This window comes from Biomphalaria glabrata, chromosome 9 (genome assembly GCF_947242115.1).
Source record: "Biomphalaria glabrata chromosome 9, xgBioGlab47.1, whole genome shotgun sequence".
Taxonomy (NCBI): domain Eukaryota; kingdom Metazoa; phylum Mollusca; class Gastropoda; family Planorbidae; genus Biomphalaria; species Biomphalaria glabrata.
The window spans coordinates 17,184,675-17,306,570 of record NC_074719.1 but is presented as its reverse complement, the minus strand read 5'-3'; the positions used below and the strand labels follow the sequence as shown (position 1 = coordinate 17,306,570).

General features: G+C 36.5%; 3 protein-coding genes across 5 annotated transcripts; 1 reads left to right on the top strand and 2 right to left on the bottom strand.

Moving 5' to 3' along the window:
- Positions 1-2,064: 2,064 nt before the first annotated feature.
- Positions 2,065-83,391, top strand: LOC129928043 (14 kDa phosphohistidine phosphatase-like). 3 transcript variants are annotated; one of them, XM_056040030.1, is made up of 4 exons: positions 2,065-2,469; positions 9,723-9,928; positions 57,839-57,963; positions 79,592-83,391. In XM_056040030.1, exons 2-4 carry the CDS (start codon positions 9,748-9,750, stop codon positions 79,685-79,687), a joined length of 402 nt encoding a protein of 133 aa, XP_055896005.1. In that variant the 5' UTR covers positions 2,065-2,469; positions 9,723-9,747; the 3' UTR covers positions 79,688-83,391. The 3 variants fall into 3 exon arrangements, with proteins under 3 accessions (XP_055896005.1, XP_055896006.1, XP_055896004.1); XM_056040031.1 differs by lacking the exon at positions 2,065-2,469 and adding an exon at positions 4,051-4,168; XM_056040029.1 differs by lacking the exon at positions 2,065-2,469 and adding an exon at positions 4,162-4,265.
- Positions 83,392-84,524: 1,133 nt separating this feature from the next.
- LOC106064712 (uncharacterized) lies at positions 84,525-87,925 on the bottom strand. The gene is made up of 2 exons (XM_056040028.1): positions 87,866-87,925; positions 84,525-85,986 (listed from the first exon to the last, which is right to left on the bottom strand). Exon 2 carries the CDS (start codon positions 85,972-85,974, stop codon positions 84,667-84,669), a length of 1,308 nt encoding a protein of 435 aa, XP_055896003.1. The 5' UTR covers positions 85,975-85,986; positions 87,866-87,925; the 3' UTR covers positions 84,525-84,666.
- Positions 87,926-91,186: 3,261 nt separating this feature from the next.
- On the bottom strand, positions 91,187-112,385 carry LOC106064713 (uncharacterized). Its single transcript, XM_056041260.1, has 9 exons — positions 112,294-112,385; positions 104,347-104,397; positions 103,837-103,987; positions 96,530-96,548; positions 95,687-95,811; positions 93,392-93,525; positions 92,972-93,107; positions 91,855-91,970; positions 91,187-91,478 (listed from the first exon to the last, which is right to left on the bottom strand). Exons 1-9 carry the CDS (start codon positions 112,383-112,385, stop codon positions 91,415-91,417), a joined length of 888 nt encoding a protein of 295 aa, XP_055897235.1. The 3' UTR covers positions 91,187-91,414.
- Positions 112,386-121,896: the final 9,511 nt, after the last annotated feature.

Below are 121,896 nucleotides of genomic sequence, written 5' to 3'. Positions count from 1 at the left end.
TTCGCATGAGGTTTGACCGTTTGCGGGACATGTTCTCCGACAAAATGAATTACGCATAAGAAGAGTTGCGATGAAATCCTAGTACAACTTGGCCCCACACATTCATGGAGGTCCTCAGAGCAGGTGGGAAGAGGCTTCAGACATTACCAGTGACATATTTTTGTGGAAACAGCTAGACGGCAAATGCGCCGAACTTCGCGGGAGGGTCTAAGTCAGTAAGAATATCACATTAGGTTTTTGAAATAAAACTTTTTAATAGCAAGATAATGCACTGTTCCCTAGACCCCCTTACTGGTAATGGCGGAGAATCTTTTTTCCACTAACTCATGGAAGAACCTATTCTAGGGCACAATAAACGTCTTCCGAAAGAATGAAGGGCCAGAATGTAATAAAGATTATGTACACACACACACACATAAATACATATAAATTTTTTTTTCGCGGGGGGGGGGGGGGGGTTAGGGGCGGAGGAAAAATTCTCCCCAACCCCCCCCCCCGAAAAAAAAATCCTGGCTACGCTTAGACGGTATCAAAGAGACTTTCAAATAAACTTATTTTTAGAGTAAAAGTTTTTTTTGTTGTTTATCTTAGAGACAGGATCGGACTGGTGTCAAAATCGGCCCGGGAATTTCTATACAATCCGGCCCACAAATTGTTTGCCACATGATGGGCATCCAATCATACATGTCTTCAAGAGCATTGTGTGAAGTTGAATAATATATCGAAAGAAGTAATTTTAAGCCATATGAATAAATTATTAGATAATAAGCTCTATTACTGCATGAATAAAGTATTAATGAATAAAGTATAACACTTGGAATTGAGAATCTCTTAATGTTAAAAAATTCCTGCTACCATATACATTAACATATACATGGTCTAGACATTCACATTCAAGGCATCTGAAGATCCTACATCAACGAACATATTGTTAAGGATTCAATTTCACTACTTGACATTTCGTTCTTATGCATATGGACTTCAATTTACAAACACAACTCTTCATCCTCCATTATTTTATATTATTTCACAAGGCCATGGGGGCACAGTGGTAGAGTGATTGAGCGCTTTATTTCCGAACCTGGGGTCCTAGGTTAAAAATCTCGGTGAAGACTCTAACGATTACCTGACTATAGTTGAGGAAAGTATATATATCATGGGCGCAGTCAGGAGGGGGGGGGTTCAAACCCCTACAGATGGCTTTTTTAAAAGTTTAAAACCCCTAAAGATGGTTTTGAGTTTAAAATTTCCCTTTTAGTGACAGATTTTTGTGGAAACAGCTTGACGGCAAATGCGCCGAACGGCGCGGGAGGGTCTAAGTCAGTAAGAATAGCACATTAGGTTTTGGAAAAAAAAATATTTAATAGCAGGAAAATGCATTGTAGAATCCTCAGAATATGCATTTTGTTGGCTTTCAATACCAGAAGTAGTGCTTGGTGGCGGGGCTCCGCCTCGCGCTGGGGGAGCTCACAGCGCTCCCCCAGACACCCTAGCTGACAATGGCGGTGAATCTACAATCTTTTCACTAACTCCAGGAATAACATATTCTAGGGCACAATAAACGTCTACCGAAAGAATGAAGGGTCAGAATGTAATAAAGATTAACTACACACACACACACACACACACACACACATACATACCATTTTTTTTTCGCCGGGGAGGGGGGCGGAAAAAATCCCCCCCCTGAAAAAAATACCTGGCTACGCCCATGCTAGATTGGATTGATCTAGGGACACACGTAGGACTTAATCATCTTTTTTTTTTTAAAGTTACGTCTGTATTTTATAAGATAAGATAAAGCAAAACAAAACATTACTAATAACTATATAATATTTTGTGCATGTATAATTTTTTCCCTTCCTCCTACCTTTCATCAAGGTGAGTAATAGTGATGAAAGTGGAGGGGAGGTGTTATTATCAGCGGGCCTCGTCGTGCGCTGAGTAGCTTGATGAGTACGTACCTATTCCACCGCATCATGCCTCTCCCCCCCCCCTAAGTTTCCTCAAGTCTGATGAAGGGGTGACTGGGGTAAGTAATGCGTCCTCATTTGTTTCTAGCCAGGTATTTCCAACTCGACTAGCCTATAACTCACGCGGGCTGCGAAACTGCGTGACTGGACGGTATAGTTTCTAGAATCGAACTAAATCAAATTCTCTGGATTATGTGCGTAAAATTAAAAAAAAAATCATTCAGGTGTAAATAGAACAGCACATTGGGCCTACACTACATATCATAATTGCATCTGTACAATTCTTGAAGGAAAAAGGTGCATGCATTTTATTGGACAACTTACTGTATTTTTCACCAGGAACGCTCACTGCACGTGATTTGAATTTATCGATAGCAATTCGTTTGTTCCTCATCCACCCCGTTTGAATTCAGGTAGAGGAGTGGAGCACCAGAGTTGTTTTTCTTCTCTTTTTGTTTACGTGCTTGGATATTTGTAAGCCAAGAATTTGTTTCAGGTATGTTAACGGAAGAGGATTTAGAATCTAGGACATTTCATTCAATCATATAAATCATATTAACTATGTCTGTCTATAGACTCTATATCTATCTAGATCTAAAATTTATTTTCCCAATATTTGAATATAGGCCTACTAAAGTCTTTATGTAGCGAATATCCTGGTCTATCTTATATATTTTTTAGTTTTTTTTTTTTTTAATGGGTTCAGTGTATTTTATTAACTTGTATTAACCTAGAATTCTAGATCTAGCTCTTGATTTATCTTTTATTCAATACTAATCCTATAAGTACTGACCATAGAAATATACTCTAGGTAGATCTATAGATCCATATTCTATATTAAGAAACACAACTAATACAACTAATAGGACTAATTGATGATTTCTCAAAAGGTTTAGATAATAGTGAACAAATAGATGCTATCTTACTAGATTTTTCTAAGGCTTTTGACAAAGTTCACCACCATAGTTTGCTTAAAAAATTAAAATATTTCGGCATTAATGGTCCACTGCATCAGTGGATCAAAGACTTTCTGATAGGGAGAGAACAAACTGTAATAATAAATGGCTCTAAATCAACACCGATAACAGTAAACTCAGGTGTACCTCAAGGAACAGTCTTGGGTCCTTTACTATTTTTAATTTACATAAATGATTTACCAAATTGCATTACTTCAGGAACAAAAGTCAGATTATTTGCAGACGATTGCATAATATATAGAACAATAAAAACAACACAAGACACAGATATTTTACAAAGAGAATTAGATGAATTACAGAAATGGGAATCAAATTGGAGCATGTCTTTCCACCCAGAAAAATGTCAGTTGTTAAGAGTAACAAAAAAACTAAAACAAATTAATTCCACTTATCTTATTCATGGCAAACCAGTAACACAGACTAAAAACGCAAAATACCTAGGTGTTATAATAAATGAAAAACTGTCATGGAATCCACATATTGATGAAACTACAAAAAAATCAAACAAAGCATTAGGATTTATTAAAAGAAATTTCTATAAATCAAATAAGAACATAAAACTAAAATGTTATTTAACCTTGGTTAGGCCAATAATAGAATATGCATCCTCTGTTTGGGACCCCTCAACTCAAGAAAACATTAAGAAACTAGAACAGACACAAAATAGAGCAGTGCGATTCATAACAAACGAATATTCACATTTGACTAGAGTAACACCTTTAGTAAAATCACTAAATTTAGAAAGCCTTCAGGACAGAAGGCTCAAAAGTAAAGTAGCAATCATACATAAAACACTGAACCATAATCTTCAAATACAAAAACAAAATTTAATAAAATACTCTGAAAGACACAAAGATAAAAGCACATTCCTCGTCCCATATGCTAGGACAAATTTGTACAAATACTCCTTCTTTCCTAGTGCTATTAGAGCATGGAATGGGTTGCCTGAGCTAGCCAGGAAAACCAGTGACTTGGCAGAATTTAAGTCATTGGTTGATATGCATGACTGAATGCATGACGCGTAGGACGTAATCATCTTCTTTTTTGAAGTAACGTCTGTATTATATAAGATAAGATAAGATAAGATTTTGTCCAAAGATAAAAAGAGATCTAAGACCATGAAACTAGACTGTACGTGTCTTTAAGAAATGTCATAATAATTGACTAAACATTCAGTATAGACTCGAAGTTGTACATTAAAGTAAACTTACTGGGCAGGTGAGTGTAAACCTGTTCATGTTGTTTTTATTTTTATACAAAAGTTAATGTTGAAGCTTCGTTACATATCTAGATTTAGATCTGTAGAAGTGTACAAGTAAGTAATATAAGACACGTCTAATAGTCTAAATGACTATAGATAATAGATATATATATAGATTATATTTATAGTCTAAATGACTATGACTATAGATCTAGATCTAGATAATAGATATAATATAATATTAATTATAATTTATATTAGACTAGAATTGACTAGATCTAGATCTAGATCTATAATATTTAAATATTATTAATATTATTATATAGTCTATACTAATCTAATAGTGTAGATTCACTGTAGATCATTATATTTTTTATAGATCTAGATCTACTCTTGGTAGTTGCACCAAAAAATTTAAATTGATCCTATACCAACAAATTTGAACAAATGTATAATACAATCAAGAATGAAAGAGGATGAAAAATGCTTTCCAACAACACCAAATTTATTATGCTATGATTTATGCTATGATTTAAAAAAAAATTAAGTTTGTCCGAAGCGTCCTGACATCCTATGGACTTTATTATTATTTATTATTATTATTATATAGATCTAGAATCTAGAGAGAAATAAAAAAAAAAAAAGTGTTCTGAAGCAAATTTTTTTTTAATGTGAATATTTCAAAAACTATCGTGAACACATAGACAAAAGTATATATCAAATTGTACAGTTTTAAAGGAGGAATTTTAATTTATAAGTGGCAAATCAAAATGAAATTAAAATTTTAAAATATCATTAGTAAATTACGAAAAAAATAAAATTCTAGTACCTGAAAAAAGTGTGCTAAGTTTTAAAATATCATTGACTCGTTTAATCATAATAAATTTGGTAAAACTTTACATCGAAGGACCCTAGTTTTTCAGGTCAATTATTTGGCAGCTGTCTATCCGCACGTATGATGACGTACTGACATGACCTCACCTGCTCGCGCGCAGAGCGCGCCCGGTCACTGCCCCCTCTCTCTCTCTCCTCTTTTAGTACGTTAAATCGTAGATCTATGTAATATAGATTTAGATTTTTTTGTACAAATTATTCTTGGAATAACTATTAATGTTGAGGTGGTATTTTATGTTTTTAATTGGGGAATTTTAATTAATATATTATTAATTAATTATAGACCTACGTATCTTTGCTAAAAAAATAATATTATAAATCTAATCGTGTGTTAACTGTTTTTTTTATTTTAAATACGTTTTGAAATACATTTTTTTCTGCCCTCGTTTTTTTTTTAGAGTATGTAATCTTATTTTTCTACTTTAAAAATAGGCTATAGGCTATACTAATACTAGATTATACTAGATCTAGATCTAGTACTAACTTTTACTAGTCTAGAAGAGTTGCTTCTTCTTCTCTACAAGTTCTTCTTCCCTAGTTAGTGATAGTGACAGTTAGTGCTATTAGAATTAGAGCATGGAATGGGTTGCCTGATTCAGCCAGGAAAACCAGAATGCTGTCAGGTGTGTTTTGTTCGGGTTCATTTAGGGTATATGATATACGATCCCGGGCTCCCCATCTGAATGCTGGTTATTAACTTCCTGTTGGGGTTGTAATTTAGCCATGGCTCGTCTGCCTGGGCACCCCTAACAATCTAACAATCAATTTATGAAATGAGTATCAAAAGAACGAATAATGCAAATAGTTACGTATACTAGTGAATAACGAGATTGCATAGATTTATAACAAAACAAAGGTTTAATGAAGTAATGATATGATGAGGCAAAATGAAGAATAAATATTGGTAGCATTTACAAAGGCAATTACAAGTTATACAATCTATTCAAAAGAACTATAGCACACCTTATTCTCAGTGCTGCAGTCAATCAGGGCTCACAACGCCCAAACCCCAACGCCATGGTCAATAATCAAATACCAAAACAAAGCCTACAAATCAGACTTGACTCTGGCAGAGTCCCAAGCCTGCGTCCCTAAACAAGAAAAATATGCATTCCTTGAGATCGCCATTCACAAGATCATAGGACCAACGAATTTAGAGCTACACCACGAAGACTAAAGTAAAATAAACTAACTTACCCACTGGGGAAGAAAACACCAAAGAAAACTCCAACAAAAGATCCGCCATCAGCACAACAACAACAGGTGCACAAAAAAGACATCATACAAGAAGCAACCCTAGATGCGCACGACATTCTCTAGCAAATTTTCCTCCCTGTAAGCATGCTCCAGGTAGAAAACTTAATTAAGATAATCAAATAAAATATAATATATATATATTTATATATATTCTAAAACATGTTGATTTACTGAAATAGCCCTTTAGCACATCAACTGGTTGAATACTCACTAGGTCACAGTACCAAACAAGGAATCCTTCTCACATGCACCTTTCATTCTTCATCCAGCTAGTACTTTTTTTTATCTTGGTGTTAAGTGTGTGTTATTTGTGAATAGTCTTACTTAAAAATATAAAGACCTACCCAAGATGCCTCTTAAAAGTTCTGCGCCAAGTGCAGACAGTGAAAGTAAAAAGTATACTTACTGTATGTACCAACTCTTTTTGTAATGTAATACAAAGGTTATTAAAGTAAATGAAAATTGTTATTTAGGAGTTTTAAGTGTTCAGGGAAGTCCTGTGATACTGTTTATATCCAAAAATAGTGTACGTAGATATATATATATATATATATATATATATATATATATAATAACAAAATATATTAATATGAAATTAAATAATGCATCTCTACTTTGTGGAAACTTTACTTTCGGGGGCGATCTTGGAATGTGACCCCACAAAAGTCATAGAAACACAATTCTTACTTTTTTTTCAAGTACAGTTTCATCATCAACCACATGTATGTCACAAATGTTCACAAGAACATGTGTATAATTTACATAACATTTTCTATTCACCATTTTAACAAATAACAATCATTTAGAGATATAATTATTGGAAAAAGATTAACAAAATGTTAATTTTCCCTTCTTGACTGTCTTTGATGACTATCTCAGCAGTGGTCGAAACTTGTAACATGGAAAAAACATAGTTCTTGATCAACCCTATTTACATTTTGGTGGTGAAAGATAACCAGGACTATGAAATGTTTTAGCTGGTGCATAATCATGAATAAAAATTTCACTAAGCCTGGACATACTCTGTTTACATTGAAGCCAAAAAAATGACATTGGCATACTAGGGAACTTTGACCCATGGATGGTGGCTACGTGGTGGCAGAGTCAGAGTGGTAAAACGCTTCACTTCTGAACCAGAGGTCCCGGTTCAAATCCTGTTAAAGACTGGGATTTTTAATTTCGGGTGCTTCTGAGTCCACCCAGCTCTAATGGGTACTTGACATTAGTTGAGGAAAAGTAAAGGCGGTTGGTTGTTATGGTGGTCACATGACACCCTTGTTAACCGTGGGCCACAGAAACTTTACATTATCTGCCCCATAGATCACAAGGACTGAAAGGGGAACTATACTTTACTTTTCTTTTTTACCTTCTGTAAAACTCTTATTGATTAATGAACAAAGACACTACATGTATCAGAAGTGTAAAAAATGGTGTATATGCAATACCTGTCAGGAAGGTTTTGTTCCCGGGCTCATCTAGGGTATGATGTACTTTGCCGGGCTCCCCACCTAAACAGTGTTTATTAACTTTCTACCGGGGTTGTAATTTAGCCTTGGCTCGTCTGCCTGGGCACCCCTAACAGTCTAGCAATCAATTTATGCAATGAATATCCAGGAACGAATAAACCAAATATTAACGTATACTAGTGAATAACAATATTGCATATAACAACAAAGGTTTAATGGGTTAATGATATGATGAGGCCTACATTATGAATAAATATCAATAGCATTTACAAGGCAAGTACAAATTACATTCAAAGGAACTATAGCACACCTTAATCTCAGTGTCATAGTCGATCAGGGCTCACAACGCCCCACCCCAACGCCATGGGCAATAGTCAAATACCTAGCCTACAACTCCAGCAGAGTCCCAAGCCTGCATCCCTAGATAAGAAAAATACGCACACCTTTGAGACCGCCATTTGCACGATTATAAAAGAAACGATTTTAGATCTACGACATTCAGAAGGCAGTAAAATAAACTAACTTACCCAATACTGGGGAAAGAAAACCACACGAGAACTCCATCTCAAGGCAAAACAAGAGAACTCCATCTCAAGGCAAAACAAGAGAGCAATGACACCAATAAAGCGCATCCTTAGAAACTAAAACTAACAAAACCTTATGGTGCACAAAAGAAAATACCAAGCAAGATGCGCAGTATTCAGTATAGTTGAAAAATTGTTAAATTTTGAAAAAATTAGATTTATGAAAAGAAAAAAAAAGAAAAATCTGTGACTTGTAATGTTTGACAGCCATAATTAGTTCATCTTTATTTTTGAGCATTGTGTAAAGCCATTAAGAAGTGACCATTTGGATATGATTATCTCATACACATAAATGACATGACATGATCAACAAGGGAGGCCATATATTTCAATGTTGTTATTTTTTTCTCCAGTGCATTTTTTCCATGAATATTTTGAATCCAGGCTGAAAAAAATTTATTATAGATAAAAAAAAAAATGTCTGAACTGATGAAATAACATTAAGGATGATGGGTTTTCATAAACTTTAAATCTAATATTATGCAATCGGTACGCGTTTCAGACTAAGACTGATGTATTGATCGTCATGGAACTTAATTGTGATTACAAGGACTCTTTACTCAAAAAAAAATAAAATAAAAAAAACAAAAAAAAACAACTTTTGTATAAATAGAACAGACACAACATAGAGAGCTCATTAGACGTCTTAATCCTTTTCATGTTTCCTAGTCAACGAGTAGTGATGATCGAGCTCTGATACATGAAGAACAACATTATTTACATCATATTGATCTCCCTTGTCTATATTGATTTTTTATTTACTTTTTAAAGTTGAAAGTTAATATGTACTGTTAGCTTACACATTTAATGTTTATTTTGCATTTCAAAAATTGAGACAATAGACTAGATCCTTTTCTAGCTGTTTACATGATGAAGCAAGGGGAGCAACATAAGAAACAATTTCAATTTGTGAATCTAGTCATGCATTTTAATAAGAGACTTAAGCTCTACCAAGTTTTGCTGTCAGATTCAGGCAACCCATTCCATGCTCTAATTTCACTAGGGGGGAAGGATTACTTGTTAAAATATGTCTAAGCATATTGAAGAAAAAAATGTGCCATTATCTTTGTATTTTTTTTTTTAAATTAATTTACAGGGATGTGTTTTTGTATATTTGTCAGTAGAATGAATGAAACAGAAAGTTGTAGGAATGTTATTTTCAGTTTAAGATGTTTTCTTGAATATAGATTTAACTTATAAGGTTATGTTTACAATATGTAAATTAATCTAAAAGTAAATGATATGGTTGAAAAATAAATGCAATTTTACAAGGATTGTTTCAACTTAGAATGATAATATAGCTGTTTATGTTTCTTTACTAGATGATTCTGAACAAGCACTAGTATAGTGTATACATTTTTTTTCTGCAGAGCATTACATAAGATAAACCTCAAAATGGCATCGTCTCAAATGGCTTCTGCAACATCCTTTAAAAATCCAAAACTTATTTCAATACCTGATGTAGAAATTGACAAACATGGAAAGTTTAAATACATTTTAGTCAAAGTGCATGATCCAGACATGGACAGGGAGTTTAAACACATTGTTAGAGGCTCAGCAAAGGCAGCGTATCATGGTGAGTACCACATTCTGTTTGTTTTATAACCTGCTCCTGTCAGGGAAAGGTGACAGTGTTTTGTTTTTTCCAAATTTTCTTTAGCATTGCATCATGTTGGGCTGCGTAGAAATTTAATGTTCTTTTTAAGATCAAATTCTTCTGCTTATTCCAATATTTATGGTGATAATAAAGTTAAAGACATGCTTTTAAAAAAAATTTGTAAAGTCCCACAGCTTGAATGTTAGTTTGAAGTTGTCTCTCTGAAAGGATGACCACAGGGTGGATTTGTTGGCGAGTGTTTGCATTTTGGAGTCTTTTTTTTCTTTTTAATTACTACCTTCAGCATCTCAGACCTCCATATGTAAAGATACTTAAATGTAAGCTTATATGTCATAATGTCCTTTTCTGAGGCAAAAAGTTAATTGCAGAGTTTTCTTAATAGACTATTGAAATTAAGCAGTTTCTAGCAGCCATTGTTTATTTGCTTTTTTTTTCTCCTGCTACTTCCAGACACTCTTTGTGGATTTTGTTTCAACTTGTGCCCCAAAAAGAGCTGATTTCCTTAGACGAAATGTCTACATGCATATTTGTTATTTATAGTTATAATAAATCAAACAAATTTGAATGCTTAGGCTGACTTATCAAGCAAAAATGAAGAGAATTGACAATCAATAATGTTGCAATAGTATTCAACAATTCTCTTTGAAAATAAAACGGTATTGAACTATTAAATGAACTCATTTAAATGGTCTAGTAATTTAATTCACTATGCTGATTATTTTTGTCTAGTGAATTTTAAACCTTTTGTAAAAAAAAAGAAAATAATGATCTTCAATGAAAAGTTAATGTTACACTAAAAAACTTCATTAAGAAAGGGAGCAAGCTCATGAAATATTTGATGGTTATCAATCTCAGTTGGTCCCATGTCCCCACTAGTCTGTAGGAAACCAAAACCATACAACTAGAAGTATTAGTTCAGCACTAGAGCAGTCAAGAAATAAGAGTAGTACTATGTTCATATTCAAACACAATTTTCAGTAGTTGATATTCCTTGATTTTAATACCTTCGTTTAAGAATAAAAAAACAGATTAAAAAAAAAATGTAACAATCTTGAACAAGTCTTTTTTCTTAATTCCTTCTGTGATATTTTAGGAGTTTGTTTGGTGGTATGTAATTTGTTTTGGTCCTGCCAATGTGCAGCTGAGTTATCTGGAATACTGGGTTATTGAGTTCTGAGGATTCAAGATTTATGTGGATTCTTTTTACTTTATCATACTCATGGTCAGTTATTTGTGGCTTACAACAGTTTATTGTTAGTTAATATTGTGTGTGTATTCAGTTTAAAACATGGTGCAACTCAGTTCAGTAAGTGTTTTTTCCTAAGTTTGTTTCTGTATTTTTTTAAAACCAACTGTAAAATTGATAAAAATTTTTGCTTTGCTCACAGTTGAAAGAAAACATTAAAATTGATGATTTGTTGATTGTTTTTCTCCATGTTTGAAATATAATTTTATAGATGAGAATTTGTACAGTGTTTTTTTCTCCTGGCTATCAGGCTTATTTCTTGTCTTGCTTTCTAGCCCATATTTCCTATACCATTCTTGGTGGAGAGGTTTCATTTCTTGTCTTGCATTCTAGCCCATATTTCCTATACCATTATTGGTGGAGAGGTTTCATTTCTTGTCTTGCTTTCTAGCCCATATTTCCTATACCATTCTTGGTGGAGAGGTTTCATTTCTTGTCTTGCATTCTAGCCCATATTTCCTATACCATTATTGGTGGAGAGGTTTCATTTCTTGTCTTGCTTTCTAGCCCATATTTCCTATACCATTCTTGGTGGAGAGGTTTCATTTCTTGTCTTGCATTCTAGCCCATATTTCCTATACCATTCTTGGTGGAGAGGTTTCATTTCTTGTCTTGCATTCTAGCCCATATTTCCTATACCATTCTTGGTGGAGAGGTTTCATTTCTTTAACTGTAAGATATGTAAAAAAAAAGTATCATTAATGTCACTTTTAAATCAAACAGCAAATTAAAAATGACAACCTTCTGATGTTCAAATTATAATTCTTGGATTGATAGGCATACACTTTTTATACTGCCACATCTCTAAAATTTATTTTATAACCTAATATTAAATCTGTCAGTATTTTAGAGAAATATAGGCAAGAAAAGTTGTGTGTTTGTGAGTGTGTGTGCTTTTAAAGTGCATTCCCATAAACTAAATATATATATATATATATATATATATATATATATATATATATATATATATATATATATATATAAAAGGTCATATTTTTCTAAAAATTTATTTCTTAACATAAAAAAATGGAGAAAAAAAGAACACATCATGCGCAATATTATTTTATTAAATTCCTGAGGAGACTGTTAGTTTACCTTTAATTTTTTAATTTGAAAATATATTGACTAAATCTGAAAGACATTTATTTTTAAAATTCTGCAAAGCCTTCATTTTGTTTTTACATTTCATAGAAGAGTTTGTGATAATATTTTGTGAACGTCCATCTTTTGTTCCATCATTGTGAACTGTGTGGAGTTATTTGATCTAGTGTCTAGACATACCATAGAAAATGTCAAATCTACACTGTTTGTTTATATTTGATTCAAACTTTTTGTTCCCCTTTCTCCTCCAGACAAACAGAACTCTGAAACATCTTTCTCTTGTTTTTTTTTCTTCTTTCTTGTTCTATGTTTATGTATTCTATTTTTTGTTTGTTAAACTGTGAATTCTTTCCTATTTGTTGTTGTCTATTGAGAGCCATTCTTTGTCTAGAATGCAAAGTCTTCTTTGTTCTGCTCTTGGCTACACATTATGCTTACTTAGACTAAAGATGCCCTACAATTCAAACACATTGTTTATAAAATATCAAGAAACAGCTATTTTACAGCTCACTGGCTCTTTAAACCAAACAGCCTCATTCTAATGTTAAAACATTGTGTGTGTATGTTTGTGTGTGTGTGTTTGCTCCTGCAGCTTCCATTTCCTGTTTTAAGAAAGCCAAATTATCGAGTAACATAATCCGAGCTCAGGAAGTCCATTTGGCTAAATGTGTGTTTATGTGATAAGATTGTCATGTTGTAATGGAACACAACTGAGGAGTTTACCTTTTATTTGATGGACCTCTTTGTTTATCAGATGTAGACTCCTCCCCCCACCTCTTTAAAAACAAACATAATCTAGATGATAGTTGTGTTTGTGTGCAGACTATAGTAACATTAATTTTACATTTATATCTTATTTCAATATGCGAGAAAATCTTTTTTTTTTAAATTAAATAGTTTATTTTATTTACATCATCTATATTATGCCCAATTCTTGTATTGTTTTTTTTTTGTCTCTACAGTCTAAAGCATGTTGTCTCTCGCAAGAGAATGTCCCGCCAGTTTTGATTCACTCTTAGTTGTCTATATAGAATGTCCCACCAGTTTTGATTCACTCCTGGTTGTCTCTCTCAAGAGAATGTCCCACCAGTTTTGATTCACTCCTAGTTGTCTCTCTCAAGAGAATGTCCCACCAGTTTTGATTCACTCCTAGTTGTCTCTCTCAAGAGAATGTCCCACCAGTTTTAATTCACTCCTAGTTGTCTCTCTCAAGAGAGAGTCCCACCAGTTTTAATTCACTCCTAGTTGTCTCTCTCAAGAGAATGTCCCACCAGTTTTGATTCACTCCTAGTTGTCTCTCTCAAGTGAATGTCCCACCAGTTTTAATTCACTCCTAGTTGTCTCTCTCAAGAGAATGTCCCACCAGTTTTGATTCACTCCTAGTTGTCTCTCTCAAGAGAATGTCCCACCAGTTTTGATTCACTCCTAGTTGTCTATATAGAATGTCCACCAGTTTTGATTCACTCCTAGTTGTCCATATAGAATGTCCCACCAGTTTTGATTCACTCCTAGTTGTCTATATAGAATGTCCCACCAGTTTTGATTCACTTCTAGTTGTCTCTCTCAAGAGAATGTCCCACCAGTTTTGATTCACTCCTTTTTGTTTCTGTCAAGAGAATGTCCCACCAGTTTTGATTCACTCCTAGTTGTCTCTCTCAAGAGAATGTCCCACAAGTTTTGATTCACTCCTATTTGTTTCTGTCAAGAGATTGTCCAGTTTTTACACACCCCTAATTTTTTGTTCAAGACTTTTCTGTTGTTCCAGTAGTTTTGCTGTCAAATGTATTTCATTATTCTTTACATTCTACCTAAATGTACAGACATTTTATTCAATCTACATTCTACTTATAAAGACATTTAGAACAAAACTTTATTTTTTTAAGTTCCTTCAAACCACAACAAAATGAATGTACAGTAATAGGATATAGAGTAACGAATAGGCCAAACAAGCGTGGCCACTATTTTGTTCAAGTCAATTCTGCACTAGACTCCTAATCTAATATGTACAACTGATGTATTCTGAAGTGGAAGATGCATACAACTGAACCTTGTTTTCAAATGAAAAACGTAAGATCGCAAAGCTGTTACAGCACTAACCCTAATACAGTGGTTTAAAAAAAAAAACACTTGAAGAGAACCAATCAAATTTTCTGGGGGGAAAAAAAGGGGTGTGGGTGGGAAGTTTTTTTTCTGACTCTGATCGTGAAGACGTGAAGAGCGAAAGGTTGTTTTTTTTTTTATGAGGAGGGGGGGGGGTCTGTTAATGGTTGTACAAAAAAACAACAACAAAAAAAAACAACAACATAATGTTTGTAAAAACATTTCCCAATGTTTATCTACACTGTAGTCGCCAATTTCCAATCAAACATCACCCATGCTTGGGTGGGTTCCGTGGGGCCAAGTTTCTCTTAGGTCACTTCTGACAGATAATTCAGAACACAAAAAGTTTCTTCTAGGTCACTTCTGACAGATAATTCAGAACACAAAAAGTTTCTCTTACGTCACTTCTGACAGATAATTCAGAACACAAAAAGTTTCTCTTAGGTCACTTCTGACAGATAATTCAGAACACAAAAAGTTTCTCTTACATCACTTCTGGCAGATAATTCAGAACACAAAAAGTTTCTCTTACATCACTTCTGGCAGATAATTCAGAACACAAAAAGTTTCTCTTAGGTCACTTCTGACAGATAATTCAGAACACAAAAAGTTTCTCTTAGGTCACTTCTGGCAGATAATTCAGAACACAAAAAGTTTCTCTTAGGTCACTTCTGACAGATAATTCAGAACACAAAAAAGTTTCTCTTAGGTCACTTCTGACAGATAATTCAGAACACAAAAAAGTTTCTCTTACATCACTTCTGGCAGATAATTCAGAACACAAAAAAGTTTCTCTTACATCACTTCTGACAGATAATTCAGAACACAAAAAGTTTCTCTTACATCACTTCTGGCAGATAATTCAGAACACAAAAAGTTTCTCTTACATCACTTCTGGCAGATAATTCAGAACACAAAAAGTTTCTCTTAGGTCACTTCTGACAGATAATTCAGAACACAAAAAAGTTTCTCTTAGGTCACTTCTGACAGATAATTCAGAACACAAAAAAGTTTCTCTTAGGTCACTTCTGACAGATAATTCAGAACACAAAAAAGTTTCTCTTACATCACTTCTGACAGATAATTCAGAACACAAAAAGTTTCTCTTAGGTCACTTCTGACAGATAATTCAGAACACAAAAAAGTTTCTCTTAGGTCACTTCTGACAGATAATTCAGAACACAAAAAAGTTTCTCTTACATCACTTCTGACAGATAATTCAGAACACAAAAGTTTCTCTTACATCACTTCTGGCAGATAATTCAGAACACAAAAAAGTTTCTCTTAGGTCACTTCTGACAGATAATTCAGAACACAAAAAAGTTTCTCTTAGGTCACTTCTGACAGATAATTCAGAACACAAAAAAGTTTCTCTTACATCACTTCTGACAGATAATTCAGAACACAAAAAAGTTTCTCTTACATCACTTCTGACAGATAATTCAGAACACAAAAAAGTTTCTCTTACATCACTTCTGACAGATAATTCAGAACACAAAAAGTCCAAGGGAACACGTTGTAACATTATTTTCTATGGTATTTGTATTTAGTTATTTGTAGGTACTGTTACTTGGCTGTGTGTGTGTATAAAACAGCGCTTTCACAAATCTAAGGCTAGGCCAATGTCTACGACTCCTCTATAGTACATGTATAAACCGTGGTTTGCTAGCGCTATAGATTCCAACCAACGTTTGTCGAGTCTTGTGTTTGAGGTCGACGATGTCTTTTATTTGGTGTGATTTCGTTCAAGGTCCTTTGATGTTTTTTTTTTTTTTAAGGTGGGTGGGTGGGGCTGGTATGTTTTGCTTGCCACGTCACTTTCAGCAGACATTTAAGCCTAACCAGTTGGATGGCAAGCACTGTTGAAGTGTACACTTCTTTTGCTGCAGACATTCCACACACACACACACCTCTGTCGGTCCTACTCGGACCCCTCAGCACCTTGATAGACGTCTTTGAGCGCACCGCTTGCCAGCGTTCCTATGACAAAAGTAACACCTTAGAACACAGACATTCAACTGTGTGTGTGTGTGTGTGTGATGACTTTCTTCCAAGTCTTGTTCTTCAGAAGCACCATTCTTACCTTATTCATGCCACATGGGCTGTACTGGAGGGAGAGCATTCTTTGTTTTTTGTTTGGTATTAGTGTTCCCCGTTTGCTCGCATATCTTCAGAACTCTAGTCTGTATGTCTTGGGAACACAAATAGGGAGACTAGACTGTAAGTATTAGACACAATATGGACTCCCACGTACAGAAACACTGGAGATAGACACACTTGAAGTAGGTTCCTTCCTATTATGAGATAGACACACTTGAAGTAGGTTCCTTCCTATTATGAGATAGACACACTTGAAGTAGGTTCCTTCCTATTATGAGATAGACACACTTGAAGTAGGTTCCTTCCTATTATGAGATAGACACATTTGAAGTAGATTCCTTCCTATTATGAGATAGACACACTTGAAGTAGGTTCCTTCCTATTATGAGATAGACACACTTGAAGTAGATTCCTTCCTATTATGAGATAGACACACTTGAAGTAGGTTCCTTCCTATTATGAGATAGACACACTTGAAGTAGGTTCCTTCCTATTCTGAGATAGACACACTTGAAGTAGGTTCCTTCCTATTATGAGATAGACACACTTGAAGTAGGTTCCTTCCTATTATGAGATAGAAACACTTGAAGTAGATTCCTTCCTATTATGAGATAGACACACTTGAAGTAGGTTCCTTCCTATTATGAGATAGACACACTTGAAGTAGGTTCCTTCCTATTATGAGATAGACACACTTGAAGTAGATTCCTTCCTATTATGAGATAGACACACTTGAAGTAGGTTCCTTCCTATTATGAGATAGACACACTTGAAGTAGATTCCTTCCTATTATGAGATAGACACACTTGAAGTAGATTCCTTCCTATTATGAGATAGACACACTTGAAGTAGGTTCCTTCCTATTATGAGATAGACACACTTGAAGTAGATTCCTTCCTATTATGAGATAGACACACTTGAAGTAGATTCCTTCCTATTATGAGATAGACACACTTGAAGTAGATTCCTTCCTATTATGAGATAGACACACTTGAAGTAGATTCCTTCCTATTATGAGATAGACACACTTGAAGTAGGTTCCTTCCTATTATGAGATATACACACTTGAAGTAGATTCCTTCCTATTATGAGATAGACACACTTGAAGTAGATTCCTTCCTATTATGAGATATACACACTTGAAGTAGATTCCTTCCTATTATGAGATAGACACACTTGAAGTAGATTCCTTCCTATTATGAGATAGACACACTTGAAGTAGATTCCTTCCTATTATGAGATAGACACACTTGAAGTAGATTCCTTCCTATTATGAGATAGACACACTTGAAGTAGGTTCCTTCCTATTATGAGATATACACACTTGAAGTAGATTCCTTCCTATTATGAGATAGACACACTTGAAGTAGATTCCTTCCTATTATGAGATAGACACACTTGAAGTAGATTCCTTCCTATTATGAGATAGACACACTTGAAGTAGGTTCCTTCCTATTATGAGATAGACACACTTGAAGTAGATTCCTTCCTATTATGAGATAGACACACTTGAAGTAGATTCCTTCCTATTATGAGATAGACACACTTGAAGTAGATTCCTTCCTATTATGAGATAGACACACTTGAAGTAGATTCCTTCCTATTATGAGATAGACACACTTGAAGTAGATTCCTTCCTATTATGAGATAGACACACTTGAAGTAGATTCCTTCCTATTATGAGATAGACACACTTGAAGTAGGTTCCTTCCTATTATGAGATAGACACACTTGAAGTAGATTCCTTCCTATTATGAGATAGACACACTTGAAGTAGATTCCTTCCTATTATGAGATAGACACACTTGAAGTAGATTCCTTCCTATTATGAGATAGACACACTTGAAGTAGATTCCTTCCTATTATGAGATAGACACACTTGAAGTAGATTCCTTCCTATTATGAGATAGACACACTTGAAGTAGATTCCTTCCTATTATGAGATAGACACACTTGAAGTAGATTCCTTCCTATTATGAGATAGACACACTTGAAGTAGATTCCTTCCTATTATGAGATAGACACACTTGAAGTAGGTTCCTTCCTATTATGAGATAGACACACTTGAAGTAGGTTCCTTCCTATTATGAGATAGACACACTTGAAGTAGGTTCCTTCCTATTATGAGATAGACACACTTGAAGTAGGTTCCTTCCTATTATGAGATAGACACACTTGAAGTAGGTTCCTTCCTATTATGAGATAGAAACACTTGAAGTAGATTCCTTCCTATTATGAGATAGACACACTTGAAGTAGGTTCCTTCCTATTATGAGATAGACACACTTGAAGTAGGTTCCTTCCTATTATGAGATAGACACACTTGAAGTAGATTCCTTCCTATTATGAGATAGACACACTTGAAGTAGGTTCCTTCCTATTATGAGATAGACACACTTGAAGTAGATTCCTTCCTATTATGAGATAGACACACTTGAAGTAGATTCCTTCCTATTATGAGATAGACACACTTGAAGTAGGTTCCTTCCTATTATGAGATAGACACACTTGAAGTAGGTTCCTTCCTATTATGAGATAGACACACTTGAAGTAGATTCCTTCCTATTATGAGATAGACACACTTGAAGTAGATTCCTTCCTATTATGAGATAGACACACTTGAAGTAGATTCCTTCCTATTATGAGATAGACACACTTGAAGTAGATTCCTTCCTATTATGAGATAGACACACTTGAAGTAGGTTCCTTCCTATTATGAGATATACACACTTGAAGTAGGTTCCTTCCTATTATGAGATAGACACACTTGAAGTAGATTCCTTCCTATTATGAGATATACACACTTGAAGTAGATTCCTTCCTATTATGAGATAGACACACTTGAAGTAGATTCCTTCCTATTATGAGATAGACACACTTGAAGTAGATTCCTTCCTATTATGAGATAGACACACTTGAAGTAGATTCCTTCCTATTATGAGATAGACACACTTGAAGTAGGTTCCTTCCTATTATGAGATATACACACTTGAAGTAGATTCCTTCCTATTATGAGATAGACACACTTGAAGTAGATTCCTTCCTATTATGAGATAGACACACTTGAAGTAGATTCCTTCCTATTATGAGATAGACACACTTGAAGTAGGTTCCTTCCTATTATGAGATAGACACACTTGAAGTAGATTCCTTCCTATTATGAGATAGACACACTTGAAGTAGATTCCTTCCTATTATGAGATAGACACACTTGAAGTAGATTCCTTCCTATTATGAGATAGACACACTTGAAGTAGATTCCTTTCTATTATGAGATAGACACACTTGAAGTAGATTCCTTCCTATTATGAGATAGACACACTTGAAGTAGATTCCTTCCTATTATGAGATAGACACACTTGAAGTAGGTTCCTTCCTATTATGAGATAGACACACTTGAAGTAGATTCCTTCCTATTATGAGATAGACACACTTGAAGTAGATTCCTTCCTATTATGAGATAGACACACTTGAAGTAGATTCCTTCCTATTATGAGATAGACACACTTGAAGTAGATTCCTTCCTATTATGAGATAGACACACTTGAAGTAGGTTCCTTCCTATTATGAGATAGACACACTTGAAGTAGGTTCCTTCCTATTATGAGATAGACACACTTGAAGTAGGTTCCTTCCTATTATGAGATAGACACACTTGAAGTAGATTCCTTCCTATGATCTCATATACGTTTACTAAATATATCTTTGGAGAAAAACGAGCTCTTCCGCTCCAATCATTTTCATTCTTAACTAAAAAGATTATAGAAATAAAAAATCACTCTTTGGGTCAGGATTTTGTCATTTTTACCATCACAAAAGAGATAGAAGACACCGATAGCAAAGACAGACACAAACACTCTTTTGTTTCCCTGGCAATCAAATCATTTAATAGAAACAATCTGATATAAACTTTTCCATTGTAAATTATGAATGAGTCTGGTGTGAATGTACATTTAGGTTTTTCTTTAGTTATAATGTTTTGTTTGGTGTAATGCACAAATTGTAAGACAAATTTCCTTACGGACAATAAAGATGATGATCATTATTATTATTATTTAAAAACATCTTCACACAATTTCTTTCTACCGTGCGAACATTTAATTTTTTTTAAAGTTGTACTAACTAGTAAGGTTATTATCGCTGTACGCATAGGAGACCACTATAACAATAATAATACCACTGTAATAATAATAATGATTTAATTCATATAGCGCTGTTGACGATTATTATTCTATCCTGCTCGAATATTTGATTTTCTTCATTTTTTTTTTCAAAGCAAAATTTCGTCTCAAGGCGCTGTGAAAACATAACAAGCATTAACAAAGGAGTTTTTTAAAAAAGGGCAAAGTGCTCTCAGTTTCAACTAGAACTAGGATTGAATTTCTCACCAGGTTTAGACGGAGTACAAGCGAAATATATACAAAAAAATACTTTAAAAAATCTTACTTAAGGAAAAGAGCTGCACATTTACAGCAGATTTCTCAATACTATAAGATTTATTCCCCCTTTTCTGAATCAGAAAAAAAATGCCACCATTTTATTAATTAATTGGTATTTTACAAAGCTTATATCAATTCACTCTGACTGGTAAAAGTTTGTACACGTTATTTCTCCGACACCCAATCTCGGATCAAGCGGAAATTTCGCACAATTATTTCTTCTACCTGCCAACACAAGAATTAATAAAAAAAAAATAAAAAATTAGTGAATTAACTATTGGTAATTAATTATTTTGTTTGATATCTCAAACAAGGGAAAGAAATTGTACTCTACTGATAAGGTGGTATAAGTTGAATTAGTCCTCTTAATTGTTTGTAAAAGGAAACGTTTGTAAATAACTATGTAACCACTATCACCAATAGCTCCGTGGCCCAATGGTCATCGTATTGGATTGAGGAGACAGGAAGTCTTAGCCCCCACGCGTTCAAGTTCAGGCCGCTCACTAGTTAAACAATGAATACATTTAAACAGCGATCATCCAGATAGTCAGAAAGCTAAAAGCATGAAATTGCGCCAAACAAAAGCGGTAAAAATATGTATTGAAAGTGTATTTATATGTACAGTTAAAGTGTTAACGCTTTAGTTTAGAAAGGGTTTTGTACTTTTAGTACATATTTATATCAGATAAAGTATATTTTACATCTAGCCAATCACAGTAAACATTAATGGTATCAGTATTTCAGTTTAAGTATTGCTAATCTAGATCTATTGTACATTTAATTACGTAACAGATCCAGACTTATTTATGCAACTACACTTACTTTAAGTTTTGTTCAGTGGCGTAACTAAGGGGGGGGGATGGGGGGGGGGAGAATTTTAAAATCCCCCCGGGCCCCCACCTAGAGGGGGCCCCCAAATGGGTGTCCGAAATTTATTTGTACATACATAAATTAATATATTTGATTGACAAATAGTGTCAACGGGTGTCCTTTTTTAAATCAACATTTATGTATTAAATTTATCACAAAGACTAAACCTGGATGTTTTAGAAATATTTTTGCCGCACAGATCAGCTTTTCAATATTACAATATATTTCCCATTTTAAACTTTGTTGTCACGAATAAAACTGCATGATATACAGCGAATTCCAGGTATCTTGTTACCTTTACTAATAATATATCTAAATGGCGAGTATTATATGGCTACACTAATTAACCTTGAAGCAAAATTTACAGAATCGAGTATAACTAAAAGTTATTCTTTACAATGCCAAAATTATCCATTATTCGGGTTTGGCGTCTATAATTTCAGAATTAAACTTCACACTCGAGTTATTACCCCTTTATTCATCTTTCCTCAATCCAATGGAAACTCTCTCTTTTTATTTACATCTAATGATCTAATCCTTTTGCTTTCGCACAAAACATAAACAAAAAATAATGACGTAATATCATATAATATTAATACATCCTTCCTATTGAAGTTTTTATCACACCTTTTAAAGTTCTTAAGAGTGATACCTACTAGCATGGCCGGCCCTAGCATTTGCGGGGCCCTATGCGAAACGGATCGCGCGGGGCATAGTCTGGGTAGGGATAAGCATAATGTCAAAATAAATTTTTATCAAATGAAAGCTCGCAGCCTCGCAATGCCACTTTTTATTTATTGGCACCCCAAAACGTCAATTTCGTCTATTCTTCAGGAGATTTGAATAAATTTTTTAAAAAGTTCAGGACTTTATCGTATATTTTGCCCTTTCATGAGATTTCCTGGAGGCCCTGAAAAATCAGGAGGTCGCGAAAACCCTGTTATTTTATATACGTTATAATTGTTTAATTTAATAATGTACACTTGGAATTAGCGCGGGGCCTATGAAAGCGCTGCGCCCACTGCGACCGTCACTGTCTACTAGGAACTTTAACAATTCGTCCACTTCTGGTTGTCTTGACTGAACAAGTTCTCTAGACGTTGGTCTATAACTGTCTGTTTCGTTTGTAGCAACAGTTTGCAGTTCACTGTCTTCATCGGTATCATAGTACCCAGAGATGTCTTCATCGAAACTCTTATTTAAAAAGCGTTGATTTCTTCTGTATGTTTTTCCATCGTTTGTCTTTATGATGTAAGATCTGGGTGCTGAATTTTTTTTAATGACAACTGCTTTCTGCCATGTTTGACCTAGACGAACTCTCCGACAGAATAATCTTTAGGTAGTGTTGCTTTTGCATCGTATTTCACTTAGCTTTTCATCTGTCGTTCGTTGAGTAATGTCTCTGCATTTTCAGCTACCAATGGTTTCAATAGTTTGTGATCAGTTGGAATGATTCCCTGAGTCTTCTACTCGTCAGCAGTTGTGATGGTGAATACGGCAGTCCACTTATCGGAGTATTTCTATACTCGAGCATAACGAGATATGGATCTTTCCCACTTTTGTATACTCTGAATCCTTTTGCTTTCGCACAAAACATAAACAACCAACAATGACGTAATGCCATATAATATTAGCACAGAATCTTCTTCATGCAGTGGAAAATTACGAATTTTTTGCCTATCTTGAATTCTGGTCAAAGCTCCTGTGCCCAATTAATATAGTTCGGAAGAAACTACAAAAGTCTGGACTGCATGTACGGGAATCTGCTAAAGAAATTAGTACCCTTTCATGCTTTCTGCAAAATGATGAGAAACTGACAAAAACCCAATCCATCGAAAAATCAAAAGAAGGTAGTGAATACTATGGATTCCCTGTAATCAAAACAACCATATGAAAGAAAAGACTTGATGGGAAGTTGAGTTCTAATGTAGGACTGTCAATACAACTGCAATTCAAACGTGTTGCGACAGAAGTGCTGGACAGATTTCATATGGACATGAAGGGCAGATTCCAAAGGCTGGAAAGAAAATGGATACCTTTGGGTTTCTTCTTGAACCAAGACACCTGTTAGAAGACACGCTTGTGACAAACCGTGCTACTTTTCCTGTTTGTATGATGAAACAAATGGAAAATCGCTTTTTCAATGATGTCATTGATGCACGAGCACTTTTCATCAACAAACAGTAATACAATCACCAATAGACATATTGAGGAAACAGGCTTCATATGGGAATTACGTGTGCTCAGACTTTGCAACCTCCTCCGAATACCGCTAACTCAGGCCACTTCCATTACGTCATGTGAGACATCATTCTCTAAGCTCAAGCTCATCAAAAAGTATCTCATGAGCACAATGAAGCAAGAAAGGCTTATCATGGTTTTAATGTCAGTGAAGTCACAAATACTAGAAAGTATCGATGTAGTTGATGTTACAGATTTCTTTGCTGCACAGAATGCAGGACGTGAAGCGATATCAATTTAGATTTGTCACTTGTGCATTATTTAACTAATAAACAACGGTATTATTCATTAAAAGAGTCTTGATGATTACTTTTTGTTAAGTTTACTGATATACTGAACCAATTTGATTTGAGGCTTATATATTTTTGCGTACATTATCTCATGTCATATGTCGAATGTCAAAATGCAAGGGGCCCCCAAAGAGGTCAATCCCCCCGGGCCCCCAAATCCCTAGTTACGCCCCTGGTTTTGTTTATATATATTTAGTATTGGATTGATTCATGTGTTGCTGGGAACGATCAATAATTGTGCAAAGTTGATCTCGAGAATAGTGGAAGTGGGAGAAATAACGTGTACAAAATGTGCACCAGACAGACAGACAGACGGGGCGAGTTGATAAAGCTTTGTAATAATATTTAAAACAGTTTTTGAAAGTTCTTGACTGTAGTGAAGCATGTGCTATGCGCGCAGCGAGTTTCAAATCTTTGCTCCATGCACTGAGCCAGCAAACTCTAGAAGGAACAGTGTGACTCAAGTGCAAGACTCTCTAATGGACAGATGGAGTGATCAGTTCTCTAAGCAATAGTCAATGTTTTGACCTCAGATAAAAGATATGTAGATCTATATATTGTTTTCATAGCTATACCAACTCCCCAGGCTTGTGTTATTTTAAAAAAATGCCCTTAGGAAGTGATAGTGCAGCCTGTTTAGATTGCCTTGTTGTAATAGGCGGTTGAAACGTACACATATTAGGGTGTTACTGATGTATCAGTTTGGTGAGAGAAACAGATGTCTTCTCAGCCATGTTGGTAAACTTCTCAATCGCCGTTTCATTTTTTTTTTTTAAAACCCCACCTCCTCTCTCGTTGACCCGTTTCGAATAATAAATCCTCCTCTCATTCTCCTGTCCTTAATCCTACTCATCAGTAGGTTGGATCAAGCCTTGTTTAGACGGAAACATATTCAGATAGACGGCTTAAAAGTCTGATAAATGACGAAAAATAAAATAGTATGTGTGTGTGTTTCCAAGCTAGCATTTGTTTTGTGTTATATTTCTGAAATGTGCATGTTCGCTTCATCCCCTTTTTCTAAAAAAAAAAAAAATACCGGAAACAGGTTTAAATCTGAATGTAATCTTATAAATGTAAGTGTTTAAGAAGTTTCCTGTTGGCTCTGCACTTAGTTTGAATGCTTGTGTGAAGTGCTACCAGCTACACTCTTGGCTACTAGTCTGGCGAAATGGATTTGACTGTTTGTTGCGTAGAAGTTCAAGGTATGAGCGCATTTAAAGTGGATTTAGGGTCTCTCCCAAGCCTTGCGAGCTCTGACTGGTTACATAGTTTCACTTTATAAACTAGAACTCAGGGACGGATTAACCTATAGGCAACACAGGCTAGAGCTTATGATCCAAAGAACTATCCATACTAACTTAGGGCCTTTTGAAATCCAAATACGGCACTGAACATGGTAACCACTGGGCGTTGTCCTGGATACAAAGTAAGGTCGTTAAATCTCGACCATGCAATGCACGAACTCCTCACTTGCTCATTAGACTTTAGACCAATGAAAGGGGAAAAATAGTTATCTAAGCAAAAACGTCTGGCTGCTATTTATATAGCGAACCTTATGGTTTATAATTGGAGCTTTTACGATGTGCGTCAACTGTATGTCCGTTTATCATATGTCCTTCTGTCGGTATGACCATCTGTCAAAAATGCTGCGATCCCCTATTCCCCTTACCACGTTGAAGGTAGCTGCCCCCCCCCTTCTGCTTACGTAACCTCAACGTCCCCCGTGCAAAACACTCAAGCAATCTCAACAGTCAGGCTGGAGCCCATCTTGGGGGCGCTGAGTTGAAGGTTCACCTCTGCCTGAGTGTGGGCTAGTGCAAGCGTGTGGGTGAGTCTGGTTGTGCCGGGGTGGTGGTGGTGGTGGGGGAAGGGAGGTGTAATTCAAGGTGTAAAGTACAAGCTTGTAGAGTCCACCTGCAATTAGCTCCTGTCTAGCGCCATAATCGTTACAAGCTTGTCGGAATCGGGAGTTTGAAATAATAAAACCTTTTTTTTTGGGGGGAATGTTTATTTAAAAGCAAAGATAAGTTACAATTGTTTGTGGGACCTGTTGGTGCCTTACCAGATACCACACGCAAGGTATTCTAGATGAGATGATGTCTTGTTTGTACCATTTGTATCACTCTGTCTGGTACACATTTTGTACAGTTCTCCCACTTCCCAGTATTGGATCAAGGTTATACTTTGCACAATTAGTCATTGCCTTGAACAAAACAGGAATCAGTTGAAAAATAGAACAATTATTATTTTATCAACTAGTCGTAATTAATTAATTTTGCTTTTATATATATATATATATATATATATATATATATAAAGAGGTTAAGGGGAGATTAACGTTGTGTAGACAAAAGACGCGTTGGACGTAATCATCTTCTTTTTTGAAGTAACGTCTGTATTATATAAGATAAGATTTCCTAGCTAAGGGGATAATAAAAGCCATGTGTAGAGAATTGCACCATTAGAATGGAACGAAAGCTAGAGTCCAATATAAAACAAATGTTAGTGTAAAGATTATGTCTAAGACTGTATGTTGATGTATAGATTCTCTTTTCACTGAACTATTGAATACATAAAATGAGAAACTTTTGTTGTTATATTTTTTAAAAAACTTTCATTCACTACATGCAATGAGAAACAATAACTCTCAATGTATAAAGAACTTGTACACGTTATTACTTTTCAATAATATATATATATTTAAAAAATTACTTTTCAAAACGTGTCGCGAGAAACTCAACCCTTTAGATTTTATGTCTTGTAACTGAGCAGCATGAACATCCTTGCTGCCTGCAGGGAATGGGGTTCGAATCTTACTCTAAAAAAAGTGTTGGGAATTTTAAGATTAGATTTAACTCGAGCTGAGTTGTCTTTACTAGCTATAGACAATACCTATACTTACCCTCTCCTTTCATTTTACATTAAGAGCTTAATGTTCTGAGCTAGCTAAAGTAGAGGCGAGCTAGAGACAAATTTGTTTTGGTAAAAATGATCCAAGAAAACTAATGGCCAGATGTAGCAACTAGATATGTAGACGGCACACAATTGCCTAGACAACTAAAGGCTGGATGCAAGTGCCTAATAACAAGAAAATAATGACAATTCTGGAGTGTACTTTTATTTTTCAGACCAAACTTAGGCCACGTTAGGGTTAGATGCTTGAGAAGTTTTGTAGATATACAACATAGATCTTAGGGTTAGGGTTAGATGCTTGAGAGGTTTTGTAGATATACACCATGATCTTAGCAATTAGTAATTTTGACTAAATATCAGATCGTGACTAAAAAGAACTGGTGAATGCTTAGCAGAGCTTCAAAAGAAGATATCCTCTGATGCTGTAGAAGTTTCTTTGACTGCGACCAACTGTATATCATCCTTGTATGTGGTCAACACGACACTGTTTTCTTTCTTATTTATTCTTATTTATTAGACATACATGAACTGAGATTATTATTCAAAGCAGCTCAGAATAATGTTTCCCTTTATCGACAGTGGCCGAGCTGTCTCAAGAGCTAGTGCATAGCTTGGGTAGATCTACTTGTATTCGCTTTTTGTGAGCAGAATCATAGCTTCCACTATTCATCTCTATTACTTTGGTTAAGTTTGTCTTGGTGTTCTTGGTCTTGCAATAACTTAGAATATAGTGACATGACCAGGTTTTATGTGTTGGTCCCTGTGCGAAATATTGGAAGCCCAAAGAAATAGTCACGTAAAGACGTTCTGTAGCAGACTACCGGCCATGTACTTCAAAGACATATTGTTTCACCTCCAAGTTTGTATTGCTAGTATTAGCCTGATCTCTATCCAATACAACATCAGTAATAGATCTGTTCTATATAATATTAGCCTGATCTCTATCCAATACAACATCAGTAATAGATCTGTTCTATATAATATTAGCCTGATCTCTATCCAATACAACATCAGTAATAGATCTGTTCTATATAATATTAGCCTGAGCTGTATCCAATACAGCATCGGTAATATAACACTGTTTAATATTCCATTCAACTGGTTGTGACGGCTACAGTTCATATCAGTCACACCAATGTTCCTTTTTTTAAGACGAAGAATCCTAGTTTAACGAATGTATAGATTAGTAGAGATCTACTAGACTTTATAAATTTCCAGTAATAGTCCTTTAGATCTAGACATAGAGGAAGATGCGCAAAAAAGGTTCCTGAACATTAATGTATTAAACACTTGAATGAATAATAACTACATGCGGAAATACCCAAAGACGTATAGTCCGTTCAAAATAAACATTTTCTCTTTTTCTAGTACTTTGAAAAATTATAATGGTCAAACTAGAGTTTTCTCAATATGGTCAACGAGCTACTAATTCTTTCCCAACAATATACAGCAATTGTCAAATTTCTAGGAAACTCATTAAAGCCGTTTTCGATATCTGTGTCCAGGTTTTTTGAGCCCACCCACCAAGCTCTATGAAGTTTTGAGTTCAATAGAAGTGTAATGAACAAGCTCAAAGTTGCTATGAACAATTTCGAACTTTCTTAAAAGCTCATAATTTTTTTTTTCACAAAATTTATATATATATATATATGTATATTTATTATATTTTTATATCTAAATATGTCAGTTTGTATGAGTTAGTAAAGTTGTTTCCTGTGTATATAGGAACAGTTTTTGTCTCACAAGGAACAAACATCTACCACAGAACACTGCGCTAGAACTTTGTCCTTTTATATGTGCGTCGGTCTCGCTCAATTTGTGTGTGTGTGTGGGGGGGGGATTATAGTTCATTGTATAGGTGTGATTGGAGGACTGGCTCAATTTAGGATACATTTTTATTTTATTTTTAGAATTGGATGTTCTTGTAAGAAGTAAAGTGCATCGCTGGTAATGGTTGGCTTACTGAGTACAATGTCCGTGATCTTAGCCCTGCTCAAGGATTGGTGTTCCTGAGTCACATTTACGTCACTATTTCTTTTAGTAATGCTCAGCTTGCTTTCTAGTGCTTCTGTTCGAATTGGTTTCATCACTAAGCATCACATTGGTCTTAACTATGGCACGAGTAACTTTATTGATTAAAAAAAAAAAATAAAACGGCATCGATTCCACGATGCCAACGAGAGCACAGTTGTTATCGAACTCGAGCAAAAAGGATCTGGAATCGTCCATCGCTTCCTACCGGAAGGAAGTCCATAGAGCAGGGGGAGGAGGACAGCTCGTGTCAGTTCAAGTGAACAGATCGGGTTCACAAAAAGCGCTTTGCATATGCGTTTGTTATTCGGTACCTAGTGGCCAGTATCGACGTGGTCTTCGCAGATAGCATTGAATCTGTACCACCGGATCTTGTTCTGACATCTTTAAGTAGAGTATATTTCATTATGCAGCTTCATGACGAGTCGAGTTGGTCTTCACTACTCCAGACGTAGTCTATCCATTCACTACTTGGTGTATTTATCTCTCCACACCAAAGTGACATCACGTTTTCCTATTTACCTTTGTATCACTTTCTTTGTCCGACAAACTTCAAGCAGTGGAAGAATTCAAAGAGCGTCAAACAGGCAATACCAGCTAGATGTCCGACATGCTACCTTTGAGATTCTTTTCATCTGACCTTAGAGATTTATACAAATCTCTGGGTCAATCTCATGTCAGTTTTTTGTTTTTTTTCATTGGAAATGTTGGATTCCAGTTTTCTCAGAAATTTGACAACTTGCCAAGAATGTTCTCATGTTGTCTAAAACTTTTTTTTTCTTTTATTTGAAAACTGTATTAGGTTACACGATTCAATGCATAGAAGCCAACCTGCACTTTGATTTCTTTTATATATTAAATATTGTTCTCAGCTTCGTTCATTACCAATGCAAAAGTAGAATTGGTCCCTTGTATTCCTACCTAGCCCCTTGCGTTAGTTTTGTGAAGGCTTGTTCGAAGTTTCCTTTCCAGTGAAACGAAACTGTTACGGACCTGCGACCTAGTGCTTCGGTTATAGGATGCAAGTCGTTTGTTTCTTTAAGGTGCGTTTACCCTGAGTTATTAGTGTCTGCCTTATTTTTTTTTCCTGCCCGACAATCGTGTCAGAACCGACATGTCAGGAGAGGAATTCCTCGTCTTGATGGTAATAGTAACTGCCTATTGGCTAGGTTACATATGTGCATATCCCATGAATCCTAAATGAGACACTTGTGGCCTATTGTTTTCGCCACACTGGCTATAGAAGTCATTCAACATATCAACGTTTCCTTCTTGGCAGACACTAAACATCGAGTTCAACCCATAATCACTGTTTTAATCCACTGTAGACATAGTGTAGTGTTCAGTTACATTTGCTGTAGAACAGTGATGCCCAAAATACGGCCCGCGGGCCAGATCCGGCCCGCGGTGTGGTTTTATCCGGCCCGCCGAAACGTCTGCACAAAGTGTAAAATTTATCTTTACCCATGTTAGGGTCCTGACTTTTTCTCTGATGAATTGGTACCACGCCATTTAAAATGTGTAGGTTTATGAAATGAGAGAGCCGAAGAAACTACAAGTTGACTCTGAATTTAGAATCATACCAGGAAAATTGAATGGATCTTTAATTATTTTTGTTTTGGAACATGATAATAATCCAACATATTTGTTTTGTAAATTGTAGCTGTTTTAAAACTAACAACATATATACGGCTTTATAAAACAAATATAACGGCATTCTTGGTTTGAGCCGCGAATAAAAGATTGTTAAACTAAGGCTAGAAATTGGAGGATCGATGGGAATATTTACCAAAAAGAGACAAGAAAATGAGTCGTTGGTAAAGCTAGCTACAATGTTGCTCACATTTTAAGAGATAAATGAAGCCAGTTAATATCCTATTAATTAATGCAAGTATTAGATCCGCTGGTTTCTAATACAATTCTTTTAGGTCAATTTCATTTCGTTTATGTGGCCCGCGACACGAGTGACGGAAATAAAAATGGCCCACAGGTCGAATTAGGCTGAGCATCACTGCTGTAGAAGATTATGTTCCTTTCTTTGAACAAACAAATATATTCCTACGTTTTTGTTTTTAGTAAGTTTCATTTACATTTTGCAAAAAGAATATTTGTATAGAAGAAAAAAACAGCCAATAAAAGTACGCACAAACTTCGTTGATATTATTATTATAATTTTAACCTGTACCTTTTCCTTCCAATACTATTGAATAAGTCAGGTTTTGTTACTTCACGGTGGAGTCTATTTTTCACAAATCTGAACTAAGCTGAACTTTTTTTTTGAGGTATTTCTTATTTCTCAATAATGGGATAGAAATATAAAGCTCTAGAGTGCTTCCTATTTATCTTGTTCAACAATGGAGATCTTTCAACTTTGGGCTCAGCTTTGACTCAAGACTTGCTAAGTATTTCTCTTTGATTCTACCCTGGCATAAAGAGAGGACATTGAAGTGAAATGCTTCATGGATGTGTTGCTCATTCAGAAAGAGAACATAGTGATTCGGATTGCTCGATATTGCGTGGCTTAAAGCGTCACGTAGCAACAAGCTTGTCACAGTGTCATAGTCAATCTTAATTAACTCCCCCAAACAGTCTACATTCCTTCAGTTACCGATATTTTCTTTTGGTCATTTGAAAAAAAAAAAAATTATGAATCTCATATCCTATCTTATGAAATACAGACGTTACTTCAAAAAAGAAGATAATTACGTTCTACTCGGGTTCCTAGGTCAATTATGTCATGAATGTTAACGGCTTCAATTCTGCCAAGCCATTGTTTTTTTTTTTGGCTGATTCAGGCAACCCATTCCATGCCCTAATAGGTTTTGTTTTTGTATCTGAAGATTATGGTTCAGTGTTTTATGTATAATTGCTACTTTTCTTTTAAGTCTTCTATCCTGAAGACTTTCTAAATTTAGTGATTTAACTAAAGGTGTTACTCTAGTCAAATGTGAATATATTGTTATGAATCTCACTTCTCTATTTTGTGTCTGTTCCAGTTTCTTAATGTTTTCTTGAGTTGAGGGGTCCTAAACAGAGGATGCATATTCTATTATTGGCCTAACCAAGGTTAAATAACATTTTAGTTTTATGTGCTTATTTGATGTATAGAAATTTCTTTTAATAAACCCTAATGCTTTGTTAGATTTTTTAAAATAGTTTTATCAATATGGGGATTCCATGACAGTTTTTCAATTATTATAACACCTAGGTATTTTGCGTTTTTAGTCTGTGTTACTGGTTTACCATGAATAAGATAATAATAATTTATTTATAAAGCGCTGTTAACAAACAAAATGTAGGCTCAAGGCGCTGTAACAACATTACAAACATAAACACGACTGCCAAAATAACAGTTAATCTAAAAAAGTTTTAAACAAGTAGGTCTTAATGTTCTTCTTAAAAGTGGTATAGCATGTTGTCTGTCTGAGATCAATGGGGAGTGAGTTCCAAACCTTTGGTCCGTGAACTGAAAAAGCACGCAGACCGTAGCTTTTGAGGGAGAAACGTGGCACTACTAAAAGCGTTGAGTCCATTGAGCGCAGGGTTCTCTGGGGGACATATGGAGTAATCAGTTCGCTAAGGTACAAGGGCATCTCATTGTTATATATACACTGATGACAAAGATAAGCGGTTTTATTTGTTTTAGTTATATTGTTACTCTTAATAATTGCCATTTTTTTCTAGATATCTCCAATTTGATTATTATTTCTGTAATTCATCTAATTATCTTTGTAAAATTTCTTTATCTTGTGTTTTTTTATTGTTATATATATATATATATATATATATATATATATATATATATATATATATATATATATATATATATATATATATATATATATATATATATATATATACTAGACATATGTTACCCGCGACCCGCGGGTCTTTATTTGCGCATTACTGTCGATATAGTCACTGAGAGAGTTTTGTAAACAATTAAACGAAATAATAATGTAATAAGTAAAGCGAATGTGTCAATGTAAAAATAGCTAATAGGCTTAAATCCAATTTTTTTTTAAATTAAAACATTTGCTTTTGAATAATCTAGTGGATTGGATTTAGATGTATGTTAAACGTAGCTAATGATCCTTTCACGTTATTTCTCTTTCGCTACGAAAATAAAATTAGTTTTGCGAAAATGGTTTACCCGAAGTCGATACATTCTTATCTATTAAAAACGAAAAGAGCGATAGCTTTGTTAAATGAGTGGGATTATAAAGTGAACAATTAAACGAAATAATTTTTAGTACGCGATTCATGAATGAATATAGATCTAGGCCTTTAACTCGGCTTCGCAGCTTTCGTAAACGAATGTAGCTTTAGAAAACCAAATTTGAATGTATATTTGATCAAAATATGAAATGAATGGACTTTAATTATTATGTTTATGTGTTAAAGTATAAAACTATCTGTGCGAAGAGAAGTTTTATCATCTTAGAGTTGAATTAGAGTTTTAGATCTAGGGATGGGATTATAAAGTAAACAATTAAACGAATTAATATTTAGTACGCGATTCATTACTGACTTGTCTAATGAAAGAATGTTCGTCAGGAAATCTGTAATCACAGATATAAGGAACTAATTAATGTAAAAAATGCTTTTGAAACACAAAATTGAAGGTTAATTTTATTATATAATGAAATCAATGGATCTTCTGTTGTCTTTTCATGTGTCAAAGTAAAAAACTATCTGCGCAAAGTGTATTTCTTAAAATTAGATCTAGGTCTAAATCCTTTCTATCTTTTCTCATGTCAACATTGTAGACATGGCCTAGATCCATAAAATACTATAGCTGTAATAGAGTCGGACAACTTTATTTTTTTTGAGGGTCTTACATTTGTTTTAGGGCTACAATACATTCACTAAGGTCTAAGTTGGTACCCAAGGAACATTCCTGCCTAGTTTTATCAAGATTGGTCAAGCGGTTTTGATGTCTATAAGTAACATACATACATACATACATACATACATACTCCTCACATTCTACTTTATAATATAGATATTATGCAATCGTCTGCGAATAATCTGACTTTTGTTCCTGAACTAATGCAATTTGGTAAATCATTTATGTCAATTAAAAATAGTAGTGGACCCAAAACTGTTCCTTGAGGTTCACCTGAGCTTACTATTATTGGCGTTGATTTAGAGCCATTTATTATTACAGTTTGTTCTCTCCCTATCAGATAATCCTGAATGCACAACTTCATTGAAGCAGTTTACCTTTCATTAATGCTCCCCCCTCTCCCAGACTTTTTAATAGTAGGTTACTTTGATATGAATATTCACAGTTCTATTTTGATTCGCGGTATGCTTAAGGCAAATACTTTCGACATAACCCCGGATTATTATTTAACTTCTTCTAAGAGAACACTTAGAATGAAACTGTCCTTCATTGATCAACTCTAAGCTAGCTAGCAATGATTAGAGCGGAGTTGTAGATCTAGTGTTCACTTTATTCTCACTTGAGCCTGTGCCATGAATACAGCACTTCAGGCGACATCGACATAGATTATATGCCACAAACATTTGCTCATTGCCGTTGGGAAACAATCTCCTTGTGTTCAAAACATTTCTTGATCTATTATTTATTCTTCTTTACCTACTTGGTGTGAGTGTGTGGGTGTTACCCCATGTATTCGCTACGTTGATTTTGAAAAGATTGAAACAGTTTTACATGTAAACTTGATGTAATAGAAGCTGCACTGACAGGGAAGTCCCTGATTTACACGCTACTTCCATCTGACTTATCTGCCTTGTCTGGTCAAGTCATCTGCTGAGCGCTGGCCATCTGCTACGAAGTGCATGACGTATTATCCCCCCTTCTTACTATTTTATCATCTGCGTAAACTTACAGCCTAATCTCTTTTATGCCTTGTAAGTTAAGTCTCGCTCATGCACATTCCAGGGCACACACACACACACACGCACCTTGTCTATACCCCCTCCCAGTACATACACCCACACAGACACATGTTTGATCTATTCCAACGCTATGCAACATTTATGAAAAATATTTATATAAAATCTGTGCATGTTTATTATTCCCAAGCGGCTGAGAAATATGATCATGCATATTTTTATTTTTATTTTTCATGAGTCAGGCTGGTACATTGGTTTGGATACACGGTCTTATGGTTGTAACTGCAGACAGCTAGTCCAACTAAACTTGACTAAGCCGTTGTGGGTATATTAATTTCTTAATGTCGAGCTTCACTAAAAGTTGAACAAACTTATTTTTAAACAAAAATGAACGTCACTTTTATCCACTGGTCTATACAGAGCTTTCCACTTCACTGGAGATGTAGGCAAACACAAAAGGAAATAATGTGATCCAATTCCAACAAAATACAGCCTCAGTATCAACTCGACACGTCTTGCCGTCACTCATCTCTAATTTGTAGTACCCCACCCCCTCCCATTTATAACCTCAACTACGATGGACCTACCCGTGATTACCTCAGAATCTAGTCAGCTACTACAGATTTCCAGCCCCAACGTTTGACTCGTGGTTACACCAGAAACACGCACACACACACACTCCATACTAATTGGTATCTCTCTTATCTCACAAAACGCAAGAGGAAAGTTTGAGTACTAGTTCAAAGATAACAAAAACTAGAATGCAAACAGAGATATTCGGGTTGATGTAGTTGTGCTATTTGTACATTTCAAGTAATGTTCCTTTTATCACTTTCCAGTGTTGCTAACGCTGTAGCTAATTGGCACTTTATTTCCACCATGAATCTTGTCACAATGCCACTGGGGCCTTTTCTTTTCATTCAGTTATCACGGACTGAACAACAGATCAATAGGCACCTACTGACCAAGTTGGACGTTTAGCATAAACATTGAGTGTGTGTGTGTTAGAGAGGGAGAGGGAGTGAGAGAGAGAGAGAGAGAGAGATTTTTTTTTACGCTTTTTGAGCAAATAAAAAAAAAAAACAACTACTAAAAAACAAGCATAACTGTTTTTTTTTTTTTTCCATTTTGCTGTTGATTCCGTTTTCTATGTTTTATTGGGCTTTCTAATTACGTTTTCTAGGTTTTGTTGGCTTTTTTGTACTGCTTTCTGCATGTAGTATTAGTCAATAGCGCCACTGTTTAGGTCAGTGGTTCCAAACTTTTTTTTGGCTCGTAGACCCTTTGCCATGTATTTTCAGTATTTGATAGACCCCTTACTTAGCTAACATAGCAGTTTGCTGATTCATGAACTTCAAATGTGTTTTTACTGATTTCTAAACTTATAATGCAAAGACTGAAAAACTAATAAAAACCACATGTAAATTCCGTTTGAAAATTAAATTTTTAGCATCCAAAAACTTCGAAACATGTCAAAAATGAAAAATATAAATCTTGTCAAACAAAAGCTTTTCGACAACCGTCGTGCTTCAGTGAGAAACGTCTTGTCTTTTTCTCAACACATTTGAGCAAGTAATCGCTTGTTTTGACCAGTTGCTTTGGTTAACTGCGTTGAGAACTAATAACAGTTATTCCTGCAATCTACCACAGTAGGACTCAACCATGAAAGGTGCTCCCTTAGTTGCTACTGATATTATAATTGCAGAAACGAAACATTAAATATTGATTCGTCTTTAGTGTCATCTAGCCTGTGAGCCTTAGTTTGTGTATTACTAATCTAGTGGATTGGATTTAGATCTATGTCAAACTTGGCTGATGTTCCTTTCGGTTTATTTCTTTCACCACGAAAATAAAAGTAGATTGCGAAAACGGATTTACCCGAATTGTTTAAAAAGTTTATTTCTTTAATAGAGATAAATTTAGCATTTTTTTTATTTTTGCCCTCCCCCCTCCTTTTGTCGGAGGAACATTAAACATACATTACGGTCTCCGCCATGATCTAAGGAACATTTATGCCAAGTTTTATCAAGATTGGTCAAACGGTTTTGATTTCTATGCGGGACATACACATACATACACCCTACTTTCTGCTTTATATATTAGAATAATTAGATTAACAGATTTCGAAAAAAAAAATTTTTTCTTGCATTTTGTGATCCAGACTAAAACATATGCCAATAAAAACTGATTCATTACCCGGCAACCAGGTATATAAAAAATGTTTGCAAATAATTACATAAGAGGCTCTCAAAATGATAATTCATTTCATCAGTACGCATTTGAACTGCTTTGTTACTTTCTTTATTAAAATATCAGATGTAGGTTACTGTACACAATTTTTTTAAAATTCTTCAACAGCTGGCAAAATCATTTTTTTTTTCGCCTATAGAGAGATGTTTTCCAAATAATTAAAAGCTGTTTTAATCACTTACAAACCATCATCTTCTCTTATTGATGTCAAAGTAAAGATCTTGTCCGCTGTAGGTCTTTTCTCAACTTAATCATTCAGTGTTCAAAACTATTTTAAAATCTTAATTCATTTTATCAGTGTGGTATCGTCTCAAAAGATCCTGCCACTTAATTGGTTTCCTAGTTTATTTAAGTAAAACTTTGTTACATAGGCAATATATGTTCAACAAGGAGAGAAGCCAAATTAAATAAAAATGATGTTACTGTCTTTGTTTCGTAATAATAATCTGACATTTAAATATTAGTTACTTGTAAATAAATTAAGCTATTTAAATGGGGTATACAAATTTAAAATAATTTTTCATTCGGATAAAAGTATTAAAAGTTAATGGCTTATATAAGATATAAATAATTTATATTTGTATGATATAATTGTTATAGCCATTATGTGAAATAAAAATTAAATGAGATCCGTTTTCGTGGACCCCCATTTACATGTCATAGACCCCCAATTCTTTTTTTCACTGACGTAGACCCCTAGGGGTCTATACAGATCACTTTGGGAATCACTGATGCATGCACACGTTGCTAACCTGTTTGAAATGGTTGGCTTTGGCGTTATGTTTTTGTTTGTGTGCGTGTCTAGCAATGAAATGATCAGCACTGACTGGAAAATAATAAACTTTAAAAATCCTTGAATTAATTAAAACCAGTCGTACCGACCTATTGATTTGATGTGATATGACTTGATCTACATCCTCTCAGTCACTAATGTAGCTGACTTGATCAAGTGATTTCCCTTTGATGTGCAGATCAGATCGTGGCACACATGTCACGATGTCACGACTGATATCTGTGTGTCTTGTTTGTTTAGTCAGGCCTTCATTTCATGACTTGAACATATGATACCCATTTCTAGATCTAGATAGTACTATTTGTTTTAGATGCCACAGAATGGATCATGTTTAGAACTCAGAAACTAAAGGCTGCATTGTAAATCCGATTTGAACATCATTTTTATCACGGAACCAACAAGGTTATAGAGTTCATCTGGACCATCGCCGTAGCGTTGTTTTTAACCCTGTAACACATTTTTTTAGTTCAATAATTGTATTACCCATCTATCTATCCCAGTAGCGCTACACCACATGGAAGGCTCTGGCCTGCTTCAACACATCCCTCCATTTAGATTTCTCCTCGGCCTTTCGTCTCCACGCCCTAGCCCCAATGCAAAACAAAAAATCGTGTCTTTTCCAGGCCTAGGTCGTTTTCCATTGAGATCTGTCCGGGTTTTCTTGTGTGTAGAAGCTTTTGTAACAGTATTTTTTTTTTATATGACAGGGTTGTTAGCCCTGCGCACAACCATCTGGGGGGCTGCCCCTTTCAGCTCTCTGGATAGCTGCCTTTATCTTCGGGTAAGGTGCCCTAGTCTTTGTGGATCCCTCCACTTCCTGCAAGGCAGCAGGTTTGATTTTGGTTGAGCCCCGGGTATTTAATTTCCCCGGTACCCACCATATCTGGAGGGCAAATCCCCTATCATCACCTGGGGAAGCGCTCGATGGGAGATCCACACAAGAATATTTGTAGCATACAGTATAGAATATTTGTAGCATACAGTATAGAATATTTGTAGCATACAGTATAGAATATTTGTAGCATACAGTATAGAATATTTGTAGCATACAGTTTAAAATATAGAAGAAAGTCGTGATTGTCGTGTTTTGTCAAATGGCTAAGTTCGAAACTGATTTCCAGACAGAGACATTCAAGTAAAAACGTTCATCTCGTTTCTTTGGCTACAAATCTAAATATTGTTTAGTCCTGTAACATAGGAGTAGATCAACTATGTGTTTGTTACTAAAAACTTGCTAAGCATTCTTATTAGTTATTACATTATTATGGAAAACATGAGTTTCTAGTTATTTGCTGGCACTGACAGGTGCGAGATTCCTGACAGGGAAACATTTCAACAATACCCTTCACAATTTGACTGGTCAAGGGAAATCTTAGGGCGTGTATTTCCGGCTTGATCTAGGCGTGGGGGGTCAGTTGTCGCATGGTTTAACAAGGTTAGTGTTATTTCATTTCAAGTCTATAGTCGCTGAATGAATGTCCAAGCGCCAAGCTATAGTGTGTTAAGATGGTCGCAGTGAGATGCCAGAAACTATTGTTGTTTTTCTCTTGTTTTATCAGTTTAGAAACATAGACTGGTGGAAGTTTGGTTTGTGCTTTAGCTTTTGCTTTGACTCAACGTTGATATCAGACATTCAGCAAATCCAGTGTTTCTCAAATCTTCACCAGTGATGGACCAAACTAATTTACTTTCCCCACCCTACATCCATTAGCAAGAAGGGTGTGAGGGTGTAAGCGTCCAACATTTTCAGAACAGTTGACCAGGACCTTGAGCCAGGTCCTTTCTGTAGTCATCCCAAGATACATCCCAAAGTCTTGTTGACCTGTTATTTCTTCCCGCCAACTCTGACCATAGACCGCTCCCTGACGAGCACTCTACTGAGGATTGGAAATGCTCATCTGTTAAGACTTCCATTGTCTGACAGGCCACGCCCAGCAGCTGCTGTATATAAATACAGCCACCTCGTACCGAACAGGGAGTGGGTAAGAAACACTTAAATCATGTCAACAATTATATTTCGAATTAACGCCCTTGTGTGTCGTTTCCAGCCACATGTATTCATTAGGTTTTAAATCTTTTGAAACAAAAAAGTAATTACTTTGTATAGGCGACTTCAGTGGTGAATATTTTCTCAAAGCTACCACGCAAGGATACCTAGATCTGTGTTGTATTAATGAAGCGCTCTACGTTGAGCCAAGTACTAATGCTAATGTAATGAAAGATGCTACCCAGCTGGGTCTTTCACTCTATATTTTAGGTGTATTCCGTATTTAGTTGAAGAAAACAACATTAGAATCATTTGTTAACTCAATCGGTGTTCGTACCATCCACGTCTTGAACACAGACACTTTCGTTAGACATGTCTAAAAGTTCATTTAAAGTACAAAACATCAAACATACTTTTTAAAAAAACAAAGCTTGTATTAAGCGTACTTGTATCAATTCGTTTGGATCAGTCATGTAATTAAATTTGTAATAGGTCTAGACTAACAATAAAAAAAGCATTTTTAAAAATAAAAAAGGGAACGATATGAATTTGAATTTGTGAGCTTAAGCTTTGTCAGGCCAACGCGGTAACCACTCTGCTAGCGAAGAGTCTATGAACATGGAAGATTGTATAATTATCTACTGTTTCTATTTCATGTTTTGTGTTCACGACATATAATGGGGACCAATTCATCTTATACCACCAATTAGTCAATTACTATTTCTTTTCCTTGTTTGAGATACCAAAGTATTTATTACCAATAATTAGTTAACTAGTTGCTTTTTTTTAAATTGATTCTTGTGTTGTCAGGTAAAAGAAATAATTGTGCAAAATTTCAGTTTGATTGGGTGTCGGAGAAAAAAACGTGTACAAACTTTTGGCCAGACACACAGGCAGACAGAGTGAGTTGATATAAGCTTTGTAAAAAGGGAAGTGGTTAAGAGCATTACATTGTAAGGTGTAATATTTGAATTAAAGAAGATGAAATGCTCAGCCTTTAATTTAGTATGCGATTTGTATAGCGAGCTTGCTTGACAGCCAAAAACTGCTTGGCTTCTTAAGGGTTCTTTCTAATTAGTTTTACTTTCATCACTACCTTTGCTTGTTATACGGAATGTTCGTGAAACGTTTGACTATTAGTTAGCTGGCTGACTCAGGCACCATGTTACTTCGAGATAGGCCGAGCTGAGGCTTTACAGGCCAGCTTCGTTGTTATGTTATCTGCAGTAACCCCCTTCGCCAGAGCCCGCACATGGCCGACAACACTCCAAGATGGTATGAACTGAGCCTATAGAAGAGATTGGGTCTGGATTTGTTGTCAATTGTCTAGACAGACTAGTGAATGTGATTGCTGTTTATTCTAATCTCGCATACACACTCACTCACACACGCCCGCATACCCACGTGCGGCGCTAGTCACTGCGCAGTACTCCTTCAGTGACTGGCCTCCACGCCAGTGTTTGTACCGACTCACTTTTTTTTTTATACATATATTTACTTTCTGCTCTCTACATCCGTGTGTGCGCGCGTGCTCACAGGTGTGCGAGATACGGCTTGCACGGGCTGTAAGGAGCAAACATTTAATTATGATCCCTTTTTACCAATGTATTGAACATATGAACCTCATATCATCTGGTAAATGTACAATTTACTCAGCTTCATTCTATGGCATTTAGTGTAACAGTCTGTTGCTACAGTTGTTGCTGCATTTCCCCCAACACACTTGTCGAAACATATTTAGTTCATCAAAGATTCCCAGTGTTTGCTGTTTTTTTACCGTGTCCAGAAAACATTCCGTGTATAATAGTAGAAGAAAATGAAACTATTGCGTTAACAATAACCAACGTCGGAGCGAGTAACAGCTGTCATTTACGTTGTTCTGTTACATCGTTTAGATTCTTTACTTTTCCCACTAAAACTTAGAATACAAAGACCCCATTAAAATCCAAACTGAATGTCTTTGTTAGTCCAGCGGTTTGGTGGTCCTAAATGATTTAATATAGATCACTGTATAGTGTAGTCCTGGGCACAGATATGAGGATCATTGGCCTAGTGCAGTGTTTCCCAAACTGTGTTCCGCGGAACCCTAGTGTTCCGCGAGGCCTGAATAGGTGTTCCACGAACTGCTGGAATAATGAACTAGTAGTCCACCAAGTGAATTAAAGTCTCTAAAAAATAGGTAAAGTGTTCCGCTAAATACTCAGAAAGTGCGAAGTGTTCCGTTGAGGAAAAAGTTTGGGAAACACTGGCCTAGTGTAATCCAAGTCATTCTAATTTTGTGTCAACAATAAATCATCTGTAATGTGTTATTCTTGCAGATAAATGCGTTGAATCTTTATTTATGCCATGCACCAGCTGCTACATTCAAACGGGCATGTATTGGACTCTTAGAGCTGGTCAACAGCAAGGCGTTTGTCTTCGCCAGGGGTGTCGACGGGGATAGGTTTTAAAGGCATGTATCTCATATAGCCTACGCCTACTAAGTTCAGCACCTGAGCTGTTCGTGTTGTTTAGACGGATATTATTTAACCAGCTTTTCTTCTAGATGAACGTCCCGAGACATGACGTTAAACTGCGCTCCTCTTTCCTTAGCACTTTTGGAGCTCAAAAACGCCCTACTTCTTTTCTATCATTGTGTCTGCCTCCTCTTTTCCTAAGTCTGCCTTCATTGATCATCACACTGTCTCCTTAACTTTAAATTCTCACTACGTCCTAGACCAGTCCGTTTGCCGTGGACTGCGACGGGTAAGGGGGGATAAAGAGATCCTGGTGTTTGAGTGGTGGCTATCTGAGGATAAACCACAACAACACAATACTTTGGCTCCAAGTTCCCCTAGACCTGAGACCCAGATGGCCCGCTCTGGGTCAACCGGCTGGTCATGCCGAGCTACCAGCATAGGTCGTCGACCTATGCTGGAGGGCGGTGGCTGGAGGGTCAATCAGGGAGCTGCTGTATCGGACACATGTCCGATGTAGCAGCTGACTGAGTATAGCACCTGTGTAGCCCTGGCGGGCTCATTCTGGACATCCGAATGGCCCGTCCCCTTGTTGGACTCGATGGCGGGTGGGGAGCACAGGTGCCGAATTAACCAAAATATATATGGACCAAAAAACACACACAAAACTACTTGCCCCAGACCTATGTCTGGGCAAGAAACGACGAATTGACGATAAAAAAGAGGAGGTCCCAAAAAGCTGTGCCACCTGGCCATCATTTCTGGTGGTTAGATGCACAGAGGAGGGAAAAAGCCTGACCAAGTTGAGCCCTTTTATTATCTATAAGGGACTCAAGTCAGTAGTGGGAGAGCCCAAGAGTGTGTCTAAGCTACACAAAACAATGGAACTCCTTGTAGAAGTAGACAGCAAGACACACTCTGATGGGCTTTTAAGATGCAGAAGACTCTGTGATCTCCAAGTGGAAGTCATGCCACACAAGAGTCTGAACACCAGCAGAGGTGTAATCAGCTCTAGGGACCTACTGGAATGTTCCGAGAAGGAAATAGTGGAGGGCATTGAAGGAGTCACCCATGCCCGGCGCATTACCAGGCGCAGGGAGGGTGAGGAGGTCAAAACCGCCACTATTATCCTCACATTCGGAACTAGGACACCGCCAGAGTATGTGAAGGCAGGATACCTACGAGTTCCAGTGAGGCCCTACATACCTAACCCCATGAGGTGCTTCAAGTGCCAGGGTTATGGACACGGCGCGGCAGTCTGTAAGAGGAACACTGTGTGTGCCAGATGTGCTGGAGAGGGTCATGAGGACAAGGGCTGCACAGCCCAGTTCAAATGCCCAAACTGTCAAGCTGGCCACTCAGCCTACTCCAAGGACTGCCCTGTGTGGAAACAGGAGGTTGCCGTGCAGGAGTACAAGGCAAGAAACGGATGTACCTTTAGCCAGGCGAAATCGGCTGTACTGGCCCTACCCAAGGGCCAATTCGGCTTGACAAAGACCTACGCCCAGGCTGTTGCTAAGAAAGGAAGATCCATAGCCACACAGACGGACACATTGACCCCACCACCCCCTCCTCCTCCCCCAACTCAGAAGAAAACACCGCCAAAGAACACACCTCTGAAGAAACAAGAAAGCCCTGTTGTCATGCTAAAGAACAGGTTCTCTGTGCTCGCTGATGAGAGCATGGAGACTGAGCAGCATGTCAAAACCAATACTCCGGGAGAACCCGGAGACATCATGTCTGACACAGGTTCTCCTCAGAGAACCCAGCCAGACACCCCAACCTCTACTGAGTTAGAGGTTGACCAACTCCCTAAGGGGAGAAATCAAAGCGGAGAGGATGCCCGAGGTGAGAGAGGAGGAAATAACCTCCGCTCTAACCAGAGGGATCTCCCCTCTCCAGAGAGAAAGACTTCCCCCAAAAGGGGGTTGTCCTCCTCTCCATCCAAACCCAAGAATAAAAATACCAAGGTCACTGGAATAAAGGGAAACCCCCCCCCCCGGGGGCCTCCCAAGGCCAAATAGCTCCAAGTAGGTCATCTAGAATAAGCCATGGATTCCAGAATTGTACAGTGGAATTGTAGAGGCCTCAAGGCCAATTACGAGGAAATGCAGCTACTGATGGACTCTGAGACTCCTGTAGCTGTCTGCTTACAGGAAACATTTCTAAAAGATTGCATCAGCTTCCGAAGCTACCGTGCTTACACCAAGAATGTTGAGGATGCAGAGAGAGCATCAGGTGGAGTCTGTATCCTTGTGAAGGATAGCATCCCCCATGAGAGGGTAGAACTACAGACCACACTACAGGCCGTAGCAGCTAGGATAACCCTTCACAAGGTTATCACTTGCTGCAGCCTGTATCTACCACCAGGCGCTCCATTAAACCGAACAGACATGGAGGACCTATTGAAACAACTCCCCCGGCCTTATTTAATCCTTGGGGATTTCAATGCCCATAACACCATGTGGGGATCCAACAATACCGACACAAGAGGTCGTATGCTGGAGGATATCTTCCTCCAACATGATTTATGCATACTTAATGATGCATCACCGACCTACTTGCACCCAGGAACTGGATCATTCACATGCATTGACCTCACCGTATGCGTCCCCGGACTTCTGGACGATTTTAAATGGTCAGTTAGCAATGATCTACGGGGAAGTGATCACTTCCCAATCATCATTACTAACAATCTCCCTTCATTGGGACGACCTCAGCGGTGGAAACTGAATAAGGCCGATTGGGAACAATTCCAAAAAAGATGCTCTGAGGATATCACAGAAAATATCCTCCATGAACAGAACCCAGCTGATACCTTTGCTAGCAAGCTACTAAGTATAGCCAGGAAAGTTGTACCCCTAACCTCTGCAAATCCAAAACGGCCTAGCAAACCATGGTTTGATACAGCTTGCAAAAGTGCTATTGGTGATAGGAAAAAACGACTGGCTGCACTTATAAAGAATCCTTCCCAGGAAAACCTAAAGCTATTCAGGATAGCTAGAGCAAAGGCTAGACAAACCATACGGTCAGCCAAAAGGAATTCCTGGAGAAGTTTTGTCGGCAGTCTGGATGCCAAAACTTCTGCTAGAGCGGTTTGGAAGGCAGTAAGGCGAATCAAAGGGAAAGAATCAAATGCAATAGGGCATTTGAAAAACCAAGGACGAACTGTCACGTCCCCCAGAGAAATAGCTGACTGCCTTGCATCCTCAATAGCAGAAAAATCATCCACTGCACACTACACGCCAGAGTTCCAAAAAGTCAAAACCAGGGAGGAAAGACACCCCATTGATTTCAGGTCAGAGAACAATGAAGACTACAACAAACCGTTCTCGCTTGAGGAACTGAGGGAATCGCTGGACAAGTCACATGACACAGCGCCTGGAGAAGACGAAATCCATTACCAGTTCCTCAAGCACCTTCCCGAACCCTCATTGGCAGTCCTGCTAGGGGTCTATAACTGTGTGTGGCAAACAGGCGCTTTCCCAAACAGCTGGAGGAAAGCCACAGTTATACCGATACCTAAACCGGGAAGAGACGGCTCTGACCCAGCTAACTATCGACCAATAGCACTAACAAGCTGCATCTGCAAAACCATGGAAAGAATGATTAACAGTAGGCTGGTCTGGTACCTGGAAAGGAATAAAGTGATCTCAAACTACCAGTGCGGATTCCGGCAGGGGCGGACAACAACTGACCACCTGGTAAGGCTGGAAGCTTATATTAGAAATGCATTACTCAGAAGAGAACATCTAGTAGCTGTATTCTTCGATATAGAAAAGGCCTATGACACAACCTGGAAACATGGCATTCTACGTGACCTGGCGCTTATGGGGCTTAAGGGACACCTCCCCCGTTTTGTGGAGGAATTCCTGAAAGATCGAAAATTTCAGGTTCGAGTGGGCAACTCCGCTTCTGACACTCATGACCAGGAAATGGGTGTACCCCAGGGCAGCATTCTGTCAGTCACCCTGTTCAACATTAAAATAAATAGCATCATAAATGCGCTGTCCCCTGGCATAGAGTGCTCTTTGTATGTTGATGACTTTGTCATTCTTACTTATGGGAAAAACATGAACACCTTAGAAAGGAAATTACAGTTATGTTTAAACAAAATTCAGGGTTGGGCAAACTATAATGGTTTCAAATTCTCAGACTCCAAAACAGTTAGTATGCATTTTTGTAATTTAAGGGGACTCCACCCAGACCCTGAACTATTTATACACAAAAAGAAGATCCCTGTCGTGAAAACTACAAAATTTTTAGGCCTCACCTTAGATTCCAAATTTAATTTTCTCCCCCACATTAAGGAACTTAAGAAGAAATGCCAAAAGTCATTAAACATACTAAGAGTACTCAGCCATACGGACTGGGGAGCTGACAGAGATACCTTGCTGCTGCTCTATCGGAGTCTAATTCGATCCAAGCTAGACTACGGATCCATAATATATGGAGCAGCAAGGAAGTCGTACCTAAAAATACTGGAACCAATACAAAATGCTGCCCTGCGTCTCTGTCTCGGCGCGTTTCGTACATCACCTATCCCAAGTCTCCATGTGGAGGCTGGAGAACTCCCCATGGATATAAGAATGAAAAAGCTTGCAATACAGTATATAGTCAAGCTAAAATCCAACCCCACGAACCCTGCTTTTGACTCCATATTTAACCCCACAGAGGTAGAATTATACAATCGAAGGCCTAACGTCATACAGCCGCTGGGCCTTCGAATGAGAGAACCCATCCAAAATTTAACCCCACCCATTGACCAAATCTCTAAAATAGAAACCCCTCAGAATCCTCCTTGGCTAATGAATAAACCCAAATTAAATTTATCCCTCCTTAATTTCAAAAAAGAAAATACAGACCCAAGCATACTACAAGTCCACTTTAGGGAACTGCAGGAGAGCTACGGAGATTGTGGCACCATCTACACAGACGGATCCAAAATGGAGGGAAAGGTCGCGTGTGCCTGCTCCTTTCGGAACAAAACAATCTCCCGTAGACTCCCCGATGGCTGCTCCATCTTTACGGCCGAATTGCACGCAATATTGCTTGCACTTATGGCCGTAAAGGCATCAGAAAGGAGGAAATTTATAATCTGCTCCGACTCCAAATCTGCATTGCAAGCTTTGGGGCAGATGAAGACTGACATCCCATTGGTACATAAGAGCCTGAAGCTGTTGGACCTAATAACAGCCGACCGTAGGGATGTCACCTTCATCTGGGTCCCCTCCCATGTTGGCATTGAGGGAAACGAAGCCGCAGACAGAGAAGCAAAGAGAGCCCTAAATCATGCGGTGTCAGGAACCCAAATCCCCTACTCGGACCTGAGACAAAGTATTGCCTCTGCCACCTATCGAGAGTGGCAGAACCGATGGGAGGCTGAGACTCACAGTAAACTCAGGCAGATTGTGGCGGATGTCAGGTGGCGGCCCACATCTAAGGGTCTGACAAGGCGTGGTAGCACAACCATGTCCAGACTTAGGATTGGCCACACCTACATCACGCACTCTTTTGTACTGAAGAGAGAGGAGCCCCCACTTTGCGAGTACTGTGACTCTCGCCTCACCGTGGAACATATCCTCGTTGATTGCCCCAGATACCAGGATGTCAGGGCGAAACATTTTAGAGCCACTAATCTAAAAACACTATTTAATAATGTCGACCCTGGGAAGGTACTGGGCTTTATTCGGGAAGTGGGGCTATCTACGAAGATGTGATTTCTGAATTTGTGAACATGCACTATTTACATTAGATTTTTACCAAATATTTAAATTTTTACTACCTTTACTATTTTAACTGTGAATAGACCTTAATTTTAATTATATTACTGTATAGAATCTGGCCCTTGCTGTTTAGAGAGAGAGTAGTCCTTAAGGGACTGCAGGCACGACATGGCCTAAATTGTGCCGATGTGCCTCAAATCAACAAATCAAATCAAATCTTCTAGATGACGGGTTTAATGCTTTTCTTACTAGTAGTTTTTACAAAGCTTATATCAACTCACTCTGTCTTTCTGTCTAATAAAAAAGAGTAAAAGTGATTCCTCCCACACCTATTCTCGGATCAAGTTGAAACTTCACAAACTTATTCATCGGCAAAGACAAGACATGAATCAATAAAAAAAAAGTAAACAATTACTCCACTAATTACTGGCAATGAAATATTTTGTTTGATACCAAAAAGGGAAACTAATCCTTCAGCATTTACATATATGGCTAAATTGGTTGGGTTGGATCCCTTAAATAATTCTTAACGCTATCTCTCCTTCACGCATTCTCGATCAATTTGATGATTTAAATAATTATTTATTGCAGCTAAAATATGAATCATTTTTTTAAATACCCAATTGTCAATTAATTATAGGTAATTATTTTGTTTGATATCAAATAAGGAAAATAACCTGTACATTATTGATATAGTTTTAAGGGCGGAGTTCTTCCCCTTTAGATAATTTTTTTTTTAAAGGATTTTTTATATACAATTATTTTTCAAGCTACATGGATGTATTTTGATTTTAAGAGTGGCCATCTAGCATTTAATGTGACTAGTGAAAGGTTGAACACAGCGAGTGCTTCCTAACCACGTTTTTGAACTTCACGTGATCCTTTGTTTAAACTTTTTTTCACCCATTTTGTAATACATCATGTTCTGTCAGTTGCAAACAGTGTATTGCAATATTTCAATAAATTATCAAAATTAGAAGGGATGTGTCGTTATGTCAGTTGCAAACAGTGCACTGCAATATGTGGGGGGAAGTGTCGTTATGTCAGTTGCAAACATTGCACTGCAATATGTGTGGGGGGGGAGTGTCGTTATGTCAGTTGCAAACATTGCACTGCAATATGTGGGGGGGGGGGAAGTGTCGTTTTGTCAGTTGCAAACATTGCACTGCAATATGTGTGTGTGGGGGGTTGAAGTGTCGTTATGTCAGTTGCAAACATTGCACTGCAATATGTGGGGGGGGGGAAGTGTCGTTATGTCAGTTGCAAACAGTGCACTGCAATATGTGGGGAGGAAGTGTCGTTATGTCAGTTGTAAACAGTGCACTGCAATATGTGTGTGTGTGGGGGGGGAAGTGTCATTATGTCAGTTGCAAACAGTGCACTGCAATATGTGGGGGGGGGGAAGTGTCGTTATGTCAGTTGCAAACAGTGCACTGCAATATGTGGGGGGGGGGGAGTGTCGTTATGTCAGTTGCAAACAGTGCACTGCAATATGTGGGGGGAAGTGTCGTTATGTCAGTTGCAAACATTGCACTGCAATATGTGGGGGGGGGGGGAAGTGTCGTTATGTCAGTTGCAAACAGTGCACTGCAATATGTGGGGGAGGGGGGAAGTGTCGTTATGTCAGTTGCAAACAGTGCACTACAATATGTGGGGGGAAGTGTCGTTATGTCAGTTGCAAACAGTGCACTGCAATATGTGGGGGGAAGTGTCGTTATGTCAGTTGCAAACAGTGCACTGCAATATGTGGGGGGAAGTGTCGTTATGTCAGTTGCAAACAGTGCACTGCAATATGTGGGGAGGAAGTGTCGTTATGTCAGTTGCAAACAGTGCACTGCAATATTTAAATACATTATAAAAATTGAAAAAGTGTGTGTGGGGTGAGGGGTAAATGAATTCAATGGACAGGAAATCAATATAGGCCAGTTTGGATCGAATCACGTAGCCTGTTGATCAGTATGTGTACGAGCTTTTCAGAACAATGAGTTTATAAATGTGTTTTAATTCTAGAGAATCCGCACCTTGAACTTTTCCAATCTCCCCTGTACCCGACCTCCAAGCTTTTCAAACTGCAAGCCTCATCCGGTGGTGGTGCCTGGCCTGTGTTTAGACTTACCTGGACGGCTCAGGTATACACCAGGAGCTAGACCGTCCCGCGTCTTATCTCGGCATCGCCCAGATGGAAAAACAAGATGGAGGCTGTGGGGGTTTGAACATGCTGGATGGTGAACACCCTAACTAGTGCTTGGAATGCACGTCGGAAGCGTGACTCTGAATACAAACAAGGGGATGAACTCTTCGGTCCGATGACTCTCTAATAGGCCCTCGTTGCGTAGTAGTTTAAATTAAGCCCACGAACTGTTGTCCTGATTGATCAACGTAAACATTGATGCCTTTGTTCGGTATGATGTGTACTGCACAAGATAAAGGAATGAGATTATCGGCTGTTTTATGATGACTGATTAAAGGAATCGCTTTATTATGAACTAGTCGACCGGCGGCCTAGCATATGCCGCTATTTTGCAGGTCCGGCCTTAGGCCACTGAAACCTATGCGACCGCAGTTGACCCCGCACTTTCATAGGACCCGCGCTAATTCAAAGTGTACAAATTATTAAATTAAACCATTTATAACTTAAAACAGATTTCCCGCGCCCTTCTGTCGATTTATCTGGAGCTCCTGGAAATCCCCCGAAATTGCAAAATATACGAAAAGTCCTTAAAATATACTGAAATATATAGACAAAAATTGTCATTTCGGGGTTTCATTCAATATGGAAAACATTTAGTCCTACGCGCGATAAATAAAAACGGCATTATGCATTAGCCGTAATTGTGTAATCTGATGAAAGAAGCTTCTCGCGGCTTAAACTAATGAACAATTACTTGAGGTCAACAATTCTCAAAGATAGATTGAAACATTTGGTAATTCTTGCTATTGAGCGTGATCTATGTAGGAAACAGAATTATTATGATATACTGTATAACTTTGCTACTCGCAAGGCTCGTAAAGTAATTCTGTACGTAGTAAAGAATGAATAAAGTGCATAGACGAATTTATTTTCTAATACAAACTCTTAAATTTCCCTTGCTATCCGCTTTCCTACCCAAACTTGGCCCCGCGAAGTCCGTTTCGCATAGGGCCGTACAATGGTTCAATTCGGCCCTGCTATTTAGTGACGGTGAATATGCATAGTAGATTACTTGTTCTCTTCCATGACTTCTTGGTCACAATGGTTAGATCCTGCCCTGCTATTTAGTGACGGTGAATATGCATAGTAGATTACTTGTTCTCTTCCATGACTTCTTGGTCACAATGGTTAGATCCGGCCCTGCTATTTAGTGTCGGTGAATATGCATAGTAGATTATTTGTTCTCTTCCATGTCTTCTTGGTCACAATGGTTAAGTCCGGCGCTGCTATTTAGTGTTTGTTAAATGTATTACATGTTTTGTATATTCCTTCAGAGTTTAAGATAGTTTACTTCCTAGTCCAAACCTCCCACAGGACGAAGGGTGATGGGAGCGGGCAGGGTTTGACAGTCCAGCGCGCAAACCGCATGATCTGGTAGCCATCCGTAGCGAAGGGAGAAAAATAATTCCCCCCCCCTATTTTTTTTAAGTGAGGTAGAAATTATATATGAGAGGGAGAGTTGTTATTATATATATATAGATTATATGTGGTTTGAGTTTGTCGTTAAAGTGGTGAAACAGATCGTATTTTGAACGTATTATCTTCAATAGTGAGCTAGGAGAAATTGAGTGCAGTTACTAACTACTGGAGAGTAACTGGCAGGCTGAAATTTATTGAAGTCATAATTGTTTTTTAGTCATGACACAAAGTAAACTAATTTTATTTATAGAGTTTTAGAATTGAAAACAGAAATGTCGGTATGTCACTATCTCCCCTTCCCCTCAAACACAATGTTCCACTGTTCCTGAGATTCCCAGAATACAAAGCAACTTTTCTTTTTTTCGTTTTTGTTTTTTCTTTTGTTTGAAATGAAGTATTGGCTTACTTAGTGTTACTCGATGAAGTATTGGCTTACTCAGTGTTACTCGATGGAGTATTTAGAAAATACAAGCCTGCGCACACACATTCACACTCACTCAGACAATAAACACACATTCGCGAAATATGTAATCTATTACAAACTACAGATCTTATAATTACTTTTTAAAGCAAGAAATTCGTCTCAGATTATCAAAGTGTACACACTCTCTTGTATCACAATTGATTTCATAGATGGTAATACTTTTATCTCTTTCGTTACTAGAAATTTCCAAGATAAATTTCGTTTCCTGATCATTTCTAGACTACACTTTTCAAGATCCTCTTGTCTGCGCGTCAACCTTTGTTTCTCTGGGGATTATCTCCCCTCCATACTTGGAGACATTGTTTACAGTATCCTCCATGTTGACGGAATTCAATGATTCATTGCGTCAGACTTTAAAGGCCCCTGACCTTTGAATCGCTTTCTCTGCAGTCTTTTTTTTTTTGTTGTTGTTCTCTTTAGTCCCTGCCTCTTACCATTGCTTCCCTTACTGGCATGCAGAGAAGGTCAGATCACTTGTAACAGATGAACGATTTGTTGGCCTGGAGGCGAGATGGGAAAGTGGGATAATGACATTTAAATGTTAGCGCTTCTTTAAGGGCTCCTTCGCTTCCCTAACATCTGAACATCTTCTGACACTAGATGTTATGATTAGGTAGAGACAGAACGTCTTGCTTCTTTTGTCTTCACAGGCATTGTTTTGTTTTGTTTTGTTTTTTCCTTGTCGCCGGCCGAATTTCAAATGAGCTCATCAAAGAAAGAGTCTTGAAAAAAGTTAATTGTGTTCGAAACTGCCACTTTGTCTTATATTCTCTTTGATTTGGTTGGTTTGGCTGTTGAGACAATAAAGAATGTATGTAGTAACTTGTTCAATAGTATACTTTGGAGAGTTAAAATATTACTAACTATGCTTGTTGGTTGGTTTTCTTCTCTCTTCTGTTTCTACTGCGCTTCTCCACCAAAATGTTGGGCCTGACACTCGTTGTGGATGGAACTTGTACCGCAATGAGCTCAGTCAGACCACGCAATACCACACATGCATTCGTTCATACGATTGAGATCCGCTTGTTCACAAATTAATTTAGTTAGCTCTATTTTAGCTCTTTTGTTGCACACACATTGTGTTGGCTGACAGCTCTATGTTGAGTTTATTAGTATTCTATAAGGTGTTTAACTTTCACACTCCTAATGAGAAGTGCTATTTGGAATTCTTGTTATCAATCAGCTATCCTTGAAATAATAGTTTTCATTTTTGTTAAAAGTATTTTTTACTAGAAACATATTTGAAAAAAAACAAAGTTTTAAAAGGGTATGCCCCTACCCAAACACTGTTTGCTGTCCAACCCATCTCTAACCAAGCTTGTAGTCTACTATCTAGGTCAGTTGGCATCAGAAACTTATCATTCACTATCGTTTCTGATGAACCTTGACACGTCTTGATTGGACATTCGCACCTTATTATAAAGGGTACTGTAAATTGATTCCTTGAGCCACATTTAAACTCTCACACACGTGAAATGTTGGTCATGTTATGAGGGTTTATCGTTGGTTTTCCCAAGCCTTAGTGAGCGCTTCAAGTGACCTGCTTTTTTATGAGTTGACTGCAAGTTTCATAATGAACTTCTTGGCACATCTGCTTCAAATGTTTCTTTTGAGCCGCCTCTCTACATGGCAATAAGAATGGCGTCTAGCCTTATTATCTAATTTGTTCCAACATCCGCTTCCTGTCGTAAATTTGTGCATCCCGCCATGTTGCTGAGCCTCCCCCCCCCACCCCCTTTCTGTGGAATGAACAATTGTGTCAGTGAAATAGGCGCATCTGGCCGGGCTTGTTGCGTCATAGTGCATGCCTTGTCGCATTATACCATGCTGTAACTGTTGAGCGGTTTTATTGGTCTCGGGATGATGGCCCGATCCTCCGAGATGTTGTCTTGTGTTACTTGGACGAATGTGAACTTGTTACATTGGGTCAATACACTTTTGTCTTGCTATGACTGATGTTGATGAGTTACCGGGAGGGGGGGGGGCATGTTATGTTTTACTGTTAGTACAGCTCCTTAGTGATTGGCTTAGTGTGTCATCTTCTTTTTTTTTATTATTTAAATAGATGTAATGGTGTATGGCTGGTTAGTTTCGCTTTTCTATTATCCTTAGTATTTATTTCGATTGCACTACTCTGGTACAACTTTTGCGACCACAGTCTAAACCAGTGGTTCCCAAACTTGTTTGTCTCGTAGACCCCTTGCCATGTTTTTAAGTTTTCGGTAGACCCCCCAGCATTTTTTTTTAAATTCATTAACTTCAGATGTGCTTTTCTCACTGATTACTATGCGATATATATTTATTGATGACATTCAAAGCAAAATAAAATTTAATATGCATTACAAGAAGTAACTAAACAACAACAACCAAAAAAAAAAGCCTATTGGTGGGCCGCTTTGATAATAAAATGTCAATCTTGGGCTTCAATTTAGTTCGGGTTAACATTCTATCTTCTCGATTAGATGATGTCTGACTGATTTAAATTTGGAAAGTAAGAAAATGTATCCTTGTCATTGTATGCTTCATTAATTTAATCCTCACATGAAACACTGAGAATATGCCTTCGTGTTGATCAAATTTAGGTTATCACATTGTAGCTGCAAGTTAACCTCATTCAATTTATGAAACAAGTTTGTGAAATAGACTATGTCCGATTCCCTTTGAATGTCTGTGTTTTAAAATAGGATCTTAGCAACCAAGAACTCAGAAAAAATAGTGTCAAAGATAAGCCTTTCGAAAACTATCATACTTCAGTGTGAAGGAGCAATTGATCAAAATTTCAGGCAAAAAGCAATTCTTTATGAATTTCTGATTCATAACAAAAATATAATAATACCACTACATTATCAGGCAAGGTTAACTAGTCCAGCTTTTAAAAAAAGTAAATCGTAATAACCATTCATTGTCCAAAACTCATTTCACCATTATACCTTTGAACTGTATTGTTGCTTAGAGGAATTTTTAATGATATCAGATATAGGATTGTGTAAAACAGATTGTAAAACCTCTTCAATGGTTGGCAAAGTCAATATGTTGCTTACAGTGTGCAGTTTTTTAGAGTTTGATATAAGCCTAAGTAAATATATTGTAAGACGCTCACAAACCTATTCCCTCATATGATGTTTAATCAACATTTTTCTACTGTGGCTTAATTCTGAATTTAAAAATTTTCAAAAGTATTTCAAATCTTAAATAAATCTATTTTATTTCATGTTGACTTTTCTCGATGTTCCAGCTTCGATGGTTTCATAGCGACATAGCTTTAAACTTTGTTACATTAAAATAAAGAACAAATGCAATAGTTGTTCAACAAAGAAAGAATGAAGCCAAATTTTTAATAACCAACAATTTACGGTCAACATTTTATTTTATAGACTCGGCCATGTAAATTATTACTTTCATGTAGACACAATTAAGGTATTTAAAATAATACGTTAAAATTTTTAAATTAAAAAAAAAATCATTCCACTAACAGGGTTGAAATTCAAAGGATTAACTATGGTACAAATCATGTGTGAACGAGTCAATTTCATGAATGGTCATGCTTCAATGAGACCCGCCTTCGTAGACCCCCATTAACAGGCCATAGACCCCCAATTTATTTTTTCACTTCCGTAGACCCCTTGGAAGTCCTCGTAGACCCCTGGGGGTCTATATAGACCACTTTGGGAATCACTGGTCTAAACCTTTAGAAAGATGGTTGCAATTATGGTGCGACATCAGTCGGATTCTTTTGTACTGTAGTTGTAACTATATTTTGATGCGGAGGATTAATCACAACTAACATGAGAACCTTATTAATAAGCCGTAGCACGCACAGCTGAGGATGATTAATTACGTGGTAGCAATCAGAAGAATGGATAATTACGTCATAGCATGCAAAGTCAAGGACGATCATTTACGTCATAATTTTCAAAGCCCAGTCTGAACGATGACGTCATAGCACGTTCAGTAGGTGATGATTAGAAATGAAAGCATGTCAAATCGATGATGATTGATGGCGCCCCATATTGTATTATCTTATTATTGCCATACATATTGAGTGGGCGATTAGTTCCCCACCCCTCCCTCTCTTTTTCTCACTTTCCTGGAGTGTTCTTTCATGCTACATATCATAGATCTGCACCAACCATTGAAACCAAAAAAAAAAAAAAGAACTAATGAAAAAACATACATTCGTATTAATCATTATTATCATTTATTCCACTCACTATTACAAAACAATAAAAGTTAAATATAGACTGGCGTGCTTTTGAATGACTATAATGACGTCAGTTGTTCCCATTGCTTTATGGTCAACCTAATAGAAATCATTTCTTACAAAGCTTATATCACTCTGTCTGATTGCTAATGTCATCACAGTTGTTTCTCCCATTTGCAATTTTCAGATCAAGTTGAAACTTTGTATAAGTATTTATTATACCTGATAAAACACGAATCAATACAAAAAAAATAACAAATTAGTCAATCAATTATTAGTGATTAATTTTTTTTGTATGGAAATAAGTGCAATTAATGCTACTCAATGAGAGATGTGGATGTATATATGGATTTTGTCCCCTCGGTACGTTTTTTCTCTCACTTCCCATTCGAGGATCAACTTAAAGTTTTGCGTAATTATTCACAGTCGATGACTATACGAATCGATCCAAAAATTAACGAATTACTTTATCCATTAGTACTAATTAATTAATTTTATTTAATGTAGGAGAAAAGTAGCTGAATTGCAGCAATTAGCTGTTCTTTCCCTTAGATAAGCTTTGTTTTTAAAAAGTAACCTTTTTTTTTTTTGTTTTTTTTTTGTATTGCTTGTTATGAGATTAGGAGTAGTGGAATGAAATCATTACAAAATAACGTTTGAAAACATCTACCTATAATCTTGTCCCTTTGTACTGCACTAGGATATGTAACAAAATAGATTTCTTAAGTCCTTCTGCTTTGTCACGCACGATGATTCACCTTTCCTTAACTTCCGAATTGGAAGACATTCGCTTTTTTTTTTTTTATGTGTGCAAATCTGACACTGTCAGCTTTTGAATCCTGCAACGAATGAAGATAGATTATCACAATGACGCCACGTTAAGAGCTACAATGACATGCAGAAAACATTGAATAAATATCAAAACAATTTGAAGACACCGATAATATAACATGTTTGTCACGGTATGACATCAAGTCATTACGACAATTTAGCGTCCGTTGGACGAAGATCATGTACTAGTTGTTTCAATGATTCCCTTCATGTTAAGCAAGAATGACCCTCCCCTATTGGTCATCCATGTGCCTCCTGCTTTTTACATTGACCTTACCCTTTGACAAGTCTGATATCATTTTATTGTATTCTGTGTGTTTGTGTGTCTTCACAGCTGACATCTACGATCAGGTTGTGGCTCAGATAGAAGAGAAAGGTCTGGACTGTGAGATACTCGGCGGCGGTCGAATAGAGCACGAGCCGGCCAAAAAGTCTATCAAGATTTATGGTTATTCACAGGTAAGACCTTTCAATGAACCCTTAGGTCCACATCCCCATTAAACAAATACTACTTACAGATACAGGCACTAACATCTCTTATCATTACACAGATACACACTACTGACATCTCTTATCATTACACAAACACTACTAACATCTCTATCATTACATAGATACAGGCACTAACATCTCTTATCATTACACAGATACACACTACTGACATCTCTTATCATTACACAGATACACACTACTAACATCTCTATAATTACACAGATACACACTACTGACATCTCTTATCATTACACAGATACACACTACTAACATCTCTATAATTACACAGATACACACTACTGACATCTCTTATCATTACACAGATACACACTACTGACATCTCTTATCATTACACAGATACACACTACTGACATCTCTTATCATTACACAGATACACCCTACTGACATCTCTTATCATTACACAGATACACACTACTGACATCTCTTATCATTACACAGATACACACTACTAACATCTCTATCATTACACAAACACTACTAACATCTCTATCATTACACAAACACTACTTACATCTCTATCATTACACAGATACACACTACTAACATCTCTATCATTACACAGATACACACTACTAACATCTCTATCATTACACAAACACTACTAACATCTCTATCATTACACAAACACTACTAACATCTCTATCATTACACAAACACTACTAACATCTCTGTCATTACACAAACACTACTAACATCTCTCCTCTTAGAAACATGCATCTCTCCACACACACACATACTACTGACTTCTCTCTCTACACACACACACACACACACTACTCACTTCTCTCGTCTTTTACACATTATTGTCATATCTCTTCTTATATACACACACTACTCAAATTTCACTCCACACACACACCTTACTCACCTCTCCACACACACTACTCACATCTCTATCTCTCCACACACATACTACTTACATCTCTTATCTCTCCACACACACATTACTCACATCTCTATCTCTCCACACACTCACACTACTCACTCACTACTACCATAAACACCCGCCGTTGATGTTTTTCAAACGATGTACTTTAATGCGTGTCATCGTCTCCAGAGTGGCGTAGAAATTTGTTGAATAAACTTCATGCTAGCAGGAGGGAGGTGGGGAGGTTGAAGGTGTAGTACGTGTGTACCTGTGTATTTCCAGCATTCATTCATCTTTCTTGACGAGGGGGCGGAGCTGTTCCAGAAAATAATGCCTCTCTCTCTCGTTCTCTCTCTCATTCCCTCCCTTCTCTCTGTCTCATTTCCTGTCAGAAATATTCCCCACTTTCTCTCTTTCATTTCCATTCTCGCTCTCTTTCATTTCCATTCTCGCTCTCTTTCATTTCCATTCTCGCTCTCTTTCATTTCCATTCTCGCTTTCTTTCATTCTCTGTCTTTTCTCTCCTCTCAGTCTCTCGTTCTGTCCGTCATTTTGAATTCCTCTTTCTCTCATTCTTATCCCCCGTCTCTCTTTTCACCTCTTAAATCTCAGCACATTCAACAGTGAAAGATGTAAATCAAACCAACAATCACTAATCGCTTTCTTAAAACCAAGTGAAAACCAGATCATGGTATGAGATTCCTGGCTAGTTTTTCCTTGATGTTTCAACTTCTCAAAGTTATTGATACGGCTAAGACATTCGATCCACATTCACTTAACATTCATCATACGTCTACCTGAGGTAGAATTCACAAGACTTGCATCTGTTTTTTCTCTTCCTTAGGATTGCTTGCCCTTACTAACAATTTAAATTTTGATTTGTTTTGTTGTTTAGCTCCCACACCCACCCCTTTTCAACGAAAAGCTGATTTTGTGTTGTAGTTATCAGGTTAAGATCTCGGAAACTAAACGTGCTTTTGGAAAATGTTTGTGTGCTTTCCTTTATTTGTGCCTAAAATCGATTTTATGTGTGCTTTTTGTGGTACTTTAAAAGGTTTCCTCTATTTTTTTAAATATTTTTTATTAAATTAAATAATTATTGGTATGCAAATATGCGAACGATATTTTTAAACAAAATTTTTAAAAACAAAACAAGAGTATTGCTGCACACACATAAGGATGTGATACTCTGTAGGCAATTCTGATGGAAAGGCAATACACGATCCTAAAATGGGTATTAGAGCAATGGTTGAAATCCTTGACAAAATCTGACCATCCCATTGCTATCTGAATACATATGTGTTTCACAGAAGGAGACGAGCCGAGGTAGAGATGTAAAGAGCGCAATGCAGAATGGGATACACTTTGAATCAAACATGTTACACTAAATAGTGGTACCTGTTAGTGCAATTACTGCTGATGGTCTTCAAACAGCAACCCCCCCCCCCTCCCCCCTTTTTTTTGGTTTAAAAGAAACTATTCAGGAACTATGTACTTACATATTATTTTAACCTGTAGCCTTCATAACTTGTTTTTTTATGCCACAAGTCTCTATTTAATACATAGGTTTTGTAGTTTCTCATTTCGGAAACTTTATTCTTTCGACCTACTTGCTATTTACTATCATTTTTGTTGAATTACTCGCGCCTAGAGACCCAGTCCCACTTGGTTACTCGCACTCTCTGTGCTGAACCAACAGGTAGCAAGTGCTAGGACAATTCCAACAATTTATAACAAGCCGATACAAATAATAATGGAGTTCTATGTGATGGTTACAATGGCTTTGATTTGTCTTCATATTTTCAACAGTTACCAGAGATCTTCCTGTTTTCATAAGACTCGAGGACCCAATATTCAGATTGCCTCTTTACGAAATACAAAGCTTCAAAGTTATAGTGATGTTCAAAATAGGGCAGCGGGCCGGACGTGGTTTCATTCGACCCGCTAAAACGTTGGTACAAAGTATAGAAAAATGTATCTTTACCAACGTTAGGGCTCTGACTTTTTCTCTGATGTAATGGTACCATGACAACTAAAGTCTGTAGGTTTATACAATGGGAGAGACGAAGAAACTAAAAATGGACTCGAATTTAGAATCTACGAGGTAAAGTGAATCGATCAATACTTTTTTTTTTTTGTGGAACATGATCATAAACCAACATATTTTTTTGTACAGTGTGTCTATTTTAAGCACAACTGCATATAAACGAATTATAAAACATTGACTGCGAATTAAAGACAATAAAACTACGCCTGTAGGACCGATGGGAATATTTACCAACAATGTTGCTCACATTTTAAGTAGAGCAATGAAACCAGTTTCCGACGCTTAAAAAATATAAACTTCCAATATCCCATTAAACAATGTAAGTACTAGATGTAAAAGTTTCTAATAAACTTGCTTTAGACCAATTTCATTTCGTTTTGTAAATTTTCGGTCGTGTCCCGCGACACGAGTGTCGGAAATTAAAATGGCCCACTGGTCGAATCAGGTTGGGCATCACTGGACTAAACAGATTGATGGACATCGAATTATGCTCTTCAATCAACCACTTTTTCTTCTGGATTAGAATCTTCAAGGCCTTCTTTATTTGTTCATATACTCACTCTCGCGGAACGTAAGATTCGTGTAGATTGACAGAGGGCTAACTAATGTTGTCACACTTCAAAATATCTTACTTTAAAGATGTAGGATCCATTCACTTTTACCCCCTCCCTTTTCTCCAGCTCGTTCTGTCAAACATACTTCCAGTCTTTCTGTCTTTCTATTCCTTTTATTCCTCCTCTCCTTTTTTTTTCTTCTTCAAAAACTTTTTTTTTTTTACTTTTTTCTTTTTCTTTTTTTCTTTTTTTTATTTCTTCCTTTTTTTTTGTTTTAAACTACAAAGCTACATAAATGTTACATTTCTGAAACTCATTTTTCTTGTCTACACTCACCACCACTAACAAAGAATCAAACATAAACAAACAACTATCTATTTCCTTTTGTTTAATCGCCCCCCCCCCCTTCAGATTTCATTGTGTTTGCAACGTTGTTGTTTTTTTTTTTGTCCATGAAGTCCAGCGTGTCATGTCTTCAACGTCCCAGTAACAATGCTGCAAGAGATAGGTGAAGGCTAAACGTACACTTTACAGATTTTATACTTGGTCACAGACAACAACAACACAAGATAATAAACACAGTTTTTGAAACAGAAACTTCCTAGGCGACCCCAAGTGGTCGGCCTGTGTCTGATGTTTGGTAAGCATTGCGATAATTTCAGCACAACTATCAAAAAGCCCTGAACCTATCAACAAGCACAATCCTACTTTCCTCTTTACAAAACTCCTGAACCTATCAACAAGCACAATCCTACTTTCCTCTTTACAAAACTCCTGAACCTATCAACAAGCACAATCCTACTTTCCTCTTTACAAAACTCCTGAACCTATCAACAAGCACAATCCTACTTTCCCCTTTACAAAACTCCTGAACCTATCAACAAGCGCAATCCTACTTTCCCCTTTACAAAATTATTCCTTAGAAGTTAGCTTGCCTCTCAGACTCTGTTTGAATCTCCCCAAAAGACTGTACCGCTAACATGTCCCGCCCCTTCTACGTACAGTTTCGATTGTCAGCCACAAAGTCACGTTTTGAAAATGTTCTTCAAAGCTCCTACAGTCACGTTTTGAAAATGTTCTTCAAAGCTCCTACAGTCTCGTTCTGAAAATGTTCTTCAAAGCTCCTACAGTCTCGTTCTGAAAATGTTCTTCAAAGCTCCTACAGTCTCGTTATGAAAATGTTCTTCAAAGCTCCTACAGTATCGTTCTGGAAATACTAATAGTATTGTTAATATCAGTTGCTGTTGTTGTTTGACTCACATCCTGGTTTCAATGAACATTTCATGAGTAGTTGTGTTGGGGATGTATATACTCACATCCTGGTTTCAATGAACATTTCATGAGTAATTGTGTTGGGGATGTATATACTCACATCCTGGTTTCAATGAACATTTCATGAGTAATTGAGTTGGGGATGTATATACTCACATCCTGGTTTCAATGAACATTTCATGAGTAATTGTGTTGGGGATGTATATACTCACATCCTGGTTTCAATGAACATTTCATGAGTAATTGAGTTGGAGATGTATATACTCACACATCGCTACATACAATGTTGATGTGTGGAGATCACGTGTGAAGGAAGCAGTGCTGGAAATTGTCGGGCGCGCGTGCTGAGGTTAGCTCGTGCTCCTTCTGTCATAAAGTCGGTCAGCTTGACACCTCATCAAGGTAGTTTGTCCTGCTGGGGTGGGGGGTGAGCCAGGAAACACCTTACAGGGCGCTGCACTCATCAAATCAGTTCATTTTTTTTTCTCAACCCCCCCCCCCCCCAATTTTTTGTTTTTACCTCTGACCTGATAACTTACATACTCATACAGACACACAGACACCTAAATTGCCAAGTGTCAAAAGTTACTGATCAGTGTCAGACAGATGGTGAGTTTGGGGAAAGGAATTGATAGGAGAGTCCTGTCTGGTAGTTCTGCAGGAATAAGAAATAAATGGCACATGCTTGCACATGCATGAAGTTAGTGCGCTACCTGTCTCTCTCTTTTTTCCAAAACCTTGTTTTTGTTTTGTTTTGGGATAACATGCACATCTTATTTGGAACTGTTTTTTTTCTTCTTCTGTTGTAATGGTATTTAATGTGAAAATATGTTGTTGTTTTTTTCTTTCGAGAAATTTTTTTTTTGTTTGTTAAAGAAGGACATTAATAGAATGGTGATCCATTTCAATCACATACAAATGATGATCTAACAATGATTCATTGTGAGCTGATCTAAACAGTGAGTCACTGTGAGTTCATTTCAGAATGTTTCACATGAAGTGAATCATGAACTCTAGACTAACCTCCACCGATATACGACCTAAAAGCCCTTGGTAAAACAAACTAGTGCATTTCCGTTCCACCGACGTTGATATATGCTATATATATTTAAAGTATCAAGAAAAAAGTGAATGTTGAACCTAGGTCGTCCCGCAATATCTTGCACTGTGCTCTGTCAGTTCTTCTGAGGAAAACTTATTGTATTCAAAATATTGATACACATTTTAATTCTAAAGTAATGCCTTATTTCTTGTACTTGGCAATGATATGAATTTAACTTGAGTTCCATTCTAGTGTCTCCATGTGATCAGTAAGTACTATTAGGTGTTTTAATTTTAATTAATGATCTATAATCTAGATCTTTACCTCTATTGGTGCAGTCTTCTTCCTATTTTAAAAAGTATATCCAACTCTAGTAAAGTTAAGCGCCCCCCCCTAACCCGCTCTAATTGCTTGACCATTTTGTTTGTAAGATTATTGTTACGTTCTTGTCTTTGAGTCTCTCTTTAGAGCATTGTCTATTTGTACAAAGCTCACATTAACTCACTCCGTCTGTCTGCCTGACAGGATTTCGTTTTTACACCATCTCTCTCCCACTTCCCATTCTCGAATAGAGTTGAAATTTTGCACAATTATTCATTGCCCATGACAACACATGAATCAATAAAAAAAAGTTACCAATTAGTTAATTAATCAGTGGTAATTAATTAATTGTGTTTTTTGTAATAGCAAAGAGAAAATAAATCTTGCAATATTGAGAGATATAGCAGTAATTGAACAGTTCTTTCTCTTATATAAGCTTTTTTAAAATTTAAAAAAAAAATTTCTAATGATCTATTCTATTCTTATGTCTTGGGTAGTTCACAAAATGCCATTTTCAAGTAGGACACCAACGTGGATTTAGTGTAACCTCTGGGATTGTGTTTATATGCCCTTAACATTTCTGGAGTACAGGGAAGTATTCCGATCCAGGTGCGTAGCCTTTGACACCTGTTTGACAAGTTATCAGAACAAAAAAAAAGGGATGGGGGAGAGAGAAGGAATCTGCACATCAACAAGCTCGTCTGCTGACATCCCCAAGGCTTCCAGATGTCATGGCTTTCAATGAGACCTGATATTTGTTCAGCACCTTGCTGCGACTGATTGAACCTTGCTAGATAATACAATTGTTCTCTCTAGGTTTACTTACGTTGAAATAAAACGTTACTGCTACACTACTGCATGGCCACCATAAAATTTACATTAATAAAAAGTATTTATTGTGCCAGCGTTGGTAATTATGGGGAAACTAGAAAGAGTCGCCCTCAAATTTTAGCTTGCTATTGAGAAAGATTACCCGCTCCCCCGATGAAGTTGTTCTCCTTTAGGAAGACTTAACCTTAGAATTTAATGGACGGGCCTGCCATTGAAAGAGGCTCTAAGACAAAAGACAGAGAGGAATGGAGAAAGAAGGTAGACAAATCTTGCATGATGCCCCGACGCTTCAACAGACTAAGATATAGGTAAAGGTAAAAAAAAAACACTTCAGACTGCACTATGTTGACAGAGGTGTCAGAAAAGCAAGCTAGCCATGTCATCATCCCTGAAAGCAAAACCAGCAAAACTGAGAAAAAAACAACAACTGGTTCTTGTGACACCCTAAGGAGGCGTCACCTTTACCTGTAATGCATTTTGGTGGGAATGATTTTCCCAAATAAGGCACGACAGCTAAAAAAAAACATCCATCAAGACCCTTTGTTAAGAAAATAAATATTAAGGCCTTCAATTTTATATATCATTTTACCAACCCTCGTCACTAAAATAAGACTAATGCACCTTTTGGTCATGGCCACATTCTTGTAAGCTTGCGAATCTTAGACGCTAACTGAAGAACTAGAGAGTATGATTCTTGCAATGGAATTGAGATGCTTAAAAGGATACCAGTTATCACCCAAAAAGTCCGCGTACAAATGAGGAAATTCGAAACAGGATCACAATGGCAATAGCTCCCTCCCCCTCCCGATGATCTGCTAACTCTTGTCAAAATAACGTTACCTTACTAAATCTTTATGGCCACATCACAAGGTCCTCAGGGCTTGCAAAGACCTTCCTTCAAGGAAAAGAAGAGACAGGCAGAGATGGGAAGACAACATAAAGGAATGGACAATGAAAGAGTTTCTATTTGATTCACAAGAGGAACAGAGAAAGTCAGTTGACAGTTCACGTGGATGCCCCGACGGTGAAGGTGCGATACTAGCAATGTTTCAATACACTTCGTAGAGTGAATTTCACAACATTTGTCCAATTCTGTGGCCTCCAGTTTACTACAGTAACTCTTCCTATTTGAGAAGACCTTCAGACTCTTGCGAAAAGCAGGTCCTTGGGATAAATGTAGGAACCCAATATATAACAGCTTAAACACTAGGCCTAATTGCCTTTCTTGACTAGATACTTAATGACGGCAATGACATCGTAGTCTATTTTTATCAAAGTACTAGAACATTTGTTTACCTTATAAAATGATGTATTTATGAATTAAATAAGTCATCATTTGTGTAGATCTGATTGGAATGTCTTTTATGCTCAGTCAAAGAACAACGGGACACTTCCATACGCCTAGTGACTAACTAGTAATGTAGATGTTTCTGTAGCGCCTCATGATAAACGGAGGCTCTGAGCCTTCTTGTTTTCTTACCTTTCTTTGTTTGTGCTCCAGGTGTGAACATTTCACCTGACTGAAAACTCCTGCACTGGCCCAGTAGATAGAATACTGTTTCCTGTCTACCAGGAAACAGGAACGGGGAAGAATACATTTCCTCCCAAGGTTCCCAACATTGCGAAAACAAAAACTGTCTATAAATTGAAATCGGATTTGCACATTTCCTAAACAAAACTTGTGGCTACAACATCTTTATTTGCTCCACGGGATTTGTTTTTAGCTAGAGATGAGAACGATCTTAAAGTTAAACAAAAAAAAAAGTTGATGTTTATGTCATAAAATAACGCCAGTTGCAGGTCTAAACAAAAAAGTCAACGCGATAAAATCTCAGTGTCTGAAGATAGTTAGCTGTTGGCATGTAGATGCAGATAGATCACATTTTGAAGCTTTCAAAGATGTCCATATCAAAGAGAACATTTCCTATCGATCTTGATCATCTTTGTTTGAAAATATTTCTTTGAGATATTCAATGTATTGTTCGATGCTGTCTACTTTGCCCTGCATTGGACAGAATGAATTTTTAAAATTGGTTTGTGTTGATTCCTCTAGAAACGCCCATACAAAAGATAATTTTCAGTTCAATTTTTTATTCCGTCTCCAATCCCAATCTATGCTTAGTCTGTTGAACTGTTGCGACACCATACAAAATATGTTGACTGTCTTTCTCCATTCATCTCTGTTTTTTTGTCTTGGATAGAATTTCTTTCATTTGCTTTCTCTGTCTGCCCCTTTCTCTTTTTCCTGGTACTGTTCCCTGATGGAAGGGCTTTGAGGACTTTGTGATATGGCCATAGAGTTTTAGTTTGCGTTTTTGACAGTAGTTAGCAGGTCATCGTGGGGTCCTATTGCATTTGCTGTATTAATCACGTTTTTAATCTTTTTTATTTGTGATGCGGTCTGTGTAAGTGATACTCTAGATCTGCAGTCAGCGCCCAAGATTGTGGCCGTTACCAATATGCGCATCAGTCTGATTTTTAGTGTCCAGGGCTATACCTTCCAGATTGTTTTTAGTCTCACATTTTTAGAATATTGGTTTTTGCAGTTGATTATTATTATTATAATTATTGTTAATTATAATAAATCCCCACTGAGATGTATCTACCTATTTCAGGCAATAGTGAGTCCAAAACGAATGTTTGTCTCGTTGCTTTATTAATGTTTTAGTTTAGGTTTTAGCTAGGTTTCTTTTTTCTTCCCATCTCGTTGTATTTGCATTCTGAGAATCCTGTTTCTGCGAGTGATAGAGTTTTGAAAAGCTTCTTTGAATGTTTAATTAGAAGACACTTGTGTGTCTCAAGATTGCTGAATAGTGTTCACTATGACATTATAATGCTCCTAGCATGTCTCAGAAGAACTAGACAATGATAGTCGCTCTCAAACAGAACGGACTGGGTATCTAAATCGGCCCGGGCATTACCATATAAACCGGCCCACAAATGGCATGTCATATATATTCGGTGTGTGTGGGGGGGAATTTTCACCCCACTACACAATTTATATATATACATATATATATACATATATATATATATATATATATATATATATATATATATATATATATTAGTGTGTGTAGGTTCTATATGTAATTAATCTTCATTACATTCTGATCTTTCGGTCTTTCAAAGGTTTTTCTACCCTAGAATACTCTCTTCCTATAATTTGTGGAAAGACAGTACACCGTCAAAGAGCAGCTAGTTAGTCCGGGGGAGCGCTGTGAGCTCACCCCAGTGGGGTCCGGGACGAAGCCCCGGAACCACGCATTATTTTCGTTATTTTAAGCTTTAAAAAATTAATATTCTGAGGTATCTACAGTGCAATTAGCCTGCTACTCTTCCGCTAAAAAAATTCAAAAACCAAATCTGCTATTCAATGGAGTCCATCGACTGGTAGAAAATGGTAAAAATGCTTTAGTTTTTGTATTGGAGGGGGAAGGGAAACCACAAAAACCCTTTTGGCTAAGCTCATGAAATTTGGAAACTGTAGTTTTCTTACGTTGGCTGAGGCAAGTGATTGTTTGAAGACCCTCCCCTCCCGGCTACGGCCATGTGTTATAGTATAGGTGTAAGCCTAATTCTCTACAAAATATATAAAGTTTGATAACGCATCGAAAACTGAATGTATGCATTCGTAGGATTACATAATGTATTCTATTTAAACATGTTCGTAGTCTGAAAACTATAAAAAATACAATAGCCGCCTAATGAGTTTGAAGCTTTTTGGTATTACATATAGATTACAGACGTTTCTTCAAAAAATAAGATTGTTACGTCTTACGCATTTCATGTGTCAATCTAGTCATGCATATTGATCTGTGACTTAACATATGCTAAATCATTGGTTTTCCTGGCTGACTCAGGCAACCCATTCCATTAAAAGATAAGAGAAAGAAGAACGGTTAGAGAGGCACTTACTTAATGTAAAAAGCTGTTGCTTCCTCCTAGTACATTCTCAAAAACGCGATTTGTGTATGAATATACCATGACCCATTATTTAAAATATAAATCTCCTTTCATTAAATATCGGATGTGACAGCGCTATATAAATTATTGTAATAATTTTCATCATTAATGACTTCATACTAAACATAAGTTTCCGATTAGTTATAATAGGATAAAAATTGATTGAGATGTAGATTTATTTTTTAATTAAATATTTTTTTTGTAAGCCTTAAGTGTAGTATTTTTAGATCTACGTTATTAAAAATAAACAAAAATAAAGTAACTTTTTCTTTTAAAATCGCAGAAAGTAAAGCTTTATACCCATATTGAGCTGGGAATATATTGGGCGGTTTGCAATTTCGCGGCTGTGTGTATGTGTTAAAGTTAATTTCTATTAAGTATTGTTAAAGAGCTAATTGTCTTTTTTTTTTCTGCATTATATCAATGTTATCTAACTTTACCTATCTCAATCCCTCTTTTTGGTTAAATTTCATTGGAACCATTAAAAGACGGGGGAGGGAAGGAGCAAAAAAAAAAATGGGAGTGCCATCAAAGGCCCATGCCGACCAGCAAAATTATTAGGCCAAATACAGCCTCGAAGACATCAAAGCAGTCCATGCCGCTCGTGCATAGCAGAAAGTACGGTCCAACGTTTTACAAATGATAATAGGTACAGTGTATAGTGTATTTTTTTTTATATTCTTGTTGAATTTCAAGCAAAATTAATTGTAATAAGAATTTTAAAAAAATAACAACAAGAAAACGTTTTCGGGCATTTGTATCTTGCTGCTTTCAATTTTTTTTAAAAGTTGTCTGCATTGAAATTTTTTTCTTTGGTCGCTACCAGACCGGGCCATTTGGTACCGGCCCACCGGGCATTTGCCCGTTTGCCCATATAGCCAGTCCGCCCCTGCTCTAAACGTTGTTGTCGAGGTGTCTGTCGCTTAACTTGGACGTCGTGCGGGGATGCTTCATTGCAATTTACACAAACTTATTTTACAAAAAAAGCGTATTTACTGTTACCTTGTTTAAAGACCAACCTTGGTTGCCGCTGATCTAAGATCTAATTATTTCTTTATAATGAAAACGGAAAAAGGGGGGGGGGGCTCGAAACGTTTCTTGTGACCAATTTCCTTGTATACACTGATGATGAGTACATTAAACCTGCTTACCCAACCACCCAGCACCCTCTCGCTTTCATATCTTAAGTAGGGTTTTATTGGGGTAAAAAGAAAAGATAACTCCGCCAGCGGTCGTTGAGTGAAGCTATTTAGGTAAAGTTGTCGTCCCTGTCAGTAAATACATCTTCACCCTATGGCCCAGAAGAGCTGACGTTTTTTTTTCTCTCTCCTTCCATTTTTTTATGTAGTTAACGCAGTGCCTCCACTAATTGATTCTTAATTAGAACTTGCCTCGAGGGCGTGCCTAAGACTAGAGAGGAGGAGGAGGCTGCGATGAAGTGGAGTTGTTTTATAGGAATTCAACAAAGATGATTACTGAGCAGGCTAAGCCAGGTGGAGAGAGAGAGAGAGAGAGAAAAACTTGAGGTGAATAGAATTTAGTACACTAGGGGCTTGGATGTGAGTTTGATGCGAAGAGTGTTTTGTCTTAGAGTGAGTACGAAACCAATCTGACCATTGGTCTTGCTTGTCTAGTCGCTTCTAAACCGCAAAAAGAATGGACAAATGCTGGTTGAATGCAAACATTTTGGCCACACACCTGCGCGTCTACTTGACCTGTACACTGCATGGTATCCAAATGAAGCCACTTTTGTGTAATAAAAGTCGATCTGAATTTTAAAATGTATATTTGTGTGTATGTGTGTGTCTGCATTCCTTAGCAAGATGAATCAACATTCCACACTTTTATCTTCACACTGGGGGATATTCCTTCTTCCTTTGTAACTGGATGTACAGACTGTACACAGTGAACGTACACAATGAATGAACACAACGTATATATGCTCAGGATGTATTTAAACAATACAATGTACAGCAGTGGCCACAATGTACACATCTCGTGTTGTTCTGCTGAGCGAAGAGCTGGTCTAGGTGTAGTCGATAAGTTTTTAATGGTTCCACAAAAGTGTTCAAGTGTTATAATTTTGTGATTTTTTTTTCTTCACTTTTTTTTTCAATAATGGAGGATTAATTGACCTAGGAGATATGCTTAGGACACATCTGTGGTGGCTATTGTAATGCAACCCAAACCCTCTTGAATTGAACATGGCATCTGAAAAGAAAAACATGACCATACCAGTATTATGTGTTGGCATATGTACAGTATTTATACTAACTGAGAACAGCTACATATGTACCAGTATTTATACTAACTGAGAACAGCTACATATGTACCAGTATTTATACTAACTGAGAACAGCTACATATGTACCAGTATTTATACTAACTGAGAACAGCTACATATGTACCAGTATTTATACTAACTGAGAACAGCTACATATGTACCAGTATTTATACTGACTGAGAACAGCTACATATGTACCAGTATTTATACTAACTGAGAACAGCTACATATGTACCAGTATTTATACTGACTGACAACAGCTACATATGTACCAGTATTTATACTAACTGAGAACAGCTACATATGTACCAGTATTTATACTAACTGAGAACAGCTACATATGTACCAGTATTTATACTGACTGAGAACAGCTACATATGTACCAGTATTTATACTAACTGAGAACAGCTACATATGTACCAGTATTTATACTAACTGAGAACAGCTACATATGTACCAGTATTTATACTGACTGAGAACAGCTACATATGTACCAGTATTTATCTTATCTTATCTTATATAATACAGACGTTACTTCAAAAAAGAAGATGATTACGTCCTACGCGTCATGCATTTAGTCATGCATATTAACCAATGACTTAAATTCTGCCAAGTCACTGGTTTTCCTGGCTAGCTCAGGCAACCCATTCCATGCTCTAATAGCACTAGGGAAGAAGGAGTATTTGTACAAATTTGTCCTAGCATATGGGACGAGGAATGTGCCTTTATCTTTGTGTCTTTCAGAGTATTTTATTAAATTTTGTTTTTGTATTTGAAGATTATGGTTCAGTGTTTTATGTATGATTGCTACTTTACTGTTGAGCCTTCTGTCCTGAAGGCTTTCTAAATTTAGTGATTTTACTAAAGGTGTTACTCTAGTCAAATGTGAATATTCGTTTGTTATGAATCGCACTGCTCTATTTTGTGTCTGTTCTAGTTTCTTAATGTTTTCTTGAGTTGAGGGGTCCCAGACGGAGGATGCATATTCTATTATTGGCCTAACCAAAGTTAAATAACATTTTAGTTTTATGTTCTTATTTGATTTATAGAAATTTCTTTTAATAAATCCTAATGCTTTGTTTGATTTTTTTGTAGTTTCATCAATATGTGGATTCCATGACAGTTTTTCATTTATTATAACACCTAGGTATTTTGCGTTTTTAGTCTGTGTTACTGGTTTGCCATGAATAAGATAAGTGGAATTAATTTGTTTTAGTTTTTTTGTTACTCTTAACAACTGACATTTTTCTGGGTGGAAAGACATGCTCCAATTTGATTCCCATTTCTGTAATTCATCTAATTCTCTTTGTAAAATATCTGTGTCTTGTGTTGTTTTTATTGTTCTATATATTATGCAATCGTCTGCAAATAATCTGACTTTTGTTCCTGAACTAATGCAATTTGGTAAATCATTTATGTAAATTAAAAATAGTAGTGGACCCAAGGCTGTTCCTTGAGGTACACCTGAGTTTACTGTTATCGGTGTTGATTTAGAGCCATTTATTATTACAGTTTGTTCTCTCCCTATCAGAAAGTCCTTAATCCACTGATGCAGTGGACCATTAATGCCGAAATATTTTAATTTTTTAAGCAAACTATGGTGGTGAACTTTGTCAAAAGCCTTAGAAAAATCTAGTAAGATAGCATCTATTTGTTCACTATTATCTAAACCTTTTGAAAAATCATCAATTAGTCCTATTAGTTGTGTTTCACATGATCTATATTTCCTAAAGCCATGTTGGTATGGTGTGAGGACATTTTGTTTGTCTAAGTGGTTTATGATGTTGCTACATATTATGTGTTCTAGGATTTTACATGTGATGCTGGTAAGTGATACTGGTCTGTAGTTTCCTGGGTCAGATTTTTCTCCTTTTTTAAATAGGGGGGTGACATTAGCTTCTTTCCAGTCCTTTGGTACTCTGCCCTGGTTAAGTGAAGCCTGAAAGAGTATTTTGAACACTGGGGCTAACTCATTACTTAGTTCTTTGAGTAATCTAGCTGGAATACCATCAGGTCCAGAAGCTTTATTTGGTTTGGTGTTGGCTAATAGTTTTTGAATTCCATTTTCTTGTACTACTATATCTTATTTATACTAACTGAGAACAGCTAGCACTATCATCGCTCCTCGTGGTGTGGTGCCTTCAGTGATAGTTTCAGGCTACGAGGTAGAGAGAAAGTCAGAAAACAAAGAAAACCCTTGGACTCTCCAGCCATCTTCGAATACCTCGAAAAAAAATGTGCTTATTTATAGCACAAAGAAAGAGTTTTATATACAAAATATATTTAGTCAAGTAAATGAGTCCTACTTAGAATACTATCAATACTGCATGTAGGTTGAACCATAACGCATAGATTGCACTAGTTCTGGGTGTTACTATATGTGTGTGTGTGTGTCGTCTTACACTTTGGGTTTAGTTGACTACGTCGTATTTCAACGAGATGAATTTGTCATGAATGACGTGCCCAAGTCAACAGGTAGCCGGCATTGCGAGATACATGAAAAGAATGTCTTATCTATTGCATTCTCTCTCTCTCTCTCTCTCTCTCTCTCCACTTATTCTCCCTCTTTCTTTTCAAAACCAATGCAACATATGTTTGAGATAGTTGGTTATCATCCCGAGATTACACTGGAATGCACAGATCTGCGGGGGTGGGGTTGGGGGAGGGGAGGGTTAGAGGTGCTCTCAAAGACAGCAGTGTAATTATTCTCATCTGTGGCTTGAAAAAGTGAGACCCCTTTAAAGTGGATCGAGCAACATTTTGATTGGTCATTGATGGAATTCACGTGTGCTTATTGTCTAATAGTTCCACCATGATCTATTTATAGTGATCTTACTTTGTACCCCAATCCTTGCAAGCCAATTTAAAATTTTGTTTGGCTTTATCAAAGAAGTCTTCTCTCAATCCGAGGAGAGATTCCACAGACCAATAGAATTCTTGGGTTTGGTGTCAGATTATGTTGTTGCTTTTGAAGCAGTTGTTGGTTTGATGCCTTTTCAAGATCATTCTTTGAAGTAGATCGTTGTTTTTTTTAATTTTTTTTTTAACCAGGCTCTTATTAATCTAAGAGATAGAGTACAGGGAAAATAATTTGTGTGTTCTTCTTAGAAAAGAATGTTAGGAATGATCTAAAAGAGGTGATTATGTTTACTAATAACATAATGAAACACATTAATGAAAGTGGTCATTACACTTTGCAGAAGATAAAACGAAACGAATGTTTTTCTCTGTCTGTTAGTTTAAATTATTCAGAAACAGAAATGTTCTTATGCATCTGGCAATAAGCTCTGATTTTTTAAAAATAAAAAATGGTCTTATTATCATTGAGTAAAAGAACAATTTCTGTTCATCTTTGATCCAATAAGAAATAGTGTGCATGCTTCAGTTTCAAACATTTAATACATTGCTTGAAATTTTTGTCTTTGATTTTCTCCACTGAAAACTTTGTTTCTTTTTTAACCCAGTGCGAATAAGTAACTTAACACCACCGCCACCCTTTCCCCCCAAAGAAAAGCGCTCACACGCACACACAGCCCCCAGACTGAAGTAAGAAAATGTTTATGTTTGCTGGTTCTTTGAACTATGAAATCCCTCGACTCCCGGGAGAACAATCTGAAGAAGTCACTGTGTTTTTCCTAAGGTCCCATCTCTCTGAGAGAGGAAGATCTCCATGCCTTACCCTGGACGGTGAACACTGAAAAGGGATACATCCTTTGTTCTCGTTGAATACTAAACAATCATTACTAGCGCTCAGGCAGCAAGAAAGTTGGATTGGAATGAAGGAAGCTTTTTTTTTTTTACAAAGCTTATTTCAACTCACTTTGTCTGTCTGGCTAAAAGTCTGTACACGTTATTTCTCTGACACCGAATCTCGGATCAAGCTGAAATTGTGCAGTTATATCTTTTACCTGACAACACAAGAATCAATTTTAAAAATTAACAAATTTTTAAAATTTATATTGGTAATAAATTATTTTGTTTGGTATCTCAAACAAGGGAAAGAAATTGTACTTGACTGAAGTGGTGGTATAAGCTGAATTATTTCCCATTATAGGTCGAAATAGAAACAATAGATAACTATACAATCTTCCATGCTCATAGGCTCTTCGCTACGGCTTGAAAAAACTGAGAAGGCTTAAGCCCACAAGTTCGAATTCTGGCCATTCTTTTTTTTTAAATAGATTTAAAAAGTGATCACGCAAATACCCCGTCCTTCCTCCCCTTACCCTTTTCCAACCCGTCCAGACAAGTGACAGGATCATAGCGTAGAGAGAAAGCTATTAGCATGAAATTTCGCTAAACAAAAACAATTGGTAAAAACTGTTTCTAATCGCACAGATTTATTGTTGTTAGTCTAGATCTATTACAAATGTAATGACATGACTGATCCAAACTAATTGATATACTTAATGTACCGGTAAGTTTTATTTTTCTTTAAAGTATTTTTTTAAAATTTTGCTTGTTTCCCTTCTTGTTTCTCCACGGAATGAGCTTCAGTGTTTCTCATAATGTTGGTAGAAGTCCATTTTTGGGTGGTGGGTGGGGTGATGTTTGGTCTGCTCAATATAATCTCACTCCCCCCCCCCCTCTCCATTATATTGGTCATTAAATAATTTGTTTCTTGGTGTTATTACTGTGATCTCAAAAGGATAAGACAAGGTTCAACTAGCTGTGAGCTAAATGTAAACAAAATCAACCGTCCATCGAGCCCCAGTTGTTGGTGATTACTTTAGATAGGAGGGTAAAAATGGGGGCTGGGATGGGAATGCGTTGCCTCACTTAGCCAGTTTTAATCAAAATTCAGAACAGCACAGGAACCAGCGGTGATCAACTTTCATCTGACGTCTCTCTTCTGTCAGGTCTGTGTCATGGACATCTTTCAGAAGCGGAACTTTCGTCTCAGATGATGAATTAGAAAGTACAACTTTTAGAGAGAAGATAACCGAAATGGTCTTTATGGGCAAGTTTGAGGCCAGACCCAAACAGTTCTATACCTTGAACCTGAGGCCTATCTAGAACCTCTTTCCTGATCTCATACTGCTGTTAGTGTTGCTTTTTTCACTGTTTTTTTTTTCCTGACGATTTTTTTTTCTTTCTCCAGTTTTTTTTTTGTTCTTATCTATTTCAACACAAGCCACTCCCTCTCTCTCTCTGTCTCTCTCTCTGTGAACAAGGCATAGCTGTAGTTTATTTCCTAGCCAGAATTACCTTTAGCCCTGAAGATCTGATGGTGAAACAATGCTTAGAATTCATTCACACCTCTTTATCTTTCTTTACCTCTCCCCTCCCCTCACGGCCCACATTTTTTCTCCCATTCTTTTTACATTGTATCTCTTCACACCTACTTGCATCAGCAGAGAAGTTTACAAACTATAAAATAAAGTAATGCATTGACACTCGGGAAGAGAAAGTCTCTATTTCATTATTCCCCTACGAAGCTCACTCTTAACTAGTATCTCTATGGCACTGGCGGATCCAGGGGGGGGGGGCGGTAGGGGCGATCGCCCCCCCCCCCCCACTCGGCCGACCCCCCCCCCCCCCCAAAGGGGGGGGGCGTACGAATTTTAGTATAGATTTCACACAATTTGTATACGAATTTATTACTTATGTTAATAATATATACTAATTATTTATATTTCAACCTATTTTTAGATTATTTCGCTCCCCCCCTTCTAGTATTTTGGCCGATTTGGTAGGGTCGGGAGGGGGCGATGGCATCAATCCGCCCCCCCCCCCACCATAAACTTTTGAGTGGGGGGGGCGGTCCTATTTATTTCTAGAAATCACAGCTTGGTAACAGAATCAATTAAATATCTATATGATTAAAACTTTTTATTGGTATTCCAAATGAACTTTATATTATGTCGTTCATCTTTGGCCGATTGGAAGGGGAGGAGCGAATACCTCTACTGCCCTTCCAATCTAAACCCTTTGAGTGGGGGGGGGGGGCGGTCCTACTTTTATGGAGAAATCATAGTATGTGTACAAAATTAGTCGAATATCTATATAATATAAAGAGGTGGAAGTGCGATACATGCAATCACCACCACCCCCATCGGACAAACCAATACTTTTTCTTTTTGTATAGTAAGAAATTACAAAATTTAAAAAATCTGTCACAAATATAATTTATATATGCTATAAAGTAAATTCTTATATCGAGTCGCCCAACCCTTATTCTTTAATGCAAAATGAAATCAATAGCAGAAATTATAAAAAGGAGCGAGGATTAATCGTTTTCATTTTACCGCCCTTGCCCTTTCCAGACATAGTTTGTGTAATTTCACATGAATTTATCATAACTATTTTAAGAAAGACTTTGCTTTGGAAAAGTTATAATTCAAACGAAATTTTTTAATATAACAGTCACGGTTGAGATGAGTTCAAAAGCCAGATAATCTTTTCCTAGTCGACTTTTCCAACCTTTACTCTATCTCATATTTTTCTAGTTAAATAAATTTAGGACTATAACTCACAATTTATGCTTGAATTCTATTGAATATTATTAATCGAATTTTTTTTCGGCAACGATACTCAAAGCCTTAATCTAAATATGTGGGGTATCTTATCTTTTCAAAGAACAAATCAGTTGTATTTCCAATGTATTAAGGGACTATAAATTCATAATAGAATATTTTTCCACATTATTGAAAAGGTCCTTTATAATAGAATGAATAATGAGCTGTAGGTCAGGAGAATCCGTTACTGCAGTGAAGAATGCAGGAAAACGCTTTTGGCGTCGGGGCTTCGCCCCAAACCCCCTATAAATAATGAGCTGTAGATGTCAGGAGAATGCGTTTCTGCAGTGAAAAGTGCAAGAAAACGCTTTTGGCGTCGGGGCGTAGCCCCGAACCCCCTATAAATAATGAGCTGTAGATGTCAGGAGAATGCGTTTCTGCAGTGAAAAATGCAGGAAAACGCTTTTGGCGTCGGGGCTTCGCCCCAAACCCCCTATAAATAATGAGCTGTAGATGTCAGGAGAATGCGTTTCTGCAGTGAAAAGTGCAAGAAAACGCTTTTGGCGTCGGGGCGTAGCCCCGAACCCCCTATAAATAATGAGCTGTAGATGTCAGGAGAATGCGTTTCTGCCGTGAAAAGTGCAAGAAAACGCTTTTGGCGTCGGGGCGTAGCCCCAAACCCCACTGAGGAAGCTTACAGTGCTCTACCAGACCCCCAAGCTTGCAAGAGAAAGGCCTCAACATGACTGTTGAGAAACAGTCTTATATTATTCTCATATATGGAATATATACATATACATATATATATATATATATATATATATATATATATATATATATATATATATGCTGTACGCACGTTTATGCATAGGGTTAGGGTTTACTGGGCGTTAGGGTTAGGGTTTGGAAAAAAATCGCCCCCCCCCCCCACTCCAAAGTTCTGGATCCGCCAGTGCTCTATGGACTAGAAAGACGTAGAAAAAATTCCATTATGGGAACTGAGATCATTTCAGCATTTTAAGTCGTATTTCCACCTTTAAGTTACAAAAAGAGTCCTAACCCTAACCTATTAATATCTGCTTCACAATGATATTCATAAATTTTGTGATTAAGAAAATTATATACATATAGTTGTTATGATTGTTTAAAACATATAGTAATGATTATTTAAAAATATATTTGTTATGATTATTTGAAACATATAGTTGTTATGATTATGTGAATCATAGTTGTTATGATTATGTGAAACATATAGTTGTTTTGATTATTTAAGACATGTAGTAGCAATGACTATTTGAAACATAGTTGAAAACTAAACTTATACTCTTACTTTAATAACATCCTTGAGGAAAGAAAGGGGGTGGGAATTCTTGAGAGATAATGTATCATAAACCATACATGTTTACCTACATCTCACTGCTCAAATCATACCTTTTCAAAATAACATGAAAAATATATATAGTTTTCTTTTTAATCAGATGTTCCACTATAACCATAATTTGGGTCATAATATATAGCTGTTGAGATTAGGCAGATATGACCAAGATATTTTGGTAGTTTAGAAATCAGTTCTAATAGGTTTGTGATTAGTAGAGCAGATATCAGATTCACCCTATTTGACTGGTACATCATTCCTCTTCTAATTGTAGCTCTTTCCCTCTCGTTTACTAGTCCATGCAAATTTCAATCAAATAGTTTTTTACCTCCCTTGTATGAGAGACTTAATACTACCTACCATCATCCTACCACACCAACAGTTTTTTTTTTCTTGAAATATTGTTAGTACATTTCCATCATCTTTAACTGCCAGTATAGTTTATAAAGCATAATGATCAGCTAGTGTTGTAACTTGCCATCACATTTTTTCTTCAAAAAAAAATCTTTAAATAAAAATTTTCATACAATTTTTCCTTTGTTTCTTTTTCATGTTAGCAATATGGCCAGGCTGACCATTCCATCACTCACTCTCTGCTGCTGAGGAAATACAAGGACTATGACCAGATTACATGGAGCAATGAAGGTTACTAGACCTGGCTGTGGGGTGCTTGGAAGGACTAGGGGGCGCTTCTGTTATGTGGGTCATCCAGTATGGTTGTTGATGCGATAGACTTGATGGTCGAGTGCTGGTCACACACGTTTGGACATAGGACAGTAGGAGCAGCTGGCTCTGTGATTGAGGATGGTCCAGAAACTACGTCTCTATCCAAGTTGTATGTTGTCTTGTTACTGGTTGGAATGTCTGATTGTTACGTCATTTGTTATATTGTTTCTTTTTGATGAATCCAATTTTTTTATTAGCCTACAATGACCTTAGATACACTACTTCCTTATAAACCTATTGAATAATAATGTTTAACTATTTAAAAAAAAACACTTTTTTCCCAATTAATTAATTTTATTTATTGGCGCATCTTACAAAGACCTCCTTTAATTGTATTTAGGCTGAAATCAGCTTGCCTTATTTTTTTTTATTAATTAGTTATATTTTTTTAAAGTACATGTAATTGTTAGGCTAATTAATCTCATGGTCTCTGGCAGCATAGAATTAGTTGTTGTTTTTTTTCTCTAAGAAAACCCCAATCTAAATTTCTTTCTTGGCAATAAAAAATGCTAAATATCTTTTGTTGTTGTTGTTGCTTTGAACATAATGAGAAACAAATGTGTAGTCTGTTGAAAAGGAAATAGATTCTAATTGTTCAATTTGCTTAGACGTTCAGTTGGCAGATGTAAAATTGTTATTCATTATCTTCATGGTGTACCTGATTAGTTCAATTTACTGCTTCTTGTTGTCTGGAGCAGGAGGCTTGATTTTCTATTTGTATCTATTCAAGTAGTAAATGTGTGCATTTATATATTAGTGGCATTAGTAACAGGTATACTAGACTGTGTTTTTTCTTTGTGAAATTAGATTTATATTTTTTTCCATGTCAGATTTTTTGGTCATACAAGCTTATGCGGTTTCTACCAGTGTATCTTATAAGGAATATGAAAGGATGGTTAAAATTATTGGAATATCATAATACTACCAAACATTAACATAATTGCTAAGCAGATATATCAGCAAGTCTTTGTTTATGCATTTCCTGTAATTTTAATGATGAATTATTAAATGTAAGTATTTTTTGTGAGATAAATAAGAAGCCATTGGATATAATTCTTTCATGCTATATTGAAAAAAAATATTTTTAAATAATAAAAAGAAAGTTTTTAAATAATAATAAAAAAAAAGGTTTTATTATTTTTATTTTTTTCTTTCCCTACAAATCATCCTGTATTATTAGAATAAATAGAATAGATTTGATAAACATGATCATTTAGAGCCTTTTAACTTCAATATAAATTTAAACTATCAGATGGCAGGATTACCACATTACCTGTAGACTATCTATGGGTCCACTTAGGTGTCAGCGGAAAAAATATACTCACATCTCTGTGTATCCTTTATCATGAAAAGTGACAGTTAATGACATAAATTGGGAGAGGGGGGAGTTATCTTTTTAATGAAACACCAAAAGCAAATAATTATTTATGTATTAACACAAACATTTCTGAATTTAAAAACTGCTCTTACTCTGTCAGTTTCATTTGAAGTGATACATGTAGGTGTGACAAGGCCCCAGTTAGCTACTCTTGTATATTTTTATTTGTAACTTTAGTAAATGCTGTAAAAAATTAACATATCTTAGGCTAGAAAAGAGAATTGGTCTAAGATATTTTGTATTAAAGATATTTGGATGTGAGATTCCATAGCTTGACTCTGCACAGCTCTGAATGCCCGATTAACAGCAAGACAAACAGGTCATGTTGTTGCTTCTAGAAATGCTGATTTTATTCTCGGTTTAATACTTTTTGCATACCTAGCCTTGCATTACATATTATATACCACACTCATTACTTGTCTTTGTTTAAATAGAACTCACCCACCCCCCTTTGCCAAAAAAATAATTGTTAAAAGCACACTTCCACTTTAACCATTGAATTAGAAAGCAGTTATTTTCCTTGAAGACCAAGTTAATATCAAATTCAGCTGAGATTTAATCATTAGATAATTGTTGATGTCTGTGAAATACATGGCTCTAATATGACTTTTATGTGCCTTTTAGTCATGTATTATACACCTTTCATATTCAAGTTGTGGGTTTGGTATCAAGTGATGAAACAAATATTTAAAATGTAGGGGTAAACAGGTGCTTGACCTAATTAAAGGGTTCCCTTTCAATAATGTGTAATTTAAAAAATGCCAAAAACACCTTTTTAATAATATTGTGCATAAGGTGTAATGCTTTGTCCCTTCACCTACCTTGAAAGGTCTGTTAGTTCAATTTCACTCCCTGATAAACTCTCTTCTCCTTTGTGTTGTGCTGATTTAGCTGGTATTGTATTGGTGACTTCAATTAGTATTACAGTTGCCTCAGTATTGAATGAAATTTGATTAGAAAAACCATGTTCACTTGTACTTTTATTATTTTCAAGATGATAGTCTCCAATAAAATATTTGTTGACTAGTTGTAAAGTTTTTGAGTTTCATGTGTTCTTTGTTTTATTTGTCTCCATTCTAGTCTTGGGTTGGAATCCTGGTAAAGACAGGGATTTAGAATTTCAGGTTTTCTAAGGAAGCTCCTGAAACATACACTCACATCAGTAACTGACATACACTGAGTTAAGGTGGTTAGTCACTGTGCTGTCAATCTTGTTAACCTTTAGGCCTCAGTAATAGATGAGCTTTACATCGTCTGCTCCATAAATTGCAAGGTTTGAAGGAGGTACTTTAATTTTGAACTTACTGCTGTACTATGATCTTATCTTGGTGTCCCATATATGTGTAGCTCTAGCTCTAGACTGTGCCTTTGTATTCTGGCTTTATTGATCACTTAAATACTGCCTTGTTGGTGAGAATTTAGACCAGGGACTGATCACTATTTAATGTAGTGTTGATGACTGTATAAATATTTCTGTACATACGCACAAAGATTCTGTTAGTTTATAGTTTGTATTTACAACTTTTTTTTTTTTTTTCCTCCTCTACTGGTGGTAGATCTTTGAATTACTTGTTTATTAAACACTGAGGCTTGTAGTTCATGAGATTTATTAGTGACATCAAATAGAATATCAGTGTCCTTTGTTGTTATTTTCTGATCAAATGTCCATTCTCATTATATTGAATATCTTAAGACCTAGATTCAAATTGATTGAGCTGGAGTATTTGGTACTGTACATGTAAAATACAGCTTAGTAGGATAATGTTCCATTTTATATCAATAGAACAGGGGAAGTAATCATGGACCTGTTCCACAGAGCAAGGGAAGTAATCTTTGACCTGCTCCTTTGCTAATTTGACTTTCATCTTAATTTTATCATTCTATTCCCCTTTTACCTGTAAGAGAAAATTTGGGTACCATTGCTGACTCTTTGATAACTAAGTTCTGATACTAACCTGGACCTAGGTATGCATTATTTAATATTAGTGTTAATTTTGTACTTTATATGCTGAAGTCCAACTTTTGTTTTTTTTTAAGACCAGTATTTAATCATGTTCATATCTGGAACTGTTACGGTAGCCTCTGTCATTGTGTTCTTATGCAGGTTCATTTTATTGTGTCATTTTTGTTATCTCAAGTAAGTACTTATGTTTTAATAGTTTATTTTGAGTACAAACTCTAATATTTAAATAGAAAAAAAAATTTGGATTTTGTCATTAGTGATATTACAATAAAAACATAATCAAATAAACACAAATTGTTGAGATCTTTCTTTGTGAGTCCAGAAACATTTTCTTGTTATTGTATTATCAGTACTCTTGCTGTTGTCTGTCTGCTGTTGTTTGTTAACTCAAGCTGGTGGTGGATTTGACTTCATGTTAACAGGACTAGGAAATGTTTCAGACTAGGAGATTGTGTGAAATGCTGAGAGCTACATGATAAACTTCAATTTATAATTACAGAAAGTTATTCACTTTGCAATGAGCTCTTGAAAATACAGCTTAGAATTATTAAGTCAGTTCTACTGCTTTTGTTAATATTTTAATAATGTAGTAGGTGTTCCCCTTAAAAAGGTTTTTTTTTTTATTATTTTGATGCCCATGAGTTACCTGGTATTCTAAGTGTAAAATTTGCTTCTGTCAAGAAGTAGATATGTAGTGAAGAAATAGAAGCCCTTGCAACTCACAAAAACAGCCTATATACATTCGTCTTATTTGTAGAGCAAACGGACGTTCAATTCAAGGGATATAATTCAATTAATTTCAAGAATGAAAAGTACTAGCTTGATTGTGTTTCTTGGTGAACATAACCTTACAAAATCTAATGTTACACTAGAGATAAAGGCAACATTAAATATTTACTTATTTGTATCCCTAATAAAATGGATCCATAGATTATCTAGATATGTAATAGTGGCTATGTTACACACTTAAAGAGTTCTCCCTTATTTGTAACAGTCATTAAAGACAAAAGTAAAAAAAAATCTAAAGTAGTAATATGCATTAATAAAACAAAATACATTTACTGCTACAGGAAAGTTCGACTGTAACTAAAATAAACCAAAAACATATGAATACTTAGCCTTCTGGACCAGCTACATTATGAGAGGGTCAGCCACAAATAGAACAGACTTAGGCTACAGTTAACGCCTTTACAGCTTGACGGTTTCGAAAGTCTTCAATGTCCTGTTGGTGTCCTGCTCTCAAAGCTCTGTCTATGCTAAAAGTACCAAATGATTTTCGCAGGAAATACAGGCAAGTCTCTTTTTATATTCCCACCCCATTTTGTAACAACGATCAATAAGCATAACATAAACAGCTCAAGATAGTGAAAAGAATCTCATTTCCTATGAAACACAAATATAGGACAACTCTTACAAATATATATATCAGGTAATAAAATGCTTTATTCACTATCGATATAACATTGTAATAACAAAAGAAAGGAAGGAATGTTGAATGAAACGAGTCTCAAAGTTTTTTGGTGAGAACCTTGGATAAAGAGATTGAGTCCCTGACCTCTGTTTGGCTAAACTCGTTCTTCGTAATAGCACAGCAGTAAGTGGACATCGTTGATCTGACCGTCTGGATGCCAGTCATTGTCATAGGCATCAGCATTAGTGGTGTCCGTGTCGAAGACCATGAGCTCGGGAGTGACCTTCATGCCCACCACATCCTGGCATGTGCCCTTGAATCTGTATAAGTAGAAGGGGCGGGCTTTCGGGAGGTAGACGGGGTGGAAAGGGTCGCTGTCGTTGCGGCAGCAGTAAAATATTTTGGCAATAGCTGCTGTATAGGTGCCGTCAGGAATAGCTCCTGTGGTGGCACCCGCGGAGCCGGTTCTTTCTTCGTTCCACTGGATTGATCCGGTTTCGAATCCAGTCGGGCATTTATCTCCCTTGCGGTTGATACAGTAAGATCCTTTCGGCCAAGCCGCTCCTGGGGAGAGAGTGGTTGAAACACAGAAGTGTTGATACATGAAGTTGTTCGTTCCGGCCCTTTCAAGGACAGGAGCCAAAAGATGGGAATTTGTTGAAACCTGGTCGTAATTCCGGTCAGTCGACTCAGTGTGAATCTTGACTAAGCCTGTTGTCCAGATGGCTCCAACGTTGTTCGGGCATCCTGCTTGAGGCGATAGAAGAGCATACGTGCCTTCAGGCCAGTACTGGAGGACTCCGGTCTCCATCAGCCTGTTGACATCCTCTCTCAGCGCAGACAGCTCTCCCCTCAACGTGTTCTCCAGGATGTCATTGTTGCTGGCCTCTTCCCTCCTCAGGTTGTTCAGCAGCGTCTGGAAGTTGCTTTCGGAAGCCGCCACCCTGGCATCGCAGTAGCTCTTCATTTCTTCCTTCTCCCTGATCAACAGTTCCAGCACGTCGTTGGCTGTGACGTTCGTCTCCAGGATGGACACGATGGGCGACTTCTCCGTGATGATGTCTTGGGTGATCGAGAAGCCGATTACGTCACACCGATAGTGACCATAGAGATCAGGTGTGGCCACGGGCCATAGAATCTCGACGAACGAATCATCAAGGGTCTTGATTGCACCGGACACAACGACGCCGGAATTCAGGCCGGAGGTGTGGACGTTGTTCTCGTTGTCTCGTATCTCCGCCACCACAGAGAAAGGCTCCGTCGTTTTCTGGTGCAAGATGCGGATCATTGTGATCTTCTCAAGAGAACTTAAAGAGCTCTCTCCCCAGTAGCTGCAAGTGACTGTCACATTATGGGTAATGCCTGTTTCTACTCTTGTAGGGTTGATGGTCACCAAGAATGAGGCCTCAATGGCGGCAAAACAACTAAAAGAGGACAGCAAGAATGTAAACTTTCTCGACATGTTTCTGGTCCACTGAAATCAAGAAAACATAAACAAATATAGAATACCGTATTTTTGTAAAACAGAATTCTGTCCTTATAACATTATAGAGCAATTATTTTCATCTTAAAAGTTAATATATGCTAGATTTTTTAAAAAATATAAATATTTTCTAATCCTCTAGCTAAATTTTTTCTTTCTGCTTTGAAATATTATAACGGTCAAAGTAAAATTTTCCCAATGTGGCCAACGAGATAGTAATTCTTTTCCTTACGATATAGATTAACTGTTAATTTGTTTTGTTCTTGTTATATTGTTATCAATTCTTTCTTATTATCTACAAGACTTTATGGAACTTAACCGTTTAGTTTGAAAACTGGATGACTAAAAATTGCTTATTTGTCAGTGAATGTTGTTTATCCTGAGATAAAAGGAAAATTAGTTATCTTTTGTACAGAAAAATAAAAACATTGAATTCCCTAAAATATACCTATATCTTTAATAGTGGGAAGTAGAGAACTCTGAAATAAGATACTACATTAAGGTTCGTGAGGCGCTTCAATGACATTAGCTAGACTTTCTAGGGAGATTTCAATAGTTTGTGTGTTTGGAGATTCATAGCAATCAATAGCAAAAAATAATACTTTTCAAAGTCAATGCTTATCTAAGGGAAAGAACCACTAATTACTGTCATTAGCTGAAAATTACAGAGTTTAGCTTTCTTTCTGCTATATAAAACAAAATTAATTAATTAGTAATAAATTATTAATCCATTGGTTAATTTTTGGATTGATTCGCATATTGTCATCAACTAAGAATAAGAGAATGGGAGGGGGAAGAAAAAACGTGTCTAATCGTAATAAGGGGATTAAATTCATATATTTTCTCCGCATTTCTCATTAAGTAGCATTTATTCCCCTTATTTCGATATCAAAATAATTAATCACCAACAATTAATTAACTAATTGGATACTTTTTTAAATTGATTCATGTCTTGTCAGGTTCAATATATTTTGTACACATTTTTAACTTGAGGAGAGAATAGGAAATGGGAGAAAAAAACATGTTCAAACTTTTTACCAGACTGACAGACAGAGTTGATATAAGCTTTGTTAAAATACATTTTAACGTCCTAAAAAACGCATTTAAAAGTGTATGGGTTTGTGGATGAATCAAAACAGGACGGCATTACTAATTGCGGGGGCCAATTTAATGAATGCTTGTGAGGTCCCTCTTCTAAATTTGTTTACAATTAAAAAAAACTGTTACTATTAATTTGGTCATTATATCAGCATTTATTATAAAACGTGCATAGGAAGCAACTCAAATGCAATTTGCTCCAGTGGATTAATTAATGTTACTTCAATCGTATGATAAACTAAGTATATTAACCCTTTAAGTCCTACATCTTTAAAAGCCTGTGACAAGAGCCATGATGTGCTCAATGTAAATTGCGGGGCTCCTATCAGGTGAGGGGCCCAATTTGGAGCAATCGGTCATACCAGCCTAACGTCAGCCTTGGAACAAAAAGGTGACATTCGTCTGATACATGCTCCAATTGCTCGGTACAGCTTGCTGCAAAAGTTGATGATGTTTCAGACTAAAATCAACTGTTAGAGCCCAGCACCTTACCTGGTAATCCTCTGAAACCTTGAGTCACACTGTACAGTGAAATTATAATAAGACACAAGAACTTGTCATTAACAGCAGGTAGATTTTTAACAAAATACGTGGGAGAAAGGTAATTAATGGATTACCATTCTAATAACACGTTTATACGACCTTACTTTCAGTAGAAGGGGAAAAAAACACGATTATGATATATCAGTATTTAATCTAGCCAAAAAACACCAGTTTAAATACTACATAATGACATACAACTTTGTATTAAAAGAATATTCAGTATTTTTACATGATAACAACTTCTCTGATAAGCCAGAAGTTGAAGTGCAGCGCTATCTTGGCGAGTGTACACATTAGATTAGTAGAACTAATCTAGACACACTAAAGTAGCAATAATACATAAAACACTAAATCATAACTTACAAAACCCAAACTGATAAACTGTGTCTGTATATTGGCGGGGCGATGTATTTATTCTTAAACATTCCTAGCTAATCAAACAAAATTAAAAGTTATTGAATTTTAAATGTAGCCCCTCTCCATCATAGTAGATCCAGATCCAATAATACCAGACATTCATGTTGTGTTTTGTTAATTTAAATTTGAATCTAATAATTAAATATAGAGCTACATGGAAACCTAAGCCGACGCTCGGATATAAAAATATAAATGTAAACAGCGAACAGATTATGATCTACACCCAGAACTATATATACTAAATCTAGACTGGACATGGAGACTTTTTAACACTACAAAAATGACGTGAAATTTTTTTTAGAAGTTGGATCAAGGCGTTGTTTTGTATAGTAGTTGAAAGAAGTAAAGTTGTTTTGTTTTTTTTTCAACCCTAACCTATGTAGCATATAATTTAATTTTTAGATCTAGATCTAGCAAATGAACATGAAAAAATAAGAGTACTCTCGTCTCATAATTATTATTTTGCAGTTTTTAGATACATAATCAACCCGCCGCTGGTCGAAATTCATTTCCGTAACACTGCAGGCTAAAACAAGAACTAAGCCCTTCTTATGTAGTGTAGATCAACAACCAATGCAATGGACTAAACATTGACACATTATCACGCAATGACTTTGGAAGGTCCAAAGGATTCATCTGTGACCTTCTTCAGACTCAAGTTTTATCTTCTCTCCTTCAACCTTTTATCTCTCCAGATATTTGATTATCACTGAGTGGTTAATAACTGTGTGAGTGTGTGTTTGTTTGTGTGTGTGTGTGACTGTGTAAAAAAAAAACCAGGCTGGAGTGGGGTAGTGAATAATAAACAACATAATGAACATATTTAGTAGATTTCTCTTTTCATTGGTTATTCATCATCTTAAATTCCGGGTTTTAGTTACCTTATTCACCACCACCAAATAAAATTGTACTATATGCATCAATGTTCCTTTTCAATCATCCCGATGTGCTATCATTATAAATATTCTTTATAAATCATCTTTTTTTTAAAAATATGTTATACCCATATTTTAGTTTTTAAAAAAAGGATATTTTTGACTTTGTGGAAGGTAAAGTCCTGGGTAGACGCACTACCGTCAATCGGGGGTTGCATGTCTATATTACGAAACGCTCCAAGCGGACACTTCTTAAGTACGACAATGTTGCCAACCCTAAGATTGAAAGTTTTGTCATTAAAAATGTGGGGGGGGGGGGGGGAAAATACAAAAACGTACAAGCTTCTAACCCATCGAAATTTGATTGTTTTTTACAAATCTCTGTGGGAAAGGACTCTCTTGTAGAGGTCCCAGGGGCATAAACCCCAACTGTCCTCCCTTATATCTGGCCCTGCTGACCAGGGCGACGTACTGCACTTAAGAAATACTCACAAGATCTACTACTTACTACTTAAATATATCATGTCATATGAAACACGCGCCAAGGTTGCCAAAGAAATGTAAACAAGTGATTTTTGTATACACTGGCTTCTGGTAGCTTTGAGTTTCCACACAGAAGTGTAAATAATGTAGGGGAGATAATCCATTTTCGGTACAGAAGATTCAGCAACTCACGTTTTTCAACGGAGCTTGTATTAATGATCTAATCAGTTCATTAGGTCTATAAGTTTCAAATTTAATGTTTAGTCTACTACTTCTGTGTGTTTATTATTGAATTAAAATTTCATTATGTGTTATTAAATGAAGTTCAATTTTCGTGATTTCAACTTGGGAAATTAATTTTTTTTGAATTTTTTTTTTTTAAAGTTATTTTGTTTTTTTATCACTAGTACATTTTTAGGCATACAAATGGATAGCCGCTAGGGTCATCAGAGTTAACTTTTGAACACAAGACATTTCAAATACCGAAAACCATTAGAACACCATTTCTACTTTTCTAGTACGTGCAAGATGGACTACCTAATTACATCGACCATACAGCCTTGGAAGAGACAATAATTTGACCGCTTTATTGTTAGAAGAGGTCATTGAATTGCCCATGAAAGATGGGAAGTGACCAGATTTACACGCATTGATTTACCAACCAAACCAGTCAAGTAACAAGAAATAATAGTGCTATCTTTGACCTTTGTTCTATCTACATAACGCAGAGATAACAAACATTTTATCAAAGAAAAATTAGATTGTAATAAAAAAATTGACCAAAGATTTGTGGACAATTATTTCTGGCCCTTTGGTCCTCAGATTTATGGAGATAATTTTAAGATATACTTAAAAAAGTAAACAAGATGAATAGCTAAATGCGTCTGAGGCCACCATATATCTAATAATGAGGCATCCGTTGTAATTACTTGTAATACAGGCACAATGCCTTCTCTTTCTCTTTCAGCCTCTTTCTTCTTGTCTCTTATTAAAACTAGTCAATAGCTACTGCGACTATAAAATTATGGTTTGAAAAGAAATGTGTCTTTGGCTGTTCACGTTCTTGACACACAGACACTGATAACAGTTTATCCCCTTGAAACGATTTTATTCACATGTAACATAGCATCACATTCATTGCATTAAATTCCTTACAATGACAGTTTCTTTAGCGAGCGCGATGGCTGAGTGGTTCAAGCGCTTGGCTTTCGAACATGTGATCCTGTGTTCGAATTTCGGTGAAGGCTGGGATTTTGAATTCCGAGACTTTTAGAACGCCCCTGAGTCCATCCAACTTTAATATGGGAAAGTAAAGGCGGTTGGTCGTTGTGCTGACCACATAAAACCCTGCTTATTAACCGTTGGCCAAAGAAACAAATGACCTTAACATCATCTGCCCTATACATCGCAAAGTCTGAAAGGCGCGGTGGCTGAGTGGTAAAGTACTTGGCTTCCAAATTGGGTTTCCGGGTTCGAAGACTGGGATTTTTAATTTCGGTATCTTTGTGTGCCTTTGAGTCCACCAAACTGTACAAGGTACCTGACATTAATAGGGGTAAGGAAAAGCGGTTGGTCGTTGTTCTGGCCACATTGCACCCTCATTAACCGTTGACCAAAGAAACAGACGACCCTTCCATCATCTGCCCTATAGATCGCTAGGTCTGAAGAGAGAGTTTTACTGTTTCTTTACTTGATATCTAACTCTCAACACAAACCCAACTATGGTGTTTACGTTTAGCTATAAAAATTATTGAAAAACCAAAACAAAACAAAAAAAAATGTATGATGTTTTAATGAATAGTGTAGAGATAATGAACTAAAAAAAAGTGCTATATCTTGAATTGTAGAAACTCAAATTTGGATTTGACTTTTTAAAATTGAAACAATTTTATGTCCAAAACAAACAAATACTGCATTTTCTGCTCTTCAAATAATTGTAATTCCATTGATTCAGCACACAGTTGGTTGTTCTTGTAAGCTCCAGCCACTCAAGTCTTCATGAGTTAATCATCACACGGGTCTTTGAAATCTTCGACACCCTCGAGCATGGACGGCAATAAAGGAAATCTAGAGATCAGAAAAACAAAACAACAAAGATAAAAAAAATGTAAGCATTAAAACGTATGAGGAATAAAAGATATCTAAATATTTGTTTCACATGCGTCCCTGAAACTCCCTTTCAGTAGAGCCACAAGGCCCCCTGTCATAGCGTGAAACAGAGAATTGGATCTTTAAAAGAGGACTCAACCTAACCGATACAAAAGGATGTGGCCAGAGCTATCTATCTATCTATCTATCTATCTATCTATCTATCTATCTATCTATCTATCTATCTATCTATCTATCTATCTGTCTGTCTGTATGTATATAGATTTAGATGCTTTTATACAGAGATACATCTAGATTATGAAAGAATGAGAGAGTAAAGGGAATGTATTTATACCTTTTCCTTTTGAAAATATAGACTGGTTTACTCTTTGTTATATCGGGTTGAGGGTTTTTGTATGAAATGTAGCTGGTTAGATCGCATGTCCAGGTTGCCAGGTAGGTAGGTAACAGCTGAAGAAGAAACGAGCATTGAATTTTCGGTATTGTTATAAAAAAAATCAATTCATGAATACAATGCTAAGAAGTATTTGAAAGACAAATGTGACAATAAAGTTTGGGAATTCAATAGCATCCTATGGCATTCCCTTTATAAAACATGTACTTCTAATATAAAAACATGTAAACATTTCAAAATGTCATTACACCACTAACAGGAGAAGGGGCATAGGCTAGTAACTGGCGCCTTAACCAGTAAGCTTCGGGCAGGAAGGGCTCGTTAGTCATGGTTGGCTACCCATCTAGGAGAAGGAAAACTCTGAATTCAAACCTTGCAGCTATACCCAATCATGGGAAAGGCTTCGGGAGTCTACCCTGAGGAAAAATCAGGAGCTGGCGACCCTAAGGCAGTTTGCAGCACCCAGTGCTACACTCTGGTAGAACCTGCTTCGGGAGTCAACCCTGAGGAAAAATCAGGAGCTGTACTGAATAGTGGCGGTTACAGTATAGGAATATGAGACAAGCTCCCCGCAGTCAGCACTGTTCTCGGCCACTTATAGCGAGTGGACCCAGGACCGGGGACGGTGCGCTGTGTACACGGCACGGCCCGGTCTGGCCCATTCAACCGATATGGCCGCCTACCGTTGGGTGCCCTCAGACAGGACAGGGGTGAAGAGCCCCATGTCCAGGCCTGGTGGTTGGATAAAAGCCTTTCTAACCATCAACGGGATAATGGCGCCTACGGCGCCGACGCTCTACTGGACTTCATCGAAGGTAGAACCTGCGACGCCGCTGACCCCAAACTGTATCGGCACTGCCGTTCCTTTGGATACATCAGCTAGGTGGAGAGGGGGGAACTGATGTGTGGGCGACATCGTTCCGACCACAGCTAACGCCCAGGCATTCATCTCATTTCCATGAGATGATCCATAGTCGCTTAGCGACTGAAGGAGACCATATCATTACACCAGAGCACTAAATATCAACGGCGTGTATCTCTGAACGTCTGGTCTTACGTCATTATTGATGTCGTCACACTCGGGCCAATTCATCATGTAGATGTCTTCAATCTCTGCGATGGTTATCTCACAATTGGGAAGTGTTGAGTAGTCCGACAGTTGTAGACGTTGAAATAAACTCACGTCGATGGGACTGAAATTGGACAGTAAAAAGTTATTTACAAAAACAAATGAAATGGATTGTCTACTTATTTATGATTTTGGCATAACGCTGCTAATGTTTATAATTTTTAAAGAATAAACCCTAACCAATAGCCAACTTTTATATCAAATTATTGCGGGTCAACAGCATTTGTCTTGAAAAAAAAATGGCGAGAAATCTGGAAACTATTTACTACGTAAGGAACAAGGAAATTGTATGCTCGTTCAATTTCAAAATGTAGACCTTTTTTTTTTTAAAAAAAGTAGAAAACCAACCCATTTAAATCATCCGAGCCTGTAAAGTTGTAGAACATGACGCCAATGTAGCCATCAGGACGTTCTCTCAGCACAAGTATTTGCCTGGTTGGAATTGGGAATCCTTCGTCATCCTCCATGTAAAATGTGAGACTCTAAAATCCAAACACAAAATGTCAACGTTAGCTTTAGAAAGATATTAAAACCAATGAATATTCACATTTGATTTGAGTAGCACCATTAGTAGCATCACTAAACTTTGAGACACTTCAGGACAGAAGAATAAAAAGTAAAGTAGCTATAATACATAAAACACTGAACCATAATTTACAAATAGAAAAACAAAACCTTATGAAATAGTCAGGAATCATGCAATGACTAAATTGACCTAAGCCCTAGAGGCACGCATAGGATGTAATCATCCTGTAACGTCAGTATTTTATAAGATAAGATAAGATATTACAAGGTTATTCGAAATGATTTAAAGAGACTTGTACGAGGAAAAAAAAACCCAAAGAAACTCTCAAGAATTTCTTTGTCTCTGTATAAAATTAAGAAACTTTAATACACATGTAGCCATTATGAATTTAAAAATGTAGTAAAAAAAAACAGTCACAAATTGGGGTCACAAAAATTCACAAGTAACGTTCTCTTGAAAAAAAAACCCAACTTTGTTTTAAAAGTCCTTTCTTTTTAGCAACGTAGATGGTTTTTATCAAAGGGCTATGATCGCTTTATTAAAACCTGACTAATTCTGTGCCCACTATTCGGCCATAAGCTCCAAATACTACTTGTCAAACATTAATCAGACCCAAAATGTATACATTTATACATTTTGACATTTTTATTTTTATTTTTTTAAAACTGAGGTATTGGTAAAGATACTGGACATATAATCAACCCACCGCTGGTCGTAATTCATTTGTTGCCTACGGTATTATGTGGCCAGCACAATGACCAACCGCCATTTCTTTAACCCAACTAATGTCAGGTACCCATTAGAGCTGGATGGACTTAGAGGCGGCCGAAATAAGTCCCAGTCTTCACCAGGTTTCGAACGCCGGACCCCGGTTCGGAAGCCAAGCGCTTTACCGCTCCCCCCCCCCAGAGCACTTCATATGTTCTGTCATTTGATCAATTTTTAGCTTAATAATAGAAGTAGTATTTCACTATCTCAGTGTTTTTTAATTAATACATAATTGTCATTAAATTACATGCTTGTCATTAAATTACATGCTTGTCATTAAATTACATAATTGTCATTAAATTACATAACTGTCATTAAATTACATAATAGTCATTAAATTACATATCTGTCATTAAATTACATAATTATCATTAAATTACATAATTATCATTAAATTACATAATTGACATTAAATGACATCATTCAATTCAAAGAGAACATAATTCTTTAGCTTCAAACTTCTAGCCTCCACTCATTGAGCAGTCAGAGTGGAGATATTGTTCTCTCACTTCCTGGTTTAAAATGTCTAAAGTTTGACCCATAGACTTATATATTAGACTAGACTGGACATTGAGAGTTTTTAACACTACAAAAAAATGTCGTGAACATTTTTTTGAAAGTTGTAAAGTAGTTAAAAGAAGTAAAGTTATATTTTTTTCAACCCTAACCTATGTAACATACAATTTAATTTTTAGACCTAGATCTAGTAATTGAACATCAAAAATAAGAGTATTCTTGTCTCATAATTATTATTTTGCAATTTTTAGATACATAATCTAGAAAGATTTAGGTAATCAATCTATTTCAATGTACATAAGATGATTTAAATCAACATGAATTATTTCGATCTAGGATTTTTGAAACATTATCTCAATGGAAACAAACAGGAAATGGCTTTGTTTCATATATTTGCGTCTATATACGAGAAATGATTTTGCATTATTTCTAAACTTTGAAAACTAGAGATCATTACTTTTCTAAGACAGACAAGATTGATTGGGGCGACTCCCATTATAGCCTAAAAAAAAATTTACGAACACAAAAATCTATACATATATAGGTCTGTGAATCGACCAGTCGCGTATAAGAATTTATTTCCGGTTTCCAGTCTAGTGTAATATATAAGTCTATACTTTGCCCATTGTAGCTTATGTCGAATTTACTAAACCATGGAACTATAACTAAACTATATACTTCATACTTTTCCATGGCATTATTTCAAACTCTATATATCAGATTTCAAATGTTTGAATTCTGTTGTCTTATGGGCACGCAACATAGGTCCGCGGATTTTAAGTGTTAATAGCACAAAGAAGTCAATACAAATGAAATAAAAAGTTTGTATTTACCGGAGAAAAAGCTGAAGTCTCTACTGGTAAGATTATCTTTTTCTCAGGTACATTGATGGGATCATCAGAAGTGTAGTAACCAGCAATCGTGGCCAGAAACCGCAAAAGTCTTGTTCTGTTTTCACCTAAAACATACGACATTAAACCATGACTAGGAAATGAGCTCTCATATAGAAGTGTCAAAGAGTCCAGGATCCAAAAGTGTAAGTATCATCATCTAGATCTAGAGCATAAATTGTTGTAAACATCTCAACTACTTTGCTTAACTTTTTCTCTAAATGATTTTTATACATAGCCTATGTAAAGTTAGTAAAATAATCTAGAATTATTAAGCTCTGTACAGTCTGTTCAGTAAAAACTATAAAACAAAATAGAAAACCCAATGAAACAAGACGTGCCTGTGTTTTGAGAATTATCCGAGGACACTTTCGTACACAGGAGTAAGACACACGACAATAAACTTATCAGATACATGTTAGACACTGTGTCTTGTCAGATAGATCATAGACAGTGTGTCTTCTGACGAGACAGATTGACCGCGCCCTAACGTGGACGAATGGAAAATTTGTAGAGAAATGCCCGCCTTTATTTCTTTTTAATTTTGAACAGCCCCCCACGCTTGCCAAATTGGCTATATCGCTAAGTCTAAGTTTAGTTTTAACATTTCGCAACTCGATTGTTCTAGGACCAGTCAATTGTGTTTTCTCTTACCAGGGAGAATGTGTCCCTATTCTTTTGATCGAGCAGCAGTTGTCAATGAGAGAACACGTTCAGCTGCTCCAAAATGTTTGGCAACATTAAACTATACACCATTGTATTATTTCATTAACCCTATCCACTCACACCCTTCTCCTCCATTCAGCTACAGAGAACAGAACAATAAAAGGCAGTGAGCATGATGAGGGCATGAGAGTTAATTCGTAGACATAAAACGAGCTTCTATATAGTAATGAAAGCAAGCATAAACGTGGATAGAAACTGATCGACCATCCCTCTCTCCCTTTTTCTCTCCCTCTCTCTTTCTTTTTCTCTTTTTCTCTCTTTCTCTCTCTTTCGCTTTCTGGAACACCCGTATATATATACATGTGTGTGTGTGTGCGTGCTGGGATCACTTAAAAAGAGCTTCTAAATGCACAATAAACAAAATTTTGCGAAATTATTTCTTGTACCTGAAAAAAAAAAGAATAATTAAAGAAAAAATCAATAAGTTAATTAGCTATTGGTAATTAATTATTTTGTTTGGTATCGAAAACATGTACTTGACAGATGTGGTGATATAAATTGAATTAGTCCCCTGTATACTTTGTGTAGAGAATTAGGTAACAATAGATAGCTATAAAACCTTTAATATTCATAAGCACCTAGCTGGCACAGTGGCTAGTAAATCGGCTAGAGGCGGCATGAGCTCAAGTTCGAATTCAGGTCGTGCATATTTTTTTGTTACATATAAAAGTCATTTAGAAAGTGATCACGGTAACATTCACACGGTGACCCAGGCACCTTCTCCAAACCCTTTTTCAACTGGTCCAGACAAGTGATAGGATCATAGTGCATTGAGAAAAAGCTAAAGCATGAGATCATATAACTGATCCAAACTAATTGATACAATTAAACTTAAAATAAGCTTTTTTTTTTTAAATGTTTTTCTTGTTTTTATTTTAGATCTCAAGAAAACTTCAAGGAATATTCCAAGTGTAGGACACTGGCGGATCCAGGGGGTGTGGGCGGTAGGGGCGATCGCCCCCCCCCCCAATCGGCGGACGAATTTTAGTATTGAATTCACACAATTGGTATACGAATTTATTACTTATGTTAATAATATATAATATATATAGTAATTATTTATATTTCAAACTATTTTTAGATTATTTCGCCCCCCCCCCTCTAGTATGTTGGCCGATTTGGTGGGGTCTGGAGGGGGCGATGGCATCAATCTGCCCCCCCCCATCCATAAACTTTTGAGTGAGGGGGGCGGTTCAATTTATTTGTAGAAATCACAGCTTGCTAACAGAATCAATTAAATATCTATATGATTAAAACTTGTTATTGGTATTTTAACCGATCATTATATTATGTCGTTCCCCTGTTGGCCGATTGGGTGGGGGGGGGGGAATACCTCTACTGCCCTTCCCACATAAACCCTTTGAGTGTGGGGAGGGGCGGTCCTACTTTTATGGAGAAATCATAGTTTGTGAACAAAATTAGTTGAATTGATGTATACATTTTATATTATGTCGCTCCCGTCCTGGTATCTTGGCCGATTCGGTAGGGTTGGGGGGGGGGGGAGGGCGATAGCATGTACTGCCCTCCCCACTCTAGCCCTCTGAGTGCTGGGGGGGCGGTCCTATTTTTGTGGAGGAATCATAATATGTGAACAAAATTAGCTGAATATCTAAATAATATAAACTAGGTATTGATATGTGATCCCATTTGTATATTATGTCGCACCACACTCTAATCTCACATTTTATGATTAGTAAATATAAAATGAAAAAGAAGGGAGGGATGATACATGCCATCTCTTTTCCTTCATCAGACAAAGCAATACTTTTTCTTTTTGTATTATAGTTAAGAAATTACAATATCAAAAATTAAGTCTGTCTAAATATAATTTATATATGCTATAAATTAAAGTCTTATATCGAGTCGCCCCACCCCTAATCTTAAATGCCAAATGCAATCATTAGCAGAAATTATAAAAAGAAGCGAGGATTAATTGTTTTCATTCTACCGCCCCTCCCCTTTCCAGACAGAGTTTATGTAATTTCACATGAATTTATCATAATTATTTTAAGAAAGACTTTGCTTTGGAAAAGTTAGAATTGAAACGAAAATTTTCAGTATAAGAGTCACGATTGAGATGAGTTTTAAACCCAAATAATGTCTTCCTAGTCGCCTTTTCCCAACCTTTACTCAATCTGATATTTTTCTAGTTGAATTTGGGACTATAACTCACAATTTATGCTTGAATTTTATTGAATATTATTTATCGAAGATTTTTTTTTTTCGGCGGCGATCCTCAAAGCCTTAATCTACATATGTGGGGTATCGGATCTTTTCAAGGAACAAATCGGTTTTATTGCAATGTATTGAGGGCCTATAAATTCATATTAGAATATTTTTCAAGTGCAATATTATTCAAAAAGTCCTTTTTTAATAGGATGAATAATGAGCTTTAGGTAAGGAGAATGCGTTTCTTTAGTGAAGAGTGCAAGAAAACGCTTTAGCGTCGGGGCTTCGCCCCGAAGCTCACTAATGGATAGTGAGCTGTAGATGTCAGGAGAAGGCGAATCTGCAGTGAAAAATGCAAGAAAACGCTTTTGGCGTCGGGGCTTCGCCCCGAACTCCCATGATATATAAGCTGTAGATGTCAAGAAAATGCGTTTCTGCAGTGAAGAATGCAAGAAAACGCTTTTGGCGTTGGGGCTTTGCCCCGAACTCCACTGGTGAATAATGTGCTGTAGATGTCAGGAGAATGCGTTTCTACAGTGAAGAATGCAAGAAAACGCTTGAGAAATACTGCTTTTTTTTTAAATTCTCATATATATATATATATATATATATATATATATATATATATATATATATATATATATATTTATATATATATATGTATATATATATATATATATTGTGGAGGAGTTGTTATGACATGATTAGGAATTAGATATTTGTTTCGGGAATAAGGGGAAAGTTTTAATTAGCGACAAGTGACGTGACAGATCTTTAAAAAATAAGAACGCTCTAAGCGACGCTAAAAGGAAGACGCTTCTTGTAGAGTAGTAGACTTGAGTACAATAGAATAGATACAGATTTACGGACATAGCTGACATCAGACGATTCCCTTCTTGAGTATTAAATATCGTTATAGAACAACATCAGCGTCGACTACATATTTGATTGTTTCGGCCTTTCGCCGGTGTTACTGAATTAGTTGAGTTCAGCGTTACTTCCAGTCAGATCTACACTAGACATATTGTCAAGCCTCAACACCGCGCGGAGGCCTTAACAATATATATTTATATATGCTGTATGCACGTTTTTGAATAGGGTTTACTGGGTGATAGGGTTAGGAAGAAAATCGCCCCCTCCACTCCAAAGTTCTGGATCCGCCCATGGTGTAGGATGAATTACAAGAAGCAGAGAACACACGAAACAAGGAATTGTTTGTAGCAGCTTGTGTCTATGTGTGTGTGTGGGAAGTTAATTGAGTTTTAGAGCTAAGCTGGGAAAATGACGCACCGCGGACCAGGTGTGTCCACTGAGAGAAATAGAAATATGCAAATATATTAAAAATAACAATTGTAAATATCTATATAAAGTTTTCAAACTTCTGATTTTCTGATTCTTATCACTTATGATGAAGAGGCTAAAACAACAACATTGTCTCTGCATGCCATTCTAAAACATGTAAAGTTAACGAAGATTTTTCTTATTGGCAATATTTCTAAACATTTAGTCAAAGACACAAACTCAGGCCAGTATTTATACAATGAGTTTAATGAGTTGAAGTTGTCGGTAGGCTCGGAACAAAATGGCAATTGTAACAACTGATGAAGCCTGTGTTTTGAATGAGAAAATTAAGTTTAAAAAAACAATATCCCCACCATAAAATATACACGGAAAAGTTTGCTAAAAGCTGCTTTACATAACAAAAATATTATTGCATAGTCTGTTTCAGTGATCAATCTTATCATAGCTAGGCAGTTCATAAGTACTTGAAGATTCGAAAACAAAACATTCCTATTTTCGTACCGCAATAATCCGTTGACTTAGCATGAGCAAGGTATTGAGAAGAAAATGGAATCTTAAGGAAAAAATAGTTATATTCCTTGAAGGACATTGACTGTGACTTTGTTGCTAATATTTCTAATGAAGAGTGGAAGACAGACTTTATGTTTTCCATTGTCAATACTACAGTGGGTTGCTTGCACGTGAAATGTATGTGCATGTTAAATTATTTCAAAGCTTTCCCATTTCTCCAGGCAACAGGTTTTGTCATTTGCTGAAAGGTGAAACTATTTCTAGTGAAATGGTTGAAAAATACAAGACTTATTTGGATTCCTAGATTGTGGAGTTTAAAAGCAAATTTGAAGACGTCAGGAACAAGTTTTCAATACCCTCAGCTCATTATATAGTGCAGAAGCTGATTCAGTTCCAGAGGACATACCTCCAAAAAAATTATGACCTGAAAGAGAAGTTCCAGTCATTTCTTCAGCGTGAGTTGTATGTTCCAGAAGCAGTATTTCCACATTTTAAAAACTTTGCTGCTAAACGTTTACATTATTATTTCTACGAATGAGATAACTTCTCATTCCAGGACTATACACATCCGAAAATTAAAAACTGTAAAAAGAGGTCTATGCTGACTGACTGTAATTTAACAGCAGTCACAAGGATAACAACTAGTAAGCTAGTTCCACAATTCCTGAGTATTACGCACAAGTGTAAGCAGTGAAATAGCTCAAATAAAGTAAAAGCTGGACATCGGAAGTGAAATGTTGGCACGTACAAAGACTATTACAAACTTTCAAAAAATAATTCGTAAAATTGGTTACAGAAATGTCTACCTTTAATATAACCACATATGAGGAAAATCAGACCCAGAAAATTACAGATCAGTATCACTTACCAGCATCACATGTAAAATCCTAGAACACATAATATGTAGCAACATCATAAACCACTTAGACTAACATAATGTCCTTACTCCATACCAACATGGCTTTAGGAAATATAGATCATTTGAAACACAACTAATAGGACTAGATGATTTTTTTCAAAAGGCTTAGATAACAGTGAGCAAATAGATGCTATCTTACTAGATTTTTCCAAAGCTTTTGACAAAGTTCACCAACTTAGTTTACTTAAAAAATTAAAATATTTTGGCGTTGATGGTTCATTGCATCAGTGGATTAAATGTGAGCAGGTCAGGCAGGCGCGAGTGGATAGAGAGAGGACCTATTCTCTTCTGCTCAACATTAAATTATTTAACAGTAGGCAGATGTTAACGCTACTGGGTGGGCTCAATCTGTGCAACTCGGTATGGTGACCAAGGGTTTAGAGTGACTCTAGAGTCACCTAAGTAACCAGACATACTAACCTAAACTAAACGAAAGCAAGATAACGAAACTTTAGTTTAGGATAAATAAACAAAACGAAACTTTATTAACATACAAATAAATCAATAGTAAAATATAATATATACACTACAATGAAAACAACTAATACTAACCCTCTAAATCTACGACACTACAAACACCAACAAACTAACCAAACCAACTATCTAACACAAACTGATCAAAACAACTATCTAACTAAACTGTCTAAACCACTACACTACTACACTAGACCTAGATCTACACTAACACACAATAAACTAGTCTATATCTACTACTATAAACAACCTATAACTAAAACTAAAACAAGAACACCTTAGCCTTAGTACACTTACTATTAGTATTCACTAAGAACAGAAACAGACTATAACTAAGCCACTATCACTAAAGCAACACTACAGAAACAAAATCAGAATAACACTAATTTAGATCTACAAAACAGCAGTTATATTCAGCAGCTTTATTCAGCAGTAATAATAGCAGACCGTCCCAAGTACAGAATAATAAAATAATTACAACACAGACCACAAAGATCTTCGGTTGTCACACAGACATACTATACTGACCACTGGTCAACTGTACACTCAACTGTTTTAAGACAGCATGTAGTACATCACTTTTATACTATCCCGCACTAACCTATATAAATATGCGGAAGTACAATTATAAAATCTGACATTAACATATAAAAATTAAATATATAAAAATAGATCTAACCTATACAACAAAAATACATATAAAACAACTAGCTCAGGGAGTGCAAGCTCACATAAAGAGCAAACTGTAATAATAAATCAACACCAATAAAAGTAAACTCAGGTGAACCTCAAGGAACAGTCGTAAGTCCACTACTATTTTTAATTTACATAAATAATTTACCGAATTGCATTAGTTCAGGAACAAAAGTCAGATTATTCGCAGACGATTGTATACTATATAGAACAATAAAAACAACACAGGATACAGAAATTTTACAAAGAGAAGAAGATAAATTACAGAAATGGCAATCAAATTGGGTTAGGCCTATTAATACTAGCAATGGTTTATGAACATACATGGGAAAACAAGGGGACGATCTGGCAACAATAGTCCCTTCGTACTCTTAGGACTGGACACCATGACATTCAACCTGATGGAGAACAGTTCCTTACACTTAAATACTACAAACTGCTGGTATATTATCTCTAACTTAAAACACGTGGTGAATGTTTTAAAACTAATATAAAGGGTCGTGCCACGTTTTGGACATTTCGAGGGATCTTTTCATTATTCTATATAGTCTTAGTTTTTTACAAAAGTGCAATTATTTTTCTTTAGTGTCATCCCTAAGTTCTCACGTGGGCCCCAACCAATCAAAAGTTATGGACCCAAGTGCAATTAACTCCTATGCGCCATTGTTGCTACACCACGGACTGTGGGCATGGTCGCCCGCAGGATTTTTGCAGGGGGGGGGGGTGGGGGTGCAACCGTGCAAGCTGCCAACCATGGCTGAAAGTCGTATCCTCAAACTTTCTTGTTATATTCGGGCCCTCATACCTAATCGATATTAAATGCATAATTTGTTTTTCATGATATAAAAAAGAAAGAATTTAAACACGTAAACAAAGTATTTACTGTACACAAGGTGTCACTTTATCCGTGAGGCCCGTGCTTCCCTACGTTCGATCTAAAGAAAACTGCAAATGTTGACTGTGGTTGCAGAAACTGTCAATAACTTTTGAATTGCTTTTCGTCGCGATGGACAAGCTGGCGATGAACGCTTATCGCGCAGTTCTGATATTCTTCTTTGCATTGCAGCTTTCGCATCGTTTTAGGATGAAGACAAAACAAGTTGAACTGACCATTAGTATTGCTCGAATAGCGAGGCATAATAAAGAAACTTAAGAATTAAGATATGTAATGTAAAGCTGTGTTCTGTAATAACTCCCAAAATCCAAACATGTGGTTTTTTCTTAGTGTGTCTGTCGACTCAACATCCGGTATTATTTTTTCTGCCAGCAGTCTCTCCTTCCTCAAAATGACACCTCTGACGTGTTCTTCAGGATGGTCATATTGGTTTTTGATGATGCCAGTAATGTGACTGCTGATGTGCTGTTGAGTGACCACTATGTTAAGTTGGAAAGACTGGAACACCATGGAAACTGGTTCAAGGACAGATGAATAATTGACGACAATGAAAAGACTAATCAGAAACACAAGAGAAGGAGACATTTACTACACATGCCTGCAGTTTATCTGGTTTCACTTGCAGTCGTTATTTTAAGCTCCGCCAAAAGGTTAAAGATCTCTAAGTTGAGACTTAAAGCTCGAATGGATTAGTATTTTTCAGCTCATTGTGTCTCACACAAAAGAGGTAAATTTAGCACCATCGATATTACTAGGGACATTTAGGGAAAAAAGAATACTAGCCATCACTGTGCAGCCTTGGCCGAGTAGTTTGTCCATGTCTAGACTGTACAATGACGTTAGACACATGCATCACGTCTCTCTGAACCACAGGAACTAAACCAATGAAGTAGAATACAATCGCAATCAACAAACCGAACACTCAAAGACATCTGCTCAGTGCCTGAGATATCCTCAGTTTTATCACTAAAATACCCAACAAATGCAGCTTATTCATGATGCTGCAACTCGTATTTTTTGGGTTCTTGCTGCTGACAGTGCTCCGTTGGTCCAAATCAACGTTTTGACTCGAATGACGTCATGTGAAGAACTTTCTTGTATCTATTCTATTGTAAACTGGTGGACGTTTTTAACCTGCAGTTTTATGGAGCGCTGACACCGACCGCAATCCCGAAAGACTCTTTACTTTTGTTCAAATAAAATATAACATTTATCACATCAAAAGATAATATAAGTGTAATATTAGTAAATTATGCGATTTCAAACAATCATTAGGCATAATTCATGTTTTATAAAACAATATCCGGAACATTTTTACACTTAATGAAATATAAGTCAGTATAGAGATTTTGATTTAGCATTAATATGCTATTTACATAAAAAACGGAACAACATATTATTGATAATGTGTTTTTGCAACGTTTAAGCATGGAAATTGAATGTAATATAAATTAGAAGAGCAAACAAACATTTGTTGGGGTTGATTAGTTTTGCACAAAAAAATCCGGAACAAACAATTTTTAGATACTTAAAACTATTGAGATGTTACGGGAGGAACATTAAAGTGTAAATCAGATTTTCAATAGCTTTTAGAGTTCTAGTTTTTTTTTTTATCTAATCGTGAGGGACAGACCGACCAACAGACAAAACGCACAAAAATAATCTTCTTTTATTTTATTTTATTTTTTATTTTATTTTAAACAAAAAATAAATAAAATCTGATTTTTTAAAAAAGTTTAAGGAATTGGTTTAGCACCTGGTCATGTAGCGACGTTACGCTACTACACGAAAATCGCTGCATAAAAAGTCCATTAAAAAAATGTGCGTGATATTTACATACAAAATGCATTATTAGCCTTTATAAACAAACAGAAATGTTTTCTTTTAATTTTAGCAGCTAGTTGACCAGAAAAAACATCTTTAACTATTATTTATATTTGTTGTAAACATTTCCTGTACATTTTTAAAATATATTTAACTTAGTAATACTGAAAATACACAAAAATTGTCCATCTTTGTTAGCATATTGTAACATTGCCTCCCTTACATTTACGTAATTGTTTTAGAATTGGTGTATTTTTATGAAAAAATCGCTTGCATAATTAATTTTATAAATTAAACGGTTTGCTTTTAGAAAACCAAAAGTAGCCGTTGCACCTAAACTTTTCAAGCCGCATTTAATGATGAAATAATATTTTTCATATCTCTTCTAGTTTTCGAGATCTGAGTGTGACAGACGGACAGACGGACAGACGGACATTTTGCACAAGCCTAATAGCGGCTTTTTCCCCTTATGGGGGCCGCTAAAAATAATTGTGACATTTTACGTCTCGAGACGATTTTTTCCCTTTGCAATACAACTTCTTGTGTGACTAAAGAGGCCAATCCTTTGTACTTTCACCCTTCTTTCTACAACTATTGTGTATGGCATCTGCAATCTAGGACCTTCCTTTAATGCTCGCTCTTCATATTTTACGTCTCGAGACGATTTTTTCCCTTTGCAATACAACTTCTTGTGTGACTAAAGAGGCCAATCCTTTGTACTTTCACCCTTCTTTCTACAACTATTGTGTATGGCATCTGCAATCTAGGACCTTCCTTTAATGCTCGCTCTTCATATGGATCTATCCAGAGCCACTTTTTCCCCAGCTGCTAGTGCCGATTTCGAAGAGCTTTATGTCGCGTTTGCATACATCAGTATACCTTAGCAGTGGACGACCAGCGAATCTCCTGCCTTCTGTTAAATCACCTTACAGAATGTCTTGTCAACCTTGTGTCATTTATAATAACTATAGCTATGTGCAAATTTAAACAAATCTTTACGACTAACATGCTATAGAATATGTGACATCCTTTATAGAGCAAAGAATTGCAAGCCTAGAATAAATAGTACATGGTAGGACATGAACTACAGGTTTGCCTATTCCAATAATAGCTTAACTTTACAACTGTACTTCCGTGGAAGCACCACTTGTTAAGTGACTACACTTTATACTATTCTAATGATAGGCCTTTAGATTTAGACTTAGAAGACGAGGCGCAAAATGTTTCTGAACATTAATTTATTAAACTCTTGAATCAGTAATGCACGGGCGTCCGCAGAGGGAACATTGTGGTCACTTGCACCCCCCTGGATTCTGACTAAATCTACATCTACGTAAAAAAAATAACAGATGTTTGACCATTCATTTCATACGCCTAGGTTAATCTACTTATTTCTACTGCTACATTAACCAGTGGAAGCACTACTTGTTCAGTTGCTTCTTAGAAGTTAATTGATTTGATTTGACTCAGAATCCAGGGGAGTGCAAGTGCATCTACTTGCATGGATGCACTTGCACCCCTCTGCGGGCGCCCATGGCTGTGGGCCCCTAATGGTCGTGGACCCGGGTTTATTGAACGCCTTCGCGCCATGGATGCTACTCCATTGGGTAAATCCCTGTTGTAAAGTATAGGGAAAATCTTTGATGGCAATTAAGGCGATGCTAAATTGAAGACTGGTGTAAGGGCGGAGTCCAGAACAGCGTATCTCAAATGCTAAGGGGAAGTGACGTCCTGATTTTGAGGGGGGGGGCGCATTTCTCAGATCTGATAAAAAGAAAACAATGTCATCACGTCTCTCCACTTTTTACTTTAACCTTTTTTTTTTACTTGCTCACGTGTCATTGTTAGTTCAGGGCACCGACCTTTAGAGCTAGCCAATCTTGTTAGCTGGAGGGAAAACCTGCTGCTTTTCAATTACTTCTCTCCTGAAAGAACATTTTTAGTGTAAAAAAACAGTTTAAAAATATATACGAAACAATATTATAGACAATAAAAACTTAACGCACTAACTTCTTTATGCAACTTTGCAAGTATATTGTAACTCTAACCCTAATCCTAAACTAAGTTAAGAACTAAGCTTTGCTAGAACAAACGCGTCAAAGGACGTATTTCTCTGACATGCCAAGAGTAAAAGAAATGATTAACACGGGCATATATTTTATGAGAGAATAAGACCTTCCATTCAGTTTCCATTCAGCTCAATTCTTTATCAATATATCCATTATCAAAGCCAAAGTCTGACTTTGAATTTACTTTAGTAACAAAATTTCCATTGTTTGTCATCTCCAAAAACATATGTAGATTATAGGGGCGGACTGGGTGTCAGAACCGACACGGGCATTTTTATACAATCCAGCCCAAAAATTATATGCCACATGATGGGCATCCGATTATACCTGTCCCCAAAAGCATTGTGTGAAGTTAAATAATGTATCAAAAGTAGTTATCTATATGAATACTTTATTAGATGATTTTGACACTATCTGATAAGCGGTATTACTAAATGAATAAAGTATAACACTTGGAATGGGAATCTTTTAATGTGAAAAAATTCCTGCTACCATATACATTCACATAAACATGTACATGAAGATCCTCCATCAACGAACATATTGTTTATTATTTAGTTTCACACCTCGCCATTTTTGCAGGTATACGGACTTCAATTTGAAAAAACAACTCTTTATGCTCCATTATTTAACTACCCATCTCACAAGGTCATGGGGGCGCGGTGGCTGAGTAGTTAAGCGCTTGACTTCCGAACCTTGGGTTTTGGGATCGGATCTCGATGAAGACTGAGATTTTGAATTTTGGGTACCTGAGGGATACATTACTTTATTTGGGGAAAGTAAAGGTGGTTGGTCGTTGTGCTGGCCACATGTCACCCTGCTTGCCAAAGAAACATATGATCTTAACATTCTCTGCCCTCTAGAAATCTGAGAGGGGAACTTTACTGACAAGGTCGCATACTGCTTTCTCACTATCTAGGAAACCTAGTTTTACTGTCTGCATCTTAGAGTTTACTCAGCTGACTACACACACAACAGAAGACAATCACTTGTTTGAAGGTAATTTAATACCTTTACGTTCAGTAATACAAATGCTGTCAAGATTGTTTCATATCTTCTATATATAATTCTCTAAGTCGGCCAACCATGTGGGACACCACGCACGCACGCCGACTCTCTAACCATACTCCTTTTCTCTCTTGCAATCAGTTATAAGCTGGCGATATTTATATAGGTCTGTGAGTCTGCTCTACAGCGCTATTAATTCTATTATTTCTTTATGTTTTATTGTCTTTCTCTTCCTAGCAGTTTTAAGTTGGCGTATTAAAAATCAACTAGGTTATCCCCTCTTGGAAATATTCTTTTAGTCTTGATACAGCACCTAGACAACGCAAACATTCTGGCCAGTGGTTGCCATGGCTCCCTAGAAACGTTAACAGCTCAATGCTACTTCCACACGCACTATCAAACCTCGCTACACGAGCAACATAGTCTGCAATCCATCTTGATTCTATAGGACGAGGCGCCAATGACACATGCATACGTATTCCAGGCAGTTGTCTCACAGGTGAGACGCACCCATTTGGAGGGAAAACAATACTATTGGCTGGAGATTTTCGACAAATACTTCCCGTCATTCTGCGTGGCTTTCGAGCACTCACTGTCGCCATTTGCATTAACAGGCAACCTTTGTGGCGTCACATGCATGTACTTAGACTGACGACAAATATGAAAGCTCAAAATGGCATCTCGCTGTTGGAAACAGGACTAATGGAACACCTGTGACCTTCACATTGGTTTCCTGTTCATTCTGATCCCGTTCAACAACTATATCGCGACCTCGACTTCTCAACTTTCACTTCAGAACAACTCAGCACGCGAGCTATACTAAGTGTCACGAACGTCGGCCCCCTGCACCTGAATGAACAAGTACTGAAACTTATCCCAACCAACCAAGTAACTTTTATCAGCTTTCACTCTATCGTCACAGAACGTTCCCGCAGATCAACTTTCATTCCCCGAAGAATTTCTTAACAGTCTTACCCCTACTGGCACGTCTCTGCATAAACTCAAAATTAAAATTGGTTCAGTCGTCCTGCTTCTTAGAAACCTCATGCCAGCAAGAGGTCTCTGTAATGGCACTAGACTGACTGTTACCAGCATTCACCGCAACGCACTGGAGTGTAAAACTATTGCAGCTGCTACCTAACAAACTGTCTTTATTCCTCGGATATTCCTGACTCCATCAGATTCAAATTTGCCTTTTACCTTTACCCGCAGACAATTCCCTGTTAGTTTAGCCTTTGCCATGACAATTAATAAAGCACAAGGCCAAACGTTCCAAAAGATATGCCTGTATCTTCCAAAACCTGTTTTTAGTCATGGACAATTGTATGGTGCTCTCTCCAGAGTTCCTTCTTTTCATTCACTCACAGTCGTTTGCCCAAGCCCACCCCATTTGGACAACTGTGCCTTTTAGGAAGTGTTCACCCGTCACTAAATAGCGGCGTATGCTACACCGCGGGTCGAACTAGTTTTAGATATTTCGACTTAGGCCTAAGTCTATATCTTTGTCGTCTTGGTATTAGTGTTTCTTATGGTGTTGAGCCTGTTCATTCATATTTGTTATCATCATAAGGTTTGTGAATCTCTAGTGCTTGTGAGAAAACATTTATAACTTTACTACATTTTATTTTGCACAGGAGTCCAGCAATAAATGTTTTCTTTATCTTCCTTATTATCTGCTTCTTTTAACTTTTCTGGGTAGGTTTTGATTTAGATCGATTATGAATATTAGGAACAGTGTTGGGGATAGGACTCCTCCTTGGGGGACGCCATTTTTTATACCCACTGCATGTATTCAGATGACCTTGCCTTAATTAGCACAGAAGAATATGTAGGAACATCGAAATTTCGATTACAAGATGCTCTCGATATACTCAATAATTGGTCCAAAGACTGGGGCATGTCATTAACACAAAAAAGACAACATATACCATATTCTCACTGTCAACAAAACAACAAACAATCAAATTAACATTAGATAAGGAAGCTTTAGAAAAAAATGACAGCCCTACATATCTTGGAGTCACCTATGACCCGAGACTAACCTGGAAAAACCAAATAGATAAAACACAGAGTAAAGGCATCCAGAGACTATCCCTCTTGAAAAAATTAGCTGGCACAGATTGGGGAGCTAATCACAACATCCTGAAAAAGACCTATACCAGTTATGTAAGACCTGTACTAGAGTATGGTGCCTCAGCATGGGGCTCAGCAGCCCAAACCAACCTAAGAAAAATAGACAAGGTTCAAAATATTGGTTTTAGGATAATGACAGGACCAATCAAAACAACACCCATAAGAGCTATGGAGGAAACCGCTGCCCTGATCTCTCTGGATAAAAGAAGAGAAATAAAAATCCTTTCCCAATTCACTAAATTGGAAACCTTGGAAAGGCACCCACTCAGAACAAAAATCCACAAAACTGGCACAAAAAACCGTCTCAAAAGGACCAATTTCATACAGGAATCTCTAAACCTAAAAAAGAAACACCAACTTGAAAAAATTACTCTGGAATCCTCGATACACTATAACGAATCTCCACCCTGGGACGAAAGCCCTCTTCCTACTATAAGGGACCATATTGAAAACATAAAAAGAAAATCTGATTACAGACCAACAGACCTCAAGGAAATAGTGAACTGTTTTCTACATACCAATTACCCTAGCAATCAGTGGATCAGAGTTTACACGAATGGCTCATCCCATAAAGCCACCACAAATGGAGGAGCTGGAATACTTATCGAATGGCCAGATGGAGGAAAACTAGAAAAATCCTTTGCAACTGGAGAGCTCTCTGACAGTCACAGAGCAGAAAGGGAAGCACTAGCACTAGCTGCTACCATGCTAGCAAATCATCCAAGTTCCCCTCACAGTCAGATTGTCTTGCTAACCGATGCAAAAACAACCCTCCAAAGCTTGCAAAACTCTGATTCCTCTCATATTAAAAACCTCAGAATAGCACTTACAAAGCTCAACAACAACAGCAAAAAAAAACTGTTATTCAATGGATACCAGCCCATATAAAACTAGAAGGAAATGAGAAGGCTGACACACTCGCCAAGAGTGGGAGAACTAACTCTCAAATAAACTCTGCACTCTATCCAGAAGAAATGAAGAAATTAATTGTAAACAAAATAAATGAGAAATGGACGAGCTCTCATCCAAATCACAAGAAAGATGACATTTACTATAAGCTATCCCGACAAGACCAACGTCTAATCTATTGACTCAGGACCGGACACAACAGAATGCGGCAACACATGCACCGGAAGCTCAAAATTGAACCAGTGAAATCTGCCCATGTGGAGTATCACCAGAGAATGCCGACCACGTCCTCCAAAACTGCTCTCTTTACCAAGAGGTCCGTATAAGACATTGGCCCCAAATCACCCAAATAGAAAGAAAACTATATGGAGAGCTCCCTGATTTGGAAACCACTGCGCAGTTCATCTCATGTATTGGTCTAGTCATATGAACACTCCAACATAACAATGAGAACGATGAAGAAGAAGAAGAAGAATTATCTGCTTCTTTTTCGATTCTTTTGATTCCAAATAAAGCATTTCTACACTATTCAAGATAATAATTGTGATGTAATAAAGGACTTCGTAGCAGAGCCAAATCGAGATTTCAACTCCATAAAAACCAATAAGAATTCGTATTGACTGGACATGTTATCTATAGGACGTTGTTGTTAGTCCCTTTAGAGATTCATCCGAATAGATTCACACTAACCTCGATCTCTATCAGAAATAAAGGCCTTAAGTTTTTTCTTTGTCGTCTAGTATGTATTAGAAATTGATGTCTACGAGAAGCACTATATACGGCTATATTTACAACAATGCTTTCAATTAGTATTAGACTTTAAAGTGTATAAGATGTTGTTGTTTTTTCTATTTAAATCACGACGCTTAAAGTGTTGCTTTTAAAGAGAATATTGTAAAATCGTATTAAAACAATTTACTGGTATTCATGCTGCCCTTCCGGTGGCATACCGACCCATCGGGCATTTGCACGAATGCCCATATAGCCATCCGCCCCTGTAGATCTAGACATAGTCTTAAAGATCTCGTACTGTCAACTGGACGCAGCTGTGATGAATTTGATCAGAAATGGTTCGTTTCCATCCAAACCTTCCCGGGTAGTTTTGAGCACAAGAAACAAAAAGAAACACATGGAGCACGCAGCCCATTGTTTAGCTTCGCTGACAACAACACACAATGCCAATCAAAAAGTATGAAAAAATATTGTAAAAAAATAAATAAATAATTTACGGAACAAAACAACATTGTGTCTTATAAAGTAGCTGAAGCAGGATAACAGTACAATAAAAGTGCAGGTTGTCAAAATATTCTGTTAAAAGTATGTCAATGACTAGAATGTTGTAAAACATATTTCTTTCAGTTCGTTTATCAAAATTTTTGGGCTTATAATAGTGGCTTAATTACTGGCAAATGGGGGGGGGGATATCGTTTCCAGACATGTCCAGCTTAACTTTAAGACATACAGACATGTCCAGCTCAGTGTTAAGACATACAGACATGTCCAGCTCAATGTGAAGATGCACAGACGTGTATGTTAATGATGTAGTGACCACTAACTTTTTTTTTCTCTTTACAGTCTGTGTCCGTGGTGATTCGATCACACCTCCTGGATCTTCCAGTGTCAACTGGTTGTCTCGGGGTTGCAAGCGGATATCTCCAGAACAGACTTAATGTATAGGTGGTTTGCTTAAATCTCACATTCATCATGTGCCTTAACGCTACTGATTGGATGGCCCCTAAAGTAATTTGTGTACTATCACCAATCACGTAGCTAGACAACAGACTGACATTTCAGACAATAATTTCTAGCTAATACCTGGAATTAAATAGGAGAAAAGCTTAACTGCCATACGCTAAAACAAATGTCTACAATACATGAATTTTAAAATAATTTAGTATAGTATTAGTAGTGAGTGTTACGCTGAACTTTTGATAGTAACAAAATAATTTCAAATATAACTATGAAGTATGAACCATGAACTATGGATTTACGTCTATTCAGAAATCTTAACAAATTTGTTCCTTATGGCAAACATTAAAAACTAAATCTCATTCTGATTATTTGATTCTAGATTTGCGACGATGAATGCGGCAGCTTTATTACAATGAACAGTGTCAATGATTATGAATTATATACAATTTCTCGGTAAATTTGACTGCTTGACAGTGTTATATGGTCTGGACGTGGATACATTAAATTGTTTATCTTGTGTCACTTGTGTTATTGTCAGATAAACCAAAAAAAAGTATCAATTCCGTTAAAAACAAAGGAAGTTTGTGTGGAAACACAAACTCAAAATTGGCCCCTGAAGTTGTCAGCTCAGGTAGATAAAAAGACAGGTTTCAATATTTTCTGAACAAAAATATCAGAAACTATGAACTACAAATTATAAAGAACTACAACCCTTTCTCCATTGATAAAAAAATATTATAAAGAGAGATTGTGTTATCACACAAACTTAGAGGCTGTTCCTGTCGCATCTACATTGGATCTGCCTATTCGCAATGAATATTCAAGACGTGATTTTGTTTTGTTTGTCAAAAGTAATAATGTTTTAAAAACTCATTTGGCGTTGTAAATTTGTTTTTTCTGTAATTGAAAAAAAAGATAGAACATTATCGAGCTTGTACTTCAGCAACGTCTGCTCGATGTCCCAGCACAGTTACCAACAGAGCTATAGGCATTTTCATTTAAATGGAACTAGAATGAATATGTAGATCTACCTAAACTAAACTTCTGATTTAGCACTCTTCAGATCTAGCCTATATCTACTAGACCTAGATCTAAAATCTAAATTTGGAATAATTTGGATGTAATTTAGATAAGATTAACGTAAAAAAGCCTAATTATCTATCAATAGACAGAATGCAACATCAAATTTAGAAATAGTAGATTAGTTTTAATATTTTATAACATTGTAATATAGATCTAGACCTTTAGAAATCAAATTCTACACTTTAAGTCTAGATTTAGATTTAGAAATTGAAATTCTAGATCTTGATCTAGTCTATATAACTCTAAACTAGACCTTGAAATTCTAAATCTAGAATCTAGAATGATTTTAATTTAGATCTAAATCTAGCCAGTATGTCTTTCAAAGGAAAAAAATCCTTTACGTCACACGGCCTAGTTAGACTAAAGGGAACAAAAGTCAGATTATTCGCAGACGATTGCATAATATATAGAACAATAAAAACAACACACGATACAGAAATTTTACAAAGAGAATTAGATGAATTACAGAAATGGGAATCAAAAAGGAGCATGTCTTTCCACCTAGAAAAATTTCAGTTATTATGAGTAACAAAAAAATAAAACAAATCAATTCCACTTATCTTTTTCATGGTAAACCAGTAACATAGACTATAAATGCAAAATACCTAGGTGTTATAATAGATGAAAAACTGTCATGGAATGCCCATATTGATGAAACTATCAAAAAATCAAACGAAGCATTAGGATTTATTAAAAGAAATTTCTATAAAACAAATAAGAACATAAAAACTAAAATGTTATTTAACCTTGGTTAGGCCAATAATAGAATATGCATCCTCTGTTTGGGACCCATCAACTCAAGAAAATATTAAGAAACTGGAACAGACTCAAAATAGAGCAGTGAGATTCATAACAAACGAATATTCACATTTGACTAGAGTAAAACCTTTAGTAAAATCTCTAAATTTAGAAAGCCTTCAGGATAGAAGACTGAAAAGTAAAAGTAGCAAGTATACACAAAACACTGAACCATAATCTTCAAATACAAAAATAAAATTTAATAAAAATAAAGAGAAAAACAAAATGTAATAAAATACTCAGAAAGACACAAAGATAAAGGCACATTCCTCGTCCCATATGCTAGGATAAATTTGTACAAATGCTCCTTCTTCCCTAGTGCCATTAGAGCATGGAATGGGTTGCCTGAGCTAGGCAGGAAAACCAGTGACTTGGCAGAATTTAACTCATTGGTTAATATGCATGACTAAATGCATGACGCGTAGGACATAATCATCTTCTTTTTTGAAGTAACGTCTGTATTATATGAGATAAGATAAAATAATGTCTTTATTAACACGAGTGAGCTGACAAGGGTTCATAGACATTGGTGCATTAGAAAATCAAAAGTAGCCGCTGCACCTAAACTTTGCAAGCCGCATCGCATGGTAAAATAATATTTTTCATTTCTCCTCTAGTTTCTGAGATGTGAGTGTGACAGATGGACATTTTGCACAAACCTAATAGTGGCTTTTCCCCTTACGCGGGCCGCTTAAAAGAGACGTGCTGTTGTATTGTTTGTCTGACGATTTGATACCACAGGATACGGAGATTTATTAATGTTATTTTTATTACATTGTTAATATTCATATGTATTCGATGAACTGATGGTTATAAAGATAGAGCTAAATCCAAAGTGTCACTTACTAAGACCGCATCACGAATGCAGAGATTAGAAACAGGATTAATACAACGATGACCTGCTAACCATTGGCAAAAAAACGCAAATTCCATGTTTATTGCCACATTACACGGTCCTGAGGGCTTGTAAAGACCGTTCTTCAGGGAACAATACAAAGGAAGAAGAGAGGAATGAATTTTTTTGAAAGATAAAGGGCAGAGAAAAAAGGAGAAAGAATGTAGACAGATCTTGTGTGGCGACCAAATGATCCATCAGACTATGGGGTGGGTGAAGGTGAAGCTAAATGTGGACCTGGCTTAACTAATGTTATTGAATGATTTTCTAATATATCTAATTGTTTTGTAAAGGGGAAATCTCTAAATCAAAATCAAAACAAATAAAACTTTTCCCGAAAAAAAAACCCCACCTTTTCCCTTTAGTTAGGTATTTCTAAAGTGCTGTGAAGTACATTGACAAGAAGAAGATATTATTGTAAATAAACTAAAGAAGCTAATCAGGAGTTGATGACCGACCATGATTGTGGCATTTACTTCTCGAGAGACGATCTTTTTCCTTTTCAACTTAAGATGGAGTGACCTCTCCATTGCTGGGGGGGAAAGTCTGGGTGCTAACTTTACTCTTCCATACTGACCAGATCCAAAGGGATGGAGAGCCATCGCAATTTGGGGTCAGGTGGATGAATAGCATGCCGGAGAGCAGTGATCTGTCCCCCTGCCTACGGGGCTCCAAAGCCTGATTTTTTGGTAGGGTTCCTAAAACGATGCAAGAGCTGGAACGTAAAGAAGACTCTCAGCACTGTGCATGATAAGCGTTCATCGCCAGAGCATGTCCATCGCGACAAGTAATTCTTCAGTAAAGTTATCGACTGTTTCGAAAGCCACAGTCAACATTTGCAGTTTGTATTTCTCCACCGTAGGTAGGCACGGGCCGCACGGATAAACTTAACTTGTACAGTAAATAGTTTTTTCGATTGTTTAATTGTTTTGTTTTTTTTATTTCATGAAACATGCATTTACAGTGCTCTTAATATCACAAATGGCAAAAAAGGGTGTGTGTGCACTAGAAAGTAGGCCCCTAATAAGAAAGTTAAAGCTACGACTAAAGCCATAGGTCGCAACTTGCACACACCCCCCGGCACAAAATCTCTGCGGGCGTCCCCCCTGAATACAATAAGTATTGGCAACACTTCCGATACGCACACGTTTCTTCTTTTTGTATTGACGGAGATAGGGTTCTAGTGGTTCTTGAAAGTTTGTTGTTCATTACAATTTTATAAGAAACCGACACAATAGCCGTTGGACTTTTATTAGACAAACACTGGCTCTATTTGAATTGTATATCTCTCAACAGAACAATGGACCTCATTCACTAATCGCAAACAAACAACATTTAGCAACGTGGTTCTCTATTTCTTCTATACAATTAATGCAATTCATAAAGGCTGTCACGTGATACGTTGTTTTTATTGTTTTATCAATATTGTCACGTGGCTAAACGTTGTTTGTTTACGAATGGTGAATGAGGTCCATTGGAAAACATCAAAACTTCGACCTTGTAAAAGCATGTATGTAGCAGTTAAGCAGAAAAAAGAAATGAAGCTTGTTACTTAGACTTGGCAATCGATATTCTTTTTGTCACAAAAAAAATGCAGCTCTCATCAGTTGTCTAATTCTAAATAAAAACCGAATATTTTCCTGAAAGTAGTTCAGTAGCTTCAGAATACGCAGTGGCTACTTTAGGACACTCAAGTGAGAGATTATCAATAATGCATTTCGTTAACTGTATAATCATTGTTCTACTTCTGGCACTTAGCCAACTGTCATTAGAAAGTCCTAACGACGAAGGTAAATTTATGGTTTAGTTTTGACTTTTACAAAGTTTATATCAATTCACTCTATCTGGTACAAATTTTGAAACGTTTAATATCTCCCCCCCCCCCCCACTTCCCAGTCTCGGATCAAGTTGAAACTTTGCACAATATTTCATTGTTCCTAACAAAACAGGAATCAATCAAAAAATATTGACCAATTAGTTTATGAAATAGTGGTAATTGATTAATTTAGTTTGATATTGAAAAGAGGAAATAAATTGCGCCACTCTAAGGTAGCACGTATAGACTATTGACTCTACGTTTGTTTACAAAACTCTGAATTCTGCACAAAAATTAAACTGATCCCACTCCCCACCCGTTAAGGCTTTGACTTTTATACATACAGATAATAGGCTAATTTCCAAGTGGACTAGAATTATTCGACTTAGATGAAATAAAACTTGTCTAATTTCATTTTCCTGTCAACAAGGCAGAGTGTTTCCATCAAACTTTATGGGGAATTAATTGTTTCGGCAGAATTCCAATAATATAAAATCAAAATATTAGTTAAGGTTCCGGATTATTTTATTTGAAAATAAATACTGTTATGGCACGATTAGGAATTAGTTATTTGTTTCGGGAATAGGGAGAAGTTTTTACTTAGCGACGAGGACGTGATAGAACTTTAAAAAGTAAGAACGGAATAGGAGTCGACACAAGTAGGACGCTTTCATAACAACATAGAAATAAGGATATGATAGACGGCAAGAAGTAGACGGTTCCTTTCTTGAGTATTAAACGTGTTTAATGTTCAACTCTAGCGTTCGACTACCTATATTAATTGTTTCGGCCTTTCGCCGGTGTTAATGAATTAGTTTGAGGGTTACCTTTTGTTTATTTCATTGGTTGTATTCGAGACTTAACAACACCTTATGAGCTCTCATTTGTTGAAAATGTTTTGTTTTTATTTGTTTAAGGTGACAGCAGAGCTCGTCTCTTACGCTTTGTGTCTCTCATCGCTGGCTCTTATAACGATGGAAAGGAAAATCCTCTTTTAACAAAAATTATGTTACCGGTGCAAGCCAATGCTTTTTACCCGGTAAAAAAAAATCTTTTCTTTTAATCACAATGCATGTAGTAGGCCTACTAAATAGAACTTTTCAATAACTTCTTTTGTGTTTAAAAATGTTCTTCTAACAATAAATTAACCATGTATTGTAAACACAACGTGGTTAGATCTTTAAAAAATGCATACAGAATAACACGTTTTAAAAAACAAGGTTACAAAGACAGCTTGTGTGGAAACACAAACTCAAAATCGGCCCCCGAAGTGGTATACCCAGGCAGACTTCAATATTTTCAAAAAGAACATCCGAATGAAATTATATCAAAGACAAATGACAGAGGAGAATGGAGAAAGAAGGTTGACAGATCTTGTGTGGTGCCCCGACGATCCAGCAAACCAAGGGATAGGTAAAAGTGAATGTGGACGCTAGATTTAAATCTTACCTAACTGATGTGTAATAATGATTATCTAATTGATCTAATTGTTTTGTAAAGGGTCAATCTCTTATTCAAAGCATCAAGAAAAAAAAATGTCCTTAAAAAAAAAATCCTTTTCTTTAGTTGAGTGTTTTGTAGTTCACGCGATGATATGAAAAACTACTTATTAATTGTTTTTTTAAATTATGCTCTACTTATATGCATACTAAATAGATTTTTTCTCTTTAAAAAAAAAGGAAATATTTTTTTGTAAATGTAATAGTTAGTATGGCAGAACTTATATAAAGTAGCAATACAAATGTAACAAAAAAAAAATTTGACTAAAACCTTTTTGCATAAATGTATTAAAAATATGTTACATTGTCATCTACTTTACTAATTAGCCTCCTGTGTTTGTTACTATTAATAGTGAATAGTTGTAAAAATGGTGTATTTTTATGAAATATGCATAATTGATTTTAAAAATGAGATTTTCTGTTTCAGAAAAGAAAAAAGTAGCCGTTGCATGAGAAATTTGAAGGGTCTAAAATATTTTGATTTCGGATTTTCACTAAGTTTTGTAGTTTACGATATCTAAATGGGATGGATGGACGGACAGACAGACAATACAAAACTAATAGCGACTTTTCCCCTTTCGAACTACAATATAAATTATAATCTATGCAGGCTATGAAATATAGAAAATTTTTATATTGAACCCAGAGTTTGAATATCTTATTGATGTAGGCGTATATAAACATCCCTATCTGTATCTATCTATCTATCTATCTATCTATCTATCTATCTATCTATCTATCTATCTATCTATCTATCTATCTATCTATCCATCCATCCATTCATTCATCCATCCATCCATCCATCCATCTATCCATCCATCCATCAATCCATCATTCCATCCATCCATCCATCCATCCATCCATCCATCCATCCATCCATCCATCCATCCATCTATCTATCTATCTATCTATCTATCTATCTATCTATCTATCTATCTATCTATCTATCTATCTATCAATCTATCTATCTACCTATCTATCTATCTATCTATCCATTCATCCATTCATCCATCCATCCATCCATCCATCCATCCATCCATCTATCTATCTATCTATCTATCTATCTATCTATCTATCTATCTATCTATCTATCTATCTATCTATCTATCCATCCATCCATTCATCCATCCATCTATCTATCTATCTATCTATCTATCTATCTATCTATCTATCTATCTATCTATCTATCTATCTATCTATCTATCTATCTATCTATCTATCTATCTATCTATTTATTTATCTATCTATTCATTCATCCATCCATCCATCCATCCATCTATCCATCCATCCATCTATCTATCTATCTATCTATCTATCTATCTATCTATCTATCTATCTATCTATCTATCTATCTATCTATCTATCTATCTATCTATCTATCTATCTATCTATCCATCCATCTATCTAATGAGTATTTTTTACATCAAATATTAAATATTATGATAAATGCAGGGGACCCCAAAGATTTCAAACCCCCGGGCCCCCAAATAATGGAAAATTCCTAGCGACGCCCCTGCGACTAGTGCGTAATCATCTTCTTTTTTTATAAGAATATATTTATATATAATATATATATATGTGTATGTGTGTGTGTATATATATACATAGTTACTATATATGTGTACTATATTATTTTTTTATAACGTTTTCAACAGAGTTTAACCATCTATCTTGAAGACAATGAAAAACCAGAGCCTCCTTATCGACAATTACTTGTGCTGCGAGAGCGCCCTGATGGTTACATAGCCATTACTCCCTACTTTTTTCCCTACGACAATAAGTAAGTTGGGTTAAATCTTAGTTTTTAAAAGTCATGGTGATCTCTGCAAAGGCTGTGTGGGAATACTGAGACAAGGCGCGCAATTAAATAAAAAAAAACAACACTTTTTTCTTGGTATGTGCTGAGTGAGTGGTAAGCACTGAGTGAGTAGTACATGCTGAGTGAGTGGTAAGCACTGAGTGAGTGGTACATGTTAAGGGAGTGGTAGAGCACACAACTTTTCGAACCGAAAGGTTTCGGGATCGAATCTAGGTGAAGACTGGGATTTGAGTTTAGTTTGCAAGGTCTGAAAGATGATACCTACTATACTCTTCTCAGTCAGATGCCTTTGACAGTGGCATATCCATATCCACATACATATCCATATACCATGGGCGTAGCCGGGGGGGGGGGGGGGGTTGGGGTTTAAACCCCCCCAAAATGAATTCCCCCCCCCCTTTGCGGAATTTAGTGACTGATTTTTTTGCTTTGATTTTGTTTATTTTAGGTGAGATTTTAATACTAAACCATCAATTGCCCCAGCACAACCAATGGGGTTTTGAGTTTAAAACCCCTTACCAGGGGGTTTTGATTATCAAACCCCCTACCAGGGGGGTTCGAGTTTAAAAACCCCTACCAGGGGTTTTGTGTTTAATACCCCCTACTAGGGGTTTTTAGTTTTAAACCCCCTACTTGGGGTTTTTGCAGTTAACCCCCCCCCCCCTCTTCTATAAAACAAAACAAAACAAAACAAAAATGCAAACGAAAATCCCCTAATTCCAAGAGCACAGTTAAGGGAGATTTTGATTTTTAAACCCCCTCCAATAATTTACGATAAACCCCCTCTTCAATATAAAAAAAAGTTAATTACGCACTCAAAATGTTATGAGTGAAGCTAAATGGGTTTTGACTTAGTTTTTAGTTTAAACCCCACTTCAGCGGGGTTTGAAGTTAAAAAATACCTCTTTAATAATAAAAAC

Coding starts and splice junctions, on each gene's coding strand:
- LOC129928043 (XM_056040029.1), top strand. CDS start 4,216: ATGTTGAAGCTTCGTTACATATCTAGATTTAGATCTGTAGAAGTGTAC. Junction 4,266..9,722: donor AGATCTGTAGAAGTGTACAA/GTAAGTAATATA, acceptor TTTTTTCTGCAG/AGCATTACATAAGATAAACC. Junction 57,964..79,591: donor AGATTTATGGTTATTCACAG/GTAAGACCTTTC, acceptor TTTTCATGTTAG/CAATATGGCCAGGCTGACCA.
- LOC106064712 (XM_056040028.1), bottom strand. CDS start 85,974: ATGTCGAGAAAGTTTACATTCTTGCTGTCCTCTTTTAGTTGTTTTGCC.
- LOC106064713 (XM_056041260.1), bottom strand. CDS start 112,385: ATGTCTAGATCTACAGGGGCGGATGGCTATATGGGCATTCGTGCAAAT. Junction 93,108..93,391: donor GGCTCGGATGATTTAAATGG/GTTGGTTTTCTA, acceptor GTCCAATTTCAG/TCCCATCGACGTGAGTTTAT. Junction 91,479..91,854: donor TATATTTTCAAAAGGAAAAG/GTATAAATACAT, acceptor TCTGATCTCTAG/ATTTCCTTTATTGCCGTCCA.